Genomic DNA, 110,716 nt, shown 5'->3' with positions numbered 1-110,716 from the left:
TATTAATATATTCATAATAAATAAAATTAATTCAAGATGCTCTGTTGAAGTATGTGACAATTATGGCTTATTTAAACCACAAAGGTGAAACATGAATGAAAACTGTTGTGTGAGATGTGAAGGGGGATGGAGAATCTATATGTGCTTCAGCTGCTTCGACCAAAAAGTCTTCCACATAGACCTTATTTTCGTTAGTGTCATCTTTGATTTTTAATGGGAATGACAACGAGGCTGTGAGGGATAGACCTCCATCTCTTCAACGGGCTGTCCTGCAGTTTAAAGTGTTTTTGGATCATTCTGCGGACTAAACATTGATACAATATCTGTACAAGAACATTCAGTTTACAAAGAACTCCAGACAACATGAGTTGTGGAAATCAGATGTGATCTAGGAGCTTTATACAGCTTTATACCGTTCGTGCCATTGAAGAGACTGTAAGTCAATCCCTCACTGCCTCCTTTTCATTCCCATTAAAAATCAAAGATGGCACTAGCATGTATAAGGTCTATAGGATGCTCCAGTGTTTCCTCGCTCAAGTATCCTCGATAAGCTTCCTTTGTCCTCGATCCTCACCTGCCTATTGTACATAGGGGCCACAGTTTGTTCCTGGCAGGCAGCAGATGCCCTATCCCCTCTTTACATCACAGTGTATCTGAATAAATGCAATGCCAAAATAAATGCAAAGCAGTTTCATTATAGTCACTGCAAAAAACACAGTTTATGTTTATATCTTTTTTGAATTTCTGTAAATAATAATTTGCTGGATAGAATCTGTGTATAAGTTTAAAAGACACCTCTTTAACTTTGTTTCTGACATGGTACTTCTGGGGTAGCAACCATACTTTTTTCCAGCATAATAACTTTCCATTCAACAGAGGGTTCCAGTGTGATATAACATATGGCGTGTGAGTGGCTCTATTATTATTTTATGAGTTAATGATAAACAAGTTTTACCAACTAAAGTTTTGAAAACATCAATTGAGATTAATGGGATAGAATAGTATTAATAAATACCTTTAAACAACATGTGAGTACTTGAGGGTATTGAACCAATAACAGTTGAATACTCCCTTTGAGTAACTTGAATTTTATAATGTGAAAGAAACTCTTCATAAGAAAAGTAATCCCTCTGCATTGTATAACTGATTAACCAAATTAATATTATTGTCAAACCAGCTCTTGTAAAAGAGAGATTTGTGTTTATATAAAACATCTCTATTGTTCCAGATAAAATAATGGTGAGGAGAGAAATTATGCTTGTAGATTAAAGACCAAGACATAAGTATTTGTTTGTGGAAAGCTGATAACTTTGCTGGAATTTTGTCTTTATTGTAATTTTGCTGGAATTTTGTCTTTATTGTAATTACACAATAAGACAAAGTCAAGGCCACCAATTTTTGAGATGTAATGATGAATGAAGTTCCAGACAGACATGGGTTTTTTTTTAAGTGGTGCTTGATCCAGTTGATTTTAAAAGTGTGATTCACAGAAGTAAAATCTAAAAAATTAATATATGCATTTATAACTACAGGCTTTCTGATATAATGCGTACGTTTTTTCCATAAAAACATAAAAAGGATCTGATCTATCACTTTGCTAGTTTGTTAAAGATAACGCAGCATATGTTAATCTAGCTATGCCCCCTGCCTTTGTAAGCAGAACTCTGCCTTTTAATGAAAGGTCTCTTTGAAGCCAGAGATTCAATTTCCTTTTTGTTTTATCAATAAGGGTTAAAACTGAGAGAGCATTTTTTCAACTGATCTTTAAAAATAATAATTTCGAAATATTTAACATTATCTTTTACTGGGATGTTATAAATATTCAGTGAATCACATTCTTTGACAGCCATTAGCTCACATTTATTAATATTAAGACACAGACCAGATGCACAAGAGAACTTGTTAATAATATTAACTGCAACAGGAATTTGATCACTATCATTCAAGAAAAGAGTTGTATCATCAGCTAGCTGACTAATAATGACTACTTTATCTGCAATTGAAAACCCTTTCAGATTACTGATTTTGATATGAACACACAATAATTGAGCTGCAAGCAAATAAAGATAAGGGGAGATGGGACAACCTTACCTAATACCTCTTTTTAGATCAAATCTAGAACTGGTTCCATGTTTAAGTTTAACTGAGCTGTTTGCGTTGCTGTATAAAGTTTGAATTGCTGTAGAAAAGAAGTCGCCTGAAAACTTTTAAAGAGGAGAACAGAAATGCATGTTCAGCAGTGTCAAAGTCTTAATGAAAATCTAAAAATAAAATCAAACTATTTGTATTAATTAGATGGGAGTAATCTAATATGTCTAACACTAATCTCATGTTATTTGATATATGCCTATTATTCATAAAACCTGACTGGGATTCATCAATAACAGTGTCCTAAACATGTTTAATTCTTTTAGCGAATATAGATGCAAGTAACATATAATCATTGTTCAAAAGAGTTATAGGTCGCCAATTATCAATAAAAAGCAGATCTTTTTTAGGCTTTGGAATCAAAGTAATTAATCCTTGAGTCATAGATGATGGTAGGCTGGTATTAGAAATACTTTCACAAAAGACTAGGAGGAAAGAAGCAAGCTGTTCAGCAAATAATTTATAGAATTCAGATGTTAGACCATCAGTTCCAGGGGACTTATTATTGTTTAAATTGTGAATTGAGCCAATTATTTCATCTAAGCTAATGGGTTGATCACACATGGCTTTATCTACATTACTTATTTTCTAAACCTCTCTTAATGAATTAAAAGAAGCAATAGATGCCTTTTCATTAAATTGTGATGTATACTGGTTCCTTTAAAAAGTGGAACAATATTCTGAGATCTCTTTTGGGTCATTTGGGATATTACCATTAATATTTAATTTATTAATATAATTTATTGTAGCATGAACGTTTTGTAACCTAAAAAAAAAAAAAAAAAAAAAAGAAGAATTCTGCTCTCCCTCCTCCAACCTTTTTTCCTTGATCTTACAAAATCACCTTTAGCCATTCTTTTGTAGATATCATCTAACATATTCTGTAAATCCATCATACTCAATATATTTATATAAGTGAAATTATTTGATCCTTTATTAAGAAGTGAGGTAATTCCAAGTATGACTCTTTTTTTCTGTTCTTTTATATGCTAAGAAGGCGACTGTCAAAATTTCTCAAATATTTTGAAGCTTCAAATTTAAAGAGTTCCCAATTAGCACAGTATATATATTTTCTTTTTTTAGGGTTTATTTTTTTAATATATATTTATCAGATTAGTAATCTCTGTCTTAGCCTCAAATGTCAATAGAGTTGTTAAGTTTCCAGTAAGATGATTTTGGAGCACTGTAGAAATTAGCAATTTGCATACTAAGATAAATAGCTTTGTAGTCAGTAAGATGGGTTGGAAAATTTTAACAGAACTGTTTTTATACCTACAGTTTTAGATACAAGCCAAAAATTGATTCTTGACTGTCTGGAAAATCATTATTACACCATGTATAAAATCTATTGTTTGAGTTTTTTTGCCTCCATATGTCAATAATGTCATATTTCTCCATAAGTGTCTTCAACAATGAGTTAACAGGAGTAGCTTATTTATTTATTTATTTAAATAAATTTCCACATAAAATATTGTACCCATAAATATATATAAAAAAAAATAAAAAAATGAAAAAAAAGATTATTGATGGAGAGAACCATGAAGATAAAATGACCATGAGGGTCAAAGCAACAATATGGGACACCACCAGCAAATTTGTTCTTCAGCACTAAACACCGGCTGAATGTTCTGACCCATAAGAAAACCAGGCATCAACTCTCCACTGAGATTTCCAAAAGTTAAAATCATTCACATTTGAGTGAGACTCTTGAAAGATAAAAAAATCTGTGCTGTTTTTTTTTTTTTTTTCAAAAAGAAAAAGAGCTTTACATTTTACAGAATCTTTCATTCCCCTGGCATTTAGAGAGATAGCAGAAACAGATATAACAAACAAGAAAAAAAAAAAAAATTAATAAGTGCAAAAAGCACAAAAAGTCATTTAAACCTGAGAACCGTAGCTCAGCTTAACAAATATTAACCAATAACCACCAAAAAATGACAACTGATTGCCAATTAGAGCTAGAAAGAGCAGCAACATGACCCGTACTGACAAAAAGAGTGATATAATCCATACCAGAAATCTACACAGAGCCTGTGTCCGAAGACAAGAACTTTATCCGTAGACTGCAACTTTGTTTATAATCGGGAATTTTATCCAAAGACAGAAACATTGTTCGCATACAGTGCGAGTCTTATTCGTAAACAGGAGCTTTGTCAGTAGTCTCTCAGTGCTGAAAGTCAGTAGTCTTTCAGGACTTCAGGACCTGAAGTGGGAGACCCACATTGACTCCATTGTGAATAAGGCCCAGCAGAGGTTGTACTTCCTTCGCCAGTTGAGGAAGTTCAACCTGCCACAGGCGCTGCTGATACAGTTCTACTCAGCAGTCATTGAGTCTGTCCTCTGCACTTCAATAACTGTCTGGTTTGGTTCAGCTATGAAATCAGACATCAGAAGACTACAAAGGACAGTTCGGACTGCTGAGAGGATTATTGATTGCCCCCTGCCCTCCCTTCAAGAACTATACACTTCCAAAGTGAGGAAAAAGGCTGGAATCACTCTGGACCCCACTCACCCTGCCCACTACCTTTTTGAACTGTTGCCTTCTGGCCGATGCTTAAGAGCTCTGAGCACCATAACTGTCAGGCACAGGAACAGTTTTTTTCCCACAGGCTATCCATCTCATGAACAGTTTAATTGCCCCATTGAGCAATAATTAATGTGCAATACACAGTTTAGTCTTTTTATATTTATCCAACACATCCAACCTTTTCTGCAATTACATTCTCTTGCACTGTACACAACCGATTTGTATTTGCATTACGTATATATATATATATATATATATATATATATATATATATATATATATATATATATATATATATATATGTGTGTGTGTGTGTGTGCGTGTGTGTGTGTGTATGTATGAAATAAAGATACAGCCGTTAATGTATTATGAGTGTGTAAACAGACGGGGCAAAAATCTGCGCTGTCTTGATGAGATATTAATATAAATACAGCCGTTAATATAGTCTATATTGTGATGTTGACAGGACAAAAATGGTATGTCTCAAAATTTCCGATCTGTGCCATGCTGCAGATGTTATAAGCCTATCATTAATATTAATCAAGCAACAATATTGACAAGAAAAAGAGAAAATCACTCACCATCCTTTGCTGGATAACTTTAGTAGCATTAAGCCCAATACATTTCAATGACAGGTCTGCTTATCAGTCAAACTGTGAATGCACTGGTTCTGTAAATCGAATAGTCACACAGTAAAGATATGTCAATATTTTAAGTAGTTCTATTTTTCATTAGATTACTTTTTAATGTTTTTATATCACTTTTTTAATATTTAATTGCTGCTGTTACCGAATATCTTACAGCACTGTTTACTCTGTTCTTTATTTTATTACTGTGCTTTATTACTGGCTCTTGAATAATTACTTTAAAAATTTGAAGCTATTTTTAGGAGAAACACTTGAAGGCTACATTGTTTTAATTTAACTAGTTAATATTTACATCAGTATTAAACTATTTTAAATAAATGAGCCAATAAATACATTTAAATAAATGTAAATAAATGGATTCATTGATACATCGAGTCCTCGGTTCACGCGTGCTCATCAGCTGCTCACTGATCAGCAGTTCTCAGTATTATGTCTGAAAGAGGCGATTCTCAGTTCAGTGTACTGGTGACTCGCAAACTGCTGTGATCGACTCAATATATTGCTATAGCTGCTGTCCTCGGATCAGTGTACCGTTGACTCAAGAGCTGCTGTCCTCGGATCAGTGTACCGTTGACTCAAGAGCTGCTGTCCTCGGATCAGTGTACCATTGACTCAAGAGCTGCTGTCCTCGGATCAGTCTACCATTGACTCAAGAGCTGCTGTCCTCGGATCAGTGTACCGTTGACTCAAGAGCTGCTGTCCTCGGATCAGTGTACCGTTGACTCAAGAGCTGCTGTCCTCGGATCAGTGTACCGTTGACTCAAGAGCTGCTGTCCTCGGATCAGTGTACCGTTGACTCAAGAGCTGCTGTCTTTGGATCAGTGTACGGTTGACTCAAGAGCTGCTGTCCTCGGATCAGTGTACCGTTGACTCAAGAGCTGCTGTTTTCAGATCAGTGTACCGTTGACCCAAGAGCTGCTGTCCTCGGATCAGTGTACCGTTGACCCAAGAGCTGCTGTCCTCGGATCAGTGTACCGTTGACCCAAGAGCTGCTGTCCTCGGATCAGTGTACCGTTGACTCAAGAGCTGCTGTCCTCGGATCAGTGTACCGTTGACTCAAGAGCTGCTGTCCTCGGATCAGTGTGCTGTTGACTCGATAGCTGTAGACTGGATCATCTTCATAAGTTGATAAAACGATAATACAGTCAAGTCATAAAAAATATTTCCAGTATGTTTAATTTGTTACACTCTCTGTTGTTCAGCAAAATACACCTGAAACATACATTTCACCCCTTAATCACACGCATGCTCAATGTCAGCAGCTCATCGGTTCTCAGTATGTCGGACACCTCAGAAAGAGACGATTCTCAGTTCAGTGTACTGTTGACTCGAGAACTGCAAGTTGCTCAATTCAAACAATTCAGTCTGATTTGGTGAACTTGTTCAACTCATTCACTAAAAAGAACGATTCGTTCACTAACTGTTAACTTCCTGTAATGTAAGTTTTTCAAAATATAGTAGCCTGGGATCATGCAATGCTAAGGATTTCATTCTATATTTTAAAACTTTTTGCAGTCTCAAACAACTTAGGTTCAATATACTATACATATAATTTACCACAAACTATGACAGGAGACATAATTAGCCTCTTTTCCTTTTCTCCATTTCTTCTCCTTAATCAATTTTGCTAGAAGGGTTGTGGTAGAATGCATAAACGTCATAAAAACAGCATACTGAACATTTCAAGATACCCCACAGCTTTGAATGCCAACTTAAACAGCTTTTCTAATTTATTATCAAGAATAGAATATTAATACAGGTTTATACTACATTGTGGGGACCAAATGTCCCCACATTCCACAAGGATAGTAAAACCTGAGATCACCTACCTTGTAGGGCCCAGCCAGCGATACTAAACGATGTTTTTTAGAAAATGTAAAAAGGTTTCTATGAGGGTTAGGTTTAGGGGTATGGTTAGGGGAAATTATTGTTAGATCTGTAAAAAATCTAAAAAATGCATGGAAGTCTATGGAAAGTCCCCACAATGATATAAAAAAAAAGTTTGTGTTTTTAGGTAATATTTATAATATTCATAATATTTATAATAAACAAGGCTGTCGAAAAATAGGAGAGGACACACTAAAGAAGGTGGACAAAATAACATTTTTATTAAAGAAATTAATATTTCATCTAATAACAACAAAAAGAAGGTTCAGTGGTTGCTGATCCAAGGTAGACTGTAATCTGGTCACATTTTGTGACGAGGAGGAGGGTGTGGCTGGGCCGTGAGGATGCACACGTGTGTGTGTTTATGTGTTTATGTGTGTGTGTGTGTGTGTGTGTGTGTGTGTTTGTGTGTGTGCATGTTTATGCTACGTTGTGGGGACCAAACGTCCCAACAAGGATAGTAAAACCTGAGATCACCTACACTGTGGGGCCCAGCCAGCGGTCCCCATGAGGGAAATGGCTTATTAAACATACTAAACTATGGGGTTTTTTGTTTTGTTGGTTTTTTAATGTAAAAATGCAAAAAGGTTTCTGTGAGGGTTAGGGGTAGGGGAAAGAAATTATCGTTAGATCTGTATAAAATGCATGGAAGTCTATGGAGAGTCCCCACAATGATATAAAAACAAGTTTGTGTGTGTGTGTGCGCACGCGCACGTGCGCGCATGATTTCTGAAAAGCAGTTTTATGTTGTGTTTTGTTTATTAAAAGTCTTTTTGGTTGATAACCCGGTTCCCGCTTCCTCCAGTCCAATGTACAAGAGGCTTGTCTGCCACACATTTACAGGTGCATCTCAATAAATTAGAATGTCGTGGAAAAGTTCATTTATTTCAGTAATTCAACTCAAATTGTGAAACTCGTGTATTAAATAAATTCAATGCACACAGACTGAAGTAGTTTAAGTCTTTGGTTCTTTTAATTGTGATGATTTTGGCTCACATTTAACAAAAACCCACCAATTCACTATCTCAACAAATTAGAATACATCATAAGACCAATAAAAAAAAACATTTTTAGTGAATTGTTGGCCTTCTGGAAAGTATGTTCATTTACTGTATATGTACTCAATACTTGGTAGGGGCTCCTTTTGCTTTAATTACTGCCTCAATTCGGTGTGGCATGGAGGTGATCAGTTTGTGGCACTGCTGAGGTGGTATGGAAGCCCAGGTTTCTTTGACAGTGGCCTTCAGCTCATCTGCATTTTTTGGTCTCTTGTTTCTCATTTTCCTCTTGACAATACCCCATAGATTCTCTATGGGGTTCAGGTCTGGTGAGTTTGCTGGCCAGTCAAGCACACCAACACCATGGTCATTTAACCAACTTTTGGTGCTTTTGGCAGTGTGGGCAGGTGCCAAATCCTGCTGGAAAATGAAATCAGCATCTTTAAAAAACTGGTCAGCAGAAGGAAGCATGAAGTGCTCCAAAATTACTTGGTAAATGGGTGCAGTGACTTTGGTTTTCAAAAAACACAATGGACCAACACCAGCAGATGACATTGCAACCCAAATCATCACAGACTGTGGAAACTTAACACTGGACTTCAAGCAACTTGGGATATGAGCTTCTCCACCCTTCCTCCAGACTCTAGGACCTTGGTTTCCAAATGAAATACAAAACTTGCTCTCATCTGAAAAGAGGACTTTGGACCACTGGGCAACAGTCCAGTTCTTCTTCTCCTTAGCCCAGGTAAGACGCCTGTGACGTTGTCTGTGGTTCAGGAGTGGCTTAACAAGAGGAATACGACAACTGTAGCCAAATTCCTTGACATGTCTGTGTGTGGTGGCTCTTGATGCCTTGACCCCAGCCTCAGTCCATTCCTTGTGAAGTTCACCCAAATTCTTGAATCGATTTTGCTTGACAATCCTCATAAGGCTGCGGTTCTCTCAGTTGGTTGTGCATCTTTTTCTTCCACACTTTTTCCTTCCACTCAACTTTCTGTTAACATGCTTGGATACAGCACTCTGTGAACAGCCAGCTTCTTTGGCAATGAATGTTTGTGGCTTACCCTCCTTGTGAAGGGTGTCAATGATTGTCTTCTGGACAACTGTCAGATCAGCAGTCTTCCCCATGATTGTGTAGCCTAGTGAACCAAACTGAGAGACCATTTTGAAGGCTCAGGAAACCTTTGCAGGTGTTTTGATTTGATTAGCTGATTGGCATGTCACCATATTCTAATTTTTTGAGATAGTGAATTGGTGGGTTTTTGTTAAATGTGAGCCAAAATCATCACAATTAAAAGAACCAAAGACTTAAACTACTTAGTCTGTGTGCACTGAATTTATTTAATACACGAGTTTCACAATTTGAGTTGAATTACTGAAATAAATGAACTTTTCCACGACATTCTAATTTATTGAGATGCACCTGTATTTTAATAAACTACTCTCTCGGGGGGCTTGCGTAGCTCAGTGGTAAAATACGCTGTCTACCACCCTTGGAGTTCGCTAGCTCGCTAGTTTGAATCCCAGGGCATGCTGAGTGACTCCAGCCAGGTCTCCTAAGCAACCGAATTGGCCCGGTTGCTAGGGAGGGTAGAGTCACATGGGGTAAACTCCTCGTGGTCACTATAATGTGGTTCGTTCTCGGTGGGGTGCATGGTGAGTTGAGGGTGGTTGCCACGTGATAAGATGCGCGGGTTGACGGTCTCAGATGCGGAGGCAACTGGGATTCGTCCTCCTCCACCCGGACTGAGGCGAATCACTACGCGACCACGAGGACTTAAAAAAAAAAAAAAAAAGCACATTGGGAATTGGGAATTAATATATATATATATATATATATATATATATATATATATAAACTGCTCTCTCAGAATATCATGTGGGATAGATAGAAGTCAAATTAAATTCCCCCAAAACTACACTATTACATTAGTCTTAAAGAGTTTTACACATGGGAAAGATTAAATTAATAAAATTTCAGATGAAAATGGTAGCTAACATGGCCAAGCTAATAGCTAAGTAAGAGTAACTTGGTAACCTAGATAACCAAATCCTAGCCAAGAGAACCATACTAAGAGAGCTAGCCAGATAGTTAGCTAGCTAGTAAGCCTATTGGCAGTGTGCAGTCTAAAAATATATATTTCATAAAGGTTAAATAAAAACAGTTGTCAACAAAAGAGCTGCTTTCATGTGGTCATAGTTTGTTACACATTTCCTTTCTTGAAATCAAACTATCCCCTTCTCCTCTTCTTCTTGTTGTTTTTATTAGCAGTTTGATCTGTGGTCTAGCCAGCCAATCAAAATTTACCACCTCATCTCTGATTAGCTGAAATTCTGGCACATAATAATGCTGTGACCTTGTTGAGCAAACAAGCACTCAAAGCTATGAACCGAGTGGGTGGGAGGAGAGAGCAAGTGAGATCTTGCACACACAAAAAACAGTGAAGTTACATAAATTTCAGAATTCTGTGCAAATTCACATTCAAATAAACTTTATTCAAATGCAAAATTGTTTTTTTTGTTTGCTCAGAGTGAATTCATCTTTGCAAGAAGATACACTGCTTTACAAAACGTGCGAGTTCACGCACGTGCAAAAAACTTTTTGTGCGCGCAGAACATTTTTGTGTGCTCAAAATATACTGCACGCTCAAAATATAATTTTGTGCGCGCAGAATTGTGGCACACATATAACTCCATAGATTTTCGCCATCACTACTTCATTCAAGTAACACAGGTTTATATAAATTCATCAAGACAATTAAACGGTTGGACATTAAACAGGTTTGCTGACAGGTACAAAATCGCCATTGTTAAGGGGCAAATCCAGCGTTACTGACGTGACATTTGCATTAAAATCGTGAAATTTATCTTCATAGACAAAGTGCTTATTGTCAGGATATCAAACCATTTGTATAATCATAAAACCCTGCAGATAGAGTCCAGACCACTGATCTATAATATAAATATATCAGTGGTCCAGACATTAGAAAATGTTCAGTCTAGATAAGATTTTCCCCCGTTTATATCAGAAAATGAACTTGGGTTACTAAATGTAAATAAAAAAGAGGAGAGGGAAAGGGCAAAGCGGAGCGACAGCGAGAGAGAGAGAGGAGAGACAGGAATAACCTGGTTCGCCGGTGCCCAGATATGCTGTCGTACGGCCCTCAGCCATTCCCCAACCTCTGGCGGACGACAGTTCGCTCCTCCCCCAGTGGACGGTAGTAGGTCCACTGGCCCCGGGCAGACAGTCACTCTCCTCCCCCTCTTTTCTCTATTTTTTTTTCTATGGGGGGAAACGGCAGCATGCCTCAGATCCTCGGTGGCCGGCAGTGACGTCTCCGTCCCCGGGCGGACGGCCGTGGCTGCTCCTCGGTTGGCTGGTAGTGGCGAGGACTCCACGACAGCGCATCCGTCCTCCTTCCCAGGTTTCGGCACCAATGTAACAAGGTTACTAGCTTCATGGGAATGGAGGAGGTGGGAACTGGCTGAACAATCAAAATAATATTTAATAAAAAAAAAAAAAGACACAAAACATAAATGCACACATGGCAGCTGCGTGTGGCTCTCTCTCTCTCTCGAACTGCCGCATTCTGCTGCACTTATCCCTCTCCTTGGCTGATTAGCCCGATTGGGGGCCGGGCGTGCGTAGTCACTTTTACTCACTCACTTTTCAACGACTATAGTCTCTTCATAAGCAAAGACTGTGTAAATGTGCTCTTGCGTTTATGGTGGTAGGGGTGTGTGCGCATTCAGATCTGCCTCCGTTCTGCTATGCAATGCCCATATTTTCACAATCCAGTCAACAACCTCTGGATAAACTCAAATCCCCGCCCTACATTTTTTTCTTGTTAGATAAGCTGTTTCACTCGGAAATACGTCACAATATGGAAGTAAATTTGGTCATAACTTCTGTTTCATGCCGACTCAACGGAAGAATTCATGTAAGTGCTTTTATTATTATAAGCTTCACATTTTTAACTTTGAACCCTCCAAAAAATGGCTCCATATACACTACCGTTCAAAAGTTTGGGGTCACTTGCCTGAAATGTTTCTCATGATCTTAAAAATCTTTTGATTTGAAGGCGTATGCATAAATGTTTGAAATTAGTTTTGTAGACAAAAATATAATTGTGCCACCATATTAATTTATTATAAAATTAAAATTTAATAAAAAATAAATTGATGACTTGGACCAAATAATAAAGAAAAGCAGCCAATAAGTGCCCAACATAGATGGGAACTCCTTCAGTACTGTTTAAAAAGCATCCCAGGGTGATACCTCAAGAAGTTGGTTGAGAAAATGTCAAGAGTACATGTCTGCAAATTCTAGGCAAAGGGCTCATGACCCGTATCTGCATGATTTTATGCACTGCAATGCTGCCACACGATTGGCTGATTAGATAATCGCATGGATGGTTGTTGTTGCCAAAATGAAAAATTCATTATAGTTTTTATATAACTTAAATAAGAATGGTGTACATCAAATATGAACATATTTTATTATTATTATTATTATTATTATCTGTGTAGTTGTTGTTGTTGTTGTACACTTAAATAAAAGCATAAAAAATACAAATAAAAAATGATCAGACATCTTTTGTGCTGCCAGCTTAGCAATTAGCAGAGCATGAGCTGACTAAAAAGTTTAGGTAACGTAAGATACAGTAGCCTGTATTGTCCCTGCCAAATAAGCAAACTCTGTAGGAAAATAAGCTGTGATTTGATCTGTAAGTAATGAGCTTATGTTATGTGAGATACATATGTTATAAAATCCATAATTCATCATAATTCATCATAATGTATCTTGTAGCTATTCCAGTAGAGCAGAAAGTGGGATTCTGATTCACTTAGTGGAAGGTTTGACCCAGGGGCTTTGCAGTCATTTTAAAAGTGTGTGTGTGGGGGGGGGGGGGGCACAGCTGTCAGTAGGTGGCTCACACAGACCCAAAACTTACAGTGCAGTATTAATATATTGCATTATATATTAATATATAAGTATTATACAAGTATTATATTAATATATACATATTATCTTTAATATTTGTAGTATTTTAAAGATTCAAGTATTACAAAATAATTGCAAAATCTTGCAAAATTCGCTGCAAAAATAAAGGGCATCTTGTGGAGCACTTGCTTCTGTTTCACACATGACAATAAAAGACTGAGCACAAGCTGGTCCTGAATAAATTATTTAATCAGTTACAATAATGACAGTTTTGCATATGCACAATTTAAGGTTTTTACTCTGTGCTTGTGCACTGTGGGATTTAAATGTATCCAAGTGGCTCGAGTGTTTTGACTACTTTCACCAAAAATCATTCAGATCCATTTAATGATTCAGTGACCATTTCTGGTGATGCCAGAAGGTGGTGACAAATGAGTGTCTTGTGTGAAATGAGTTAGTCACTGAATCAACGATCAAAAGAATATTTTAATCCTCTAAAATTTGTATGTCTACAGACCTACAAAGAGACTTTATTAGAGGTTTTAAGCATTATAAGAACAAAGCAAATCTATCATTTCCCTACAGTCTGCAAGCTGCTGAGCATGACTTTTATCAAAAGACAACAATAATAGTCTTTTAATAATTATAATGAGTTTCAATCATTTTAATATGTTTTCATGTATAAAAAAAGCATGTCTACAAATCTATTTACTTCATTAAAATGCCTAAGTGTTCTAAGAACACAGCAGATCTATCTTTTTTCCTACAGTCTGTCGACCACACGCCAACATAGAGGTAAAAAAACAGGAGCTGATATTAAAAATAGCTTTACATATTTAGCACAGATCTAGTAATCTGCTTAAATTGGCAAAAACAACCGATCAAACTCTTACCTCACAAACATAATGTAAAAAGCATGACTTAATGAAGACTCAGGCGCTGATATAAACTCCACTTACAATGTGTGCTTAAAAGAAGGATTGTCCTTTGTTTTGTTTTTCTGCAGTGCAGATACACGTCCCCCGCAGCTGCTACGCCCTTGGTTTGACCTCAAAGATGTTACCAGAACAGCACAACCTCCCTCTCTAAAAACAGGTTGCAGAGAGGTTAATAACAGCACACACCTAACACAGCAGGTAAACACCAAACAAAGCAGATAAAAGAAATTAGTTAAGTGAATAGCTGATATGTCCAGTCAAAATTAATGATGCCACTAATGAAAAAATAATGAAAATCAGAAAATGTAAGATAACTGTGGTCACCTCCTGCAAGTCAGTGCTGCTGTAATTAATGGCACGCATTAATTAAAAGATTACTTATATAATGCCACACAGTAATTGAGAGATGTGAATGACAATGGACCATAGCATGAAACTTGAGGGCCAGGGACTGAAGCACTGCAGAATTATTAATTATGAGCAAGACACAGTGCATTATATTAATTATTTTCTATTATTATACATGAATCATTCAGGAGATTATAAAAAATGCTTTACAGTACATTTATCATGGAGACAGTCCGCATAGAGCAACCTAGTTTTTCGAAAGATCATGAATCACACCTTGTAGGTTTTGCACCCGCAATTGTTTGGTTACTAGCCCAATTCTTTAGCTGCTATGCCCCACCACCCATATTATATTAATTTCACTGATTGAACTAAATTGCAATAGTCTGATAAACATAATAGAAAAAGTCAGAAAAAAACAACATATGAATCCTAATTAACATGTATTTATACTAAAGTAATACTGAAAGCCGTGCTGGTCCATAATGGTAACAAGTACCCGTCTCTTCCCCTGGCTCACTCGGTGCACCTCAAAGAGGATTACAACAGCATCAAGACCTTGCTGGACGCCTTGAAGTATGATGAGTACAGCTGGGAGGTCATAGGAGACTTCAAAATGGTGGCATTCCTGATGGGTCTCCAAGGCGGTTTTACCAGGTTTCCCTGCTATCTTTGCCTTTGGGACAGCAGGGACACCAAGGCACACTACCACAGGCGGGACTGGACACAGTGGACCGAGTTCTCTGTGGGGAGGACAACGTTAAGTGGGAGCCACTGGTGGACCCCCGGAAGGTGCTGATGCCACCACTGCACATCAAATTGGGCCTTATGAAACAATTGGTCAGAGCTCTAGATAAGGAGTCGGCAGCCTTCAAGTACCTTCAAGACTTCTTCCCTAAGCTCTCTGAGGCAAAGGTCAAAGCTGGTGTCTTCGTCGGACCACAGATAAAGAAGGATTTTGGATTCATTTGTTGTTTTTTTCTGACTTTATGTGAACGTAAAGACACAAATTCGCCTGTTTTCTCATTGGAAATAGGTACATTTCAAAATATCACTGTCCTGGTCATAAAAGCAAAGTTTGTGGGGAATAATAGCCATTTTCTATACTTTTGAGGCATAAGCAATTAGGAAATAACACTTACTACCCAGGAACAAAAATTGTGTTACATAGTGTAATTGTGGTGAGCCTGACAGTGACGTTTATTCCCATCCATCGCATCACACATACATTTCAGGCCTTTCTTAACTTACCCCAGTCCATATATTAACTATAGTTACCAACATAATTGTCAAATAGACAAACCAATAGACAGAGGAAGCTGGCTAGCTGGCTGGATGCATGGATGTACCAGAATTCATTCATAGCAACACAATTATGTCAATTTATGTAAAGCCCTTCTAAATTAATTGTGATTATTAGCCTACTGTTTTAGGTCATTTGTCTGAAACTAGGCTTTCTGGTTTAATTGGTCTTATTAAGGGCTATCACTATTTTCTGATACACCTTCTAGGTGGAGCATAAAGTTGAGTTTGGGATGGTGAACATTCTCTAACACTTCTACTGTCTATATTCTAAAAAAAAGAATATTTGTGTTCCAAAATTCCTGAAACAAAATCAGTTGAGGAGATTGGGTTTAGAATGGCATTTGATTTGTTTTTCTTGCTCGTTTCTTTGTTGGCTCTCTCTTTTCAGCCACGTTCTGACAATCATCAGACATACATGTTTGACTAATTATGAAGGACAGTTAACTGAACTGTAATTTCTATGTTAGTTATGCAATTGTGTTATGTGTCAGAGCCAAATTTGCCTTAAATCCATTTATCGCTGTAATTTTTCAAGTTAAGACTGTTGGATTTTCAAGTTGGGCATGTATATATATATATATATATATATATATATATATATATATATATATATATATAATATAGTGTATATACAGTATATAGTACATACATATTAATATGTATAATAATTATACAGTGTATATATACAAATATTAGTTACAATCCTGTACAGTGAAAAATAATATATGAAAAGTCCCTACATGTGGTATATGATTCAGCAACTTAGAGACTTGCCTATCAGTTCAGAAAAATTATAATAAGATGTTAATTTGTCTCATTAATCATCTAAAACAGGCCATTCAAATGAACATGTGTGACTCACCCAAAACCGTTTCTTCTCTATCATTAAAGGAAAATACTTCACACTCTTCAGTTATGAGCTGTGGATGGGGTGGAGATGGAGCAGCGAATATATACCGAGCTGCTGTGGCGAGAATCGTCACAGCACAAGAAAAGACTATTCGCTTGTTTTAGTAATTCAAGTTCTCTGATTTCACAAGGAGTAAAAACATGTAAGTAATCAACTCAAACATTATTTTAAACTTAATATCTGTTTGAAATTTGCACATAATCACTGCTTTTAGCAAACAGTCATCCAGAATTTAAAGGTTAGGTTGCCTTTATAGATCAGGTGCTGGTAAGAAACCCAAAAACATGTTTGGCAGAGTACAATTTCTGAAACAATTCTTTTTGTGGAATAATTAGGTAAAGAGGTATTCTGGGTATTTCACTGTCAATAGAAATACCAATGCTTCAAGTCATTATATGTCTTCATTGAGCCAATGTAACTTAATATTTTTTGTACGATTAGCAGCTAAATGTGTGGTACTATATTTACTCAATACAGTCTGCAAAATCTGCATGCAGGTATCATTGAAGTTCTTAAAACTGCTTTTGTCCTGATCATCTTACCGTGCTGTCCAATTATTGCAGCTTGTGAAGAAAGTGCTAGTTACCTGACTTGTTTATCTGAATGCTCGTAGATTTTAAGACTGCAGTATTCTGGGGGGGAAAACCTTTGCAGAGGCATCAAGAGACCTTGGTCAAACACCTGAAATGACTCAAGCTTTGTGCTTGACTAATCACACTCATTTTCATTCATCCTCTCACAATTTCTCTTTGTTGTTTCATTCGTTTTTTGCACAGCATGCCTTTGAAGAGCCCCTACAGAAACCTCTGCACTGTTGGTCATTTCCCAGCCATTAAACTGCAGGCGGAGGATTGCTGGAAAGGAGCGTGCGCACCAGTTAACACTAATCCTTGTGTGAATCCATGTGCCAACCTTTGTGTCAACCCTTACACTAAACCTTGGGTCAGCCCGTACATCAACCCTTGCATGAACCCATGCGTGAACCCATGCGCCAACCCTTGTGTCAACCCTTACACTAAACCTTGGGTCAGCCCGTACATCAACCCTTGCATGAACCCATGCGTGAACCCATGCGTGATCCCTTGCGTGAACCCATGCGCGAACCCATGCGCGAACCCATGCACAAACCCTTGTGCGAACCCTTGCAACTATGTCACACCATACCGTGATTTTGATTGCAAGGAAGTTCTGATCAAGGATTGTGCGGATGATTGCCTAATCAAGCGTGTCTGTGGAGCCGATGGTAAGTGTTGGCCTTAAATACATAATGGAAATGTGTCCTTTTCATTTTTTTCTCATAACGTCTCAATTAATGACCTGTCTGATGATTAATTAATATTTGCTTTGTGTTGTTATCAGATGTTGCCCTGCGGGTCTGTAAAGTTGACCTCCTGAAATGCAGGACCGGACAAAATCGACTGGAGCATCACACAAATTGTTTCCTTGATGATCACCTCATTATCCGCAGAGGACATTGTTTTAATATTTGGGTTGATCTGTCCCGACCTTTTAATCCAAGCTGTGACCAACTTCACCTTGAGCTGAAACTAGGTTAGTTATATCCATCATCTGATCTGTGACTTTGCCACATGACAACAGTGGTCATTCAGAAATGTCTGTAGATGAGGCTACATACTGTATTTGAAAGACTAAACCAGCATTAAACAGTTTTATTATTTTACCCTCTATATTATTTCTTGTTCTCTTCTGTGTTTTACAGGTCATGTCCCATCAATCCGGGATGGCACATACGTGATTGTTCCATTGGAATTGCTGGGGGGCCAAGATTGTCGAACGGGGACAAAACTGAATCAAACTCTGTGTTAACTCGGTTCCAACTGCTTGCATTGGACGATATCAGCTCAATGTCATAACACACTGTCAAGGCAGCAGATACATTTCACCATGCGTTCCTGAAAATGACATTTACATGCTGTTCAACCCCTGGTGTAGAGGTATGTATGATGGAGAGAATGAGACTTAACCCTCTGAGACCCAAGCATTGATATTGAGGGGTTTTCCTTTTTTTAGGAAGCCATTGGTTTTTAGAAATTGTGATTTCCATGCATTTTTTATTTTGGGGTGAAATTTGGAAAAACATTGCAAAATATTAAGGCTGAGCATTTAGCAGGGGGCCTGGGTAGCTCAGCAAGTAAAGACGCTGACTACTACCCCTGGTGTCACGAGTTCGAATCCAGGGCATGCTGAGTGGCTCCAGCCAGGTCTCCTAAGCAACCAAATTGGCCTAGTTACAAGGGAGGGTAGAGTCACATGGGGTAACCTCCTCGTGGTCGCTGTAATATGGTTCACTCTCAGTGGGGCACATGGTGAGTTGTGAGTGGATGCCACGGAGAATAGCATGAAGCCTCCACGCATGCTACGTCTCCGCGGTAATGCACTCAACAAACCACATGGTAAAATGCACGGATTGACGGTCTCAGCCATTCGTCCTCTGCCACTTGGATTTGAGTCACTACGACACCACAAGGACTTAGAGTGCACTGGGAATTGGGCATTCCAAATTGGGGAGAAAAAAAGGGCTAAGCATTTAGGGTCGCATAAGGTCACATTTCTCCACAGTTTTTTTTTTTTTTTTTTTTTTTTTAGATAGTAAGTGGAAGTTTTGAATTCACACTCAGAAAAAAGTAAAGGTTCCAAAAAGGGAGTTTGTTATCAGTGCAGTGCTATAAAAAGAACAATTTCTGAAGAATCTTTTCATAGTCTAAAGAAAATGTTTCTACTACAAAGATCCTTTGTTCCATGGATTGTTCATGGAGCAATACATGCCGATATAGAACCTTTATTTTTAAGCGTGAACACAATTAAACACAATAATTTATTACATGCAGTAAGGATAAATAACTATTTAAAACTAATTAGGACTATTGATATTGATAATGATATATTTGCTGGAAAATCTAAATAATAATAATTAAAAAAAAATATGTATATTTAATATACCATGAATACTATAAAACAAAGTTTATGACAAGCCAGCACAGAAAGCAGCTGAAAATCATTTTGACTTAGTTTATCTATGATTTACTGAATAAGCTCCATTGTGTGAATATAGAAAAAGTTTGACCACTAATGCTCAGCGTTGCATTTTTGCTACAACAAAAAATTGGCTCAAATTTATAAAAGCTGATATTTTCAGGGGATGTCATCATTTTTCGATTAGTAAACCTGTTGGGAATTAAGTGTGTAGTTTTTATCCATTTTTAATGAATATTAGATCTTGTTTAATTGCAATAAACAAACATTGAGATTCTGCTTAGCTGGGTCTCTGAGGGTACGCACAAATAATTTTTATAAATCCTACATGGCAGTGGCGTAGCCAAGGGTCCCACCCAAATTAGACTTAGGACCACCCAGAATCTTAGAGATTATTCTTTGACTTCAAATATATATTTATAAAATAGTTTTAAAAAATGTATCAAATCTGATTTCTGAATGTGTGAAAGGACTGTTTGAATAGGCTGCTTCTCAAAAAACATTGGGGCAAAAACTTGGCCAATCCAGTTTTATTGAGGCCCACCCAAAAGCAATTTCCTGGCTACGCCCTCGCGACTTTATTACACTTTTAAATCACATCTTAAGCTTAAAGCTATTAAAATTAATCTGAATTACCAAAATATGTAAAGCACTATATGAAGGCTTTTACTTACAGTTCATTTTCAACATTCATTCTTTTGATCAGATGACTGCATGTACCTGGAAGATGATGCACAGAGAGTTGAGTATGTACTGAATGACATGGGCCGAATCTACTATGGAACTAAGCATCAGATTGGCAGCAGAACATGGAACTTTGGTCAAGTAAGAGCTGCACTTTCATTCAAATATAACAGAGAAAGCAGCAAGGATATGCAGCAGAATTTGTTTCAGTAACAGCAGGAAATCTTTGAAATTGTGTGTCACAATAATTCCATAAAGCACAAACCTCAACACCTTAAAACATGTTTCCTTATCCCTAATTTCCTCACTCTCTGATTCTTAGTTTGATGAGGGAGTCTTGGCTGCATGTTTGTATGTGTTGGAGAAGAGTTGCACTCCTTGCTCAGGATGGGGAAGTCCCGTTAACATAGCCAGAGTAGCATCGGACATGGTGAGACTTAATTTTATTTTAATCAACAGCCTGGTTTTTCATACTGTGTTGTCTCAAATGTCTTGAAGACTGGCAAACAGCCGGATTGGCTTTTTGCTATGGAAGCACTGTAAATATTACTTCCGAGCATCTCCCTTTAACAGGTTATTTCCAACAAAGACTGCGGTGTGTTGATGGGTAACTGGTCAAACTGCTATGAAGGCGGAGTTTCTCCTACAGCCTGGTGTGGTAGCAGTCCCATTCTGAAACAGTACCACAAATGTGGAGGAGTGCCTGTCAAATTTGGACAGAGCTTGGCCTTTGCTGGAGTCACCAACACAGGTAAGAGTTTCTACAAAATGGATAAGGAGAAAAGGGGATTGAAAAAATGATGTTGTTTAATGATTGTATTTTTTCTTCTCATAGTGTTAAGGTGTTTTGGCATCCCCACTCGTCCCATCTCAAACTTCTCATCTGCTCATGACACCGATGTTTGTTTGACAACGGACGTTTATTTAGATGAGAATTTTCAGCTAACTGATCATCTAAACCGTGATTCAATCTGGTAAGATTCTGTACAGACCTATTCTTATATGTAACACCAGCAATAGTGCCTTAGCTATAGTATCATTTACATTTGTGATGTTACAAAGAATTTATCTGAATATACCATAAATATTCTTACATTGATGTCATAAATCGTTTTACTATTGGAATCGCCCACAAAACTCTCTTCCTTCTGTCTTCTCTCTAGGAACTACCATGTGTGGAATGAGGCCTGGATGACACGGACAGATCTGCCAGCTGGTTTTGGAGGTTGGCAGGTGGTTGATTCTACTCCTCAGTTGACCAGCCAGGGCTTCTACCGCTGCGGCCCCACCTCTGTTGCTGCAATCCGCAGCGGGCAGGTCTTCCTGAAGCATGACGCGCCCTTCCTTTTCGCCGAAGTGCATTAAATCCTTTCCCTTTAATTTAGAACTCCATCATACTGTTTAGAGTTTTGATTCCATTATATGTGATTTATGATTTCGTTTCTCTGTCAGATGCTTCTTCTCTTGTGTGCTCTCTTTCAGAACTCTGGTTATTTGCATTACAGGTGAACAATGATAGAGTCTACTGGCAGCGTAAATGTAATGGGACCTTTGCCGTTGTCCATGTTGAGAAGGATATTGTTGGTCCAAGGCTGTTGGCTCTGATCAACGTGTTGATATCACTCACCTCTACAAACACGCACTAGGTGAAAACTCACACATATATGCTACAAAAAGAAACTTTAAAACAGCAGAACTGGTTGGAGCTGTGGTGCAGCCCTTGGTACAAATTATCTAAACATGTTGAGTTGTGGTGCTTAAGTTCAAGTTCCATGTGTGACATGTCCCTATCCCATTCCCCCACTCTCCTCATTAATGATAAGACTTAAATCAGTGTAGTTACTAGCTGGTTGTTCATATGAATAGGTGTGTTTAAAGATGAGTTTTGTTGTAATCAGGCGCAGGCTTTTTTTTTTTTTCATCGCTTAAACATCTTTTTTAAAAAAATCAAAAGTAAAAAACATTTTGCAAGAGTTGAATTAAATGTATTTCTGATTTGTTATATCTGTTCTCTTCAAGTAAGTAATATTCTCATAATTTTGCAACAGTCTTCTGAGGGCAGTAAATAAAATGAGTCACATTTCTCCCCCCAAATATTTCTACCTCAAAAGTACGAAAAGAATCTTTAATGGAATAATTAAGGAACAAGAACTGTTCAGAGGAATCAGAACCAGAATCATTAAATTCCTATTAATTTCCATCAGTAAGAATAATGACTTGGAGCATAACTGATCGCTCCAATCCCTGAACACCGACTGTGAAGTTTTCTGTGCTTTCATTCAACAGGTACAGAGGAGAAACGTGCCACTTTGGACACCGCCTGCTGCTATGGTTCCAGACTATGCACATATCCATTGCCCTGCACTGAGGATGTAGTGTGTGAAGTCAGCCTGCAGGGGGAGGGACCATGTATGGGCAAGGATGCTGTGCTTTGCCTCAATCTGAAAAACAAATGCAGCTCACCTCGTAGCCTCACTCTCTACAGCCATGCATCATCTATGTTCTACACCGGCGTCCACAAGGCCTTACTGAACAGAGATCAGACATGCATTGATCTCAAGCCCTGTGAATGTGAGGAATGAAAAAAGCTTGAAACAAAGTCTTGCAAAACTGCTCTCAGAACGAGAGATCTCATCATGATGAGGCCGATTACTATTTATTCAGTAGTATTAATGCAGTATTTATCTATTTTCCCTCAACAGCCAGGACTCTGGAATGGACTCACCTGGTGGATCATGCTCCACTTATGCTCAGTCTCTTTGGACAGGTCGCTCAGACCAAGCAGGTTGTGGCCACCCAGTACAACTTCCGACTGCGCACACCAGATCTGGTCATTTCTGTGAGTTAAACATTGTGATTTCACAGGTCTTTATTACTGCTCATTGCTGAAACAATATCTTTTGCCTGATTGTCTTGCAAACTCTAGGGTATTAATGTAATGCATGTGGTTCTTCACAGCGTGATGATCCCATGTGATGCAATTGTGGGCAAAGAGGTGGCAGTTAAAGTCACCTTCCAGAACCCACTTCATTGTGCCCTGAAGAACGTGGTCTTCCGTTTTGAGGGACTAGGACTGCAGCATGCCAGAATTGTTAACTATGGGTAAGACATGATTGTAAAATTGAATATTATATTCATATTTTGAAATATTACATTACAATGTTGAATAAATACAAATGGAACTGGAGATGCACTATGCATAGCTATACACTTTTAGTTTATAGTGCAGGGTTATATAATAATAATATATTTTTTTCTCAGCGATATTGCAAGCCAAGCCACGGTTTGCCTGACGGAGAGATTTGTTCCCTTACGCTGCGGCCCTCAAAAACTTCTGACCTCACTCGACTGTCCTCAGCTCACTCAGGTGCATGGATATGCCAACATCGTTGTCAATAAGCAATGTTAAAGCATCAACTAACCAAAGAAAAGGAAACAGCAAGTCTTCATTGAAAGGAATGTGTTAGCAACAATCATGTACCATTTAAACCAGTTCAATATTCTTTTCACATTAATTTGCAGTTTTATGGGCAATTACTTAGTTTAAGAGAGATTACAAATGATACTCGGTAATCATTAATCATATTCAAGTTTAGCTTTTCGGTTTTTTTTGTTTGCCTATCCATGCCCATTTTGAATATTTGTCTATCTACCTAAATGAAAAAATTGTTTATTGGTGGTGGTTATTCTGTCCTTTATGTAGCCTCAGCCTTAATAAAATACTCCCAGCATACTTAATCATGTCAGTCATAACCATGTTTCTTGATCCACCTACAATTTGCAAAGCCCTGACTACCGATTGTGAAATTGAGGGTTCGGTTTAAAAAACTGTGGGCACAAATTGTTAAAATGAGGGAACAGATTACAAATCTGTGAGCACAGATTGCAAAATCATGGACACAGATTAGCAGTTTTTTTTTTTTTATTTATTGACTGAGACTGAAAGTATTGTGATGTGACTAGTAGGAATGTCATAAAATATCAATACATCGATTATTGACTGGCAAGTTTTATTTCTTGATGTTTTTGAGGCATCGATATATTAACATTAGCCAACATTTAAATTAGAAGCCTATTTTTCGTGCTTTCTTATTCACAGTCAGTTGGCCTACCGTTTAATATAGTCTTTCGTAATCGCTTTGGGAGACCACAAGGGGGCGATATAATATTTACTGTCCTTAATAAGTTATCGTCACCTCTGACACCCCTACATTTGTGCAGCTGGTGTTTCACATAGTGTTTCGTTGTTGATAATGTTATGGCAGATAAACAAACTGGAGAGTTTTGGGGAAAGGCCAAAAGAAGCGAAGTTTGAAGTCATTTCATTTTCTGGGTTGATGCAGCTGGCCAATATCCCATATGAACAAATCATGGTGAATGGCAGAGGTGTGCAGCAAAAGGCAACAAACAGATACAACCTACAATTGCGGAAGCTTTGAACCCTTGGGGAAAAAAAAATATCAACTGATTTGGCACAGGCCAAGAAGCTAACAAATTGCGTAGCTACCTTTATAGTCTGTGATATGCAGCCGCTTAGCATGGTGGAGAGTCCCTTTTTCTGAAAAATGTTAGAGGAAATTAAACCAGAGCCTGCCACTCACACTTTCCTAACATTGTGTTGAGAAATATGTATGAAAAGACAAATACTATTGTGCAAAGAGTAGCCCTTTTTATATCTGAAAAATGCTAATATAGATTGATAAAATTTTCCAATTATAAATGCATGAAAAAGACATTGATTCTAAGCCTAGTGGCTAGAGCGATGAGAACAGAAGTAGTCTACCCTCATAACTTTAGTTCTGTGAATTGGGTGACCATGCTAGTCCAGCTGTTTTTTTTCCCCGAGCAGCCAAGTGAAAACTCGAAGTGATGCATCTACTGAACTGAAATATGGTCTAACTATTAAAAAGAGGCTTTATTCCTCAGCCATTTAAACAGAGCATTACATTCTTGTCTTGTTTATCCTTTTTCAGAACAAATTATTCTATGTTCACATTTAACCCCTAGACATTTGAAGACAGCTTGTTGGTTTCCAAAACCTTAAAAAAAACACTGATTTATAACATTTAATTTTCCAGTATTAAAAGATAATACAAAACAAATTTCAAGTCAGAGAAAGCCAAAAACTTTAAAAAAGCCTGATAACTGGAAATTATACAACATTTAGTGTTAAAAATATAAAATGGAGTCTAAATGTACTGTCCAGTATCAGATGATTGTGTCCAAAATCCATCCAGTTATCCAGGTAAATGAAATGCATTTCAGTGCATCATATTACATCCCTGAGAAAGAGATTGTGGTGTTGGTCTGATCCAGAAGAAACATATCTCTATTCTGCACAAATTAAATGTAAACTATTGAACTTAATTGATCTACTTCTACAAAAAGTCTTCATGTTGAGCAAGAACGGAAACATCTTGTAGAGTTTGACTGTCAATGTGCTGAAACAAGTCATAGGTTCATGAGTAAGACTCAGTGAGACTTCATCGAGGCCCCAAGGTCCTAAAACTTCCTTTTTTGTCTCATGGAGACTCTGTCCCAGGCTTTATAAAGAGAAGTTCAGTCAGGACTGAAAGGGTCTTGTGTCTGAAGGTAAGATAACTCGCTGCTCATCGATTCGTTTGGCCTGGGAGCGAAGGATGAGACTGAAGAGGTCTTCGTCTGGGACTGTGGGGCCTCTGGTTGGGGGAGGTGGAGGAGCACACCTTTGATCATCCAGTCTGGATCCCTGAGCAAGAAAGTCAAACCAGAGTTTCAACATGGTAACCGTGATTTTGTCTTGTAACACATGGTCCTGGATCAACATTTCTTTCACCCATGCAGAGTTTAGGATTAATGTTAGGGTTAAGCTTGGAGGCTTGTACATCATTCTTATCGGTCTAACTTCAGGGGTAGGTTAGGGTTATAGCTATGTCAATATTTCGTATACTGGATTGAAAATTGCAAATTGTAGCTACCAACCTGGCACTTAATCAACATGTCAAAGAAGTCTTCATCTGATTCCTTGGCATCAGCAGAGGCCATGAGTTTGCTGAGAACATCCTGGCTTTGGCGCTGGTCCAGCCGGAGACCCGGGAGACTGTCCATAGTGGCCTTCTGCTCGTCCAGCTGACGGCTTTGAGAGCTGGCCAGCAAATCTAGGAAATGCGCAGGTTGTGATGAGGCCTCCGCTTCGGACACAGAAATAGCTGAACAAGGTCAAAAACAGCACGATGTAGTCAGATTCCATGAAACTGCCAGTGGCTTTACAGCAGGATTTCATCATCCTTGATTACTGCTATTAATACTGGCCTGCTTAGATCAGTAAGAATTTTCATGCTAGTCTAAGCTGGTTTATGTTACTTTTGTGCTGGTCTAGCTGGTTTACCAGCTAAGCAATGCTACTCACTAGGCGGTGAAGCTGGTTGACCAAGGTAGTCCTGCTGCAAAAGCTAGTTAAGAAGGCTGATGGACAACCCGGAAAACCAGCTTTCCATACTGAGAACCAGCATCCAAAATACAACAATTAGCCTGGTGACCAGCTATGCCTTTTTTTGAGGTGTGCAACAATGTTCTCATATTTTTTATGATTACAAAAGGAAAAAATAATTTTATATTTGCACTCTATAGTTATGACAGATAAATCTCTGAAGGGTTTTGCAAATGAAAAAAGGTAGTTCCAAAGCAGCATGACTCTTGATAAAAGCATCTAGAAGAGTGCAAAGGAGCCTCACAGAAAATTATCCATGATTGCTTCAGACTTCTAGAATCGTTACACACTAAATCTGCGTTCGCACTGACAAGTGATTGAATCGCTTGAGGTTGCCAAGTCACTGTACTGTTTGTCGTTAGTAGGTGTTCCTACTTAACTACAGCATTCAACTGCATCAGGAGGCAGACCACGAGAGCTTCACACCCATCAGAAGTTGCTACATTGCATCACTTCTCATTTGCATAAAGATACATTCAGCTCAACTTTGTTGCATCGTTAACTGACACTGCCTAAAATGGCCAACTCTGATTGAAAATGAATGACGTCTGGTCACTTTGCCATCAGTGTGAATGCAACTCGATTTCTAGGGCAGTAGTGGTAGTGTAAAAGTAGTGTGATGATGTTGCTGAAGATTACAGCTTGACCAATATTTCGGTGGATTTTTCCAATTAATCGGTGCCATTAGCTGCTTTTTGGAACTATTGTTTATCAGGCAAAAATCTATGCCGATAGTCGCAGACAGTTTTTTTGTATTCCTCTGATCCTCTATGGCTGGCGCTGGAGGATTCTAGAGTTAGAACAGCTTGGTTCTACAGTATAACAGCAGCCTTTAGAGGTGAAATAAAAACAATTACTGACACCTCATGGGGAAGTGCTGTATCTGAATCTTTCATCGTTGACAATATTCATAATTTTTTTTTATCCTCACTTTTAATGCACATTTTGTTTTTTGATTAGATAATCAAGGGTTCTAAATTGAAGCGAGGGCATGCAAAGAAAAATGTGACTATATGGAAATATGCCCCATCAGCACATACATTGTGTCTCCAAATTCATATTTTGTGAATACTAATACAATAAATACATTATCTGGTGAAATATACTGTACATATACACAATCCTTCATCTGGTGAATATAGGCTATAAAAAGCTTAGAGCATTTTAACGGAACCAAGTTGCCATTTCAAAATAAGAGTCCCCTGTGAATTTAGGGCTTGTTTATAGTTAGAAGTCCCACAGTATGCACAAAATCAAAAAAAAATTATAATAAAAAAAATAAAAAAGTAAATAAAAAAGGCTGAGAATTTTTCTTCTTTTTTATATTCTATAAATCGACTTTAAAAACTATTGGCCGATAAATCGGTTATCAGACTTTTCCACCACCTTAGTTATCGGTATCAGCAAAATCCACTATCGGTCGACTTCTACTGCAGACATCTCAGTAGAGGAACACAGAGGAAAACAAATAAAAATAAACTATCAGCAACTATCGGCATAGATTTTTGCAGATAACCGATAGGTCCAAACAACCACTATTGGCACTGATTAATCATAAAACCGATATATCGGTCTACCTCTAGTCTTCAGATAACAGTCTGCAGTGATTATATATTGCCCCTTCATATATGAATATACTTTGCACAGGTCAGTTTAGCGAGGGAGGAAGGGCTGACTCACATTTCCTCAAGGCTACAGGCGGGGTTTCACAGGGAGAGGAGGGGGCAGGAACACGGCTTATGCCGTCCTCTAAAGAGCACCTTTGGTCATCCATGCGGCTGCCCTGGAAGCGGCTTAGAAGGTCAAAAAAGCCATCATCACCCAGAGTGTTTGGTGCAAACTGTGGAAAAGCAGTGACAAAGAAATTTAGCATCATATCAAAACGGCAACTTTTAAAAAAACATTTAATAACAAAAAAACTGCTATTTATCAACTAGCTACATAAAGACACTAAGAAGAAATAGCTAAAAATCTAGAGTACTTAAAATAATGAAAATGAAAATTATCCCATTATTACTTGTGTAAACAGCGCATAAATTCAATATGGAGACAAGTCAATAACATCAAACATAATTGGTTCTAGTGTATCTTGTGACCAGACGTTATATGACATCAGGACATGAGAACCAGTGAGGTTTGACGTTATTGAAGTGTCAACCTATTGGTTTTCAACACTGCATGAAATTATCAATTAATTAATTTGTTAAGTGGTATATGAAAAGTGAGTCAGATCAGATGAAATACAATTATGACACTTTTGGATGCTTAAAGAGATAGTTCACCCAAAAAATGAAACTTCTCATCATTTACTCACCCTCATGCCATCCCAGGTGTGTATGACTTACTTTCTTCTGCTGAACACAAACAAAATTTTTTAGAAGAATATCTCAGCTCTGTATGTCCTCACAATGCAAGTAAATGGGTAGCAGAATTTTGAAGATCCAAAATGCACATAAACACAGAATGAAAGTAATCCATAAGATTCCAGTGGTTAAATCCAAAACTTCTGAAGTGATATGATAGGTGTGGGTGAGAAACAGATCAATATTTAAGTCCTTCTTTTGTTTTTGGTAATTTGCATTCTTCGTGCATATTGCCCCCTACTGGGCAGGGAGGAGAATTTATGGTAAAAACGGACTTAAATAATTATCTGTTTCTCACCCACACCTATATCGCTTCAGAAAATATCGATTTAACCACTGGAGTCTAATAGATTACTTTTATACTGAATTGATGTGCATTTTGGAGCTTCAAATTTTTCACTTGCATTGTATGGACCTACAGAACTGAGATATTCTTCTAAAAATCTTTGTTTGTGTTCTGCAGAAGAAAGAAAGTCATACATATCTGGTTTGGCATGAGGGGGAGTAAATGATGAGAATTTTTTTTTTTTTCTTTTTTTCTTCGGGTGAACTATCCCTTTTATTATGTGTTAAAGTGAGTTTTTGCTTAGTTACTGCCATTGTATTGAATTCAGTCACTGGAACATTTATTGTATTATTACTATTTATGTTCCACTGAAGAAAGGAATGAGTAAAAGAAAGTTTTATGTTTGGGTGAACTATGCCTTTAATTAATGATACAATAAACTATATACAGGGCATCCGGAAAGTATTCACAGCGCTTCACTTTTTCCACATTTTGTTGTTACAGCCTTATTCCAAAATGGATTAAATTCATTATTTTCCTCGAAATTCTACAAACAATACCCCATAATGACAACGTGAAAGAAGTTTGTTTGAAATCTTTGCAAATTTATTAAAAATAAAAAAATAAAAAATAAAAAAAATAAATAAATAAAAAAAATCACATGTACATAAGTATTCACAGCCTTTGCTCAATACTTTGTTGAAGCACCTTTGGCACCAATTACAGCCTCAAGTCTTTTTGAGTATGATGCTTCAAGCTTGGCACACCTATTTTGAGGCAGTTTCTCCCATTCTTCTTTGCAGGACCTCTCAAGCTCCATCAGGTTGGTTGGGGAGCGTCGGTGCACAGCCATTTTCAGATCTCTCCAGAGATGTTCAATCAGGTTCAAGTCTGGGCTCTGGCTGGGCCACACAAGGACATTCACAGAGTTGTCCCGGTGCCACTTCTTTGTTATCTTGGCTGTGTGCTTAGGGTCATTGTCCTGTTGGAAGATGAACCTTCACCCCAGTCTGAGGTCAAGAGCGCTCTAGCGCAGGTTTTCATCAAGGATGTCTCTGTATATTGCTGCATTCATCTTTCCCTCGATCCCGACTAGTCTCCCAGTTCCTGCCGCTGAAAAACATCCCCACAGCATGATGCTGCCACCACCATGCTTCACTGTAGGGATGGTATTGGCCAGGTGATGAGCGGTGACTGGTTTCCTCCAGACATAATGCTTGCTATTCAGGCCAAAGAGTTCAATCTTTGTTTCTCATGGTCTGAGAGTCCTTCAGGTGCCTTTTGGCAAACGCCAGGTGGGTTGTCATGTGCCTTTTACGGAGGAGTGGCTTCCGTCTGGCCTCTCTACCATACAGGCCTAATTGGTGGAGTGCTGCAGAGATGGTTGTTCTTCTGGAAGGTTCTCCTCTCTCCACAGAGAAATGCTGGAGCTCTGTCAGAGTGACCATCGGGTTCTTGGTCACCTCCCTGACTAAGGACCTTCTCCCCCAATCGCTCAGTTTGGCCAGGCGGCCAGCTCTAGGAAGAGTCCTGGTGGTTCCAAACTTCTTCCATTTACGGATGATGGAGGCCACTGTGCTCATTGGGACCTTCAATGCTGCAGACATTTTTCTGTACCCTTCCCCAGATCTGTGCCTCAATACAATCCTGTCTAAGAGGTCTACAGACAATTGCTTGGATTTCATGGCTTGGTTTGTGCTCTGACATGCACTGTTAACTGTGGGACCTTATATAGACAGATGTGTGCCTTTTCAAATCATGTCCAATCAACTGAATTTATCACAGGTGGACTCCAATCAAGTTGTAGAAACATCTCAAGGATGATCAGTGGAAACAGGATGCACCTGAGCTCAATTTTGAGTGTCATGGCAAAGGCTGTGAATACTTATGTACATGTGATTTTTTTTTCGTTTTTTATTTTTAATATATTTGCAAAGATTTCAAACAAACTTCTTTCACGTTGTCATTATGGGGTATTGTTTGTAGAATTTTGAGGAAAATAATGAATTTAATCAATTTTGGAATAAGGCTGTAACATAACAAAATGTGGAAAAAGTGAAGCGCTGTGAATACTTTCCGGATGCACTGTATGTCATATTTAAAGAACAGAACGATATTCATCTGGCACACATCAGGATCTCAATAAAGGAGATAAAACTGGAACACATTTAAACTATATACAAATAAAAATAACAAAAAACACACATTGATACTTGTTGGAAACAATATCTTATTGCATCAAAGCGAAACTATTTTGAAAACAGATGTTTGTAGTTATGTAGTTAAGTTAGAAGTACAGCTACTTTTAGTTACTCTCCAACACTGCTTATTACAGTTACAGTAAGGAGAGTTGTACCTGTGTTTCTAAAGGAGCTGAAGACGTGCTGCTATTCTCTGATGTTGTATTGGGATTAGATCCATTCAACTTGTGTTTTTTCCCTCTGAAGCGATTGATGAAGAAAAGCTTGGAGGAAGTCTTGGCTATGGATGATTTGGTTGGTGATTTGGTTTGTTGGTCGGTGGTATTCTCCTCACAGGTCTGCCCCTGAGAACAGCATGTACAAGTAAGCAGACAAGCAACTTTGCTGGGAATTATGCACAAAGGATGTGGCAAAAGAACTGTTTCAGTATTTTTCGACAATTCAGCCACATATCAGTAGGTATTTGTATTCCTAATCTCTTCTGAGTGTTTTTTGTGTGCATATGTGAATGTGCGTTTAATATCTCACCATATTTTTGTCAGAGCTCAGCTTCATGAGCTCCAGGTTCTCCATGCTGTGTCTTCGGCTACCTCTGGATCGTCCACCTACAGAACCAGAAAGAACCAGGCACTATGAGGCCACATTCACACGAATACATTTTCGTGTGATGTCTTAGAAATCGTTTTATTGTTCTGTCTATTGTTCTGTCCATCCATCCATCATTTTATCATTATGTCTGTTATTCTATCTGTTCATCCATCCATCCATCCATCGTTTTATCGGTCTGTCTATCTATCTATCTATAGCTGAAGACAGAAGTTTACATACACCTTAGCCAAATACATTTAAACTCAGTTTTTCACAATTCCTGACATTTAATCATAAAAACATTCCCTGTCTTAGGTCAGTTAGGATCAATACTTTATTTTAAGAATGTGAAATGTCAGAATAATAGTAGAGATAATCATTTATGTCAGTTTTTATTTCTTTTATCACATTCCCAGTGGGTCAGAAGTTTACATACACTTTGTTAGTATTTGGTATCATTGCCTTTAAATTGTTTAACTTGGGTCAAACGTTTTTGGGAAGCCTTCCACAAGCTTCTCACAATAAGTTGCTGGAATTTTGGCCCATTCCTCCAGACAGAACTGGTGTAACTGAGTCAGGTTTGTAAGCCTCCTTGCTCCCACACGCTTTTTCAGTTCTGCCCACAAATTCAAAATCAGATTGAGGTCAGGGCTTTGTGATGGCCACTCCAATATCTTGACTTTGTTGTCCTTAAGCCATTTTGCTTGGGGTCATTGTCCATTTGGAAGACTCATTTGCGACGAGCTTTAATTTCCTGGCTGATGTCTTGAGATGGTGCTTCAATATATCCACATAATTTTCCTTCCTCATGATGTCATCTATTTTGTGAAGTGCACCAGTCCTTCCTGCAGCAAAACACCCCCACAACATGATGCTGCCACCCCTAAGCTTCACGGTTGGGATGGTGTTCTTTGGCTTGCAAGCCTTACCCTTTTTCCTTCAAACATAACGATGGTCATTATGGTCAAACAGTTCAATTTTGGTTTGATCAGACCTGAGGATATTTCTCCAAAAAGATCTTTGTCCCCATCTGCACTTGCAAACTGTTGTCTGGCTTTTTATGTCGGTTTTGGAGCAGTGGCTTCTTCCTTGCTGAGCAGCCTTTCAGGTTATGTCGATATAGGACTCGTTTTACTGTGGATATAGATACTTGTCTACCTGTTTCCTCCAGCATCTTCACAAGGTCCTTTGATGTTGTTCTGGGATTGATTTGCACTTTTTGCACCAAACTATGTTCATCTCTAGGAGACAGAATGTGTCTCCTTCCTGAGCCGTATGATGGCTGTGTGGCCCCATGGTGTTTATACTTGCATACTATTGTTTGTACAGATGAACATGGTACCTTCAGGCATTTGGAAATTGCTCCTAAGGATGAACCAGACTTGTGGAGGTCCACAATTTTTTTCTGAAGTCTTGGCTGATTTCTTTTGATTTTCCCATGATGTCAAGCAAAGAGGCACTGAGTTTGAAGGTAGGCCTTAAAATACATCCACAGGTTCACCTCCTATTCAGTACACCTCCTATCAGAAGCTAACTGTCTAAAGGCTTGACATAATTTTCTGGAATTTCCAAGCTGCTTAAAGGCACAGTTAACTTAGTGTATGTAAACTTCTGACCTGCTGGAATTGTGATATAATCAATTAAAAGTGAAACAATCTGTCTGTAAACAACAATTTACTCGTGTCATGCACAAAGTAGATGTCCTAAACGTCCTGCCAAAATTATAGTTTGCTAATATTAAATCTGTGTAATTAAAAAAAAAATTGACTTCAACCTAAGTGTATGTAAACTTCTGACTTCAACTGTATCTATCGGTCTGTCCGTCCGTCCGTCCATACGTCTATCATTCTGTCTATTGTTCTATCCATCTATCTATCATTTTAACATTCTGTCTATTATTCTATTTATCCATCCATGATTTTATTGTTGTCTATTATTCCATCCATCCATCCATCCATCCATCCATCCATCCATCATTCTGTGAATTGTTCTATCCATCCATCATTTTATCGTTCTGTCTATTGTTCTATCCATCCATCCATCATTTTATTGATCTTTCTATTATTCTATCTATCCATCCATCCTTCTCTCCATCCATCTATCATTTTAATGTTTTAGCGTTCTATATATTATTCTATCACTTTATCGTTCTGTCTATTATTCTATTTATCCATCCATCATCCATCTTTTTATTGTTCTATTATTCTGTCTATCAATATGTTTGTTTGTCCGTCCGTCAGTCTATCTATCTGTCTATCCATCCATCCATCGTTCCATCAATCTATCCATCTATCCTTTTATCATTATGTCTATTGTTCCATCTACCCGTCCATCCTCCGTACATCCATCTAAACTGCCTACTCTAATATTTAATCGGACCAGCTTGCGGTGGACATTCGTCATGGCATTGTTTTGACAACCTTATGCAATGTCACAACATTTATTTCCATCCAGAGTTGAATAAATTTTTGGCCAAGATCTTGTATTGATGATGTGAGAGTCGAACCACTTCGTAAAGTCTTCTCCAGCACATCTCAAAAACGTTCAATGGGTTAAGGTCAAGACTCTGTGGTGGCCAATTCATGTGTGAAAATGATTCCTCATGCTCCCTGAACCACTCTTCCACAATTTGAGCCTGATGAATATTGGCATTGTCATCCTGGAATATGCCGTGCCATCAGGGAAGAAAAAATCCATTGAAGGTATAACCTGGTCATTCAGTACATTCAGGTAGTCAGCTGACTTTATTTTATTACCGCATAAAGTTGCTGATCCTAGACCTCTCTAACTGAAGCAACCTCAGATCATAACACTTCCTTAAATCCAAACAGCGACTTTTTTTTTTTTGACCAGGCAGTGTATCTAATCTAACCACAATAAAATATATTTTAGTCACAATGTCAGTGTCACACCTTAATTACAATGGTTGCAAGGCAAAAATTCACTATTCCTCGAACATTCTGTTTGCACGTTCAAGGATGCTTGTACAACATTACATTCTCAATATTTCTGACAGCACTTCTCATTTGTGGACCATTTAAAGTCTTGGGAAACACTGTAAGTGTGTGTGTGTGTGTGTGTGTGTGTGCGTGTGTGCGCTGTTACCAGTCGGACTGTTGTCACCTGGGGGACTCTCAGTAAAGCTGTTTGTGTTTGAATTGTTTTTTTTGAGACCCAAAACCAGCTGCAGATCAGATACGTTCATTCTGGCTGTCAGCTCTCCACTGCGGTCTCCAATCTGATGAGGAGGGCAAAATCATTATTAAAAAGTGCTAAGCAAGAAAGCACAAACACACTCAATCTTACACACTACACTATGTTACACTTCCTTTAATGTGTGCAGATAACTGTATTACAGTAATGAGAATCACCACTGAGAAAATAGGAATTGCAAAAAAGATTAAACCATCTTGATGACGTTCAGTAATGAGAATTTGAAAGGGGAAATGCGCCTAATTCTCATGACAATAAAGATGCAATGCAAAAAAAATTAATTGTCCTAAAAATAGGATTTCTTGTTTTTTATTTAGATTTTGGGGTCAGATGTGACCTGGAGATGTTTTCGTGAGATTCACTCATAGGCTCAACTCAAAAGCATCAAAACATTTCCTGTGCAGTCTGTTGGTGTTATCTCTCACATGGCACACACCCACACACATACACAGACCTCTTTAGAGATCTCCAGATGTTTATCGGCAAAGCTTATGGCCTGCTCGTGGTTTCCCAGTGCTGTGTAAGCATTCCCTAAACTCCAGCATGCCCTCCCTTCTCCAATCCTACACACAGAACAGCAGGACATTTAGACAACAAAGCTACATGTCAAGAAATGTCTGGGACATATGTCCCAAAAAATATATTTAAAAAAAATTACAATTTTGCATAAAGAAAATTAAACTATTTTCAAGACCATTGAGATTTCTTGCATTGGTACATTATATTTATAATTTTCTATTTAACCCCCTCCCCTGACTCTAAGTGACTGCAATGCAAACAATAATGATAAAACTGCATTTATTTTCATTAACTAATATGTTAGTACAAGTGACATATTGTATGTATATGTTGTGGTAGTCTAGTAATTGATTGTCCTAAATGTACATTAATAAGTGTACAAAGATTTTAATAAAACAATGATTGTGTCTGCATTACAGTTACAATAATTTTGGGGGGAAATGTGCTTAATTGTCTCGAAAATATTGTCACAATGCAAAAAACAAATGCGTGTATGTACCTGTCCTTTAAGTCCTGAGCAATGATGAGATGCTTGAGGTGGTAGTCTATGGCTCTCTCGTAGTCCCGCAGGAGTGTGTAGGTGTTGCCCAGACTGTAACAGGCCTGAGCTTCCACCGCTCTGTCCTTCAACTGACGGGCCAACTGCAGCGTTTGCCTGCAACACAAAAACAACACATCATCAAACTAACATAAATGCAGGGGGAAATTGGCAAAATAAATAAATAAAATGGTACCAATACATTTGGCAAACTGACTTGTAATGTTCTGCTGCGACCTCAAACTGCCCAAGGAATATGTACGCATTTCCAAGGTTGCAGTACGCTCTCCTCTCTGCTGCCCTGTCACCAAACTCCTTTGCAATAAGGAGACGCTGTAAAAATTAGGGGGATGGCAAATAATTAAAAAGTGAAGTGTGAAGTGAGAATAAAGTTTAAAAAAATGAATAAATAAATAAAATTACAAGAAAAAAATAATGTAACATTTGCAAATTTAAACATTACAACCATTTCATTCTGAAATCCTGAGATTAAAAGTGATTATTTTACACAACTAGATTATTTTTAACATTAAGAAATAAAACAAATCTGCATATAGTTCCATATTTTAGAAAAAAATTAAATAAAATATACTTTCAAAGAATAGTTTGTTTACATTGTTTGAGCTGGGCGCACATTTACGATCCCGGCATGTTAAGATCACATGACCAGCCGAACATTACTCAGTTTATCTTATCTTGATAATCCCCTGTAATTGAAGGCTTTCACTCACAGAATAAATTAATCATTGCTGATTGTGAATAAGTGCATTTCTACAATGAAATCGATAACAGATCATTTTTTTTTTTTTTTTTACATGTTGCAGCATCTACGTCGCTTCATGGCAGGGCAATACAGACACAAACTTTACTGAAAAAAAAAAATGTTCAGTAAAAAAAAAAAAAAAGGTCGAAGTGGCTTACATTGGCTTTCAATGACACCAAGTGGCTTGGATGCTGCACCGTTCGAACACAGTAGTTACCAGTGCCATTGTAGAAATTCACTATGCTCAGTAAACCAGCATTAATTTATTCCATGAATGTAAGTGTCTAATAACAGGGCAGTTACTGAGATTAAGCGAGTAGTATTCAGCTGGTCATGTGATGCTAACATGGCTGACCTCATGAGGGCATCCCCGCCCCATGTAGAATATAAGAGCTTTTATGCGGTTCCTGATATGACTGAACTCTTCATCTCACATGAGTGGTCATTATTTTATACATATGTTTAAAAATCACTATTAATTTCTTTAGAAGTAAAACATTTTAAATGAGGAAAAAAATTACTGAGTGCACCTTTAATTCTTCAGTCTCACAGTTTGTGTGCATTTGAATTGACATCATAATTGTGTTGTACGTAACCCCAGTTTATTTACTACAAATACAGTTTGAGAGCAAAATACCTGTTCATGGGCAAGAACAGCATCCTGGAAGTTTCCGAGCAAGTAATGCGAGTTGCCAAGGTTACCGTAGGTCCTGCCTTGTGCTGCTCTGTCCCCCAACTCTTTCACAATGGCCAGATTCCCTCTTCAAACCGAGAAGTAGAGGACAGACAAACCAATGAAGCAATGCAGAAAATGCTCCACCAATTATATAATTTCTGAATTATTCCCTCTGTCACCTTGAGTTTCACAACTGTCTTTGCAAAACATTACAGTCCATGAGACTAAACAAATCTCTCTAATGTTTTTCAAGGCTTAATCTTTTGTCTTTCTGGACATGTGTGTCTTCTAAAGTTGGTTCTTGGTGTTAAAGGGACAGTTCACCCAAAAATGAATGTCATCATTTACTCACCCTCATGTTGTTAGACATTCGTCTAAACTTCTCCTTTGGTGTTCCACTATGAAATAAAGTCATACAGGTTTGGAACAACATGAGGGTGAGTAAATGATGCCAGAATTCTCTTCTTTTTTTTTTGTGAACTAGCAATAAAAGAATAGATCACCCAAAAATGAGAATTCTCTCATCATTTACTCACCCTCATGCCATCCAAGATGTGTATGGCTTTCTTTCTTCAGCAGAACACAAATGAAAAGAATAAAATAATATTTCAGCCCTGTAGGTCCATAGAAAGCAAGTGATTGGTGACCAAAACTTTGAAGCTCCAAAAAAGCACATAAAGTCTGTATAAAAGTAATCCATACAACTTCAGTGGTTTACTCCATGTCTTCTGAAGAGATATGATAGGTGTGGGTAAGAAACAGATACATTGTTAACTCTTTTTTTACTTTAAATACTCCTCCCTGCCCAGTAGGTGGCGATATGCACTTAGAATGCAAATCCGCAAAAACAAAAGAAGAAAAACTCTTAGGAGAGAAGAGCGCTTAGGAGGACTGGTGAAAGTGGACATTTATAGTACAGAAGTACTTAAACATTGATCTGTTTCTCACCCACACCTATCATATCGCGTCTGAAGACATGGATTTAATCACTGGAGTCATATGGATTACTTTTATGCTGCCTTTATGTGCTTTTTGGAATTTCAAAGTTCTGGCCACCCTTTATTTGCATTGTATGGATCTAAAGAGCTGAGATATTCTTCTAAAAATCCTTGTTTTTGTTCAGCAGAAGAAAAAAAGTCATTCATATGTGGGATGGCATGATTGCGAGTAAATGATGAGAGCATTTTTCATTTTGGGATGAACTATTCCTTCAAAAAGAATGAGAGGAGAAAAAAAACATATGCTGGGTTGCTCTCTTTCTGTACACTCACTCGTAGTACTCAGTTGCTTTCTTTAGAGCGATGCGTGCCTCCTCCGGAAATTCCCCTGGGTCCATACCACTCCAACATATGTTCTTCCCTTTGGCGTGGTACACATTCCCATAATTATACAGCGCCCGAGCCTGCCCCACCTACAAAACCACACACAGAGACATGCACAGCCACACATACAACATACAGCCATCAACCAACAGAAAGCAACCACCACTGATTACACATCTAACATGGATCAACGCCTTGCATTTAAAGGTTCACTCAGTAATTATTTTCTTCATTGAAAAAGTTTTACTTCTAAAGAAATGAATAGCATACTATTATATTCCATTCAAGTCAAGTAAACATTTCTGCTTTACAAAATGCAGTATTACTGTACTATAACTAAAATAGGCCTAACAACCAAATAATAATGTATTAAATATGACAATGTTTATGCAGAAAGTGAATATAAACATTTACATTCAGTTTTTTAACAATTTCCTCAATTGCACTACTATATTTAATTCATTATAAGCATTTCTGCCTATTTCTGCCTGCAAGATTTAATCTCGGGTACGCACAGAAACCGTTTTTTTTTCTTCTTCTCAGAAACCATTCAATTCTGATGACATTGAGAGAAGTATTTTTACATTTTCTTCAGTATGTGTAGCATTCATGTAATGGCTAATGGCTAAAGCATTTCTAAAAGAGAGGCAGTTCAGTCCAACGCAGTGCAATGAAGAGTATAACAGGTGTCTTGAGACACATTTTTAACAGTTGGATGTTCTTTTTAACTTGACAAAAGAACAAAAAAATGGTTGTGCTCCTGCACGAGACGTCAAAAACAGCGATACGTAATGCAACAGTCAAAGACATCCATTTAGCATGTTTACATAGAAAAACAACTGAAAAACAGCATGGATGGACACAACGCGTTTGCTGTGAACAGCATCTTATTAACGAGACACAGCACCACTGGAAGTTTCTCAAAGTTACCTCTACAAAAAAAACGTCTTTTGTTGACTGTAGGTAAATATCCACTTTATCCAATGATTTGTTTGTATTCCGTTTTCTAAAATATCCAGATGCTGTTTTAATGAGTGACAAACTGCTGCAAATTATTGTGAGATAGCAGTCCGAACTAATCGGACTGAATAGCCAATCAATTCAGACCTTTTTGCTAACCTGTTCGGTCAATTCGCTGAAAAGATCCGACTCAATAGAATGATTTATTTGTGAACTGGCCATTACTAGCTCTGATTCTACGCAGCAGACTGAAAGTCATAAGTCGAAGTTTCCAATGTATATTTTTTGAAAATAGTCTCGACTGGACTCGGGGTCCACACTTGTTCGAGTCCGCTTTCGAGTACTACAACACTGGCGGCCATGTTAGCATGGCCAGCTGAATACTACTCGCTTAATCTCAGTAACTGCCCTGTTATTGGACCCTTTCATTCATGGATTAAATTAATCATGGTTTACTGTGCATAGTGAATTTCTACAATGGCACTGGTAACTGAAAATTACTGTGTTTGAATGATGCAGCATCCAGGCCACTAGGTGTCAGTGTAAGCCAATGAATCCACTTCAACATACTTTAAAAAAAAAATAATAATAATTACTGAGTGCACCTTTAAACTAAAGTATATGGTCTATTACAATAGATCATGTAGTTTAAGCATAACAGGGTGATAAATGTGACTGTCATTTGAGATGCATGTTCAAAGCACTTTCAAAAGCAAGGCCCCCTTGGTTGTGAACTATTCAAGCTTAATTTAAAGGGATAGTTCACCCAAAAATAAATATTCAGTTATCATTTACTCAGATGCCTTTCTATTTTTCTTGAAACACAAAACAAAATATTTTGATGAATCGTCCGAGCTGCTCTTTTCCAAAAAGTAGTCCATATAATTTAAAGTATATTATATTCTAAGTCTTCTGAAGCCATACAATAGAAATTAGCTGAAATTTAAAGAAATATTCCAGGTTCAATGCAAGTTAAGCTCAATCGACAGCATTTGTGACATAATGTGAGGCACTTACAATGGAAGTGAATGGGGCCAATTTTGGGAGTGTTTAAAAGGCAGAAATGTGAAGCGTATAATTTTTTTTAAAAGCACACATTAATTCTTCTGTAAAAACTCATGCATTATTTGAGCAGGGAATTTGCTTAAATCTGGCGCCAACAAACATCCATGCGATTATCTAATCAGCCAATTGTGTGGCAGCAGTACAGTGCATAAAATCAAGCAGATACGGGTCAGGAGCTTCAGTTAACGTTCACATCAACCATCAGAATGGGGAAAAAATGTGATCTCAGTGATTTGGACCGTGGCATGATTGTTGGTGCCAGGTGGGCTGGTTTGAGTATTTCTGTAACTGCTGATCTCCTGAGATTTTCACACACAACAGTCTCTAGAATTTACTCCGAATGGTGTCAAAAACAGAAAACATCCAGTGAGTGGCAGTTCTGTGGACAGAAATGCCTTGTTGATGAGAGAGGTCAACAGAGAATGGCCAGACTGGTTTGAACTGACTGAAGTCTATGGTAACTCAGATAATTACTCTGTACAATTGTGGTGAGAAGAATATAATCTCAGAATGCTATTCTGAGACGCGGGTTGGCGCTGTTTTGGCGGCACGAGGGGGAGCTACACAATATTAGTAAGGTGGTTTTATTGTTCTGGCTGATCGGTGTATGTTATGCATATGGACTACTTTTATGGTGCTTTTTAGAACAAGCTTTCATTGTATAGAAAAGAGCAGATATTCTTCATTCATTTCATGTTCCACATAAAAAAAGAAAGTCATATGGGTTTGGAATGACAAGATGGAAAGTAAATAATGAAAGAAAATTCAATTTTGGGTGAACTATCCTTTTAAAGCCCTTTGATCGTGTTACAGATACCTTGTCACGGAGCATTCTGGAAATGTCCAGGTGTCTTTGGGAACAAACTGCTGCTTCGTCATAGCGGCCAAGAACTTTTAACGTGTTTCCAAGGTTACCGCTAGCTTTAGCCTCTCCCAGCTGATCTCCAATAGTTCTAAAAATATTACACAATAATGCAATTTTCAAAAATACAATAACACAATTTTGTACTTTAGACAGATATTAGAGTTCTTTAATAATAAAGTTTTAGTATTTTATATTGTGTATCAAAAATTCATTAATTTTTTATTTATTTTTTATTTATTTTTTGGTTTCAGTTTTTCCAATTAAATTTTTTTTTTTTTTTTTTCTCTCAGTTAACACAAATGCTTTCATTTTAGTTTTCATTAACAATAATAACACTGACATAAGGTATCATTCATGTCTATAGCACAAATGGTTAAATACATAGGGTTAGGGGAACGTTTAAAATAAAAAACTAACCCTAAGTATTTAAAACAATAGTGATAGTGATGTTTGCACCACTAATACTGTAACAGAGACCAGCTTTAAAACAGTGAGAGAACATTCCAGATTCAGACCTGGTGAGGGTGAGATCATGCCGATGGTATTCCAGTGCTTTATTATATTCATGCAGGTGGAAGTAGGCATTGCCCAGCTGACTGTAGATGGCGCTCAGAATCTGCAGGTCTTCTGTGCCCACCTGGATGGCAGATTCAAAAAAGGACACGCCCGCATGGTAATCCCCCACTTTACACAGGCGCTCACCTTCCAGAGCCAGTTCCAGACATGAGGCCTCCATCCTGCAGGGGGCAGCAGAGAGAGGTGAGAAAACTGCATGAAAAAGATAAGTTCATGAATTAGGAATCGTTAAATTCAACATCTCAAAAGAAAGTCATATAGGTTTAGAACAATATGAGGGTGAGTAAAAAAAATTTTTTTTGATGAACTACCTGATTAAAAAAAAATAAACCACCTATCAAGTAATGAAAATAAAAACATTAAAATTATATAAAAATAAGAACAAAGCAACACCTGCAATAGTCTTGTGTCTGCACAAGTTTTTGAAAACCTGCCTGCTGGCATGCAATACAAACAAAAAAATGACAGTATCCCGTATGAGGTTAAAATGGTGTGATAAAATGCCTAAGAATCTAAGCTGAAACCACTTAAGACAAAGAACCAGGAAGGAAAGACCTGTCCCGAATGCCTGTAACCTTCTAAAGTGCTTTCACATTGAAAGGAATGCACATGGAAATGCTTATTTACCAGAAACTCCCTTGACTGTCATTAAAAGTCATTGCCTTATCTCACGCAGTTCCTGAGTAACTCAATCACTCACACACACACAAACGTGTACACCAGTGGTTTCTGTGCAGTGATGATATCATATAGGGGCCCCGATGATGTTCAATCGGCTGAGACGTGACACCAAACATATACTTCTGTAGGACGCATGTTGTATTTGCTGTGTTGACAAGGGTTTTACATAATTTTCTAAGCTGGATGTCTTTTCTAGATCCCAACTGAAAGCAAAGTGATGCACAAAGCCACAGAATTGCAGCCAATTAGAATATATTTGATTTTTACACAGCAAATATGTGAAGACGGATTTTAGACCAATGCAGATTTACAGTGGGCAGGGCTACCCAGCTCAATGTGACAAAAATAAAAACCAATCACCCAAAGCAGTTTTTGCTCTGTGGCACTGTTAAGTTTGCGACTGGTTTGGACAACAACTTAAAGCTTGCATTGTGTTGCACCAATCCACAACATCCAAAAATTAAATCCAAAATTTTTTTCTACTAATTTTACTTTCCCAACTGTTTCTTCTACATTTATAGTAGCAAACAAGCTACTATGTACAATTTGATTTATAAAAATACACCAGAAAATGTAATAACCACCAAGTCACTAAGAAAATCTATTTAAAAATGTATCAAATATAATTCAACATATTCTCACTTGACACTTGAAAACAAGCAAAACACCTTATCTTTTTTTCTCACCATTTGGAACATCAGATACAACAAGCAAAATAAAATCCTGTAGACTTATTGTAGAAAGGACCAGAGCAATCCGGTCTCATGACAAGCCATAATAATAAGTACGAGATGGCGAAATCGTAAAAAATCATACGAGTTGGCTCATACAAAAACATTCGATTTTTACTCCCATAGAAAAATAAATGAACCCACAAGCAATTTATTTACTGTAAGTGTAAACCCTAACCCAAACCTGACCATGATTTTAATACGAAAGAAAAGAGAAACATCAACAAGGTTTTGAACAAGTATTTTTACCTAAGTTTAGAACCAAAGCCAAACCTAAAGCTAAACAAATGGTAAATGGTCTGCATTTATATAGCACTTTTTTAACCTTGGTGGTTCCAAACTGCTTTACACTGTGACTCATTCACCCATTCTTGCACACACCAATGACAGCAGAGCTGCCATGCAAGGTGCTAGCCTGCCATTGGAAGCAACTTGGGGTTCAGTGTCTTGCCCAAGGACACTTTGGCATGTGTAGTCATGTGGGCCATGAATTGAACCGCCAACCCTGTGATTAGTGGCCAACCTGCTCTACCACCTGAGCCAAAACCTACGTCTTAACCACCAGCAATCTAGCTTAAGCAGGCGCAGTCAGCACTGAAGCTGTGCTGTGTCTTGAGTTTTTGAATTAAAACTCAATCAACCACAATAATCCAGATAAATTTGAAAACACATCTTTTACTCTACGTTTTGGCCTTCCTCTCGTTTTTGTCCTGCGAAAATGGAGCTTTTCGGAAAAGCTCTCCCAAGTGGATGAATTTGAAAACGGTTCAATCACGTTGTAGTGTGGATTGGGAAAACTGAGATATTCGAGTGACATAGTCATGTGATCCATTCAACCCAAAACAATCAAGATAACGGCCCGTGTTGCAGCGGCATTATTGCGCCTGCTATCAACTTTGATAAGATATACTTTATTGTTCCACAGGGAAACTTGTCTTGGGCTCGAAGCTGCTGCATTACACACTTGTCAACAACAGCATAATGCACATCCACACAATTACAAGTACAAATACAAAAAATAAAAAAACACTATAATTGTACTTGTTGCTCTCACTTGTTGCTATTTAATATCTTAATTGCAGATGGAATTAATGAATTCTTATACCGGTTCAGTATACACTTTGGCATTCTGAACCTACTGCCTGATGGCAACATCTCAAATTCTAGATTCAGGATATGTGTTGTATCATTCAGAATCTTCTATGCCTCCCTGAGCACAGATTTTTCATATAAAGCAACTGTTTGATTTCAGAGTGGTAAGATTATATATTTTGATCTCTAAGGAATAAGCCAAGAATGGTGGAATCATCAGAGAATTTCACAATATTATTTCGGGGGGCTTTGCTCACACATCCATTCGTGTATAAAGTGAAGAGAACTGGGGAGCTCACACACCCTTGAGGGGCTCCTACACTAATAAGTCTAGAATAAGAAATTGCCTTATTGACTTTTACCTGTTGGACTCTATTAGTTAAAAAAGAAAAACACCATTTAATAATAAAAGGATTTACATTCATCTGTTTCAATTTATCCAATAGTAAGTACGGCTGAAGAGTATTAAAAGCTGAACTAAAATCAATAAAAAGCATACATATGCTGTCACGTGTAGTTCCTGTGATGAGACAGGAGACGTAGGATCTATTTGCAATGATGACAGTGAAACAACAAACGGGAACTCAAAACTCAGATGGCAGTGATGAGGGCAGTGCATACTGGGTAACGTAGTCCGGGGGAAACACTTCAAAATAAGAGTCCTAGGAAACACGAGGGAGACAGATTGTCCTCCAAATGTTTGAGGACTGAATGGGTAATACTGCTGACTGCATCATCAGTGTTCTTTCTTTGTCTATAAGCAAACTGCCATGGGTCTAACTTTGAGTTTAATTCATTTTTCAATAAAAACAAAATATATTTCTCAAAACATTTAATTACGATTGATGTCAATGCTACAGGCCTGTAATCGTTGTTCTCAGCCAGGCAAGGCTTCTTTGGGACTGGGGTGATGGAACCATGTGCGAGTCCAATGAACACTGAAAGAGTGGGCACCAAGCTGGACTAAGTTCCTCAGCGCAGGTTTTTAGGAGGCGGGCAGAAATCCCATCCAGTCCTCTGGATTTCTTAGTACATAACTGACGAAACAGTGACTGTACCTTAAAGCTATCCACCTCAAGCCTTATGGCCATATTATCATTAAGAGAGACTAGAACAATATTGCATTTGTTGGAAAAGTCAGTTTTGAAACCTGAGGAAAAAATAATTTAGTGCATTAGCTTTCTGTAGGTCATCAGTAGTACAAGTATGCATTTTACTTGGTTCCATGTTGGTAATGGCTTTCATTGAATCCCACAGTTTTTTTGTTTTTTTTTAGTACAGTTGAAGTCAGAAGTTCACATACACCTTAGCCAAATACATTAAGTCTTTTTTTTTTTCACAATTCCTGACATTTAATCATAGAAAACATTCCCTGTCTTAGGTCAGTTAGGATCACTACATTATTTTAAGAATGTAAAATGTCAGAATAATAGTAGAGAGAACGATTTATTTCAGATTTTATTACTTTCATCACATTCCCAGTGGGTCAGAAGTTAACATACACTTTGTTAGTATTTGGTAGCATTGCCTTTAAATTGTTTAACTTGGGTCAAAGTTTTTGGGTAGCCTTCCACAAGCTTCTCACAATAAGTTGCTGGAATTTTGGCCCATTCCTCCAGACAGAACTGGTGTAACTGAGTCAGGTTTGTAGGCCTCCTTGTTCGCACATGCTTTTTCAGTTCTGCCCACAACTTTTCTATTGGATTGAGGTCAGGGCTTCGTGATGGTCACTCCAATACCTTGACTTTGTTGTCCTTAAGCCATTTTGCCACAACTTTGGAGCTATGCTTGGGGTCATTGTCCATTTGGAAGACCCATGAGCTTTAATTTTCTGGTTGATGTCTTGAGATGTTGCTTCAATACATCCACATAATTTTCCTTCCTCATGATGCCATCTATTTTGTGAAGTGCACCAGTCCCTCCTGCAGCTGCCACCCCCATGCTTCATAGTTGGGATGGTGCTCTTCAGCTCGCAAGCCTCACCCTTTTCCCTCCAAACATAATGATGGTCATTATGGCCAAACAGTTAAATTTTTGTTTCATCAGACCAGAGGACATTTCTCCAAAAAGTAAGATCTTTGTCACCATGTGCACTTGCAAACTGTAGTCTGGCTTTTTAACGGCAGTTTTGGAGCAGTGGCTTCTTCCTTGCTGAGCAGCCTTTCAGGTTATGTCGATATAGGATACGTGTTACTGTGGATATAGATACTTGTCTACCTGTTTCCTCCAGAATCTTCACAAGGTCCTTTGCTGTTGTTCTGGGATTGATTTGCACTTTTCGCACCAAAGTACATTCATCTCTAGGAGACCGAATGCATCTCCTTCCTGAGCGGTATGATGGCTGCGTGGTCCCATGGTGTTTATACTTGCGTATTATTGATTGTACAGATAAACGTGGTACTTTCAGGCAATTGGAAATTGCTCCCATGGATGAACCAGACTTGTTGAGGTCCACAATTTTTTTATGATATCTTGGCTTATTTCTTTAGATTTTCCCAGGATGTCAAGCAAAGTTTGAAGGTAGGCCTTAAAATACATCCACAGGTATGTATTCAGTACACCTCCTATCAGAAGCTAATTGGCTAACTGTCTAAAGGCTTGACATCATTTTCTGGAATTTTCCAAGCTGCTTAAAGGCACAGTTAACTTAGTGTATGTAAACTTCTGACCCACTGGAATTGTGTTATAATCAATTAAAAGTGAAACAGTCTGTAAACAACTGTTGGAAAAATTACTCATGTCATGCACAAAGCAGATATCCTAAACGAGTTGCCAAAACTATAGTTTGCTAATATTTAATCTGTGGAGTGGTTAAAAAATTAGTTTTAATGACTTCAACCTAAGTTCAACCAAGTTCAACTTCTGACTTCAACTGTACATAGTGGAGAAATGATGTTCAATAGTATCCTTCTGTTGTCTCCTAGCCTCCTTTAACCGCTGATTAAGCTCTTTTTGTATGAATTTTAGCCCATCCCAATCTTTGTTTCTATACTCTGACTTTTTCCAATTAATGCAATCCTTTAGATCTTTAGTTATATATGGTTTATTGTTCAGGTACATACTGTAATTACGTTCTTTTTTGTATGTTTAAGGTCTGGCCACATAGGCATTTTTGATGTTTCCGTAGCACTTATCTAGGGTTCTATTATACCGTGTTTCGCATTTAACATATTGTTCTAACCCAGGCAGTGACAATTCAAGTTGGCAGTGGTTAAAATCACCTAAGATAAAAACAAGGGCATCTGGTGTATGCTGTAATTGTTGATGAACACAATCTGCAATGTCAGCTGTTGCTTTTGCTGCATTCCCGCTGGGAGGAACGTAAACAGCACAAATAACAACACTACCAAACTCCCTCGGGAGGTAAAACAGTGTCAAACTCATTTATAAAACCTCAACGTCGTCAACAACAATAGCATTGTTAAAAAATAAATGTTACTTTGTGCAACATTCACATTGCATTCTTTCAAAGGTGACGGGAAGTTTATTTGGAATTGCTGTACAGTGGTGGAACACACGGACAACTGCATTTCAGACCACACCTCTTTCGGGTTATTTTCTCACATGTGCAGTAAGGGGACTTAAGCATTTTCAGACGTTTCAGTGTGGACGAGCAACTTTTGAAAAATTATTGAAAACTATTTGAAAATTATCCAAATAAATATGGACGTAGTCTGAGACAATGTCATTCCTTTCTGCGTAAAAAGAGATGTTTGTGTACATTTTCCCGATGATCATATTAGCAATAATTCATCAAATAATTATTAAAAATGATGAAGGAGAGTGCTATAAACTGGCACACATCCAGAATCACAGTGTAGTCAACCACACTTTCGGCATGTTCAAGAGATGATTCATGTGTCTGGATCACAGTAGTCAGTGATGCTGTTCAGTCCTGCCAAAGTGTGTCAGATAACGGTGGTCTGCAGGACTCTCCGTTAAATAGCACTCAGAATCAGCCTGCAAGAATTGTGTGCAAATTGCATTCAGCAGCAAATTTAGTGAATCAGGCGCTAAATCAGCGTCACGTGCAAATAACCGCCACTTTTACCGACTGCAATTCATTCTTAGTGAATTCCCCCTAAAGTGTTATATAGGAGGCTATAGCTACAATTTGATGCCTGTACTGTATGAATTTGAAAATTAAATGTCGATTGGTTGGTCTCTATGGAAATTATATTTATTTGCCATCTTGTACAAAATATTATAAGTTGTCATGAGACTATGTTGGACTAAATCCATAACTGTGCAGACCAGAGCAGAGACTTGTGGGTGGGCACTTAAGCAACCACCTAGCAACATTATTGCAATCACAAAGAACACTGTAGCAACTGCAAAGCAATGCACTAAAAATACTCTAAACACCTAAGGGACCACATAGCAACACCATGATAACCACGATAAGACAATTGTGAGTGGAAAACTTCAAAACCCAAAACACACCTTACCTATTCTCCATTTTCTTATTGGAACATCCGAAGCACCGTCTAAACAAAGCCATCTCAATTTTTTTGATGACTTTCTCTCCTCCGCTATGGCAGATATGTCGTTTAATTTTCCATGGGGTACAGCTAGAGACCCACAGCTTTAGCCCTCGACACATTACGGACTGGACTGACCACTTCCAAAAGAAATCAAATTCCAGGGTGACCCCCACTGCGAGACCTATTCCAAACCTCAACCCTTGTGAGAACTTTCCTTTCCTCCACGGCTTATCCAAACAGGGCTTTAGCATCTAAAATGTTCTGTTGACATTGTGCGGAAGGTTACGTTGGGTTCTGTACACATAAATGGAGGGTCAACTGTAAGCCTGGCTATAACAGATGTGGCATGACTGTGTCATCTACGGACACCTGATGGCAAGTGTCAAATCCAATTAAGAGTGAGAAGACAGATTATCATGCATAAAGGGGGAAACAGAGTAACTCTAATGTGCTTTGGACCAATAAGAGCTCCTAAACCCGTAATTCCAGTTGGTTGGGCGACCTCAGAAAAGAAGTGGTCTAGGTTCTGATTTTTCTTTTCTTTTTTTTTTTCACTAAGGCAAGCATCACTGTTGCTATTGCTCATACTTAAAGATTTGGGTTTTAAACAAACCCCTATTGCTAAGAATGATACCTCATATTTTGCGGCTGGCTTGTTGAAGACTTTTCTAGTGATTAGACCACCTATTTTCACCTGGCAGACAATAAAACAAGCTGAAAAATACCATAGAACTACATTCAAGGAGGGATCCGAGCCATATCTTGAGACCAAAATTGGACCATTGTCTCTTGGCACATAAAGATTTAGTCACTCTTGCCATTAATAACAAGAGAGAGAAAGACAGATGAGAGGAAGAACAGGGTGTTTTCTGGGTTGCATTAAGGAATAAAGCAATCCAAGGGCATGCCAGAATCCATTAATCTTGTAGTACAGAAGAGTGAAATGTTGTCATGGAGAACGAGTCCACACCAACCGCAGAAACAGTAAGATAACCAAGGCCATGTTGGGGAAATCCATTAGACGGAGTTAAACCCTGTGCTTTACCCAAGTGTCCTAAGCAGAAGTCTGATGGCATTTACGTGTTCCATGTCTTTATTCTCAGTAAGGTGGGACCCGAGCCGAATGGCTGAGGTGTTTTCTCCAATGACTAATTTCCTCCATGAAGTAACTCAAACTTCTATGCTCTTTCCCATTCAATGAAAGCAGAGAGGGACCACAGGCTGTCATAGACCATAAGACCATAAGTAATCTAAAGCCATATGATAGCTGTGCATGAGGAACAGATCAATATAAAAGACGGTATTTACTGAAAGTCCTTCTGAAAAAAACGTCTCTGGTGTTCCACTGAAGAAAAAAACATACAGGTTTGAAATGACAGGAGGGTGAGTAAATAATGACAGAATTTCCATTATTGAGTGAGTTCCCACACTTTTTGACCAATGAAAGTCCAAGACTTTTTCATGACCATTCCACGCATTTGGGATTACTGACCACAGATTTTTAAAAATCATTTTGATTCAGACTTATTTAATAATGAATCATTCAGACCGATTTATGAACCATCTGTGACCAATTTATTACAAGAACTGACTAAAAAGAACAATTTGTTCTGAAATCGGACATCACTATGGCTTGTAAGCTGTTTTTACTAAACACAAGAGCATTTTGTAGCTGATGAGAGCAGAGGAAAACTAGAAAAATTTATATTTGCTACAGAGATTTCCATGACTATTTGGATTTGATCAATTTCCATGACTTTTCCAGGCCTGGAAATTATCCATTTTAAAATTCCTTGATATTTTCAGGTTTTCCATGGCTTTGGGAACCCTGAAACTAAGCATTTTTTATTTTTGTACAAAAAGTAAAAAATGTAGAGTGTACTAGGGCTGGGTAATAATATACTTTTTCGATCGGGATCTTCATTTGAACAATATCGATAAATAGTTTTCACTCTATGTGGCAACCCTCTACAATGTGAGTAAACCTCTTGCATATGCAAATTTCGCACTATGTGATTACATTTTTTGTGATTAGCCAATGGCTGGTAATTGTTCAGATTTCACTTGGAAGTGACTGAATAGTATAGTGGCCAAAAAGTTCCGCATTGAGATCCTTTTGTTGAGAATAAAAGTTTGGTTTGACTCATTCCATTTAATGTGTGTACAAATACGAGATCCACCCAATCCATTTGACATTGAATAATGTCTCTTATTTCCCTTTCTGTCCTTCACAGTCAGTTGTTGATAAAAAATAAATAAATATTCTAATTACATTTAGCACGAATGTTTTAACACATGCTACATATCGATGTAAATACTCATGTAAACAATAAATATGTAACTATATATACACACTCACTGATCACTTTATTAGGAACACAAATGCCCGAAGTGGTCTTCTACTGTTGTAGCCCATCTGCCTCAAGGTCGACATGTTGTGTATTCTGAGATGCTATTCTGCTCACCACAATTGTACAGTTGTACACAACTGTAGCCTTTCTGTCAGCTCAAACCAGTATGGCCATTTTTTGTTGACATCTCTCATCAACAAGCCGCTTTCACCCACAGAACTGCCACTTGCTGGATGTTTTTCATTTTTGGCACCATTCTGAGTAAACTCTAGAGACTGTTGTGTGTGAAAACCTCAAGAGATCAGCAGTTACAGACATACTCAAACCAGCCCATCTGGCACCAACAATCATGCCACAGTCCAAATCACTGAAATCATATTTTTTCCCCATTCTAATGGTTGATGTGAACATTAACTGAAGCTCCTGACCCATATCTGAATGATTTTATGAACTGCACTATTGCAACCTGATTGGCTGATTAGATAAAAGCATGAATAAGTAGGTGTATAGGTGTTTCTAATAAAGTGCTCAGTGAGTGTATAATATATGCAATTTTAAGACATCATATTTATTGATGTGTATACATGGATTTGTACATTTATAAAAAGCTAAAATGTAACCAAAGCAATGAAAAACTAATGATAAAATAACATTTGTAAAGGTAATATTTCTGTAATGTACCGAGTTAGAAGGCCCACTGTTTAATTGACAGCTTTAACTGAGAAAGAATTTTTCAATATGTAAGTAATATGGACAATATAACTGAAATATACCCATATGAATCAGAATCAAAATCTAATCGATTTAAAATCACAATCGAATCTGTATCAATACCCAGCCATAGAGTTTGGCTGAAATGTTGTCACACAAAATAATCAGTAACTTTTTGCCATTGTCAAAGCCGTGGCCTATGGTTAGGGAATGTGCTGTACTACAGTAGACATGTTGAGCTGTGGTGCTTACATGGGTGATACAGGTCTGATTCCAGCCTGGACTGTTTCTGATCTATCCTCAATAATTGCCTACTATCCATGTAAAAGTCCAAAAGTAAATAAATATATACATTTTGCCCCTTCAACCATCGATCTGTTTCAGGGGGTAGAATATTTCAGGGTGCAGGGCAGCAATACAGGAGACAAAACAGTGACAACATCTGATGACCCTCCGTTTTAATGATTAAACGTGCTATTAAAGATTTACACAGGAGATCTCTTAACCAACCCGAGCCCTCATTCATTCGCCGCCACCCACATCCCTGTATTACATTCCAAACCTAGTTTATCTAATGGAAAAACAAGTGCACCTCAGTGACGTGTGTACTGAAGAAAGATTAAATCTATTTGACATGCTATGCTCCATCTAAATCTACTTTAAGGAGCCTTTTGCTAATCCTTTTATAATTATTATGCATGCACCTTTTATGACCTCATATGAATTGAGAAACGATATGGAATATTTGTACTTTTAAAAAATCATTTGTCACACCAAATGACCGTTTAGAATAGTGCAGGGAAAAAGGTGATTAAAAACAGTGAAAAACTGACCAGTTAGCAGACTAACAATATAGCCTACCCTTTACCTCTTACATTTTAACTTAAAATCCTTTTAATTAAAAAAAATATTTAATGTGTCGACTACTCTACTACTAGTTTAAAAACACTCCACAACCACTAACGATTTAGGTAAAAAATAAATATACGAGTTAGAAAGCAGTTTTACGTGGAAAAAGTTGTGAAAACGAAAGTTTGAACGCTATCCTTTGTGTACAAAATGGCAAGAGTGGTCTTCTCTCCTACCTGGATCGGACATGAAACGCTTGCTCCTCGTCTTTCATGATCATATCCATTTAAACGCATAGTAAAGGTCCGAATTTAAAATGAAAACAAAGGAGGAGATTTGGCCATAAATAAAAGTTCATTACATGCCTATAAAACTAAGGACAAACGTAAAGATTAAGCGAAGATGTTCACGTTTTCACCGCGAGTCTCAACCACTGTGCATCTGACAGATGGGCGACAATAATGAAAGAGTCTCTTTGAGAAATATGACCCTCTCTCTCTCTCTCTCTCTCTCTCTCCAACACACACACACACACTTGAAGTGTAAGAAGCTAATGATCTCACTATACGAAACAGTCATTGACTGAATAATCACACCATGCTATACTTCCAACCTACAAACTAAGTGAGACTTCAAGTATCAACTCCTGTGGAGAGTTGAGCATGAGGAAGTCTCTTGACTTCCCCGTGATCAACCATCCGAACATGAAAAGACACTTTTTCCAGGATGGAAAGTGAATGTTGTGTTGCAGTGGCTGTTTGAAGTAATCCAGACCAGTGTCTGATGAGCCAATCGATGGACGTTAAAGAACTCAATGGGCTTTTAATCAAAATCAAATCTGTTATAGATCTACAAAATAAAGACTTTACTGACAATAATCTTGATGAATGTTTTCAAGAACCAAGTATTCATTTGAAAAGATGGTGGCACACAGACTTACTTACAGTATGACTTACCCTCATGATGTTCCAAATCCAAATGTCTTTCCTTCTTCCATAACATAAAAGAAGAAATTCTGAAGAATGTTACAGTCATGCCAACAGCAAGTTTGTTTGATATAATTTGTACACAGTGGTTTTGTGGCTCCTTTCCTAAAGTCCTAAGCCCATTGGTCTAGCAACCACAGGCCATCCATACGTTTACTAAAGTGTGTGATAAATGCATGCATGCACTGCTTTACTGTATGCATTCTCCTTTCCCTTTGAAATATCCTTGCCAGTCTAATTTTAGTACACAAGAAAACCGGGAATATTCCGCCACAGTCCTGTTGTTCTGAAATCACTGCACTTCAGTATCATTTCTTTACGCTCTGTTAGCAGTTCCAAAAACAGTGAGTGACTTTTTCAAATACTCTGGAAGCCTGACGGCAAAACTGTGCACAATAATACTCTGGATTAGAAGATCTGTCGTTAAAACAGAATAAAGCACAGGCCCCAAGCTCTGTAAATGGATTGGATTCATTAAAAAGTTCCTAAACAGTGCAGTCAGTGTAGACACAAGAGCTGCTGTGTCAACTCTCTGTCAGTTGAATCCTGGCCAGATGTTCTCATAAAATCCCACAGGAGCCTTCTGAAAGCATGCAGGGAACTTTGAGGAACTCCTTGCAATGAGAGAGGCACGATTTGGAAGGATATGTCACTGTCATACTTCACCCCAAAATTAAAGAAATTATATTAAAGACAAGCCTATTTAAGATATTTTGCACTATAAGATTGTTTACACTGTGACATTATTTTCATGACAATTAAGCAAATTTCTCAGGAAATTACTTTTGCGTTGCTTTTGAGTTCGATTGTAACTCTCGTTATTGTCAGTAATGATTATTTATTCCAATTTAATGATTCAATGATTAATACACTTTTTTTTTAAGTGTATTTTAAATAAATACAACACAAATTAAATAATTTTATTATTGATATTCTTTTAATATACATGTTTATATTGTGTATATTTTCATATACATCTATCTTTAAAGGCACTAAAAAAGTTTTTATTTTTATTATTATTACCATTAGATTCTCATTACTGAACACCGTGATGAAAATCATCCTGTCCAGACAAATTTTGTTTTATTAAAATCATAAATTAAAGGCAGTACGACATCAAATAATTTAATATACTACATTTTTACATTTTACACACAAATATGACCCTATAATGAATTATCTTAAGCCAGTTATCCTATGCAAAATAAATACTGTCATATATCGTTTAAATACTTTACAAATGGAATATGCCATTTTTTGCATTACAGTGATGAGAATGACTGTTTAACTGTCATGACAATAATGTCTCCATTTATACATCTTATAATACGTCTAATTTCTTATGTATTTATTATTACTATTATTATTATGGGGGTCTAGTTATGTCCCTGGCATGTCCTTTACAGGCTTCGTGAGGTTCGCCCCTTTATATTTCAATGAGCGATACAATGTATCAGTGGAGGAATGGAATCACACAATGGAACACATTTGATGGATGATACAATGTAGCAATTGTATCCGGTCATCACGTACTCATCTCATGGTCATCATATACTGACGTGACTTGTTCATAAACTAAAGAGATTTATTTTGAAGGGTGAGAACGGTGTTCTTCTTACGAAATCGTGGAAGAATGAAAGAACTCTTAAGAAAAGACAAGACAAAGAAGTACATGAACAAGACCATTTGTATCCAAAATACTTATAATAAATAGGTTCAGTGCACTTCAGTCAGAGGAGAACGACTTTGGTAAAAAAAAAAAAAAAAAAAAAAAAAAATGCACAAACTCATGCAAAAGATACAAGAAATCAAACTAACTCTTACCTCATCCACTCTCAGATTTTTCTTTAATCTGCAATCGCGCTACATGGTAGGGGAGTTTCTCGGTTTGTCAAGATGCATCGGTAAAAATTTCTCAGAAGGACTGGGATTACTCCGCCATGTTTTCTCAAGACACTTTTCTAACTTTTCGGAATTGAGGGTGGGGAAAAGAAAAGTTATTTTGCTTTGGCACGCCAATCATACCACGGGAGTTTGTAAACGCCACGCCTCGCGTTTTGGAGATCTATGAACGATTCGTTCTTGAGCCGGTTCTTTTGAATCATTTGGATTCAAACGAACCGACTCAAACCGATTCGCAAAGCGTCTGGAAATTAATAAGCAACAAAGGGATGACGTTTGTGAGGAGGGAACAACAATACTGGGAAATTAAAATAATTAGCGAATAAAATTAATAGCCTTGGCTAACAGTGGGAATGATGTTTTATGTTGAGGATTCGCTCGAACCGATACGTAAAGCGTCTGTAATCACTCGACTGCAAGAGATAAAACTATAATGAGGGAACAACATTGCGAAAATGAAATGATGTTATCCTGCTAATTAATAAACTGTAGGCTAATTCATTGGCTACCGGCGGAAACGAATTTATCATGTTAACAGTAGCCTACTTTTGTTCAAAATAGGCATAATATTGGAACAATGTAAACCTATACATCATAATAGGAAACACAGCAATAAACAACAATTTTAACAACAAAAAAGAAACCGTAGAAAAATATAAATCCAAAAGAATTGGTGAATCGGTTCATTAAAACGACCCGTCCGAAAGAACCGATTCGCACAAATGAATCAGACTTCCCAAATGCTACCGAGCTATAATTTAGTTGAATCCATTGGAAAATTGTGCGATTTTCATTTGTTGAACATTGTTTAGGTGTGACATAAAAGATGAAAATAGACCTGAAAACTGGTGAAAATATAATTTTGGAAATTAAAGATGCAGAATGCATTTTACAGTTTTTTGTTTGTTTGTTTGTTTGGTACTCAATTTAGTCATAATCTGCAATGCATTGCACCAGAGGGCAGTGTTTTATTACTGACAGAGAAAGTCATCTGTCATTCACACAAGAGATTTCTGCAGAAGATAAATGTATTGTTCTGTTTTAATAAAAAAGTTCAACGTTAGATTTACATCAAAACGCCAGCACTTAAAACTCAAAAATATGTACAGGTACACACTGTGCCAGCTTGCTTAAGTACATGCATGCCCAAGTATACACACTTACGCACAGATACACAAACATACATCAATTATGACAAACATAATTGCACTATTAAAGGAAAATAGGGCAAAAAAATCCATTACACAGATACAACAGCATCACAAAATGGGGAAATGTTTCCATCTCTGTGCTCTGTGGATTTGATCGGAACAAAAAAACACACTGAAGGCCACTCAAAGAACATCTGTAGACAGACAACAAACACATAATTAAAAACAGACTTAAATGTGTCTATAATGTGTTTGACTGCTGAAAAACTGTATTATATTTTAAGTATATTCATTTACAAATATTCCACTTGCATTTTAGAGGCAACAGAGTATAAATGCACAGTGGTGAGGTGAGGAGATGCTACATCCAGAGCAACTGAACTGCAGTCTTTGGTCCTATGCCTGAAGCAACTGTGGAAAACTCAAATATTACACATTGTTTCAAAGGCATAAGTGTGGAGGAACAGAGCAGATTCATTCATCACTTGTTTTGGCTTGACTGTAATGCTTTGAGCTGGTCCAATATGTTGGATGTGTTGGGATGTGTAAAACAGAATAAACAAGAAAAAAGGAAATACAATAAACAGAAAAATACATTTTTACTTACTGCTCTAAAGTTGTTTTTTTTTAACACTTTTTGTAAAGCAGCTACAACTTTCAGTTTTTAGTGGCTTATTGATTTTGGAGGACAAGAAAACATACCATAGGCTCACATTTAAAGGGGTCATGACATGCCTTTTTTATTATTTTCATATGTTCCTTGAGGTTCACTTTATTAGTAAAGTTTTTTGCACAAAACTCAATGACTCATGATCATTTTCCACCCTCATTCTGACCCTCTGTCAGAAAAGTTTGGTTTTGGTGCTGCCTCTCCTTTAAGACTTGACCCTAAACGCTCACTGTTCTGATTGTCTCTCTGCTCTTGACTGACCTGCTCTCTGCTACTGCGCGGGGTTACGGAAGTGATAAGGTAAAGTAAGTGTTGATGAGTTGTTGTGGAGGCGGTCAGATGCAAATGTCTACCACAGTGTGACATCACAATGTGGAGGAAGTAGAGAATGAGTCGTTTAGGCAGCTTGGTTTCAACAAATACTTTTTTTTTTGTTGTTAGGGGCAGTGGTGGCTCAGTGGTTAAGGCTCTGGGTTACTGATCAGAAGATCAGGGGTTCAAGCCCCAGCACCACCAAGATGCCACTGTTGGGCCCTTGACCCTATCTGCTCCAGGGGTGCTGTATCATGGCTGACCCTGCACTCTGACCCCAGCTTGGGTGGGATATGTGAAAAAAAAAAAAAAATTTCACTGTATATGTGCAAATGTGTGATATTATTGTATGTCAAAAGATCAAGGAAAATTTGATTCCTCATCATGACCCCCTTTAAATATAACTCACATGGAAATTAATTAATTTTTAAATCACTCTGTAAATTCCTCCATATAAAAAGTAAATACTGAACATAAATATGTCCAAACATACAAGTATACAGTATACACATTCTCAAACCTGCCGCACTGTCCTTTGATGGTACATTTGTGCTTCGTTTAACAGAATAATAAACAAGTCTTATAATTAGGGACCCAATGAAATCATAATAAAAGTTGTGTGGCTTTGTGTCTACTAGCTTTGTGTCCATCTACAGTGGTGTGAAAAAGTGTTTGCCCCCTTCCTGATTTCTTATTTTTTTGCATGTTTGTCACACTTAAATGTTTCAGATCATCAAACAACTTTAAATATTAGTCAAAGATAACACAAGTAAACACAAAATGCAGATTTTAAATGAAGGTTGTTATTATTAAGGGAAAACAAAATCCAATCCTGCATGGCCCTGTGTGAAAAAGTGTTTGCCCCATCTGTTAAAACATAACTTAACTGTGGTTTATCACACCTGAGTTCAATTTCTCTAGCCACACCCAGGCCTGATTACTGCCACACTTGTTCTCAATCAAGAAATCACTTAAATAGGGCCTGCCTGACAAAGTGAAGTAGACCAAAAGATCTTCAAAAGCTAGACATCATGCCGAGATCCAAAGAAATTCAGGAACAAATGAGAAAGAAAGTAATTGAGATCTATCAGTCTGGAAAAGGTTATAAAGCCATTTCTAAAGCTTTGGGACTCCAGAGAACCACAGTGAGAACCATTATCCACAAATGGCGAAAACATGGAACAGTGGTGAACCTTCCCAGGAGTGGCCGGCCGACCAAAATTACCCCAAGAGCGCAGCGACGACTCATCCAAGAGGTCACAAAAGACCCCACAACAACATCCAAAGAACTGCAGGCCTCACTTGCCTCAGTTAAGGTCAGTGTTCATGACTCCACCATAAGAAAGAGCCTGGGCAAAAATGGCCTGCATGGCAGAGTTCCAAGACGAAAACCACTGCTGAGCAAAAAGAACATTAAGGCTCGTCTCATTTTTGCCAGAAAACATCTTGATGATCCCCAAGACTTTTGGGAAAATACTCTGTGGACTGACGAGACAAAAGTTGAACTTTTTGGAAGGTGTGTCCCCCATTACATCTGGCATAAAAGTAACACCGCATTTCAGAAAAAGAACATCATACCAACAATAAAATATGGTGGTGATAGTGTGATGGTCTGGGGCTGTTTTGCTGCTTCAGGACCTGGAAGACTTGCTGTGATAAATGGAACCATGAATTCTGCTGTCTACCAAAAAATCCTGAAGGAGAATGTCCGGCCATCTGTTCGTGACCTCAAGCTGAAGCGAACTTGGGTTCTGCAGCAGGACAATGATCCAAAACACACCAGCAAGTCCACCTCTGAATGGCTGAAGAAAAACAAAATGAAGACTTTGGAGTGGCCTAGTCAAAGTCCTGACCTGAATCCTATTGAGATGCTGTGGCATTACCTTGAAAAGGCAGTTCATGCTCGAAAACCCTCCAATGTGGCTGAATTACAACAATTCTGCAGAGATAAGTGGGCCAAAATTCCTCCACAGCGCTGTAAAAGACTCATTGCAAGTTATCGCAAACACTTGATTGCAGTTGTTGCTGCTAAGGGTGGCCCAACCAGTTATTAGGTTTAGGGGGCAATCGCTTTTTCACACAGGGCCATGTAGGTTTGGATTTTGTTTTCCCTTAATAATAACAACCTTCATTTAAAAACTGCATTTTGTGTTTACTTGTGTTATCTTTGACTAATATTTAAAGTTGTTTGATGATCTGAAACTTTTAAGTGTGACAAACATGCAAAAAAATAAGAAATCAGGAAGGGGGCAAACACTTTTTCACACCACTGTATATACTAGCTGACAAGTTGACAAAATCTTTTGGCAGATACAAGTAGCTTATGTCTAAAAAAGTTAGCAAGTTGCAATCCTTATTATTCTCTAAGGGATTTGCTTTTGTTGCAAGTGAGTAATGCAATCTGCATATATCAAATTGAGTTTGATTCCTTTCTACAGATGTTAAAGATTTCTGGAGATTAAGCACCGCTGGAGATGTTGAGGTCAGGCTGTATGTAGGCATTACTGATCCTCAGTTTTAGTGACTCTAAAATGGAGTGTCCATCTGGCTTCCTTTGGCTCCAACAGGGACGACAATGTAACTCCCCTCTTGACAACGCATCCATCGTAACCGTATTTCATTCTGAACCTACAGAGATAGATAGATAGATAGATAGACAGACAGACAGACAGACAGGCAGACAGAAAAACAGACAGACTGATCAGCCACAACATTAAATCCACCTGCCTAATATTGTGTAGGTCACCACAACTGTACACAGCAGTTATCTGAGTTACCGTAGACTTTGTCAGTTCAAAACAGTCTGGCCATTCTCTGTTGACCTCTCTCATCAACAAGGCGTTTCCATCCACAGAACTGCCCCTCACTGGATGTTTTTTTGTTTTTGGCACCATTCAGAGTAAATTCTAGAGACTGTTGTGCGTGAAAATCCCAGGAGATCAGCAGTTACAGAAATACTCAAACCAGCCCATCTAGCACCAACAAACATCCATCCAATTATTTATTTAGCCAATTGTGTGAAAGCAGTGCAGAGCATAATATCATGCAGATACGGGTCAGGAGCTTCAGTTAATGTTCACATCAACCATCAGAATGGGGAAAAAATGTGATCTCAATGATTTGGACAGTGGCATGATTGTTGGTGCCAGATGGGCTGGTTTGAGTATTTCTGTAACTGCTGATGTCCTGAGATTTTCACGCGCAACAGTCTCTAGAATTTACTCCGAATGGTGCCAAAAACAAAAAACATCCAGTGAGCGGCAGTTCTGTGGATGGAAACACCTTGTTGATGAGAGAGGTCAACAGAGGATGGCCAGACTGGTTTGAACTGACAAAGTCTACGGTAACTCAGATAACCACTCTGTACACTTATGGTTAGAAGAATATAATCTCAGAATGCTATTCTGAGATGCCGGTTGGCGCTGTTTTGGTGACACGAGGGGGACCTACACAATATTAGGCAGGTGGTTTTAATGTTGTGGCTGATCAGTGTAGGTAGGTAGGTAGAAAAGAAAGAGAGAGAGACAGACAGACAGACAGACAGAGATAGATAGATAGAATTATAAATAATTTCTCACCTCCTGGTTCAGAAAACAGTAGAGAACCGCTACAATGAGCCCCTTAAAAAAAAATCAATAAGGAGGAGATAGTTAGTGACTATAGCACAATTTTTGTGTATTTAGGGTCAAACATCTAAAAAGCACCTAATATTACAATTCTATCTGTCTTTACTTTCTATATCATTTCAGTAATGAGTGTGTATTGGGAGATAAAAAAATTATGTAATCTAATCTAATCTTTTTACACAATTTCTCCAGGATTAAAGGAATATTCTGGGTTCAGTACAAATTAAGCTCAATCGACAGCATTTGTGGCGTAATGTTGATTACCACAAAAATGTATTTGGACTCGTCCCTCCTTTTCTTTAAAAAAAGCAAAAATCGAGGTTACAGCGAGGCACTTACGATGGAGGTGAATGGGGCCAATTTTTGGAGGGTTTAAAGGCAGAAATGTGATGCTTTAATCTTATAGAAGCACATAAATTAATTCTTCTGTTAAAACTTGTGTATTATTTAAGCAGTTAAGTTGTTTAAATAATTGTTTTTACTGTTGTTTTAAAGTTTGTTGACATTACATCGTCATGACAATGAAGTTGTAAAATTGGAAATAACTTTACACAGAAAAGGTTAATAAGTGATTTTATCTCACTAAAATCATGTTAACATGCATATTGTTTACGTCTCGTGGTTTTACTTTTGAAACGGTGAGTAACGTATAATGATCAGCCCCATTCACTTCCATTGTACTGTAAGTGCCTCACTGTATCCCAGGTTTTTGCTTTCTTTAAAGAAAAGGAGGGGCAGTTGAAACTTAATTTTTGTGGTAATCAACATTATGCCACAAATGCTGTTGATTGAGCTTAACACCCGGAATATTCCTTTAAACCCTATAATCTCTTATTTATGTGTAATCATGGATGTATCTGTGTGTTTTGAGCAAACTTCACCAGATCCCAATCCTTTAGGAGTGTCCATTGGATTAAAAGGCATGATGTTTCAGTGTTGAAGCACTCTGGTCTTTCAATGTGAACATTTGACCGGCAATTTGTATATAAGAGAGTGAATCCAGATAATGCCACAGTAATGACATCTGACAGTTGATATGTTCATTGAGTACGTTTACATGTTCACCAGTACACTGATAACTACCAAAAATCAGCTTACCCGACAACGCAAGAAACGCGTTTACATGAGATTTGAAATTATTGGATCATTATTCCTTGCTTTTAACATCTAAACATAAAAAATGCATGTGCACAACACTTGAGCACATTGGATAAACTGGTAAAAATGAACACAAATGCAAAATCATGGTAATGGGCAAAACTATACCTGCGTCAGTTGGTTCATGCTTAAACCGTTTATGACCATACCCCAATAAATGACCAGCGTTTAAGGCATTTTTATGACCTTATACTTGTCTGCTTATTAAGCGTAACTGGTGTAAGAACATGCATGCATGTAAAAGTATTATTTAATCATTACATATTATGTATATGTTATATTATAATCTTTTTATACACTTATGTTTTTTTAAAGAAATAACTATAAATAATGTGCTGTGGTGTATTTATATTAGCTAAGGCAGTTATTAGATATTTAATTATTATTTAACAATAATAATAATAATATAAGATCATAATTATTATAATAATAATAATAATAATATATTATTCTGTTATTTATTAATTAAACAGTATTAGAATTATTATATTTTCATTATTGAATAATTTTTTTTGTGTATAATAAATTATGAATAATTTATAATTGATCGATTTGTGATTTAATATAGAATTGACTAATTTATCTCATTTATTAAGTTTTAGCTGTTCAAGATATAAAATATGCATAAACCAAAAGGACAAAAAGACTATTTTAGTTGAGTTTTGGCCTTTAGAGAAAATCATTTGTGCTAAAAACTGGACAGCACTTATTGACATCAATTTCAACAGACTTCAATAAACCTGAGTGAGAGGGTTACAACCTTCCTGTTTTGTTTTCTCAAACTCCTGCATGGAATTAATGTTTAAAATTAGCTACTGGCTCTTCAGAAAACTCTATTAGCACTTTGACTAACAAAGTAATATCTCTAAAACCCCAATGTCCATCTCCTCTCTCAACAGATCAAAGACGAGGTCTACTCTGAGGGCTCTGGAGGTTGTTTTGATCTCATCAACTGTACCGTGGGGAGTATGTCTAAAGTCTTCTTTAATTCATACACACATTTGTCGGGTTTGTGCACTGAGGAGGGTGTGTTTTGGTTTGGAAGAAAGAAAGTCGTTCAGTTTTGGAACAAAATGAAGCGATGTGAATTTTCATTTTTGGGGTGAACTATCCCTTTAAGGTTTGGATTTAAGTTATGTTGTGTTGCTAGAGGGTTTTATAACCTGGAAGGAGCCCAGACAGAGCTCGATGTAAAGCCGCAGGCTCATGTTGAAGTAGTCTGGGAGGAAGCTGAACACCATGTAATGAGTTCCAAAGAGAGGGATGAGGAGGAGGGTGGACTTGGTCAGTCGCCTGAGGAAAGGAGAGATAAAGAAAGGAGAAGAGGAAGGAACACAGGATTACTGAAAAGATTAAAGTGCTGGAAGTTTCTATATCAGTGGGATTTGTAGTTGGAAACATGTACGATGTTCCTACAGTGCACATAATGAATACTAAAAACATGACTTCAAAAATACATTAATATTGGCAGCTTTATTTTATGTTTCCTCTGTATATGCATATGCATGTGATATTCTTAAATGTATATATAATAAGTAAATGTTATATTTACAGGTTGCAATCGTTTATATTTGTACATTTCTTTGGATAAAACATGTCTGCTAGATGACATAACATTAATATTACTCTGTTCATTGTGAAATACAAATAATGCTGAAGCTCAAACACAAGTCTTTAGTGCTCTGAAAGGCATTACTGGTTTAAGAAAAAAACCATCAGTCTCATCTTAAAGGACTAGTTCACCCAAAAATTAAAATGATTTTATTCGCTCTCATTAATGCCACTCTAAATCTGTATTATTTATTTATTTGTATTTTCCTTTTTTTTTCTTTTTTTTTCGTTTGTTTTTAAATAAAAAGGAAATGTTTAGCAGAATGTGCAAGCTGCACTTAAAAAACAGGCAGGTAATTTGAACTGTTTCCATAAAAGATGTAAAAGTACCATTAAAGACTATATAGGGAGAAATATATAGTCTTTTGAAGTTATACAACAGCTTTGGGTAAAGAAAAGACCTAAATTTATGCTGTTATTCACTGAAATTCTTGCCGTCCACCCATTCAAATCATGAACGATTTTATTTGCATAGAAGAACATATGAGGAGAAGAAAAGGCACACAAACTTCATTAGTTCTCACGCTCTCCTTTTGCAGTCAATGGAACAAAAAGTTCAGACAGGTTCGGAGCAACATGAGGGAGGAAAATGATGGCAGTATTTTTATTATCAGAATCAGAATCAGAATGAGCTTTATTGCCAAGTATGCTTACACATACAAGGAATTTGTCTTGGTGACAGGAGCTTCCAGTGTACAACAATACAAAAACAATACAAAAACAATACAAAAACAGCAGCAAGATAATAATTAAGATAATAATAATAATAATAAAAAAAAAAATTATACACATACGTACAGACACACACATACATACATACACACATACACATGGGTAGTGCAAATCTAATACAATCTGTTATGTACAGTGTAAATACAAATCTGTTATGTACAGTGCAAATTATTATTTTTTTTTTTAGAGGAATGAAATGGCAGAAGAGGTTGGATGTGTTGGATAAATATAAGAAAGGCTAAACTGTGTATTGCACATAGTTATTGCTCAATGGGGCAATTTAACTGTTCATGAGATGGATAGCCTGAGGGAAAAAACTGTTCCTGTGCCTGACGGTTCTGGTGCTCAGAGCTCTGAAGCGTCGGCCAGAAGGCAACAGTTCGAAAAGGTAGTGGGCAGGGTGAGTGGGGTCCAGAGTGATTTTTCCAGCCTTTTTCCTCACTCTGGAAGTGTATAGTTCTTGAAGGGGGGCAGGGGGCAACCAATAATCCTCTCAGCAGTCCAGAACTGTCCTTTGTAGTCTTCTGATGTCCGATTTCGTAGCTGAACCAAACCAGACAGTTATTGAAGTGCAGAGGACAGACTCAATGACTGCTGAGTAGAACTATATCAGCAGCGCCTGTGGCAGGTTGAATTTCCTCAGCTGGAGAAGGAAGTACAACCTCTGCTGGGCCTTTTTTTACAATGGAGTCAATGTGGGTCTCCCACTTCAGGTCCTGTGAGATGGTAGTGCCCAGGAACCTGAATGACTCCACTGCTGCCACAGTGCTGTTTATTATGGTGAGGGGGGTCAGTGTTGGGGTGTTCCTCCTAAAGTCCACAATCATCTCCACTGTTTTGAGCGTGTTCAGCTCAAGGTTGTTTTGACTGCACCAGACAGCCAGCTGTTTAACCTCCCTTCTGTATGCACACTCATCATCATCTCGGATGAGGCCGATGACAGTGGTGTCATCTGCAAACTTCAGGAGCTTGACAGAGGGGTCTTGGCGACGCAGTCATTGATGTAGAGGGAGAAGAGTAGTGGGGAGAGCACACATCCCTGGGGGGCACCAGTGCTGATTGTACAGGTGCTGGAAGTGAGTTTCCCCTGTCTCACAAGCTGCTGCCTGTCCGTCATGAAAGCTGGTAATCCACTGACAGATAGACATGGGAACAGAGAGTTGGTGTAATTTATTCTGGAGTATAGCTGGGATGATGGTGTTGAAAGCTGAACTGAAGTCCACAAAAAGGATCCTTGCATTTGTCCCTGGTCTGTCCAGATGTTGCAGGATATGATGCAATCTCATGTTGACTGCATCATCCACAGACCTGTTTGCTCAATAAGCAAATTGAAGGGGATCTAGAAAGGGTCCAGTGATGTTCTTCAGGTGGGCCAACACCAGTGTCTCAAATGATTTCATGACCACAGACGTCAGGGCGACAGGTCTGTAGTCATTAAGTCCTGTGATTTTTGTTTTTTTTGGGATGGGGATGATAGTGGAACATTTGAAGCAGCATGGGACTTCACACTGCTCCAGTGATCTATTGAAGATCTGTGTGAAGATGGGGGCCAGCTGGTTAGTTATGGGTGAACTACTACTTTAATTCTTTTAAAACTAGACATAGTCCTTCAGTGTTCAATAAATTACAATTTCATTACAATTTCAATAAACCGCTGGTATTTAACTATGTTAGTACCACTTAGAACAAAGTGTCACCATCAAATGCAAAACCTTTAATCAACAGATTCTGTATGAAATCTACATATGCATGAGTATGCATATAACACAAAAGCTATCACTCATTTTGACCAAAACAAAGAGTTATCTCCATAATAACACCATTAATAGGGCACATCATCATACTCGTACACTAATACAAGGACGCTCATACTGTGCAGGGCCATTCAGTGCTCTTAAAAAAGAGGTGTACCAGGCTAGATGGAAATGTTCCCCTGACATGCATGTGTAAAAAAATGGCAATTTATAAAACAGATAATTACGGCTTGAAAATCATAGTGAGGCTTGTTCAAAGACTTTGTAAGAAAGCTGATATATGCACACCTAACAAATTCATGGCATGACAATGGTAGTACCATGGTAATTAATAGCTTATTGATTCTTGAGATAAGGGACAAAACATGTCTTACATACAAAAGTCATCTTTATTTTAAAAATCAAGAAACTCATAATAATAAAAATACTGGAAAAGTTCAATCTAGAGGAAATGTGTATACTCATTTCCTTTAGGGCATTCATAACTTATATTTTTAAGTCATTTCATTAGAATTTTTAAAAATGCATGCTCTATACTTGGAAGCACATGAACCACATTAAACTGTCCTTGCAAGACGTCACACTGTTAAACTGCCAAACACAGTGTTTAAAAATGCAACAAATTCATAAATATTAATATCAAATGAAAGGTAGGGATTTGTAAGATATCAAACATTACATAAAGTAAACTTTAAATTATATTTTCCATATAAAACTGCCTATCAAAGTTGTGTCCTTGCTTTGCGTCATCTCTGTCAGATTTTTTTCATAATCCTGAATAAATCAGACAATATCATGTTCAGTTATAACTCTGAGGATCCCTTGATCACTTCCAGTTCATGGTGGATGCAACAGTAGGACACGTGGTCTGGTAAGTTTGATAATTTTTCATATTTTAAACAAACACTGTTTAAGTCTCTGCGGTCACAGCTTCAACATGTCAACACGTTATTCTCATTATGATCATTTCTGTTAGAATTGTGGGATACATTTAGGCATTTTAGTTTAGAAAAAAACTAAATGGCTCCAGTGTACAACACATGGTTAAGATGGAAAATTTTCCATTTTGTCAACTCGTTCAAAATTTTCAGAATAGTGTAGAAAGAGAAATGTATTTTTATCATTTAACTCCTTTACTGAACTCTATTATTAGACAATTAAAGACTTTACACTCTTGTTGGATGGATCAAATTAATATAGCATGCTTTTTAGTGTGTCTGATGGAGTTGACACAAATGACAGTAAGATGTAAATGCACTTTTCAGAAGAAAAAAAAAAAACAATTTTATAAAAACCTGTTCCCTTACATGGTTCGTTAACTGAGACCTTTGTCTGCAAATATATCCATTTCAAATTAATTTAGTATTAAAAAATGTAAAAATCAGATCTTAAACATGTTTTGTCCCTTTATCTCAAGAATCAGTGAACTACCACATTAATATACTATGGTATTTGCATGAAACTCCAAGGTACATGTCCAAAAAACATGGTATTACCATGGCACTATTTTGTAAGTGAGCACACTGTCTCTTGAAGTTTATTTAAATACTGTTCAAATACTAATAGCAAGTGATCTTTTAGTTTTTCCATCATATTTCCAGAAACAGTGTTGCCATAAGCCCGAGTGGTTCTATCTGCTTGTACAAAGACAGATGTCTCCATAGGAGGGAAGGAGAGAAGAGGTGCTTCAGAGACTGAAAGAACAAAGGCAAGACACTTACGTGAATCACCTACACTTTCATCCTCCGCTGAGGCTAAAAATCATCAAAGGATTCTTTTAGAGTGACAATTGAATGTAGAGTCCCCAACAGCCTCCTTGAGTGAAAATAAGCTGTTCTGGGAAGTCAGTTCTATTACCTCTCAGCATGTGACGTTTGTTTTTTGAGGTCTGTTGTATCTATCTGTGTGTTTCATTACTGAATCCCTGTAGATCTTGTCTTATGCATTTACAGGATTGCAAAGAGCAACCTTCAACACATTTTGGGAGAATTAGTTCCCTCCAAAAATGACAATTGTAGGACAAAAATCTGTATGACTTTCTTCCATCTATGGAACATCTCATCTGTCTGGACATCGATGCAGCAAGGAAGCAACAGTCAGTGTCCCCTAAAGGCCAGGGTGTCCATGCTCATTGGTTTAATCGAGTTATTGCCTCGATTACTGTTATAGTTGGCATGTCCGATAACACTGTGTACCTGTACTGCGCAGAGTTGTTGAACTGGATCAAACGAGGGTTCAGCTTTTGCACCAGAATCCTGACAATGTTCATGAAGAGAAGGAAGTTCACCTGGTTGTGCAAGAAATGAGAAAATTAGTAACTGTGTAAATGCATTCGTCCATCCATGTGTTAATGCATCATCTTACTCCAATGGATGCTACAATCGGACCCTTGATGATCCACCAATAAGGGGAATTTTCATTGATGTCCCAGCACCTGAAAAAACAAACACAAAAAACATCTGGATCAGAAACAAAGTCCAATAAAATCTGTATCTTTTCTGCTCTTATGTAATCGATTAAAAGACTGACTTTACGTCTGTCTGCTCTGAGTGTCATTCATCTGTGGGCCTAAAGGCAGGGGGATAACAAAAACAGAGCACTCGTATGCTTTCACAGATGATATAACCATGTCTTTCTTGTCTGACTGTTCTGAATGGCAGAGTCAGAGAAGGTTATTTTTAACTTGGACTAAATTTTTACACTTTTAGGAAAAATTGGGTGGTGCTTGCCCAAGTAATTCACCACCACGATGTTAAGGTGCTCTGAGAGTTTTTTTAGCACATTGTTATATGGTTGCTGGGGTATTCTAGGTGGCTGCTAGGGTTACAATACTTCTTACATGTACTGCGGAAGTTCTGTAGTGAAATGTCCATTGTGTGGCGCTAAAAGCAAGTTAGATATTGAGGCATTTGTTTAAATCGAGTTTTAAATAAACAAAACCTTCCCCCCTTCACTAAACCTTAAACCTAAACCTAACCGATGGTGTCATACAGCTCTCTATCAGTTGAGCTACTACGCAATTTGACTGCACACAAACAAGCATGTAAATGTAGTTGTTTATGTAATGCAAACGTTAAAATGTATCGCCTTACAAATCATGCACTAGTAAAAGTGTTTTGATGTGATAAGATAGCATTGTGTGAGAAACAGGGTGAAAAATAAGATTTTATGAACTGATAATCTGCCGTTTTACCCGTGATTTGTGTGGAAGCCGTTAAAAGTCATTACTGTTGTAGCGCCTTTATACAACTTCTACAATAGTGTTCGTTTCACCAGGAAACTGCAGTGATAGGTATAGTAATAATGTAGTTCTATGAGACCACGTTTGTAAAAATCCCTAACTCTAAGTATGAGCAAGCTTTAATTAAAGTAGGGAAAAAATTGGCAATTACTCCGTGTCCTCAAAATATACTCTGGAACAGATCCAAATGATGATACAGACTAATGGAACGCCTGTAAAAGAGAAAATAGAGAAGAAGAAGAAAAAAAACAATAAAGAAGAGATGGAGAGAGATTACATCATTAGTTAAAGAGACTTTTATAGTGTTCTAGGCAACGCAGTAAAATTAGGACCAAAAAAAAAACAAAAAAAAACAAAACAAAGGACATACATTAAATCCAAAAGCTATTATTGTCCAAGATGATCAAGATAATGTCAATAAGTATTGAATCTGAATCGGTTTAATCCAGACATACAGTAGACTACTTATTGGATGATAACCAGATGGAAGTGTCTTAAATGTCAGAGACTCAGAGACGGAATGCTACAGGGAATACTACCACAAACAAAAGATAAAAGAAAAGCAAATTTTAAACAAAAGTCGTCCCAGCTTAAAAATGTTCATGGAAATTAAAATGCTGGCATCAGTATTCCCACTTTGTTTGCTCACTTCTCCAGTGATTACTGGATAAGGTATTTTTTTAAATAATAATAATTTAATAGAGATTTGCACTCACAAAGAGCAATTTTTAGCTGATAAAATATTTTTAGAAACATTTATATTCATTATAGAAATGTAAAAGTTTCCATGCACTTTTCCCAGCATGGAAATCACAGTTCCTCGTAATATTTTTGCACTTGATCTCATTATGATTCATAGCTGTTTATCCGTAACATTCCCAGCCCAACCTATTCAGCGACATAATAGATTTTCAAGTTGAAACCAGTTGAAAACAGCACCAGATATCACATAGAAAAGAATGAAATTGTTATGTCAAATTTGGTCAATGATTCAACTGTTAAATAAATACGTGACATTGAACATTTAATTAATCTCACTGATTATAAATACAATAAAATCAACCAATTAATTCCATGAATTTAATATCCATGGATTCAATAAGGATTTGTAAACATTTGTCCATCTCTAAAATTGTTCATACGTAAAATTATTTACATTTTAGATGCTATCGATACTTCAATATTACACATTTCAGTGTAAAGTGTGGTGTGCTAGCATCATATAGCTACGAATACTGATGAGTTCACATTGATCTGTAATGGCCAGAGGACAGACTGTGGAAGAGGGGACAGCAAAATGAGTGTCTCACCCCAGCCCAACAGAGCAAAACTCCACAGGCAGCGACGACTGCGCGGGAATGCTGAGAGCAACAGTGAGTTCAGATACATGGACTCCACCAGCAACCAGAAGAAATTAGTCATCACGCAATAATGGCAAAACACCACTGATGCCTTACAGGATGCCTGCAGAGAGAGACAGAGATTGTGAATGACTAACACGTCATGATGAGAAAAATCAAGAGAGGAAGGAGACAAGCAGATGGAGAAAATGTATTCACAGAAGGGAAAAAACTTGGTAAATATTGCAACCTTAGAGAAAATGCAATCCAGCTGCAGACAATGGACCCTTTTCACAGACTGTAATGATGCGTTCCAGCCTCATTTAGCTCTGTAAATCTAGCAAACTTAGTTTTTTTAATTATTAAATGTAAATTTATAACTTAGTGTTATATTACCCTGGTATTCATTAAAAAAACTGTTAAAGGTATTGATCACCCAAAAATGAAAATTCTCTCATTATTTACTCACCTTCATGATATCCCAGGTGTGTATGACTTTCTTTCTTCACCAGAACACATTTGAAGAAAAATACAAAGATATCTCAGCTCAGTAGGTCCATAAAATGTAAGTGAATGGAGATTTCTCTTTTGAAGCTCCAAAAATGAGACAGTCAGCATAATCGTCATCAATACAACTCCAGCGGTTCAATTACTGCCTTCTAAAGCAGGGGTCTTCAACCATTTTCTGGCCAAGGACCTCTTGGTGGGTACAGAGACGGTGCCAGGACTCTTTACATATTGTATAAAATTGAGTGTTGCGTTTTATGCCTATAAAAACATGTATGGTAGGCTACCATATTATTGTATGTATTGTACATACTTCATGATGTTTACATTGCAAAGCCATTGAAATAATCATTAATTGCTGCCCTGCTGAAAAGACCAGCTAAAACCAGCACAAGCTGGTTGGTTAGTTTTAATTGGTCACCCAGCCTGGTCATAGCTGGTTTTAAAAAAGGTTTTGAACACTTTTTTTTAGCTTGTCAGGATGGTCTTAGCTGGCCTTAGCTGGTCAGGCTGGTCTTTGTTAGTCAGGCTGGTCTTAGCTTGTCAGGGAGGTCTTGGCTGGTCAGGCTGGTCTTAGCTAGTCTCCCAGCCTGGCCAAGCTGGTTTAAAATGGGAGGCTAGCTGGTCTCCCAGCCTGACCAACTAAAAAGTGTTCAAACCTCCATTGAAACCAGCTTACTGACCAGCCTGGCTAGGCTGGGCGACCAGCTAAAATCAGCCAACCAGCTTAGACTGGTTTTAGCTGGTCTTTTCAGCAATGTGTAATGAGGAAAACAACGACTGAGTGCACCTTGAATTATGTTGATTTGAGAGTCACCGTCTTGTATGTATGGAACGTTAAGGACCAGGTATTTTCCCATTGATTATCTCAGTGGTATCTATTTATTTACACCAGGCAAGTAAGCTATTGTTCTGAGAGCAAAAAGCAACTAATAATAAAAGAAACTGTAGGCTGTCATCTGCTCAACTGCACATCGCGACCAACGCAGACGCGTTTACTCACACAACCATCCACAGCAGTGCTGCTGAACCTGATGTATCATGCATTGAGCGGCTTGTGATGAACATGGGCGCATGAAGGGTTTGTCCTGGCTGCGCACTTATTTGTCCGGGCTCACACTTTAAGATTTGGAATGCAGCTGTGAAGGACTTCAACATGTCGATAGACTAAAATTCATACTCCTCTCTCTCTCGCTGTTGCTCACGTGCAAGTGAATGATTATTACAAATGCCAATGGTGGATCAAACAATAACTTGCGGATCCTCTGCGGTACCACAGGGGTCGCGGAGTGTGGAGTTCAAGCGGTCTCTCATGTGATGTATTCTCGTTGCCATGATACAGACATAATCTCACGTTTTCCACTCGGTTGAGACATCCAGGATAAGCACACAAACGCAGCATTGTGAGTAAAGAAACAGATAAATACAAATCTAAACCAAAACCAACCAAGCTACTGTACAGCGTTCCTCCTCCTCACGTCAGTTCTCACGTGTTTCAAATGCCAATGTGATTATGTCAAACGCACGTACCGATGCAGAACGGAAGCATGATTTAGAGTTTTAAAAAAAGTACTTACATATTTTCTTTTTTGCACCAAAAGCGATCGTGTCACTTTAGAAGACATTAACTTAACCTCTGGAGTCGTATGGTTTATGATGACTGTCTGTGATTTTAGGAGCTTCAGATGATAAATCTCCATTCACTTGCATTTCTAGGACCTACTGAGCGGAGATATTTTTCTATTTTTCTTCAAATGTGTTCTGCTGAAGAAAGAAAGTCATACACACCTGGGATATCATGAGGGTGAGTAAATGATGAGAGAATGTTCATTTTTGGGTGAAGTATCCCATTAACACAGCTGTGATGGGGTTTCAAATCAGCTGCTAAGGAAGTTTCTCTCTTCTGACTGTTTTAATGCACTAATTTCTATTTTTTTTTATATTTTTGAGTGAATAGGAATGCCCAAATAATATTTGCTCTGGTCTCCCATTCATTGCCATAGAAGTCAGTGTTCGGGAAGCTAGTTTGAAACTGTAGCCAAAGTACTTTCAAGGCAAGTCAGTCCACTCGGCAGCCATCTTTGGAACGCTCCCGGACAGCAATTTTTAATGGATACAAATGGCATGAAAGTACAGCTCCTCTCTACTTGAATGGGAAAAGACTGAAATCTCCAAAATCGTGGGTCACGATTAGCATCTAAGAACATATTTTAAATCAGCAGTAAAGATCCGACAACAATATTATAACGATTTGTGTTTCTTTAGCTCAGATCATGCTAAAAGCATAATTTTTCAGGCTGGTTCAGCTAATGCGCATGCGTATTCTCGAGTTAACTGACAGGTGATATCTGTATCTATAAGGTGATTGGTACTTTTACCTGTAAGGCAGGACTTCCTTTTTGAAATCTGCCATATTTGGCATTCCAATTTCGCCCATTCATTTTAATACAAGTGCTCCGTCTCGGGATAAACAGTCTCTGCTGTAGCTTCCCAAGCTACAAGCTACCCATAACCTAAAGTAATTAAACTACATTCAAGCTACTCCTTTAAAAAAAGTAGTTATGCTACAATACAAGTTAAGAACAAAAAGTGGCTAACTACATGGAAGCCATTTAAAGAAGAAATTTGTTTAAAAAATATTGCAGTTCTGATTGCAGATTTAAATAATAGAACCTTATAGTTATACATTTAATAAGGGTGAAGTTAAACAAATTAGCACAACAATATTAAATTGAACATACAGTATAGATTTATACTATAAATTATATAATCTTGACATATAAACTAATAAAACTATGAACATTATTTTACATAAATGATTCGAAATATAATAATAAACAGCAGAAATGTAATAAATATTTCACTTCAAAAAAGTCAAAGCCAAAGTCCCTTTAGGTGGACTAAAGGTGCACTCAGTCATTTTTTCCCCCATTAAAAAAGTTTTACTCCTAAAAAAAAATTCTTGTAATTTTGAAACATACGTATGTATAAAATCAAGGACACTCACATGAGATGAGGACTCTAGTCATATCAATAACCTTATAAAAGCTGTTTTATTCTACATGGGGAAGGTGCGCACTCATGGGGGCAGCCATAGACGCACAGTCTCTTTAATACACTGTACTGCAGTTTAAAGAGTTTTTAGATCATTCCTTGGACAAAACACTGAAAAATATCTTTCCAAGAATATTCAGTAGACAAAAAACTCCAGACAACATGAGTTGTGGAAAATCAGATGGGATCTTGGAGCTTATACAGGTTTATTCCGTGCCTGCCATTGAAGAGACTGTAAGTCTATCCCTCACAGCCTCGAATCAAAGATAGTGCTACTCTGAATAAGGTCTATTGGGAAAATGGCTGAGCTACTATCACAATACTGAACAATGGAGTTAAATTGGTAGCACTTTATAATAAGGTTGTATTTGTTTACATTAGTAAATGCATTAGGTATCATGAGCTAACAATGAACAATAATTTTTTTTGCAGTATATATTCATCTTTGTTCATTTTAGTTAATAAAAATACTATTGTTCATTGTTAGTTTATGTTAGTTTATAGTGCATAAGCTAATGTTATAATATACTGTACAACTTTTGATATAAAAAATGTATTAGTATATGTTGAAATTAACATTAACCAAGGTAATTAAATGCTGTAAAAGTATTGTCCATTGTTAGTTCATATTAACTAATGTTGTTAACTAATGTAACCTTAAAGTGTTACCGTTAAATTCGTAGCATCACTACTTGTAGTTAGTTACTCCCCAACACTGAAACTTAGTTTACAGACAAATTGCTTGTTGCTGGAAACGTACATAGGCAGTAGACAGCAAGGCAGCTTGCTTTGTTTTAGAATGCAGCTAAAGTCACAAATCCGTTGATTTGTCAGTAGAGCTCAGTGAGTGTTGTTTGTAAGTCAATCAAGTTTGTGCTTGTCTGTGGACACATTTAAAGGCTCTTAGATCTGTGGTGTGATTGACTCACCGTGGAGAATGTGCAGTGATCTGTGTCATCACTGGCAAACAGCGTTGCATCTTTTATAAACACTGAAGCAGATTTCAGGATGAAGGAGAAGAACAGCTGCATGTGGATGTAGTTTCGAGCGCAGTGTAGTCGCCTAAGTAGTACACACAACACTTGACTTTAATTTTCAGAACACATGCTTCATGCACACAACTACAAGCTGCTCACAATTTAAAGATGCACTTAGTAATTTTTTACTCATTAAAAAAGTTTTACTCCTAAAGAAATTAATAGTAATTTTGAAACATGAATAAATCAAGCACACTCACATGAGATGAAGACTCCAGTCATATCAGAAGCCTAATAAAAGCTTGTTTTATTCTACATGGAGAGGGTCCCCTTATGGGGACTGCCATGTTGGGATCACATGACCAGCATAATACTACTCACTTAATCTCAGTAACCGCCCTGTTATTAGACACTTTCACTCATGGATTAAATTAATCATGGCTAACTGTGAATAGACAATTTTTTACAATGGCATCGGTAACTGAAAACTATTGTGTTTGTATGGTTTTGCCTCCACACCACTAGGTGTCAGTGTAAGTTCAAGATGACATTTTGAAAAAATTACTGAATGCACCTTTAAAGGTACACTATAGACTTCTTGGCTCTCTATCAACATCTGTGGTTGAAACATAAAATTGCAAGTTACTTGCGGAGAAACATCATTTTGCTTTTTTACTTCAGTTGTAATTCGGCACTGCTTTTCTGCACGGATGAATCTGATGGTTTGAGGATTACTTATGTTGTGTGTGATTGCCATATCAGAGCGGATCATCCCAGCTACATCAAAAGTCAGTGAACATGTTTATCTGATGCTCCTGTTCTACCTGCTCCGTACGGAACTCAAACCAGCACCTCCAGCATGGGAGGCGGGTGCGCTAACAAAGAGGCTAAAGGCTACAGCCTCTAATGTCAGTCGCCAGTGCACCTCTTGAGGTCAGGAGAGTGAGGTTTTATACACATTGCACAGCTAACTATCAACTGGCCACCATTACACTCACCCCCCTAAACTTCACGCCCATCCGGGTCACGGCACCATTGTGATGCTCCTTTTCTACCCTCTTCGTACAGGACTCGAATATCCGGCAATATCCGGCATAGGAGGCATAGGAGGCGGGTGCGCTAACAAAGAGACTACAGCCCCTAGTGTCAGTTGTTAGTGCACCTCTTGAGGTCAGGAGTGTGAGGTTTATACACATTGCACAGCTATCTATCAGCTGGCCACCATTACACTCACACCCTAAACTTCACTCCCATCCAGGTCTCGGCACCATTGTGACGCTCCTGTTCTGCCTGCTCTGTACGGGACTCGAACCGGTGTCTCCTGTGTGGGAGGCGGGTGCGCTAACAAGGAGGCTAAAGGCTACAGCCCCAAGGTCCTCCTTGTTAGCGCACCCACCTCCCATGCCGGAGACACCGGTTCGAGTTTCGTACGGAGCGGGTAGACTGTGAAACATTCACAAGCTGACATCGATTAAGGTGTTAGTTCATGTAAATTATTTTCTTTTATTGGACTTTAAACAAAAATCGATCAGCACACACAGATTTTTGCCCATTACCCAGATTTTGCATTGCATGTAAACACCTTAACCTTTGCTTATCCAATGTGCGCAAGTGTTGTGACAGTATCTGTTCAAAAATTTACGTCAAAAGCAGAGAATAACCTGATGATTTCAAGTGTTATGTAAATGTGGTTTTCTTGCATTGTCAGATTTTTTTGATGATTATCAGTGCATTGCTGGACGTTATCTGTACAAATAATAATTGTAGGCTTACCATAGTGATGCAAGCAATGCAGTTTTGAATACAGATTTCTCACATACTGGCTTAATGGCAAAAACAGGGCAAAACTGGTAAATCATGCACTGTGCTTAAAGGGATAGTTCACCCAAAAATAAAAATTGTCATTATTTACTCACCCTTATGTTGTTGCAAACCTGGATGACTTATTTTTATAATTCACAAAAGGAGGTTTTTGAGTGAACTATCTCTTTAAGAAATGTCAATTAAAGCAGATAAATAACTGGGTCTAAAGGCATTTATTTTAGACAAAACCAATTCAGACTTCAGTCTTTGATGTAAGGGCAAGGAAAATGTCTAACCATTATCACCACAGTGGTAACAACATGTAATAGCATATATACCATATATACACTATATGGCCAAAAGTTTGTGGACACCATATGTGCTTGATGAAAATTTGATTTCAAAACATTTGGCATCAATTTCCCCCTTTGCTGTAATAACAGCTTCCACTCTGTTGGGAAGGCTTTCCACTATACTGTATGTAGTAACATGGCTGCAGGGATTTGCTCTCATTCAGACACAAGGCTATCAGTGAGGTCAGGAACTAATGTTGGTCAATGGGGCCTGACTTACAGTTGCTGTTCCAGTTCACCCCAAAAGTGATCAGTGGGGTTCAGGTCTGGGCTTTGTGCAGGCCAGTCAATTTCTTCCACGCCAGACACAGTCAACCATTTCTTTATGGACCTCACTTTGTTCGCAGGGGCATTGTCATGCTGGAACAGAAAAGGGCTATCCCCAAACAGTTGCCACAAATTTGGAAGCACACAAAGCCCAAGCCATTACATAAAGAAACATTAAGATTTTTCTTTACTGGATTTAATGGAGTAACCAAATTCGTTAATTAGAAGGGGGTGTCCACAAACTTTTGGCAGTATTGTGTAAATCAGCAGCCATTGAAATAATCCAACTCACTGATTTATCTTATTTCATGCAGATAAGAGGACTACTGATTCTCAGATTTAGCATGTTGAAAAGTAGCCTATATTCAAAGACAGTTTGGAGCACAGAAGTATTGCCCCTTCTCGATGGTCACTGATTGAGTTTGTTTTCAACACATGGATCAGAGGGGTAAATGGAGATACACACAAAGATATAAATCAACTGAATGTATTGGACAAATGAGAGATCACTGGAGACTAAACTATTATACTTGTGTACAATGTGTGTGTGTGTGTGTGTGTGTGTGTGTGTGTGTAACAGTAAGAACACATAGTAAAAGCCTACTACCTGAAGAACAGCAGTATTACCACGGCAACAGAGAGAGAGAACAGTGACGCTCCGTAACCAACCGAGTAGATCAGTTTCACAATGGCAAAATACGACTCCTGAGAGATAAAATGAACAAAATTCATGGACATTTAAATTATCATAAAACAATTTGCTGATAAAGTATCTGAATCACACTACACATGCAGTCTGAATGAATTACTGAATCAAGCAATCAATTAATCAATCAACCCTACTGCTTAGACCAGTGTGGACCAGCTTCAATTCCAAGACAGCCTTAACTAGTTTTAGATGGGCATTGCCAGTCTTTTACTGACCCAAGAGGGTTTTTGAAGGTAGACTAGCTTAACTTGCATAGCCATTATGGGTGATCCTTAACCCTAACCCACTTTTCCAACCATCTTGGTTCCAGAAATGTTTTCCCATTAATTTTTCCCATAGTGATTTCATAAAATTCTTTATGAAAGATTTCTAAGCCATGAACCAAACCAACCAGCTCTGAGGTGAATCACAACATTTAAAACTTTGATTTGAAGCAAAAAAGGCATTTGAAAAATTGGTCAAAAAGACAAAGGTACAAGACTTAAAGGGATAGTTTACCCAAAAATGAATATTCTCTCATGATTTACTCACCCTCATGCCATCCCAGATATGTATGACTTTCTTCTGCAGAACACAAATAAAGATTTTTTTTTAAGAATGTCTCAGCTCTGTAGGTCCTTACAATGCAAGTGAACGGGTATCAATACTTTGAAGCTCCAAAAGCACATAAAAGTAATCTTTATGACTCCAGTGGTTAAATCCATGTCTTCAGAAGCGATATGATAGGTGTGGGTGAGAAACAGATCAATATTTAAGTCCTTTTTTACTATAAATATCCACTTTCACTTTCACATTCATCTTTTGTTTTAGGCGATTCGCATTCTTCGTGCCTATCGCCACCTACTGGGCAGGGAGAAGAATTTATAGTAAAAAAAGACTTAAATATCTGTTTCTCACATACACACACCCATCATATCGCTTTAGAAGACATGGATTCAACCACTGGAGTCGTATTGATTCTTTTATACTACCTTTATGTGCTTTTTTGAGCTTCAAATTTTTGGTCACCATTCACTTGCATTGTTGGGGCCAGCCCTTACAAAAATCAAAAGTTCTGGCAAACTTGTAACAAATTCGCCACTCATTATTTTCCCATGCAAATGAGCTTTGTGGCAAACTCTTTGTTGTCGCTAAAGGTTTGCAGCAGGTGCACCACTGTGGGTGAATAGCTGCAAATTTCTTGCAAAGTTTGTGGCAAATTGTAAGCTCATTTGAATGTTAAAATAATGAGTGGGAAATTTGCTGCTAGTTTGCAAGTACTCTAGGTGTTTTGTTAGAATAGAGAGCTGAGATATTCTTCTAAAAGTCTTCATTTGTGTTCTGCAGAAAAATACATCTGGGACTGCATGAGGGTGAGTAAATGATGAGAGAATTTTCATTTTTGGGTGAACTTTCACCCTTTAACCCTTTAACTTCTTTTTAATAAGGGAATGAACTTCAATCCCATAAAGAGTTGCAAATGTTGTAAAAATAAAAATAAAAATGTAAACTGTAAAATAAAATAAAACTTCATTTCAATATTATTGCTCAGCCTTCCATAAGTATTTGGACAGTGAGACACATTTCATAATTTTGCCTCTGCACTCCACCACAATGGATTTGAAATGATAATCAATCAGTATGTGATTGAAGTGCAGACTGTCAGCTTTAATTTGAAGAGGGTTTACATACAAATTGGGTAAATGGTTTAGGAATAACAGCACGTTGTATCCACATACCCCCACTTTCAGGGGCTCAAAAGTAACTGGACAAACTAACTTAATCATAAATAAAATGATAATCTTAATACTTGGTTGTAAATCCTTTACAGTGAATGACTGTCTGAAGTCTGAAACCCATCAATGACATCAACAAAATTCTGGGTTCCCTCCCTAGTGATGTTCTGCCAGGCCTTTAGTGCAGCTGTCTTAAGTTGCTGCTTGTTTATGGATCTTTCGTTTTTCAATTTTGTCTTCAGCAAGTGAAATACATGTTCAGTTGGGTTGAGGTGAGGTTACTGACTCAGACACTGAAGAATATTCCACTTCTTTGCCTTGAAAAGTTCTTAGGTTGCTTTCACAGTATGTTTTGATCACTGCCCATCAGTACTGTGAAGCAGTGTCCTCTCAGTTTTGCAGCATTTGTCTGAATCTGAGCAGAAAGAATAGCCCTAAACACATCAGAATTCTTCCTGCTGCTTCTGTCAGCAGTCATATCATCAACAAATACCAGTGACCCATTTCCACTGGCAGCTTTACAAGCCCATACCATAACACTGCCTCATCATGTTTACAGGTGATGCGGTATGCTTCAATCATTCTCCATACTCTTCTCTTCCCATGATTCTGGTACAGGTTCATCTTAGTTTCATCTGTCCACAGAAAAGAGTTCCAGAATTTGGCAGGCTTTTTTATATGCTTTCCAGCAGTCTAATGTGGACTTCCTGTTCTTGAGACTTCAAGACCCTCTGTATTTACTTTCATGAAGTCTTCTCTTGATTGTAGACTTTGATGATGATATGCCTACCTCCTGGAGAGTGTTCTTGACATGGCTTGAAGTTGTGAAGGGGTTTTCTTCACCACGGAACTAATATTGTGATCCTCCACCACAGTTGTCTTCTGTGGTTGTCCAGGCCTTTAGGTGGTGCTGAGCTCACCAGTGTGTTCCTTCTTTTTTTCCCTGCAGTCTCTTTGATGGATTTGTTTAGTTTTTTCAGCCTAATGAATGATGGTCAGCTTTACTTGTATTGACAGCCATTTGAACCTCCTAATGAGAGTTTACAGCAACAGCTTCCAGATGCAAATTCCATATTTGGAATCAGCTCCAGACCTTTTAACTGCTTAATTTTTAATTAAACAACCTGGGAACAGCCCACACCTCGCCATGAAACAGCTTCTCAGTCCATTGTCCAATTACTTTTAAGCCCCTGAAAAGGGGGGTTAATGTATAAAAATTGCAGTAATTTCTAAACCGTTTACCCTCTTTGGATGTAAATCGCTTCAAATTAAAGCTGACAGTCTGCACTTCAATCACAAATTGATTGCTTCATTTCAAATCCATTATGGTGTCATACAAAATTATGAAAAGTGTCTCACTGTCCAAATACACAAGGAGGGCACTGTATGTATCCGTAAATATAGAAGAAGTTTGAAAGTGTAGGGAGACCGATTCGACTGCATAATTCACAGTGCGTCATGAGAGTGGGTTGTCGTTTGGCGGGATCTGCTGATCGCTTTTCTCTGATTATTGTGTAGTTCTTCCGAAATTCCGCTAATAAACACTTTTTTTTTTTTTTTTTTAAGTTGAAACAACGTGGACTGATGGCTTCAGCAAAAGCATATACCATCAATTAACAACCTCAGAGCTCACGGTAGGTCTGTCTTTAAAAGTTACCATTAAATATAAATTCACCTATGGAAAAAATGAATGGAATTTTTACTGCCATGTTCGTTTGTTAGTAAGTTGCGTGTCAATCCTCGGTGCATGAATGAATGAAAGAGATTTTTAAAGATATGGCACTTTATGAATTTCAATATCTTTGCACTCTCGTTGACCTCTGGGATGTCAGTTTCAACACTGCAGGCCTCATGGTAGGGGGGAAACGGCCGCGACCAGCCTCCAGCGGTGCAGTTACGACTTACTGTACCTACAGCACAATGAATCAAGTGTCAAAGATTAACATCAATAATTGTGTATTGAAAGACAAGCTTTTCAACAGTGATTTAAACATGCAAACACATTGGTAACCTATTCATACTTCAGTTTTTATTTTTGCAATTCATGTGGTTTGTATTAGGAGATAATTTGTTCGAAATATCCAAAAGCACGAACGAGATTTGAGAAGGGAGAACATAATGGTGTAAATTTTGGTCTGTTCCTCACACAAAGCTATCGATTTCGGAAAACGTTCAATATTGCGTACAAGTCATATGGACCGGTTTTATTGTCTTTTTATGACATTTTTGGATCTTGAATTGGATAGGATGTTGAACTGAATTTGAACTGGAACAACAGGAAGAGGAATTTATTGGAATGCAAATATAAATTCAAACAAAGAATTTTTTATTAGTGTGATGCAAGATTTGCAACAGAACATACATTTGCAATAAAACATCATTCATTTTTACTAATTTTGACTATTTATTCCCTGATATGTAGAATCATTTTTAACAGATTGAACATTTTCGTATTCAGCATTGTCAAAACAATTAACACAGCCATTTTAATTTTGTCATTCATTACCACAAAATATCCACCACATTGTTTTCAGATAACATTGTAAAAAATAATAATTGAGGATTGAATTAAAGCATGCGAGTTTGAACCCAGAGCGTGCTGAGTGACTCCAGCCAGGTCTCCTAAGCAACCAGATTAGCCCGGTTGCTAGGGAGGGTAGAGTCACATGGGATAACCTCTTCGTGGTCGCGATTAGTGGTTCTCGCTCTCAATGGGGTGCGTGGAGAGTAGCATGAGCCTCCACATGCGGAGTGTCTGTGGTGTCATGCACAACGAGCCACGTGATAAGATGCGCGGATTGACTGTCTCAGAAGCGGAGGCAACTGGGACTTGTCCTCCGCCACCCGGATTGAGCTGAGTGACCGCGCCACCACGAGGATCTACTAAGTAATGGGAATTGGGCATTCAAATTGGGAGAAAAGGGGATACAAAAAAAAAATATATATATATATATATATACTGTATATATATATATAAAAAATGCTACAGTTAAAAACTTGTTTTGGTTAACTGGTAGTTACCATAGCTAATAGCTAATACAATAGCTATAAACAGTGAAAAGTGATATAATATTTAACAAGACAATACATATAATTTTACGCGAATATTGTAAAAAATTGGTACATTAACATAATATACTGTTTAATCATATATAGGGATGTGAATTTTTAAATATACAGGCACAAAATAATTACATCCTGTAAAGACTGAAACGGTGTCATTTTATTTTTTTACTGAAAAGTTCTGGCAACCACAGCTGCATTTTATGTTTGTTTATTAATTCTGAAATGATTGAAAACTACACTTACAGCAGTTAAGAATTTCTTTGAATTTCATTCCATTTTAATTGTGTTTCCTTCAATTAAATTCAAATTGTACATTCTTTTTGCACCTCAATTTAAATTGGAATTTAACAGGCATTCTCAATTCAATTCTGAATGAAGCAAACCCCTAGTGAGTGGTGTGGTTGTGTAAGGGTTGTGTAGTGTTACCTGTGTTATTCCTGAAAAGAGAGAAAACAGCTGGGCAGGGCGAGTGGATGGTCTCACCCACTGCAGTTTTGGGCCAGCACACTACAGAATCCCATACTGGTAAACAATCTTCACAGACACACACAAGCAAATATAATCACACATTCACTCAAGCACAAAGCAAAAAGCCTTTTGGGCACATAATGATTGGATTGGTTCTATTATGGTCCAGTTTGCTGCTTTGGAGTCGCACAAGAACGTTCTTGAATTCGAATCCCCTATAAAGCCTCTGGCAAACAACACTTCACTAATGAACCACTGGGGAATGCAGAACACAAGGCGCTGCATAACAATGAGTGTGATCGAGTGGTAACCTCTGTCTCTTATTGTGATTCAACAACAGATTGACAGTCACCACTGACAGTTATGGCAGTGTAAAACTCTATGCAAATTTGATTTCATTGAAATGACATCTCATGGGGAGTGATTTGTTTTTTTAGTCATTTAAAAATGCCTAAAAGACAGTAAGGATTTACAAAGGTAAGCTTTTCTGATGACCCAGAAAAAACTTCACCAAGGGAAATGTTGACTTGAATATTCAAGAAGTAATTAGGAAAGACCTGTAGAGTCCTGGAAGAAGGTTTTATAGACGTATGACACTAAACTGAAAATGAGTTTTAGACCCATGGGTCAGCAGTACTGGAGTAAGATGACAAGGTGATGACAAGAACGATATCATCCCCACAGTCAAGCATGGAGGTGGGTCAGTCCTGTTATGGGGGTGTTTTGCGGTTGCAGGAAACAGCTATCCTGACTATGTGACTGACGCCATTAAGGATAAAGGATGCTCCACAAATGATTTACTTTGGGGGTTGAATATCTTTGACATTTGTGGAGAGAATTAGTTATTTTTTATTTTAAATTTTGGGTAAACTGAACTCTTTGTTCTCAAAATCACTCAAATGTGTATTAAAAACTAACTTTGACTGTTTACTGAAGAAAAAAAAATGTTTCTTTTTTTTTTTTTTTTAAAGTTTACTCAATTTAATGTAATTTTGTTATGAAATGAAAATGCGTATATCTTAAATTCATTTTTCTGAGTGCATTATTGAAGACTTTGTGTCAGATGTTTCTCTTAAAAATCTGTGAACTAAATAAAAATTAGTCAATTGTTGGTTATTTAAAGAATTCAGTATAATCCTATCAGATTTGTGTGGATAGCTTAGCTCAGATAATTTGGTCTTGGAAAAATTGCATGAAAAATATCAGAATCTCTGAGTTTTGATTGCAGACTTTGGTCTCTTGATGAATCTAAGCACAGTTGGAGACATTGTTGAGAAGAGAAAACATCTCATAAGCAAGACACTTTTGCAAAAGTCTCAATTTGCTCTCCATTTAATGCCACTGCTGTCTAGAGGAAACAATTGAGATTTAACCTATGAAATAAATCTTTTTTCTGATGTGCTGCATTTTGAAAGTGTTAGTGTTAGTGTTACAAATCTACATGAATTTCCATAGAAAAGTTCACTTATTTAGCAGTACTTCAATCAAGTCAAGTATGTATCATCATCAACCCCCTTTTAAGATTTAGTCTGGAGTTTTGGTTTATTTTTACCTGAGCTGCTGATGTTTCCAAGCTCTGTTATCTCTCGAAGACACTGTTGCTCATCTCTCGCCAGCTGAAAAATATATTCACACTCGGGATGCAAACTAGACGACACCTGCAGAGCCAATCAGAGAAAGTTTATTCAAAATTAATTTATGCATATATTATGTTTTGGTTGAAGACATGAGGAAAAGGAAGGTAAACCACAAGCCAAAATTTCTTGCGGTTCACATCAGTGAGGATCTTACCTGGGCACCCTACCTCTATATATATAGTATATAGAATTTTATAAATTTTCTAAGCATTTAAAAGGAGTGTGTCCATACTTTTATTATTCAAATTTATTGCATACTGTCCATTTACACCACCAATTTCTTATGAATGGGCTGTATTTGTTTATATCGCTGGTGCTTGAGGGAATGGACTATATTATAGGATACAGACAATGCAATAACCGGAGAAGTACCTCTGAATTGAATTGCACTTGACCTAGCGATTTCACTACCCTGACTTGCGCCTACACTTAGCGTATGCTTGCACGAAAATACCAAAAATTCTTGGCCATGCCCACTGACTTTGCGCTTATGATTTATGACTTAAAATAGGGCCCTGTAACTTGTTACCTTGTGCACATGACAATAAATATGCTTTAACTTTAACTTAAATCGTGCACATAAATGCAAGTTTCTTTTACCAAAGAAAGTTGACAAATTCCATTTGCAGTGATTCATGCTGTAATAAAATTGCAAACAATTAAGGATGCTATATCCTGACCCACTTTCCACAGAGAGAGAGAGAGAGAGAGAGAGAGGCACTTTGCCAGTCTGTGTATATTATCTGCATACTAAAAAGATTACGATTATAATGCTAATACCATCAGAGAAAAGTCTGACCCTGCGATAGCACAAAGTGGAAGAATTTCATCTTTTTCAATTGATATGGAGTCATAGCGCCATTGAAATTCATTTGATGAAATTTCAAAAATGCATTTAGTTTCAAATCAGGGACTGTTTCAACTTTAACGGCTGTTAACAAAACAGCTCCTTTGTAAGTTATCATTTATGTATGCAGACACATAAATGTATGTGTGAGCATTAAAAAAGAGTTATTTATGTTCATGTAATCACCAGACTGAGTCAGAGTGATTGTCTCCAATCAAGCACTTAAGTGTTACTGTGACTGTTTTTTATGCAGTTTAAGTGTTAAAAAGATCATTATTAGCTGTCAAAGTTTTTATAAGCAATTATAATCAAAGTTGCATGGGTTATTCTGGGATGTAACTGTGCCATTTGTGCTAGATATGGAAGATGTGTCCCTCTCATATATTTAGAGTGGTCAACAAATTGGGGTTTTTAAGGTTTTTTATGCATTATCCAATATATTTTAGTTGTCATAGCACAAAATTAAAAATTTTGAAAAAGGCAAAAGATGAGCAGGTGTGAAATACTGTATATATCCTGCAAGGAAGACAAAGGAGAGGCAGAGAAATGGAGAGCTGATGAAAATGGCTTAAAGTGAACAGAAGACGACAATTCCTGAGAGGGCTTCTTGAGAAGAGCATTAGAGAGTGGTTGAAGGTTGACGTTACAACTTGGGTACATTCATTCCTGCTTTGAACAAAAGAAGGACCAACACTTAGGATAAAAGATCCCTTCCAAAAAAACATTCTAAGGACTGCCCTCTAAGGATCAAGCCATGGTCGACTAATAAATATAATTCTTCTATTCATCTATCATGATGAAAAACTATAAAGAGCCCTTAGAAATGATTCAGTCCTTATCCAGAAGAAAGAGATTAAATGAAACAATCTCCAGACTCCTGATATTTCTCCACGGAGGAACCCAGCCAATGCTTACCAGGGACAGCTTGAAGAGCAGCTTGAAACATTAGCTGTGCTAAAACTTCTGTTGCACCTTGAACTGAAATATTCCAGCTTTATTTGTCAGAGAGGCTTTTCATCTGTACTGTAGCATTGAAATGTTTTGTCTTATAGATGCACAATAAAAGGTTTTGTGCAATAAAATGTCATCTCTTTTTTGCAGCTTGACCTGTTGAGATAACAAAGGTGTTGCGTTATTGATCTAGATCAAGAATCTGTCAGGATTTCTAAAGAAATGGAAGCTTATGCATTAGTTCTACCAGGAAAAGTAGTAGCAAGTGTTATGGGGTATGGCTCCTCGTCCCTGCTGTCTTCCCAACATGATCAGATGGGAAAATGTCATGTTGGTTCTGAATGTTCATGTACCCTGAAATCAATCCCATTCTGCTGAATACTGACAAATAGCGTTCCCCATCAGACATTTTTCCCTCAGATGTTTCTGACAGAGTGTTGCACAAGCAACCTCTGAAACATGGTTTCTGGTACCGTGCAAGTAATCATGTTCACATAAACAATGGTGAGCACGATTCAGAGGTTGCATTTTCCTTCTGAAGGAATATTTTTTCTCCTCTGATGGTTAAGTTTAGGGTTGGGGTTTGGCTTAGGGTGTAGAGTTGATAAGATATGCATTCCTTTTGCCTGTATAACAGCACTTACAATTAAAAATACAACTCGCTTTTGGCGCCACTCTGTGGACATTTCACCCGGAAACTGAAGCTCAGACGTGCCCATACATTCAACAACACTTCCAGCTAGGAGTCACGTGATGCCATGTGAGGATCGGACATGTGAACGGCAAGCTCTGCGCACTTTGCTGGTTTTGATACCTTTTAATGACATAAACCAGTGAGATTTGATACACTCTGTTCCATAACTGTTCTAGGAGGACAATATGTCAAAGAATTCAAAATCCTCGGGCTCTGGAGACATTAAAAGACACTTACATGCTCAGGCTGACATCCCTGAGAAGGCCGCGGACCAGGGTGTCAATTTGGTCGGAGAGTTCCGGGAAATGCGACGAGAGATGTTGAACATGTCGGCAATGCTGGCGAAGGTCTTTGCTGAGTTGGAGGATCTTGCTGTAATACATCGATCGATCACTGCCATGGAGGCTAAATTTACTGATGTGGTCAGAAGAGTGGGGGATCTCGAGAAACAGATCGATTATCTGGAGTCATCGAAGAGGGAATTATCTGCTAATCCGCTAGTGACCAAGGTGGATTTGGAGCATGTCTGGGAGAAGTTGGAGGACATGGAAAACCATAGCCAGTGGAATAACGTCCATATCGTGGGAGTCCCGGAGGGAGCAGAGGGACAGAATACGGTGGAATTCTTGGATGGGCTCTTTCCGAGTCTGCTCGACATAGCAGGCCATAAGCTGTAAATCGAGTGAGCTCACAGGGTTCCGGCTTGGCAATCCACTGAGGGAGACAGGCCCCAATCAATTCTGGCCAAATTTCTGAGATCATCCGATAAAGATCTTGTTTTACGTGAGGTGAGGAGAAAAGGAAGGCTTTCTTGGAAGAACCACAGCATTTTCTGTTTCCCAGACTTTTCGAACTCAACATGAGAGAAACGTGATCGATTCAAGTAATGCAAGAAACTTTTACAGCAACGGAAGTTCGCTTTTGCACTGATATTCCCGGCCAAATTGAGAATAGATGCTATGGATGGCCGTAATACATTCACACCCCCAAAGCAAGCGATGTCCTTCATAAAGTCAACGGAGTGAGTGCGTCATGTTGTGGTGCTCACATTGCCGCCGATTGGGCCAGCTCATTGAACATCCGCTTGACTGTTTGAAGATTATGTGCGCTCTTTTTGTGCTGGTTCCGCCTAGCGGCTGGAGTATATTTTGTAGAGCAACACACCTTCGGGATGGTTTTGTGAATGAATCTACATGCTTTTGTTCTTATTCCACCTATCGGCTGGAGTTTATTTTGTGGATTATTTCTGGCAAAGTCACTGGAGTAAGTTATTTGCTTCCACTCATATTGCAGAAGAGTGGGCCGGCTCACTGAACATCCACTTGACAGTTTGGGGAACCTGCACGTTTTTTTTTTTTTGTTTTTTTTTTTGTGTGCTGGTGCTTCTTATCGGCTGGAGTTTATTTTGTGTTTTTTAGTTGTATTTTGTTTATTTTATTTTGCAAAATCCTGTATTCCAACAAATGCTAAAGGCTGAAATCAATGTCTATATGGAGACCATCTGGTCTTTAGTATCCTCTGTGGGCATGGCTTGGGAGGCACTTAAGGTGGTTCTTAGTGGCCGGATCATACAGTATGCCTCAAGCACAAGAACTTGTGGAATTGGAAGGGAATATTAAAAGTGCAAAGGCAGAGCTGAAGCGCCGAATGTCGTCTAATGGCCTCAGAGAATTGACCTAATTGAAATACAGATATAATACTATTTTGTCACAGAAGGTGGAGTTTTGGCTATGCAGGCCAAGACAGCATACTTTGAGTCGGGGGACAAAGTAGGGAAGCTTTTGGCTAGATATATAAAACAGAAATAGTCTTTTTCTACCATTCCCTCAGTGAAATCTGCTGGAGGTGAAATACTTACCTCGGCCATTGATATTAATAATGCTTTTAAGGAATTCTATCTTGATCTCTATAGTTCCACATCTTCGTCTATTGATGAAGATATTAGAAACTTTGTGGAACCACTAGAACTTCCTAAACTGACGACTGAGCAAAAAAATTCTCTTGATTCTGAGATAACCTTGGAGGAGCTAGGTAATTAAGGGCTTGCCTACATGAAAGGCTCCAGTGCCAGATGGCTTTGCCGCTAAATTTTTTAGATCTTATGCTACAGAACTGGCTCCACTTTTGCTAGGAGTTTATACGGAATCATTAAAGAATGGAAAGCTTCCGTCAACCATGACACAAGCCCGGATCAGTCTGATTCAGTAAGAGTTACAGTCCAATTTCCCTGATCCAGCTAGACATTAAAATATTGTCAACAATTCTGGCTAACCGATTAAGTTATGACATCTCTTATATATATAGATCAGGTGGGGTTTATTCTGGGCTGTAGGTCTTCTGACAACATTAGGCGTTTCATCATTATCATGTGGTCAGTGGTGAATGATCAGACTCCGGTCACTGCCATCTCACTTGATGCCGAAAAGGCATTTGATATGGTAGAATGGGATTATATTTTTAAGATTTTGGAAATATACGGGTTTGGGAATACTTTTATTGGATGGATTAAGTTACTTTATAGACACCTGGTAGCAGCGGTACAAACAAATGGATTAATTTAAGATTATTTTACTCTGGATAGGGGCACGCGGCAGGGATGCCCTCTCTCCCCATTAATGTTCTGTCTTGCCCTGGAACCATTAGCAGCCTCAGTAAGAAAGGAGGATTATTTTCCAGGAGTGGTGGCGGGAGGTATGGCGCATAAGCTTTTGCTTTACGCAGATTATATTTTATTATTTGTCCCCGACGCTACTAGAGCTATGCCTTGCCTCCACAGAATTATTAATTCCTTTTCTAAATTCTTAGGATACAGAGTCAATTGGTCTAAATCCAAAGCTTTGGCTCTGACAGTGTACTGCCCAGTAATGGTTTCTCAGCCGGGCGCCTTCCAGTGGCCCAAACAGAGCATGAAGTATCTGGGTATTTTATTCCCAGGAAATTTGTGTGATTTAGTTAGTTAATTTTGACCCTTTAATAAAATGTTTTTCGACGATGTGGGCAGGCTTCATTACATTTATCTGTGATTGGGAAGGTTAATGTTATTAAAATGTATTGTATTCCAAAATTCAACTACCTGTTACAATCTCTCCCTATAGATATCCCCCTCTCTTATTTCAAGCAATTTGACAGCATAGTGAAGTCCTTCATTTGGGATGGTAAACGTCCCAGATTACATTTCAGTAAACTGCATAGGCAGATTGACAAAGGTGGGCAAGGCCTACCCAAGATTTTGTTTCATTATTATGCATTCGGTCTCAGACATTTGGCTCATTGGTCACTTCCACCTGAGAGAGCCCCTCCCTGGTTTTGTATTGAACAGGAAGTTCATGCCCCTATTTCACCATTGAAAAGCCTTCCTATCAAACTAACTGGAGAAGTTAAAGTTACTCCCCGTTATCTCGCATTGTGCACGTGGTATGGACAGAAGTGTCCAGAGTGTTTAATTCAGACATTTATTTAAATGTTGCTTTGAGCATATGTCTGAACCCAAATTTATGTATTAATAAGTCCCCTTTCTGCTGGACAGAGTGGATTGTGAGGGAGGTTAGTACGCTCTGTGACTTGTAGCAGAGTGGAGTGCTGAGATCCTTTGAAAATATGGTTCAACATTTTGGGATCCCCAGGTCTCAATTCTTTAGGTATTTACAGCTGCGCCACCTGCTTTGTACTATTTTTGGGAGTAGCATACACCCCGCTAAAGTGGCAGATACTCTAGAAATGGTGATTACTGCTTTTGGAAAAGGCCATGAGGCATCAGTGTATTACTCCCTGCTAATTCAGAGTCTGGGGGATGGAGCTTCAACTTCTCTCAAGAGATTATGGGAGAAAGATTTAAACTTGGTATTGGAGGAGGGAGTGTGGGCTAAGATTCTAAAAAAACATCAAGTCTACATCTAGAGATGCAAGGGTGCATCTGATGTAATTTAAGATTTTACATAGATTCTGTTGGACCCCCTCTAGATTGTATAGGCTTGGTGTTAAAGACGCACCTACCTGCTGGCGATGCCAATCAGAAGATGGGGACACAACCCATGTTTTTTGGTGGTGTGTTAAGATCCAAGATTTTTGGTTGAGTGTTCAGAGTTTTATGTGTGACATATTGGACACTCAAATTTCATTTTGCCCCAGACTCTGTATTTTAGGCGATGGGGCGGTCATTAATGTAGGGGATAAATATATAATAAATTGGGTCCTAGACAGTGTTATGATCGGCAAGCAGGTCATCCTTAGGGGATGGAGGTCGGCTGGAGTGCCCTCAATTCGGGAGTGGTGCACAGAGATGGGCAGAGTGGTGGCATTCAAAGAAATGTCATATAGAAGGCGGGGAAACTTGGAATTGTTTAATGGAAAATGGGGCAGCTATTTGGCATATTTGGAGGGCTCTCGGGGAGGGGAAGTGGAGAGAGATATGTAGTTTTAAATGTGTATGATTTTATATATATATATATATATATATATATATATATATATATATATATATATTTTTATTTTTATTTTTGTGTGTGTGTGTGTGTATTCTCAAGATGGACCACAGGGATGTTTGTTGGGGGTCGGGGTGGGGTTGGGGATTGGGAGGGTGAAAGGGAATTATGGGGGTTAAAAGTTGATTTGGTGTATATATGTTTCATGTGTCTGCATCAATAAAAATCAGAAAAAAATAACACTTCCAGCTTTGGCCACTGGGGGCACTGATACAAATTTCAGTAAGCACAGACCGATTTCAGCAGCAAAACGTTCAATGTACTGTTGCCGATTCATAGTGTGATTAGTCTTCCTCCAGCAAGATTTCGAGTGAAAATCTAGCTGAAAATCTCATCAGACAGGGCTTACACCAATGGACATTATTCTATCCCTTAATAATGTAATAACGTGATAAATTCAAATTTGTTCCTAGTCTTTCTGTTACAATCCGCAACATATCATTTTAGCGGTCAAAGGTTGCCATTAGATTACTGTGGGTGAGAGTTTAGATTAGTTTAAATTAATTATCATATAAAGTTTTGAAAAAATGTGCTTAAGAAAATGTTCCTCTCTCTCAACCATCCACATCAATTCTGTTTCAGCAAGATGCCAAAAAGCAGTCTTGTTTTACACTGTTCTGAACTAGTTTTCTACATTAATAATAAAAAAAAAAGAAAACAATGAAATTCTATGAAATGTTAATTCCTAGATTACATCACCAACAGCTAAAAACAAATGATTAAAAACAGAAAGTTATAAACAAATAATAATTCATTGATTTCACACAAAATCAATTAATAGCTGGAATTGGAGAAATAAAAGCATGGGCTGTACAAGGACATAAGAGCATGTTGGGAAAATATCCACATTGTGTAGCTCTGAAATACGCTGTTTGATTTGTGAGTGATGTCATAGTAACAGCATGAATGCATTAATTAATTTTCCTTTTATTTTATGAGCAGATAATCAAATGTATTAGTGTGAAAAGCACCGGCTCTCTTCTTTTCACACTAATCAAATCAATTCTGCCTCTGGGCATGACAGAAATAAACGGAATATGAGGGTCAAGTTTAGTAACAGCCAACATTAAATGTAAAAGCCCATGGAACATTAGTGGAATAGTAGTGTGTAAATATTTCTTTTGTTTAATAAAGCGGGAGTCTAAAATGATACTATATACATACAGTATATATAGTCGCACGAATAAGTAGGTGTATCTAATAGAGTGGTCACTGAGTGTATATACTGTACATAAATATAAGTACAGTGCTGTGAAAGAGTTCTTCTGTTTTTGTGTATTTTTCATTAAAAAAAATAAAAAAAATTACATCTTCAAATGAGATATAACATAAAACAAAGGCAACCTGAGTAAACACAGTTTTCAATATATATATATATTTATTGAAGCAAAGTTATCCAACACCTATATCACCCATGTGAAAAACGAACTGCCCCCATAAACTTAATAGCTGGTCGTGCCACCTTTAGCAGCAACAACTGCAACCAAATGCTTCCGATAATTGGAGATCAGTCTTTCACAATGCTGTGGTGGAATTCTGGCCCAATCTTCTTTACAGAACTGCTTTAGTTCAGCCACACTGAAGGGTTTTTGAGCATGAACTGTCCGTTTAAGGTACTGCCACAGCAGCTCAATAAAGGTTCATGTCAGGACTTTGACTTGGCCACTCCAAAACTTTAATTTTGCTTCTTTTGAGCCATTCAGAGGTGGACTTACTCCTATTCTTTGGATCATTGTCTGCTGCATAATCCAGTTGCGCTTGAGCTTCAACTCACGGACTGATGACCGGAAGTTCTCCTTTAGGATTTTCTGGTAGAGAGCAGAAGTCATGTTTCCCTCAATTATTGCAAGTCGCCCTGAAGCAGCAAAGCATCCCCACACCATCACACTACCACCACCATGCTTGACCGTAGGTATGATGAGCTTTTTGTGGAATTCTGTGTTTGATTTACGCCAGATGTAAAGGGACGCCTGTTTTCTGCAGCTGAAAAAGTTCTATTTAGGTGTTGATTTGATTGAACAGGGCTGACAGTAATCAGGCCTGGGTGTGTCTAGTCCAGCTGAACCCCATTATGAATGCAGTTTCATAGATTTGGGGATTTAGTAACTAAGGGGGTAAATACTTTTTCACACAGGCCCAGTTGGTATTGGATAACTTTTTTGCTTCATTAAATAACATTATAATTTTGTGTTTACTCAGACTGCCTTTGTTTTATGTTTGATTTTGTTAGAATTTTTGAAACTATTTAGTATGATATACACAAAAACTGAAGAAATCAATCACTTTTTCACAGCACTGTATAATTTTTTTCTCATATGTTTTCTTTTTCATTTTAGGCAATAATTTGACCCTGGACATTTCTTTACAGTTTTCATGCAATTCACCTAGATTGTATCCTAACTCTACAGTTTCCCAACAAACATTAGACCTTGACTTGATGTAACACATCTACTGAAACACGTCTCGCAAACAGTCTTATCAATTCAAGTCCAGGGCATTCAGTGACTTGTCTAGTCTGTGGTTTCAGAAAAAGGGTACAATGATTACAGAGTGGTCTGGCTTATTGTTAATCGAGGAGAGTTTGGGGAGCTTTTTGGCAGCTTAGCTACTAAGAAGGTAATACTAAGATAGATGGTGAATTGAGATTGTCCTCCTTTCATAATGACTGAAGCCACATAGCCCATCCTCTTTTTATTAGCTTTTCGTTCTAGTTGTAGAATATCTGAGAAAAATATCCAGTGAGATTTACACCTTGGGTGTTTTTTTTTTCTTCACATGTACACTGAAGAAAATGCAGTAAACCAATAAACCAGCAAGTGTTTTTACAACACAGAGCAACAGAGCTATTCAGTTAATCATATGTTTTTAAATATACCGCCAATTACAAGATCACAAACATGGTGACAGTTACTGTAGGTAATTGAAAAGATTGTGAAGCCAAAATTAGATTTACCCCATTTATTTGCCCATGAAAAAGTAAGCAGTTTTTAGTGCATTGCTGTGTTGTTGCTAGGGTATTGTGGGTGGTTGCTAGGTGGTTGGTTACTGGCCTAAGTTAAAAGGGGCAACCCCTAAGTCTATATGGGATTCTTATCTCAAAATACGGCTTCGTCCCTCCAAACTTACTTTTATGTCTGGACGATTCTCACTGTAAATAATGGTGTATTTATCTTCATCTTGAATAAACCATCAAATTATGAATGCAACAACCAAACTGTGTTGTTGATATGCCATTATATTCCAACTAAACTATTTTAGACAAAAATTACCTACCAACCAAACAGTATTATTTCCAGAGTGATTTCACTGGTGAATTCTAAAGTGCTGATACTGTATGTTAATGGTTTTCAGTCAGTCAGGAAGAGAGTGAATGCAGAGATGAGGAAATGCTCATTTTATGGGTAGTTATACAAAAATAGACACCTGTGTAATATCAAACCACCTGTCTCGCTGGCAGAGAGCTCTATTATACAGTGCATCAGTCCCAGGAGAACATTTATCTCCATTCTACAAGATAGTCCACAGATCCATTAACTGCCACTCTTCTGACAAAGGTCCTTCCAGTTCAGTTCACAGATGTGTGCCTGCAGATTTACTCCATATTGAGAGGTTTTCGGAGCAATTGTCAAGGAAATGGGCACAGAAATGCACAACATTTAAGTGCACATTTATGTCTCATTTTAAGGCCTAGGCTTAGAAAATGAAAACTGGCTTCCGTTATCCGCGTTCAGGAAAAAGATGGATACTTTGAAAGACTGAGCACTCGAATGTGTGTTACACCAATGTTCAGGAAAGCAGTTTGATAAAAGTAATTATTTTTGCAACTCTGTTTGGTGACACTATTGGTCCAGAAAGACATACTCCACCTTCAAACAAAGGGAGGTGGGCTGAGATATTACCATTTTAAGAGAAGGCTTCTTATTTTAAGAGGTGAAATAATTGAGATGTGCCCAGAAACCTGTGTATTTAGCAACCTAGTCTCATAGAATGAACACTCCAAAAAAGTGTGTCTCTGTCTTTATAGATCCTGCAAAATGTTGGACACTCTAACCTTGACATCAGAAGTGAAGCAATTTCTCTTCTATCAGATCTGTAGCTTAAAGTGTATAGACATTAACTTAATTACATTGGAACATTCCTGATTTTTTCTCATCTCTCTTGGAATAACAAAGCCTCTTGACCCAAAACCTAAAATATTTTATTTTTTAAAAAAAATTATCAACTGCAAATTTTAACGTATCATTCTTGACTAATTATTTAGTCAAAACCCCCTCCACAGAAACATGTTATTTGTTTATGACATTTTTTGTTGAAAAAAAATTGAGATTAAGTCATGTTTTTCCTCCTTAATTTATGACCCTGTGCTGATGGCATCGAATAGCGAGAGTTTTTGTTAGTTTGAATTAGTTTCTTCATCACAGATTACAGATATCATAGTTCATTTAAAGCCTTCCTTATGCCCAAGTGATGCAGTTTCACCTTGGCTTCCTATTAAGATGGTGGATATTGTTAGTCTATGTTTCCTTGCGATTGTGAATAGTAGTTTCCAAAATGGGATAGTCCCTTCAAGTCTTAAGCAAGCGATTGTGCAGCCACTTCTGAAAAAACCCAATTTGGACACGTTGGATCTAAAGAACTATCGGCCAATTTCAAAATTACCTTTTTTGTCAAACATTTTAGAGAAGGTAGTTCTTGGCCAGTTGAATTCTGTTTTAACTAATAATAATATTTTGGGCAAATTTCAATCAGGATTTAGAGTGGGCCACAGCACAGAACTGGCATTATTAAGGGTTGTAAATGACCTTCTGTTAATTGGAGACTCTGAAGATCATGCTGCTTTAGTTTGATTGGATCTTACCGCAGCTTTTGATACTATTGACCATTGTATTTCAATCAGCCGCTTAATGCAGTTTGTTGTTTAAAATGGTTTTATTCATATTTGGAGAACAGATCTTTTACAGTGATGGTTGGAGACTATTAGTCGTCCGCTGCACCCGTCACTTCTGGAGTCCTGCAGGGATCAATTTTAGGCCCAGTTCTATTTTCATTATATATGCTCCCCTTGGGTTCAATTCTTAGGAAATATGGCATTTCGTATCATTTATATGCACACGATACACAGATCTGTCTGCCTATGAGACCAGGTGATAAAAGCTCTAGTGGTCTGCTGATGAGTTGTTTGAAAGAAGTTAAAGACTGGATGGCTCAAAATCTTCAACTAAATGAAAAGAAAACTGAGATTTTTTTTTCTCCCCAATATGGAATGCCCAGTTTCCTATACGCTCCAAGTCCTTGTGGTGGCGTAGTGACTCGCCTCAATCCGGGTGGCGGAGGACGAATCTCAGTTGCCTCCTCGTCTGAGACGTCAATCCGCGCATCTTATCACGTGGCTTGTTGAGCGTGTTACCGCGGAGACACAGGGCGTGTGGAGGCTTCATGCCACTCTCCGAGGCATCCACGCACAACTCACCATGTGCCCCACCGAGAGCGAACCACATTATAGCGACCACGAGGAGGCTACCCCATGTGACTCTACCCTCCCTAACTTAATTAACTAAAAAGTACATTTTTATGGAAGGTAAAGCGTTACATTACTTTTGCATTACTTTTTTCTCACAACCACTTTCTCTTCTGCTATGCTATGCATTCCATACAAATAAGCCATGCATTGCATACAAGAGACATTACAGGTCATGCTAGCTACTGTACAACACTCATGTAAACAAACAGATATATAGAAAGTAGGTCTTCACGTCACATTTATAATAAAGAATCAATAACATGAATATGCATGATTTGTTTATCCATCAACATGGCAGCCAGTATGAATAATGAAGTATAACCATTGTCTTATCTAAAGCAGCAAAATCCAACACTTGAACCTGCATCATATGTCATCATGTACTCTGCCCATGTCAACTTAAAGGAATAGTTCACCCAAAAATGAAAATTTGCTGATAACTTACCCTCAGGCCAACTAAGATTTATCTGAGTTTCTTTCTTCATCGAAACAGAATTTAAGACTTTTAGGATTTCATTTCAGGCTTCCTCATTCAAACAACGCAAGTGAATGTACTCCATACAGGGTGCATCAAAATAATCCACACGACTCCAGTCGACAAATAAAGTTCTTCCGAACCCAAACAATTGATTATTTTTAGAAACAAAACAATACTTATATACTTTTTAACTACAAATATTTGCTTCCGTACATCTCTGTGATGTGTGCTCATGAGAGGGATGACGTAAGCTCGTTGGTAAGGTTACGCGTGGAGGAGGCAGAAAGTGTTTCATTGTTTACAAGAGGAGCAGCGCTGTACAAAAGTTTAATTGTCTTTGCTGTAGATTTGTATTTGTATAAGTGTATTGTTCAAATGGTCATTTGTTGTGTCTATCCTGGATGCTTCAACCTTTAGAAACCCCAAAGAAAATGCACGCCCGGAAATCCGGGGATCGATTGCTTATACATGATCATGAGCGATTGAAGCTCTGGCTTATCGTGCTGAACCTGGATATCAGTACACCCCTACATTCTCTAAAATATTGGAGGGTGTGCAGTGAACATTTTACACCTGAGGATTTCAGACCATCGAAAGAAACAAAGGGTCGATATCTGAATTCATCGGCTGTGCCCGTGCTGTTTTTTCCAGCGAACTCAGGTATGTGTGAAAACGTTGTCATTGTCACGCCTCCCTTGGGCTCTGCACCTCCCTCAGCGCTCTGCTCCTCATCACCTGATTTCTAATTCACCGCACCTGCACTCAATTCACTCGCTCATCACTGCCTGCATAAATACGTTTGTGAATCTTCTCTTCTGTGTGATATCACCTGTACCATTGATCTCACTGTGTAAACCCTGTAAATCCTGTGAATCTCGGTAAACGCTCTCGCACTTGGTTTCACTAACTATAACTTGTGTGGCTTGAATTCCTGACAGTCATATAGCCTATATATTTCTGCTAAAGAAAAAGCAGATAACACAACGGCATTGCTCCGAAATGAAGGATGGTTATTTACTGCAGTAATGTTTTTTTTTTTTTTATTATTTTATTATCATTATTTGGAAATGATTTTATATATATATATATTGTTTTGAAATTATTTTGGGCTGTTTTGGTTTGTGAATGGTGCTTGGTCTGTGGTCTGTGCAAGTTTCTCTTGTAAACAATGATGCGCTTCCATTTGTAGTTAAAAAGTATATAAGTATTGTTTTTTTTCTAAAAATAATCAATCGTTTGGGTTCAGAGGAACTTTATTTGTCGACTGGAGTTTATTTTGATGCACCCTAAATATGCATTTTGGACCGTAGTACATTCACTTGCATTGTTTAAAGGAGGAGGTCTGAAATGAAATCCTAAAAATCTTAAATTCTGTTTTGATGAAGAAAGAAACTCATCTTGGATGGCCTGAGGGTGAGTAAATTATCAGCAAATTTTCATTTTTGGGTGAACTATTCCTTTAAGATATTTTTCAAAAGTCAGGATAAAATTCAGTGGGGAATGCCAGCCTAAAATGTTCAAGGAATGTGTCTGATAATAAAAGAATATTTTTCACTTAAGTCATCTCAGTGCACGCTTGTTTTGAGTTGATCCACGGTGCGTACAGACGCCACAACTTCAAAGGCGCATGTTGATGCAACTTGAACGGAATCATTTTTAATGCTACCAAAATGTCATAAAAATGGTTTGTTTCGTGAATCAAACTTTATACAAAATTTATTATATAACAAAAATGTAGAATCTTTTTAGAAACTAAGACATTTTCTCTGCTTACACAATCGATGTAGAACGTTGCTCTGAGCCACTGATTCAAAGTCAGCTTTTCTCATCCCATTCTCCCAGTTATGGGGAGCTGTAACACAGAGCAGTTCAGCTGCATAAGTCATTGAATTGAGCAAGTATTTCACCTTGTGTATCATGTCGTGGCCAGTGGAAGACCAGTCTTATAATTCCTCTGCCTAAACACGTTTAATGATTTTTTTAATGCAATGTGTATTAACACATGTATCAATTGCGTTTCCCGCAACTGAACATTGACCTCATATTACGCTAAAACACACAATTTTCTAGGCTTGTATAGCTAATACACATGTGCAAGCAAGTTGATTGATGGGCGATGTCTGTATCTAAAAGGTGACTGGCTCTTTTACCTTCGAGACATGACTTCCTTTCTACATCCACTGATTGTTGGGTGCTAGAGCTTCTTGGTTGGGCGTTCCAATTTCTCCCATTCATGTAAATAGAAGTGACTCGTCTGTGCTAAATAGTCTTTGGCCTCACACTCCATAGAACTACAATGCCCATCATGCACTATGTCTCCTCCCCGAAGTTTGCACACTTTTACTCCTGATTTCTCGCAATACAGGGAAAGTAGAGGTGTACAAAAGCAACGTGTTACTTTATTTAAAAAGTAACTCGGATATTATGGTCTAAAATAAAAATACAAATATTGCGTTACTTTACTCGTTACTCGAAAAAAGTAATCTGATTACATAACATGCATTACTTGTAACACGTTACCCCCAACACTGGCCTCGAGACAGGTTTTTAACAGTTTAAGTTCTTTTTAACTTGACATGGCATCTAAAAATGCAGCACTCCAGTGAGAGATGCTAAAACAGTGCAACATGACGCAGTTGTCAAAAGACATCCATCTAGCGAATGTTTACATGGTTAACGACTGAAAAACAGCACGAACGTACACAAAAACATATTCGATGTGAACAGCTCCTTGTTCACACAGCACTTGCTGAAGTTTCTCAAGTTACCACTCAAAAATGCAGCCTTTTGTTTCAGTTGATTGTAGGTAAATATCCACTTTATCCATCCAGTTCTGTTTGTTCTCTGTGTTAGTAAATATCCCGATACTGTTTTAATGAGTGAGAAACCACTCCAAATGATTCCATGAGTCTGATGAACTGGACTGAATCACAAATTGATTCAGGCCATTTTGCAAGCTCATTTGGCCAATTCACTGAAAAGAACCAAATCAAATGAATGATTCATTCGCGAATTGAGCATCGCTAGTTCTTTTGAACAGCCAGCAGAAAGACGGGACACATGTCATTATTGCTGAACTATTCTGAGCTGTTTCTCAGGTCAGTTGGAGCACCCATGGTATGCATGGACGTTCGGACCAATCTCTCACTTTTTTGACTCTATTTCAACACATTCTAGCCACATTTCCAACGTACCAATGGGTAAATGAAAGAGTAATTACGCAAGTTGAAAAGAGATTTTCATTGAATGAAAACAATCTGGCAAGTGTTCCAATTATCTCTTTTTATTTTCAACTTTAAACACAGATAAACCACTAATGACTTGTCAATCAAGAATGCAACCAAGAGTAATGAAGGACTCCTGCCCTCCGCAACCAATCACAGGGCCCCCTTCGCGCTAGTCCTTATGTTTATCCGGCCCTGGCTGTAATTGATTTTTAGCCAATGAATTTGAACACATCCAAAAAGTTAAATAATCTCCGTCCACTTCAACCAAACGCCCCTCCCTCCAAACACGTCAGCCAACCAGATGTTAGCGAATCCGAACACGAGAACCGAGAGCATTTCTGATGCGGGACGCTCCCCTGACATTTTCTTTTTTTTTTAAGCCGTCACAAAGACAGGTGATTTCTAAAGACTCCAATTGCAGTGATATCTCTCAGGTAGGGACATTTAATGTGTGAAGAGAGAAAAAAAAAAAAACACTTTTAAAAACAGCACAAAGCATGAGAACAAGCTTGCGCGTTTTAATTCGTGAAATAATTAATTAAAACCACAACAATAATTAAGATCATATACTCTCATTAAGCTATAAAATGTATTGTAAAACAATATTAATTTAAGAAAATACAAGACATACAGTAAAGATAAAAACTCATGAAATTAGGTTAAAAACTATTCTTCAATAATGAAGTGAGTGGATTAAGTTAATTAGTAGGCAAGGCCACAAACGAGAGATCAAGACTTTCCTAGTTATACTGTATAGATTCCCACACCAATGTGCTGAACGTCGCCTGTTTAATTTAAACACTGTTAAAATTGATACATGCATTAAAAATAGAGTGCATGCGGTTTCATTGAATGCATTTAATTATTAGTAGCATGTATAATTTTTTTTTGCACCAATATTGTTGACTCAAAATGATGAATAAGTTTTTAAATTGGGCATACTCACAGTTGTAAGGAAAGTCAGCCACAGGAATCCACAAACAAATGAGCGCATCTCTCCAGTTGCTTCCACACCACAGCGCACGCTGGAAGGAGTTGTAGGATGAAATGCTTTTTAGACTGACTCTGGTGATTCACAGGAGAGAGAGAGAGAGAGAGAGAGAGAGACCGAGAGAGAGAGAGAGAGAGAGAGCACATTATCCATGCATTACACATGACTCGTTTAAAAACCACTGAATCTCAGCAGACTATAAACAAAGATAACAAAATGTGGCATTTGTGGCAAAATGTTGATAACCACAAAAAACAGAATAAATAATAAATAAATAATCAAGGTTACAGTGAAGCTCTCACAATGGAAGTGTATGGGGGCAATTATTGGAGAGTTTAACTCTTAAATGCATGGGTGTTAGTTTCACCAAACATTATGACATTCTCAGGCCTTTATCGACCTGGCACTTATAGATAGTGTCACATTTTTAAAAACATTTTCAAGACAATTAGAAAATAATATAATATATTCTGATATATATTTGAAGTTTTATTTTGCATATATCAAAAGATATGATGCAACAATTACAGAACAGGATTCATCACTTCCACATTGAAATTTCATGAGATGCAACTGCCAGTCAAACACACTGTATTAAGCTACACAAAACACATAAGCTATTTTATAAGCACATATGTATTTTCTCAGGCACTTTGAGACTAAATAGATTTCAGTAGTACACCCAAATAACAATAGCTAAATCACACTGTTGAGGTGTTACACTTGCTATAGTTTACCTCCATTACCTCCGTTTCTTCATCAAATAGCAATGTCAAATGTAAATCAAGTCAATCACTGAAGCATCAGCACCACCTTGAATAAGAAATAACATGTATAGTAGCCTGCTGTTTGTGTACACACATATGAAATACTGATAATTCACTACTGTCACACAGAAAATCAATGTGATATAGTAGTCATTTGTAAACAAAGAAATATATATCCTGTGATAGTTAATTTATATACATTATATATAAAAAGATTTATGGAAGCGCAAAAAAACACTATATACAGGGCATCCGGAAAGTATTCACAGTGCTTCACTTTTTCCACATTTTGTTATTTTACAGACTTATTCCAAAATGGATTAAATTCATTATTTTCCTCAAAATTCTACAAACAATACCCCATAATGACAACGTGAAAGAAGTTTGTTTGAAAACTTTGCAAATGTATTAAAAAAAAAAAAAAGAAAAAGTCACATGTACATAAGTATTCACAGCCTTTGCTCAATACTTTGTTGAAGCACCTTTGGCACCAATTACAGCCTCAAGTCTTTTTGAGTATGATGCTACAAGCTTGGCACACCTATTTTTGGGCAGTTTCTTCCATTCTTCTTTGCAGGACCTCTCAAGCTCCATCAGGTTGGATGGGGAGCGTCGGTGCACAGCCATTTTCAGATGTCTCCAGAGATGTTCAATCGGGTTCAAGTCTGGGCTCTAGCTGGGCCACTCAAGGACATTCACAGAGTTGTCCCGGAGCCACTCCTTTGTTATCTTGGCTGTGTGCTTAGGGTCGTTATCCTGTTGGAAGATGAACCTTCGCCCCAGTCTGAGGTCCAGAGCGCTCTGGAGCAGGTTTTCATCAAGGATGTCTCTGTACATTGCTGCATTCATCTTTCCCTTGATCCTGACTAGTCTCCCAGTTCCTGTCGCTGAAAAACATCCCCACAGCATGATGCTGCCATCACCATGCTTCACTGTAGGGATGGTATTGGCCAGGTGATGAGCGGTGCCTGGTTTCCTCCAGACATGACACTTGCCATTCAGGCCAAGAGTTCAATCTTTGTTTCTCATGGTCTGAGAGTCCTTCAGGTGCCTTTTGGCAAACACCAGGTGGGCTGTCATGTGCCTTTTACTGAGGAGTGGCTTCCGTCTGGCCACTCTACCATACAGGCCTGATTGGTGGAGTACTGCAGAGATGGTTGTTCTTCTGGAAGGTTCTCCTCTCTCCACAGAGAAATGCTAGAGCTCTGTCAGAGTGACCACTTGGTCACCTCCCTGACTAAGGCCCTTCTCCCCCGATCGCTCAGTTTGGCCAGGCGGCCAGCTCTAGGAAGAGTCCTGGTGGTTCCAAACTTCTTCCATTTATAGATGATGGAGGCCACTGTGCTCATTGGGACCTTCAATGCTGCAGAAATTTTTCTGTACCCTTCCCCAGATCTGTGCCTCGATACAATCCAGTCTCGGAGGTCTACAGACAATTCCTTGGACTTCATGGCTTGGTTTGTGCTCTGACATGCAGTTAACTGTGGGACCTTATATAGACAGGTGTGTGCCTTCCCAAATCATGTCCAATCAACTGAATTTACCACAGGTGGACTCCAATCAAGTTGTAGAAATGTCTCAAGGATGATCAGTGGAAACAGGATGCACCTGAGCTCAATTTTGAGTGTCATGGCAAAGGCTGTGAATACTTATGTACATGTGATTTTTTTCATTTTTTTATTTTTAATAAATTTGCAAAGATTTCAAACAAACTTCTTTCACGTTGTCATTATGGGGTATTGTTTGTAGAATTTTGAGGAAAATAATGAATTTAATCCATTTTGGAATAAGGCTTTAACATAACAAAATGTGGAAAAAGTGAAGCGCTGTGAATACTTTCCAGATGCACTGTATCTCGGGTCTTTAATGGCCCTAAGCACTTTTGGTAATAAGGCAGTTATGTAAATACACATTAAATTTTAAGAATATTAAAGAGGTATGGGCATGACACCAAAAGATGGATGAGGTACACGGGGTGGAATGAGGTCCCAGGTCACTAAACACCCGAGGTGTGCATTAAAGGGTTAAAGGCATAAATGTGAAACTTATAATTTTATAAAGGCACTTATATTAATTCTTCTGTTAAAACTTATGTAGCCTAAGTTAAGCTACCTAAAACTTCTGGGCGTGCAAATTTTGTCATTATGACATTGATTATTTAATTAACAATAAAAAGAAGCATTTGACACTAAACAAATCAGACCATTGAGGTGGGTCACTTATCTAGTAATGAGTAGAGCATGACTCCCTTTGGACATAAAGGGACAAAAGCACTAAATACAGAATGGAGAGAGTTCAGTCATTCAGTCCTTGTTGCCAAATCAACACAGAAGCAGGTTCTAATGGCACGTGCTGCTCAGCCCTATTCAGACAAATGTACATTTTTAAAGCTTTTATTTCATCCACATATGCACATTTGGAAAATATAGTGGAAGACATGGAAAGTTGTTTCTGAATGCTGTTTTGTTGTTGGCGTTTATTCATTTGGGTTATTCTATAAAGGAATCTGGTGCCTTTTCAATTTTGAAGCAAATTTCTAAGATTTTAAACATTCTATCAGACAAATAATGTGTCCAAGTGTTAATAAATTACATTGTTCCATATGAGGCTAAATTAATAAATATGTTAATATACAGTAAGTTGAGGTACAGTACAGCCTAATTATGACTTCAGAAAAGTAACCACATTAACAGTTTTAGTTTAATTTGGCATTACAAGCCTTTTGTCATCGAACAAAGTACTATGTATCTGATACCAACACTGTACCTGCATGGTAGGACCAGTTCTTTTTGCATCGGACACATCAGTTAAGATGGCACTGCAGTTATGAGTGAACTGGGGTGAGTTACAGTATAAGGCATCAACACATTATTTTAAAAAGGAAAAAAACAGCAAAACTGTACATGGATCCAATTATAGAAAATGGAACACAGCAGAAGACAAAAGGAGATGCACTTTTCACTTTCATTGCATAGAGTGAAGTTGCAATGCATGTGAATGGTGACTGAGGCTTACATTCTGCTTAACGTTTTGTGTGTGTGTCTGTATATGTGTGTGTTCCACGGAAGAAAGTCATACAGGTTTGGAACAACATCAGGGTGAATAAATGGTCACAGATTTTTTTTTGTTTTGATGTTTGTGTGAAATATCCTTTAAGTTAGATCAATGGATTGGGGTATTCTTGCCTTTTCTGTTTCTAGTACATGTATAAATTATTCAAAGATGCAAAAAATAAATAAAAAATTATATATATATATACATACATACACACACACACACACACACACACACACACACACACATATATATATATATATATATATATACAGTGGTGTGAAAAAGTGTTTGCCCCCTTCCTGATTTCTTATTTTTTTGCATGTTTGTCACACTTAAAAGTTTCAGATCATCAAACAACTTTAAATATTAGTCAAAGATAACACAAGTAAACACAAAATGCAGTTTTTAAATGAAGGTTGTTATTATTAAGGGAAAACAAAATCCAAACCTACATGGCCCTGTGTGAAAAAGTGATTGCCCCCTAAACCTAATAACTGGTTGGGCCACCCTTAGCAGCAACAATTGCAATTAAGCGTTTGCGATAACTTGCAATAAGTCTTTTACAGCGCTGTGGAGGAATTTTGGCCCACTTATCTTTGAAGAATTGTTGTAATTCAGCCACATTGGAGGGTTTTCGAGCATGAACTGCCTTTTCAAGGTAATGCCACAGCATCTCAATAGGATTCAGGTCAGGACTTTGACTAGGCCACTCCAAAGTCTTTATTTTGTTTTTCTTCAGCCATTCAGAGGTGGACTTGCTGGTGTGTTTTGGATCATTGTCCTGCTGCAGAACCCAAGTTTGCTTCAGCTTGAGGTCACGAACAGATGGCCGGACATTCTCCTTCAGGATTTTTTGGTAGACAGCAGAATTCATGGTTCCATTTATCACAGCAAGTCTTCCAGGTCCTGAAGCAGCAAAACAGCCCCAGACCATCACACTATCACCACCATATTTTATTGTTGGTATGATGTTCTTTTTCTGAAATGCGGTGTTACTTTTATGCCAGATGTAATGGGGGACACACCTTCCAAAAAGTTCAACTTTTGTCTCGTCAGTCCACAGAGTATTTTCCCAAAAGTCTTGGGGATCATCAAGATGTTTTCTGGCAAAAATGAGACGAGCCTTAATGTTCTTTTTGCTCAGCAGTGGTTTTCGTCTTGGAACTCTGCCATGCAGGCCATTTTTGCCCAGTCTCTTTCTTATGGTGGAGTCATGAACAATGACCTTAACTTAGGCAAGTGAGGCCTGCAGTTCTTTGGATGTTGTTGTGGGGTCTTTTGTGACCTCTTGGATGAGTCGTCGCTGCGCTCTTGGGGTAATTTTGGTCGGCCGGCCACTCCTGGGAAGGTTCACCACTGTTCCATGTTTTCGCCATTTGTGGATAATGGTTCTCACTGTGGTTCTCTGGAGTCCCAAAGCTTTAGAAATGGCTTTATAACCTTTTCCAGACTGATAGATCTCAATTACTTTCTTTCTCATTTGTTCCTGAATTTCTTTGGATCTCGGCATGATGTCTAGCTTTTGAAGATCTTTTGGTCTACTTCACTTTGTCAGGCAGGTCCTATTTAAGTGATTTCTTGATTGAGAACAAGTGTGGCAGTAATCAGGCTTGGGTGTGGCTAGAGAAATTGAACTCAGGTGTGATAAACCACAGTTAAGTTATGTTTTAACAGATGGGGCAAACACTTTTTCACACAGGGCCATGCAGGATTGGATTTTGTTTTCCCTTAATAATAACAACCTTCATTTAAAATCTGCATTTTGTGTTTACTTGTGTTATCTTTGACTAATATTTAAACTTGTTTGATGATCTGAAACATTTAAGTGTGACAAACATGCAAAAAAATAAGAAATCAGGAAGGGGGCAAACACTTTTTCACACCACTGTATATATATATATATATATATATACACACACACACACACACACACACACACACACAGTACTGTGCAAAAGTTTTTTTGCCTTTGCCTTTAAAACAGCATCAATGCTCCTAGGTACACCTGGACACAGTTTTTCTTGGTTGTTGGCAGATAGGATGTTATTTAGGCTGTCTCAATTGCTTCTGTCTCTTCATGTAATCCCAGACTGACTCGATGTTCAGTGGGGTCCATGACATCTGTTACAAGGCTCCCTGTTCTTCTATTCGAATATGTTCTATTTGCAAAAGTAATGTTTGGGAGTCTAAAATGTATTTTTCCTATTGACACACTAAAGCTGAAGATATAAATAACATCTTAAGACAAATGTTTTTGTGAAACATCTTAAGTACCTAAAACTTTTGCACAGTACTGTATATATATATATTAGCCTATTTTTAAAAACTGAATTGACTAGAAATTGAAATTGAATTGAGTAATCTTTGACAAAAATTTAATATTTTATTTTGTTAAAAATTACTCAATTAAATTTGATGACATATTTTTATGAAATTTAAATGAGTATAAAATAATTTTTTAGTGTATCTGAAAGAGAGTGGTTTGATTAGACAAAATATTTCTAAAATCATCTTAATAATTAATCTTAAAATACTACAATCTTGGAGTATACATGTATTTAGATACACAAACAAGCAAAAATGCTATGTTTAACGGACAAACTTTATTACATTTCAAAGGTTTGCAATTTGTAAACATTGCACTGTGATTGCATAGATTCACAAGTATCAGCATTAAAATCAGTGACATTCAAAATTATGCAACATGTACAACTTTAAAAGTACTTTAAAAGTTACAATGAATTTAAAATACTACTTTAAAATGTACTCCTCAAAAAGTACAAGACCTATTAAGAAAATATCTAAAATTGCACATAGGTACATGTAGATAGAAAACGAGCTGAGACGCCATATAAATATATAAACGGATCTTCATAGGAGCAGCAGTTTAGTTTTGCTTTGTCACAGAGTAAATTATAAATTAACCTAAACCCTGAACAAACATATGTGTGTGTCTTGCATTCTTGCTTTCATAGTGATTTAAAGAAAATCAGTGTCAGATTGCTCATACATTTTTTTAGTGTTTTAGT

General features: G+C 37.8%; 2 protein-coding genes and 1 pseudogene across 4 annotated transcripts; 1 reads left to right on the top strand and 2 right to left on the bottom strand.

The window, feature by feature from the left end:
* Positions 1-17,430: 17,430 nt before the first annotated feature.
* LOC127418530 (protein-glutamine gamma-glutamyltransferase K-like) lies at positions 17,431-23,821 on the top strand (annotated as a pseudogene).
* Positions 23,822-25,231: 1,410 nt separating this feature from the next.
* Positions 25,232-56,609, bottom strand: LOC127418768 (G-protein-signaling modulator 2-like). 3 transcript variants are annotated; one of them, XM_051659576.1, is made up of 14 exons: positions 56,445-56,609; positions 42,675-42,927; positions 42,112-42,247; positions 39,219-39,358; positions 37,909-38,032; positions 36,726-36,841; positions 36,470-36,625; positions 35,906-36,014; positions 35,344-35,476; positions 32,179-32,255; positions 31,806-31,994; positions 28,481-28,640; positions 26,293-26,519; positions 25,232-26,059 (listed from the first exon to the last, which is right to left on the bottom strand). In XM_051659576.1, the coding sequence occupies exons 2-14, from the start codon at positions 42,893-42,895 to the stop codon at positions 25,895-25,897; spliced, it is 1,953 nt and encodes a 650-aa protein (XP_051515536.1). In that variant the 5' UTR covers positions 42,896-42,927; positions 56,445-56,609; the 3' UTR covers positions 25,232-25,894. The 3 variants fall into 3 exon arrangements, with proteins under 3 accessions (XP_051515536.1, XP_051515535.1, XP_051515537.1); XM_051659575.1 differs by having other exon boundaries at positions 42,675-42,896; positions 56,445-56,608; XM_051659577.1 differs by having other exon boundaries at positions 35,362-35,476; positions 42,675-42,896; positions 56,445-56,608.
* Positions 56,610-61,181: 4,572 nt separating this feature from the next.
* LOC127418529 (growth hormone-releasing hormone receptor-like) lies at positions 61,182-89,548 on the bottom strand. The gene is made up of 14 exons (XM_051659112.1): positions 89,403-89,548; positions 87,365-87,403; positions 86,589-86,683; positions 84,995-85,102; positions 83,321-83,412; positions 79,686-79,783; positions 76,608-76,740; positions 72,088-72,241; positions 70,929-70,989; positions 69,901-69,970; positions 69,732-69,823; positions 64,603-64,732; positions 62,234-62,275; positions 61,182-61,283 (listed from the first exon to the last, which is right to left on the bottom strand). The coding sequence occupies exons 1-14, from the start codon at positions 89,546-89,548 to the stop codon at positions 61,182-61,184; spliced, it is 1,362 nt and encodes a 453-aa protein (XP_051515072.1).
* Between the last annotated feature and the right edge of the window lie 21,168 nt (positions 89,549-110,716).

Source organism: Myxocyprinus asiaticus, chromosome 28 (genome assembly GCF_019703515.2).
Source record: "Myxocyprinus asiaticus isolate MX2 ecotype Aquarium Trade chromosome 28, UBuf_Myxa_2, whole genome shotgun sequence".
In the NCBI taxonomy this organism is placed as follows: domain Eukaryota; kingdom Metazoa; phylum Chordata; class Actinopteri; order Cypriniformes; family Catostomidae; genus Myxocyprinus; species Myxocyprinus asiaticus.
This window is presented reverse-complemented; position numbering and strand designations above follow the sequence as displayed.

Bases quoted from the DNA above. Each gene is read 5' to 3' on its own strand.
- LOC127418768 (XM_051659575.1), bottom strand. The intron at 36,626-36,725 runs GTCAGTTTGCCA...TTTGTGTTGCAG, and splicing joins GTCGCAGCAGAACATTACAA to GCAAACGCTGCAGTTGGCCC. The intron at 31,995-32,178 runs GTGAGATATTAA...TGCTGTTCTCAG, and splicing joins TGAGCTCTGACAAAAATATG to GGGCAGACCTGTGAGGAGAA.
- LOC127418529 (XM_051659112.1), bottom strand. From the start codon at position 89,548: ATGTATTACAGCAAGATCCTCCAACTCAGCAAAGACCTTCGCCAGCAT. The intron at 86,684-87,364 runs GTGGAAAGTGGG...GGTGTCGTCTAG, and splicing joins CTCTCTCTCTCTCTCTCTCT to TTTGCATCCCGAGTGTGAAT. The intron at 72,242-76,607 runs GTGAGTCAATCA...CTCTCTCTGCAG, and splicing joins ATCACTGCACATTCTCCACG to GCATCCTGTAAGGCATCAGT.